General features: G+C 35.9%; 12 protein-coding genes, 2 long non-coding RNA genes and 1 pseudogene across 15 annotated transcripts; 11 read left to right on the top strand and 4 right to left on the bottom strand.

Annotated features, from left to right (window-relative positions):
• Positions 1 to 9034: 9034 nt before the first annotated feature.
• On the bottom strand, positions 9035 to 12399 carry LOC130711782 (flavonoid 3-O-glucosyltransferase-like). Its single transcript, XM_057561521.1, has 3 exons — positions 12240 to 12399; positions 10926 to 11435; positions 9035 to 10112 (listed from the first exon to the last, which is right to left on the bottom strand). Exons 2-3 carry the CDS (start codon positions 11410 to 11412, stop codon positions 9256 to 9258), a joined length of 1344 nt encoding a protein of 447 aa, XP_057417504.1. The 5' UTR covers positions 11413 to 11435; positions 12240 to 12399; the 3' UTR covers positions 9035 to 9255.
• Positions 12400 to 24376: 11977 nt separating this feature from the next.
• Positions 24377 to 25151, top strand: LOC130715471 (pathogenesis-related protein PR-1-like). Its single transcript, XM_057565575.1, has one exon. It carries the CDS (start codon positions 24395 to 24397, stop codon positions 24935 to 24937), a length of 543 nt encoding a protein of 180 aa, XP_057421558.1. The 5' UTR covers positions 24377 to 24394; the 3' UTR covers positions 24938 to 25151.
• Positions 25152 to 34601: 9450 nt separating this feature from the next.
• LOC130710907 (uncharacterized) lies at positions 34602 to 36733 on the top strand. Its single transcript, XR_009010500.1, has 6 exons — positions 34602 to 34762; positions 34866 to 35016; positions 35190 to 35253; positions 35722 to 35802; positions 35963 to 36038; positions 36458 to 36733. It is a non-coding gene; the product is annotated as an uncharacterized LOC130710907 (long non-coding RNA).
• Positions 36734 to 40720: 3987 nt separating this feature from the next.
• Positions 40721 to 41639, bottom strand: LOC130710906 (pathogenesis-related protein PR-1-like). Its single transcript, XM_057560293.1, has one exon. The coding sequence runs from the start codon at positions 41436 to 41438 to the stop codon at positions 40854 to 40856; it is 585 nt and encodes a 194-aa protein (XP_057416276.1). The 5' UTR covers positions 41439 to 41639; the 3' UTR covers positions 40721 to 40853.
• Positions 41640 to 42975: 1336 nt separating this feature from the next.
• Positions 42976 to 44902, bottom strand: LOC130716201 (uncharacterized). Its single transcript, XR_009011893.1, has 2 exons — positions 44767 to 44902; positions 42976 to 43520 (listed from the first exon to the last, which is right to left on the bottom strand). It is a non-coding gene; the product is annotated as an uncharacterized LOC130716201 (long non-coding RNA).
• On the top strand, positions 43287 to 47471 carry LOC130716200 (lipid droplet phospholipase 1-like). The gene is made up of 10 exons (XM_057566400.1): positions 43287 to 43450; positions 43519 to 43586; positions 43665 to 43735; positions 43876 to 44133; positions 44803 to 44966; positions 45050 to 45105; positions 45674 to 45726; positions 45809 to 45938; positions 46701 to 46798; positions 47076 to 47471. Exons 1-10 carry the CDS (start codon positions 43287 to 43289, stop codon positions 47145 to 47147), a joined length of 1134 nt encoding a protein of 377 aa, XP_057422383.1. The 3' UTR covers positions 47148 to 47471.
• A 905-nt stretch (positions 47472 to 48376) lies between these two features.
• LOC130716199 (CBL-interacting serine/threonine-protein kinase 21) lies at positions 48377 to 57115 on the bottom strand. 2 transcript variants are annotated; one of them, XM_057566398.1, is made up of 15 exons: positions 56795 to 57114; positions 56645 to 56707; positions 56475 to 56546; positions 56290 to 56397; positions 56009 to 56080; positions 55876 to 55929; positions 55394 to 55519; positions 55214 to 55303; positions 49664 to 49789; positions 49465 to 49572; positions 49245 to 49364; positions 49079 to 49144; positions 48904 to 48978; positions 48717 to 48826; positions 48377 to 48627 (listed from the first exon to the last, which is right to left on the bottom strand). In XM_057566398.1, the coding sequence occupies exons 1-15, from the start codon at positions 56954 to 56956 to the stop codon at positions 48579 to 48581; spliced, it is 1401 nt and encodes a 466-aa protein (XP_057422381.1). In that variant the 5' UTR covers positions 56957 to 57114; the 3' UTR covers positions 48377 to 48578. The 2 variants fall into 2 exon arrangements, with proteins under 2 accessions (XP_057422381.1, XP_057422382.1); XM_057566399.1 differs by lacking the exons at positions 55214 to 55303; positions 55394 to 55519 and having other exon boundaries at positions 56795 to 57115.
• Positions 57116 to 65293: 8178 nt separating this feature from the next.
• On the top strand, positions 65294 to 68088 carry LOC130714725 (uncharacterized). Its single transcript, XM_057564661.1, has 2 exons — positions 65294 to 65477; positions 66557 to 68088. The coding sequence occupies exon 2, from the start codon at positions 66576 to 66578 to the stop codon at positions 67752 to 67754; it is 1179 nt and encodes a 392-aa protein (XP_057420644.1). The 5' UTR covers positions 65294 to 65477; positions 66557 to 66575; the 3' UTR covers positions 67755 to 68088.
• Positions 68089 to 73060: 4972 nt separating this feature from the next.
• LOC130711918 (xylose isomerase) lies at positions 73061 to 79366 on the top strand. Its single transcript, XM_057561699.1, has 21 exons — positions 73061 to 73270; positions 73401 to 73483; positions 73594 to 73698; positions 74248 to 74322; positions 74410 to 74539; positions 74627 to 74718; positions 74924 to 74980; positions 75610 to 75683; positions 75771 to 75825; positions 75923 to 76024; positions 76436 to 76487; positions 76722 to 76767; positions 76841 to 76896; positions 77492 to 77543; positions 77680 to 77759; positions 77875 to 77945; positions 78062 to 78102; positions 78187 to 78286; positions 78401 to 78472; positions 78552 to 78629; positions 79046 to 79366. The coding sequence occupies exons 2-21, from the start codon at positions 73418 to 73420 to the stop codon at positions 79079 to 79081; spliced, it is 1440 nt and encodes a 479-aa protein (XP_057417682.1). The 5' UTR covers positions 73061 to 73270; positions 73401 to 73417; the 3' UTR covers positions 79082 to 79366.
• Positions 79367 to 81038: 1672 nt separating this feature from the next.
• Positions 81039 to 81701, top strand: LOC130713203 (zinc finger protein 3-like). Its single transcript, XM_057562991.1, has one exon. It carries the CDS (start codon positions 81039 to 81041, stop codon positions 81699 to 81701), a length of 663 nt encoding a protein of 220 aa, XP_057418974.1.
• A 676-nt stretch (positions 81702 to 82377) lies between these two features.
• Positions 82378 to 86944, top strand: LOC130711737 (ADP-ribosylation factor 1). The gene is made up of 8 exons (XM_057561458.1): positions 82378 to 82776; positions 82857 to 82895; positions 83000 to 83062; positions 83959 to 83977; positions 84739 to 84850; positions 85754 to 85801; positions 86084 to 86214; positions 86665 to 86944. The coding sequence occupies exons 1-8, from the start codon at positions 82674 to 82676 to the stop codon at positions 86696 to 86698; spliced, it is 549 nt and encodes a 182-aa protein (XP_057417441.1). The 5' UTR covers positions 82378 to 82673; the 3' UTR covers positions 86699 to 86944.
• A 1395-nt stretch (positions 86945 to 88339) lies between these two features.
• On the top strand, positions 88340 to 89638 carry LOC130714798 (serpin-ZX-like). The gene has a single exon (XM_057564746.1). The coding sequence runs from the start codon at positions 88383 to 88385 to the stop codon at positions 89559 to 89561; it is 1179 nt and encodes a 392-aa protein (XP_057420729.1). The 5' UTR covers positions 88340 to 88382; the 3' UTR covers positions 89562 to 89638.
• Positions 89639 to 94772: 5134 nt separating this feature from the next.
• Positions 94773 to 95432, top strand: LOC130713202 (uncharacterized protein At4g04775-like). Its single transcript, XM_057562990.1, has 2 exons — positions 94773 to 95018; positions 95106 to 95432. Exons 1-2 carry the CDS (start codon positions 94773 to 94775, stop codon positions 95430 to 95432), a joined length of 573 nt encoding a protein of 190 aa, XP_057418973.1.
• Positions 95433 to 104397: 8965 nt separating this feature from the next.
• On the top strand, positions 104398 to 105468 carry LOC130713200 (uncharacterized). Its single transcript, XM_057562989.1, has one exon. It carries the CDS (start codon positions 104398 to 104400, stop codon positions 105466 to 105468), a length of 1071 nt encoding a protein of 356 aa, XP_057418972.1.
• Positions 105469 to 133069: 27601 nt separating this feature from the next.
• LOC130716145 (probable 1-deoxy-D-xylulose-5-phosphate synthase 2, chloroplastic) overlaps positions 133070 to 140150 on the top strand; it is an 11720-nt pseudogene continuing 4639 nt past the window's right edge.

The following is a 140150-nucleotide window of genomic DNA, read 5'->3' as shown; positions in this document are numbered from 1 at the left end:
GATTTTCCAGTACGGTGGTGTGAAATTAACAAAGCGCGGAAACTCAAGAGGTATTGCAAAGACTTTCCGATGTGGCTTGCCAAAGAAAAAAAGTCAATATGAAAACATATAAAAAGAAATTCAAAGAAATTGAAGAACAATAAATTAAAAACATGACTAATGTTTACGTAAACAAAAATCCTAAAAAATTAAAAAATTACGAAATGAAAAACACTACTATGAAGTATGAGCTAAACATTTCAGTTGATTTTTGGAAAAAATAACTTGCTTTATAGTCTTTATGTTTTAGGTCTTCATATTTATATGCACTAGCAGCCACACTAGGATTTTCAGAGGCTGAAGCAAGTAGTCCAACAACAACACATCAAAACGCAATCTTCAGGATCTTGATTGCGTTACAAAATCAATCAACCATTAAAAGCAATAGAGAACAATCTTCAATCAGGAATTGCCTCAACAATTAAACCAGCCCACAATAAATGAACCACGATAAAGCTACTTAAACCGCAAGTAACCACAAATCAAATCTTCAACAGGTTTTAAGGGCACACATAAACACTCTAATTAATGGACTAATGTCATGTGCTACACAAAGGTAGATGGCAGAACATCTTCTTCGACATCAGGTTGTTTTTGCCAAATGCAAGACAACCACAAGAATAAACAACACGTTGTTATTGATATAGTGAGATTCATATTCGAACCAATATGTCTTTAACCTTTTGTATGACTTCCGAGATGATGACAATTTTTTTGTGAAAAAGTGGGTATTTATTCAAGTCTCACATCAAGTATTGTGAAAATGCTAGTAAGAAGTAGAAAAAGCGGATACTCGACTAAGTCCCACACCGAGTAGTTTGAAGAAAAAAGTAGTGAAGAGCTATTATAAATATGGAGCATTAGGTTGAATTGTTTTCACCACAACAATACTAGTCTTTTGTGTATATAGGACATCGATGGTTGTGTGTCTAGTGAAGGTTTGCAATTATGGTCTTAAATTGCATTGAAAGAATTTGCAATTTAGTCCTTAAATTACATTTTGAGGATTAAACTGAAAACTTTTTCAATGCAATTCATGACCATAAGGGCAAACTCTCATATAGACACATAACTTCTCTAATTCAAAGAACCCAAATGACTAGTGTTGTAGTGGTGAATTAATTAAATTCAACCTAAATCTTCAAAATTTTAATAGTTCTCCACTACTTTCTTCATGTGTTTATGTAAACAGAAATCGTAAAAGGTACGAAATAAAAAACAGAACTATGTACTAAATCTTCACTTGATTACCTAAGAAAGAATTATTATAGTACCATCTAGTGTATTCTTGTCTTTCGCAGACCTTTTATTCGCATGGAATAACATTTCTCCTATCTAAACGAGCGACCAACTCATAGTTATTGATATAGTGAGACTCATATTTGAAGAATTGGGCCTTTAACCTTTTGTATGACTTCCGAGATAATGCCTATGTTTTGTGAAAAAATGGGTATTTATTCAAGTCTCACATCAAGTATTTATTATAGTACCATCTAGTGAATTCTTGTCTTTCGTAGACCTTTTATTAACCTTTTGTATGACTTCCGAGATAATGCCTATGTTTTGTGAAAAAATGGGTATTTATTCAAGTCTCACATCAAGTATATATTATAGTACCATCTAGTGAATTCTTGTCTTTCGTAGACCTTTTATTAACCTTTTGTATGACTTCCGAGATAATGCCTATGTTTTCTGAAAAAATGGGTATTTATCCAAGTCTCACATAAAGTATTGTGAATATGCTAGTAAAAAGTAGAAAAGCGGACACTCGTCTAAGTCCCACAACGAGTAGTTTGAGAAAAAGTAGTGAAGATTTGTTATAAATATGGAGCGTTAGGTGGAGTAGTTTTCAACACAACAACACTAGTCTTTTGCACGTATTGGACTTCGTTGGTTGTGTGTCTTTTGAGGGTTCGCAATTATGGTCTTAAATTGCATTGAAATAGTTTGCAATTTAATTAGTCCTTAAATTACATTTTGAGGATGAATTGAAAACTTTTTCAATGCAATTCATGACCACAATGACAAACTCTCATATAGACAAATAAATTCACAAATGAAAAGAACTCAAATGACTAGTGTTGTAGTGGTGAATTAATACAATTCAACCTAAACATCCAAATTTTTAATAGCTCTCCACTACTTTCTTCTTTAAATGTTTACGTAAACATAAACCTTAAAATTTACGCAATGAAAAACAGGACAATGTATTAAAAAAATCACTTGATTTCCCCAAAATAAAACTTATTATAGTACCATCTACCATCTAGTGTATACTTGTCTAGCGCATACCTTTTACACGCATGGAATAACATTCCTCAATCTTACGAAAATAAGAGATCAACATGTTGTTATTGATATAGTGAGATTCATCTTCAAAGCAATATGCCTTTAACCTTTTGTGTGACTTCCGAGATGATGCCTGTTTTTTGTGAAAATTTGGATATTTATTCAAGTCCCAAATCAAGTATTGTGAACATGATAGTAAAAAGTAGAAAAAGCAGATAATGGTCTAAGTCCCACACCGAGTAGTTTGAAGAAAAAACTAGTGAAGAGCTATTATATATGGAGTGATAATTTGAATTGTTTCACGACAACAACACTAGGCTTTTGGTGTGTATTGGACTTCGATGGTTGTGTGCCTAGTGAGGGTTTGCAATTATGGTCTTAAATTGCATTGAAAGAGTTTGCAGTTTAGTCCTTAAATTACATTTTAAGGATTGAACTGAAAACTTTATGCAATTCATGACCACAAGGACAAACTCTCATATAGACACATAACTTCTCTAATTCAAAGAACCTAAATGAATAGTGTTGTAGTGGTGAATTAATACAATTCAATGTAAATCTTCAGTTTTTTAAAGTTCTCCACTACTTTCTTCTTCATGTGTCTATGTAAACAGAAACTGTAAAAGTTGTGCAATGAAAAACATGACTATGTATTAAAAATTTACTTGATTTCATAAGAAAAACTTATTATAGTACCATCTAGTGTATTCTTGTCTTTCGTATACCTTTTATTCGCATGGAATAACATTCCTCCTAGGTAAATGAGCGATCAACTCGTAGTTATTGATATAGTGAGATTCATATTCGAAGCCATGTGGCTTTTACCTTTTGTATGACTTCCGAGATAACATTATGTTTTCTGAAAAATGGGTATTAATTCAAGTCCCACATCAAGTAAGAAGTAGAAAAAGCGGACACTCGTCTAAGTCCCACAATGAGTAGTTTGAGAAAAAAGTAGTGAAGAGCTGTTATAAATATGGTGCGTTAGGTTGAAATGTTTTCAGCACAACAACACTAGTCTTTTGTGTGTATTGGACTTCGATGATTGTGTGTCTTGTGAGGGTTTGCAATTATGGTCTTAAATAGCATTGAAAGAGTTTGCAGTTTACTCCTTAAATACATTTTGAGGAAGAATTGAAAGTTTTTTCAATGCAATTCATAACCACAAGGGAAAACTCTCACATAGACACATAACTTTACAAATTCAAAGAACCCAAATGACTAGTGTTGTAGTGGTGAATTAATACAATTCAACCTAAATCTTCAATTATTAATAGCTCTCCACTACTTTCTTCTTCATGTGTCTTTGTAAACAGAAATCGTACAACTTACGCAATGAAAAATAGGACAATATATGAAAATCTTACTTAATTTCCCCAAAATAAAACTTATTATAGTACCATCTAGTGAATTCTTGTCTTTCGTAGACCTTTTATTAACTTTTTGCATGACTTCCGAGATAATGCCTATATTTTGTGAAAAATTGAGTATTTATTGAAGTCTCGCATCAAATATTGTGAATATGCTAGTAAGAAGTAGAAAAAGCGGACACTCGTCTAAGTCCCACAATGAGTAGTTTGAGAAAAAAGTAGCGGCGATCTGTTATAAATATGGAGCGTTAGGTGGAGTAGTTTTCACCACAACAACACTAGTCTTTTGCACGTATTGGACTTCGATGGTTGTGTGTCTTTTGAGGGTTCGCAATTATGGTCTTAAATTGCATTGAAATAGTTTACAGTTTAATTATTCCTTAAATAACATTTTGAGGATGAATTGAAAACTTTTTCAATGCAATTTGTGACCACAAGGGCAAACTCTCATATAGACACATAAATTCACAAATGAAAAGAACTCAAATGACTAGTGTTGTAGTGGTGAATTAATACAATTCAACTTAAACATCCAAATTTTTAATAGCTCTCCACTACTTTTTTCTTTAAATGTTTACGCAATGAAAAACAGGACTACGTATTAAAAGAATCACTTGATTTCCCCAAAATAAAACTTGTTATAGTACCCTCTAGTGTATACATGTCTGTCGCATACCTTTTACATGCATGGAATAACATTCATCTTACGAGAATAAGAGATCAACATGTTGTTATTGATATAGTGAGATTCATCTTCGAAGCAATATGCCTTTAACCTTTTGTGTGACTTCGCCTATTTTTTTGTGAAAAATTAGGTATTTATTCAAGTCCCACATCAAGTATTGTGAAGATGATAGTAAAAAGTAGAAAAGGCGGATACTCGTCTAAGTCCCATACCGAGTAGTTTGAAGAAAAAAACTAGTGAAGAGCTATTATAAATATGGAGCGTTAGGTTGAATTGTTTTCACCACAACAACACTAGTCTTTTGTGTGTATTGGACTTCGATGGTTGTGTGTCTAGTGAGGGTTTGCAATTATGGTCTTAAATTGCATTGAAAGAGTTTGTTGTTTAGTCCTTAAATTACATTTTAAGGATTGAACTGAAAACTTTTTCAATGCAATTCATGACCACAAGGGTAAACTCTCATATAGACACATAACTTCTCTAATTCAAAAACCCAAATGACTAGTGTTGTAGTGGTGAATTAATACAATTCAATCTAAATCTTCAATTTTTAATAGTTCTCCACTACTTTCTTCTTCATGTGTCTATGTAAACAGAAACCGTAAAAGTAATGCAATGAAAAACATGACTGTGGATTAAAAATTTACTTGATTTCATAAGAAAAACTTATTATAGTACCATCTAGTGTATTCTTGTCTTTCATAGACCTTTTATTCGCATGGAATAGCATTCCTCCTAGGTAAATGAGCGATCAACTCGTAGTTATTGATATAGTGAGTTTCATATTCGAAGTATTGGGCCTTTGACATTTTGTATGACTTCCGAGATAATGTCTATGTTTTCTGAAAAAATAGGTATTTATTCAAGTCTCAGATCAAGTATTCTGAAGATGCAAGTAAGAAGTAGAAAAAACGGACACTTGTTTAAGTCCCACAACGAGCAGTTTAAGAAAAAAAGTAGTGAGGAGCTGTTATAAATATGGAGTGTTAGGTTGAGTTGTTTTCACCACAACAACACTAGTCTTCTGTGTGCATTGAACGCTGATGGTTGTTTTTCTTGTGAAGGTTTGCAATTATGGTCTTAAATTGCATTGAAAGAGTTTGCAATTTAGTCCTTAAATTATGTTTTAAGGATGAATAGAAAAATCTTTCAATGCAATTCATAACCACAACGGTAAACTCTTATATAGACACATAACTTCACAAACTCATAGAACCCAAATGACTAGTGTTGTAGTGGGGAATTAATACAATTCAACATTAATCTTCAATTTTTAATAGTTCTCAACTACTTTCTTCTTCATGTGTTTATTTAAACAGAAACCGTAAAAGTCACGCAATCAAAAACATGACTATGTATTAAAAAATCACTTGATTTCCAAAAATAAAACTTATTATAGTACCATTTAGTGTATTCTTTCCTATCGCAGACCTTTTACACGCATGGAATAAAATTCCTCTTACGAAAATGAGACATCAACTTGTAGTTATTGATATAGTAAGATTCATATTCGAAGCATTAGGCCTTTAACCTTTTGTATGACTTCCGAGATGATGCCTATTTGTTGTGCTAATGTGAGTATTTTTCCAAGTACCACATCAAGCATGGTCAAGAAGCTAGTTAGAAGTAGAAAAAGCGGACACTCGTCTAAGTCCTATAGAGAGCAGTTTGAAGAAAAAAGTAGTGAAAGACTACTAATAGGAAGCGTTAGGTTGAGTTCCATTCACCACAACAACACTAGTCTTTTTGTGTGTATTGGAATTCGATGGTTATGTGTCTTGTGAGGGTTTTCATTGGTGGTCTTAAATTTCATTGAAAGAGTTTGTGGCTAAGTCCTTAAATTACATTTTGAGGATTGAATAAAAACCTTTTTCAATGCAATTCATGACCACAAGGGCAAACTCCCAAATAGACACATAAACTCACAAATAAAAAGAACTCAAATGACTAGTGTTGTATTGGTGAATTAATACAATTCAACCCAAACATTCAAATTTTTAATAGCTCTCCAGTACTTTCTTCTTTAAATGTTTACGTAAACATAAACCTTAAAATTTACGCAATGAAAAACAGGACTATGAATTAAAAAATCACTTTATTTCCCCAAATAAAACTTATTATAGTACCATCTAGTGTATACTTGTCTATCGCATACCTTTTACACGCATGGAATAACATTCCTCTTACGAAAATAAGAGATCAACATGTTGCTATTGATATAGTGAGATTCATCTTCGAAGCAATATGCCTTTAACCTTTTGTGTGACTTCCGAGCTGATGCCTATTTTTTTGTGAAAAATTGGGTGTTTATTCAAGTCCCACATCAAGTATTGTGAAGATGATAGTAAGAAGTAGAAAAAGTGGATACTCGTCTAAGTCCCACACCGAGTAGTTTGAAGAAAAAACTAGTGAAGAGCTATTATAAATATGGAGCGTTATGTTGAATTGTTTTCACCACAACAACACTAGTCTTTTGTGTGTATTGGACTTCGATGGTTGTGTGTCTAGTGAGGGTTTGCAATTATGGTCTTAAATTGCATTGAAAGAGTTTGATGTTTAGTTCTTAAAGTACTTTTTAAGGATTGAACTGAACACTTTTTCAATGCAATTCATGACCACAAGGGCAAACTCTCATATAGACACATAACTTCTCAAATTCAAAGAACCCAAATGACTAGTGTTGTAGTGGTGAATTAATTAAATTCAACCTAAATCTTCAAATTTTTAATAATTCTCCACTACTTTCTTCTTTAAATGTTTACGTAAACATAAACCTTTAAAGTTACGAATTGAAAAACAATACTATGTATTAAAAAAATCACTTGATTTCCCAAAAATAAAACTTATTATAGTACCATCTAGTGTATTCTTGTCTTTCACATACCTTTTATTCGCATGGAATAACATTCCTCCTATGTAAATGAGTGATCAACTCATACTTATAGGTATAGTGAGTTCATATTCGAAGCATGGAGCCTCTAACCTTTTGTATGACTCCGAGATTATGCCTATTTTTTGTGAAAAAGTGGGTATGTATTCAAGTTCCACATCAAGTATTTTGAAGATGCTATTAAGAAGTAGAAAAAGCGGACACTCGTCTTAGTCCCACAACGAGTAGTTTGAAGAAAAAGCTTGTGAAAAGTTATTATAAATATGGAGAGGTAGGTTGAGTTGTATTCACCACAACAACACTAGTCTTTTGTTTGTATTGGACTTCGATGGTTGTGTGTCGTGTGAGGGTTTGCAATTATGGTTTTAAATTGCATTGAAAGAGTTTGTAGTTTAGTCCTTAAATTACACGTTGAGGATTGAATTGAAAACTTTTTCGATGCAATTTATGACCACAAGGGAAAACTCTCGTACAGACACATGACTTCTCAAATTCAAAGAACCCAAGTGACTAGTGTTGTAGTGGTGAATTAATAAAATTCACCCTAAATCTTCACATTTTTAATAGTTCTCCACTACTTTCTTCTTCACACTACTCGATGTGGGACTTCTATTAGTATCCATTTTCTATACTTCTTTCTAACTTCTTCACAATACTTGATGTGAGACTTGGATGAGTACTCATTTTATCACAACATATCCTCCTTTTAGCTCAAATCGCACATTGATTCACTTTGTTATCAAATTCATCCTTCACAAAGTGAAAAATCTTTCCTATGAATGGTCATGTTTGCAGAATCAACACTCTTAAATTTTTATGTCTCCTCTAAGTTTGCAAATCCTTCGTGAGTTTTGACCTCTTCCCAAATAATAGGTGTGAGGTTGACGCACTACATTGTTTATCTTCCTCCCTTACATTGTTTATCTTCCTCTCTTAATCAGAACCCTAACTTTGTTACCACTAGTTATAGATTTAATGGAGCGTAAAGTAGGAGAATATTTATCAATGAGTCATCACTAAAGACTACCAATAAATTTGGACACACATTTATTCAAAACATCATGACATTGAGTTTATGCGTCACATTTGTTGACGTTGATTTTAATTGTAGAGCAAATCGCACATCGTCATTATGTTAAATACAAAAGGAGGTTAAAAAAAGGCTATGAGAGAAGTACAACATTGTCTAGGATGATGGAGCGAGAGGGAGGCTAAGATATATATTGGACCTAAGTTCTTTGTGTGTGTAGATGCACAAATTAGTAGCTCTTTGAGCTTATATATGACTTAATGTAAATATTTTCTTTGTGAGAGTGTTGGTGTACTCGAATATTAGGGTGAGATTGAGAGAAGTTAAATATTTTCTTTATTGAGAGTGTTGGTGTACTCGTGTAAACTCACTTCTCTATAGTCTTAACATTGTGCATCAACGGAGAATCAATGAGTTTTTTTTCTTTTTTGGTAATGGGCAAAGAAAAGCAAGACAAAAGAGAAGAAAACATTACTAAGCCTAGAGCTCCATGTGAAGGTTGTTCGAGATTCCAAGTAACCATAAAATCCTTAAGGTCCAGGTGAGATACATCATGTTGGCAATTAGTACCTGTTTGTCTGATTAATAGGTGCTCAATACAAGCTGTGTTTCTAGCTCTCCACACTACCCACTAACATGGGTACTCATAAAGGATCTAATAAAGTTATTCATGAATGTTCTCTTAATAGGTTAAGTACATTTTTAGTTTTTACTAGGGATTCTCTTAAGAATCATCAAAGCTGTATTGTCACAGTTGCTATAAAATTAAAACAGAAAAACCAAAGTTCATGATTTTGTTGGTATAAAACTTCACTAATACAATTCAGGGCCCTCTCAAACTCTGCCTCGGACCAAATACTGGAAATTCTCTTACGAAATTGAAATCCCAATCATACAAAAACAAACAAATAATTGATACCTATCCAAACTTCTGATCCAGTGTTCTCAAATTTCAACCTAGGATAATCTGCATCAAAGTACACAAATTCTTTGTAGAGCTACCATCAGGTTCAACTGCTTTCCATGCCATCTCCTTGAGTTCTGCCATCTTCTGCCTCATTACTTTCCCCTCTTCACCTGTCATTGTTGATTTCAAAGTTTTCAGAATTGTTTCTTTAGCCAAAACCCCATTCTGAAGTCCCACACCAACCCCCAACAGCTTTGCCAGCATCCATATGTTTATCCTCTGATCTCCAAAAAATGGTCTTCCAATCATTGGCACACCACCAACTATGCACTCCAAAACTGAGTTCCAACCACCATGTGTCAGAAACACGCCAACTGAAGCATGTTTAAGGATTTCCATTTGGGGAGCCCATGAAACAACCTTCCCTTGTGACTTTGTCCTTTCCAAGAATCCATTTGGCAACTGTTTCTCAGGATTGCCCCTGAATGCCCAAATAAATGGAAATTTACAGTCCTCTAAGGCCTCTGCTAGTGCAGTTAACTCATGGGGTGGGGGCATTATCACACTTCCAAAGCTAATGTACACCACTGAGCCTTTCTCATGCTTGTTCAACCATTCTATGCAGCCTTGCTCGTCTGAATTAACAGCTTGCGGCGTTGTCAGAGTGAATGGACCAATGTTTAGTAGCAATTGGAACTTGGATTCGAGCTCTTTCTCGATAAGAGGGTTCAATCCAGCGAAGGAGTTTATGGCAAGCGCACTAGCCCGTGGCAACTCTATTCCCATTTTTTGTAGCATTGTTGAGAAGGGTTGTTCTATATCATCAACTACCCCTTCAGGCAAGTGAGAAGCCTTTAGCTCAGGAAAACCAGTAAGGAAACTCAGACTTTGGTCACCAGGGACTGCAAACAAAGAAAGATCAAATTTTTGTTAACAAATTAATTACCCAAATTAAAGAAAATTAGTTAGCTATATACACTACAATGAAGAAAGTTTGTGTGTTTATGTAAAGCAAAATTTAACATTTGTCATTGTTCATCAGGATTGAGAACCTATAACTATAAGCAATGTCCAAAACGCATATAACTAGTCAAGCTTAGAAAACTACTACAACAACAACAAAAGTCTGATACTAATAAGTCAGGTCGTCTATACGAACCACTGACAATAGGGATCACTGTTGACGCCATTGCGCTCGATTACAAACCAAATTTTGTCTAATATTATTGACTATGAGGTCGCTTTGACAAGCTTAGAAAACTAAACGAAAGATATTAATCAATCCAAGCTTTCTGTGATAAGTAATTCATGAAAAAGTCAGAAATATAGGAGCAGAGAAAGAAGATAAAGTTAGACTAAAAAGAGTAAATGGTGAACTTGGTCCTTAAAGAGTTTGCCGGGGGCAAATTAGCCACACATTCGAAAGTCCTTGAATGTGTAAAACGTCAGTCAAGAAAATACAAGGACTTGCTTGATCAACGTTTAAGTTGAAGAAATCTAATCGTATGGACTAACTTGAATGACATTTTACACAGTCAGGAACTTCCGAACGTATTTCCTTCATCCATAGACTAACTTGTCATTGGCAAAATCTTTCAGGGACCAAGTTGACGATTCATTCAACTAAAAAACAGCACCATTAATCAGTAAAAGAAGATCTTAGATCAATAAAATATTTCTCAATAAGATATAAAATACACAGAAGATTTTCTTACCATCCTTGGTGCCTATCTTTTCCCTTATATGATCTGTGAGAATATGGATGAGGACAGAGTGAGGCCCTGCAGTCCACAGAGGAATCCACTTGACTTGCATTTCCTCAGCGAAGCCGGCGCCAAACCAGTACATCGCATCAGTAACCAAGCAAGTAATCTTCTTCCCTGTATTTGCCACCGCGTCGTCCATGGTGAGCCTATAGTTCTGCTGCATTGCCTTGATGAACAGAAAAATGGGCTCAAGTGGGTGCCCTGAAGGCACATAACCTTCTGGCAAACCATCAGGCACGTTGTAAGCTTTTATATTGTGAAGTTCCTCCTCCTTCAGCGAAGAGAACACCGAGGCATTGGATCTGCTTGTGCTGAAGAATGAGAATGTGGCTTCTGGAGCCTCCGCGGCGATCTTCCGCACGAGGCTGAGGAGCGGCGGCGCGTGTGTGCCAAACGGGAAAGCCAGGACTGCCACATGTTTGTCAGCACCAGCCATAGTAGATTTTCCTCCTCGGTTTCCTATGTTTACACCGTTTGAGTATTTATATGTAACCAGCAACAGAGAAACACAATGAGAAATTTGGTTGGAAAATGTTGATTAAAAAACTAGGCTGTTATGTACTTGGTGGTGCATGAAGCATGGTTTGATCAATTTTAGTGTTCAGACAAGGTTCTAAGTTCTAATTACTCAGAGCTGTGTGAAAAAAACCAAACCATTAACTAACCAAAGAAATTTTATTTGTTTTTGTGACTAGTGGTTTGGGATGATGCAGATCTTAAGATGTTGAACGAGCACTTCTGTTTCTCCGCACATAGTTGTGCATTTAACAAAAACAGGCTAAGTATAGCCACATTTGCATCACAATTATAGCAAATGGGACCTAAAAGTGTTCTCATTCTCTAATTTGTTTTAATTTTATTTTTTCATTACGTTAAAAACTTACCCAAAAAATAATCAAGTATTTTAATTTAAGTTATAATGTTTAAATTTAAAATCATGCTCAAAAGAAAAAAAAGAGTAAAGTTAATGTTTGTGTCCACTCACGCGTCCCACCCCACTACTCTTTCTTTCCAATTCTATCTTCGGACCGCGTTCGCTACCACGCACGGTACCTACCTCCAACATCAAAGAGTCCTAAAATGCATCCACCCCCAAAATCCCAACACAGATAAACCTTCTAAATTTCATGAATTTTCGAACGATATATAAATTCATCAATTTACTAACATTTTATATAATATTCAGATTTACTCCTAAACAACAAACCTCAAACAATTTCTTTTATAAAAAGAAAATATATAAAATGGAAATAAAAATCATACCTAATTTCGGACTGAACCAGGTTGAAGAATCCTAAAAGCTAGATGGCTCCCTCCATAACCATCATCTATGCAAGGAGAGAAATGCAGAAACGCTAGCTTTAATCAAACTGATAAGAATATCAGAAGGTTGTACAATATATACCTGAAAGCAGGGCCCAAACTCCGAAAACTTGAAAGTAGGGGTGGGAATAGGCTGGGCCTAGGTAGGCTTTGCTTAAATAGGCCTAGCATGTTTAAAATTCTTAAGGCTTGAGCTTGGTCTATGACCTATCAAAGGCTTTTTTTCAAGCCTGGTTTGAGCCTTTTGAAAGCCTGGCTTGGTCTGGTAGCCTGTTTAAATGCCCGTTTCACAACAAGAGTTTTACGTTTGTTAACAAATTTATCCGTAAAGAAGCTATCAAACTTATAAGCTAACAGGTTAAATTATACTAAAATAATATTTTCAACAATCAGACTTATAATATTATTAGCTAATAGGTAGTGATGAAATTAAACGAGATTATGTTGGTTTCTTAGAGTTTGAGAGCTAATTTAAAATCACACGTCATGTTAAGATATTTAAATATGTCATATATTTATTTTTAAAAAGACTTATAACTTTGAATCGTTATATAAGTCAATTTGCTTAAATATATAAAAATCTCAATCAGTATATAATATCAAGATATTATTATAAATTTCTAATATATAAACATTATCAAGGGTAAAATATATTTATACTTATCATATTTACAATTTACCAAAAAAATACTAATCATATTTACTTAAATAGGTTAGCCTGTAAGGCTTACAAGGCTTGTTGAATGGCCTGAGCCTGACCTTTTTAACTAAATAAGTTTTTTAAAAAGCCTAAGCCTTGCCTATTTACCAATTTGACCTGGTCTGGCCTGGGCCTGTGATAGGTTAGGCCATAGGCCCCTACGAACGGCCTGGCCTATTCTCACCCCTACTTGAAAGGGACCGATTGCACTTTCTGTGAGATATGATGCAATTTCAAAACAAACATAGTATACACTAAATATTCGGTTAATAAATACTGTTGTAGCAGCACCACCATCCATCCGATAAATAATTAATGATTCATCCACACTTCATTATATCTTCAATTTCATTTACGCGTATTTTTTTTAATCTATATTTTATGTCACATCACATTATATCACTCATTTCTTTCATTTTTCTTCATATTTCGTTAGGGTGGAGGTGGAAATGTGTTGAGAATTCAAGTGAGAAGTTGAAGTCTCACATTGGTTAAATTTGGGTAAGGAGAAGACTTTATAAGAGATTTGACTTATAAACTTAATGTCTTAAGATTTTGGGTTAAGATGTGGCGTCAATATCTCATGATGTCTTACTCTTTAATCCATAGACTCTCCTGTCTCACTGTCTCACCCAACAAAATGGACCATAAACTAAACATATCCTCCGATAAGTGGAGAAAAACACAAAGAGAATGGTGGGTTATTGTAAGCACGAGACTTGCCACATATCCAACTACACACCTCAACAACCTTTGCGTGAGAACTTCCTTAATATCTAAATATCTATTACTATTGACCAAAAAAAAATATCTATCACTATATTGATATATTTTCTTATTTATTTATCATTGTATAATTTAAAAAATATATATATAAATGATGTTTTACCGATTGAAATTTTAATTTATGGGATTGTCTAACGCTGTGTTTGTTAAAGGAGACTTTGTGGAGAGAGAGATACATGAGAAAGAGATAGGGAAGAAATAAACTCCCTCTCTCGTTTGGTTCTACTGACACAAGGAGGAGAGAGTTTTATGGTGTGTCCACCCACCTTTTTTGGGTCTTCGACTTTTGAAGAGAAATGGGAGAAGAGTGATGTTTTAATTCACTTTCCAGATATAACCCTACCACATTTTATTATATTATATAAATATTTATATATTTGTGGGTAAAGATGTCATTCATTATAAAAAGTAACTTTCTCTCTTTTCTATCTCTGTTCTCTTTTTATCATACCAAACAACCTCTAACTCTACTCTATTTCTCACATCTTTCTCTCTACTCAACTTCTCTCTTCTCTATCTCTCTCTTCTCTACCAAACAAAACATTGACTTATGAAAAACTTTGGATTAACTAACTCATCATTCATTCACAATTGAAAATAAATAGGTTCAAATTTCTATATTTTATTTATTAATTTATTTATAAAAAATTATTTTTGTCCATTGAGTTGTGGGTTAGTAACCTACATGAGTCATTTAGACAACCCCTTAATTTATTAGTTATAAAAAATTGAAGAGTCAAAATTAATAAAAGAGATAAATGATATATTAAAATGTTAGGTGATCCATGATCCAGGGTGTGTTTGGATTGAGGATGTTTCGAGTTCTCCTATTGAAATGTGATCAAGTTTTAACGTAAAAAAGTAAAAAAATATGTTATGTGATAATTTTAATAAAAACAAGAACAAGAATATTATTCCTTAATACATGTGTGACAAATATTAAGGAACATATGGAAATGGAGTAATCGTAAAAGAGATTAATTTCTATGCACTGATAGTGTAAAAAGTTTTGCACAGTCTTTCAATCACAACCTTCCATTTCCAATTTTAAATATTATTAAATTCAAAACTAATTATAAGCTAACAAAATGGAGAGGTGTGATTGAATGATCGTGTAAAACTTATTAACACCGTCAGTACATAAAAATTAATCTCATTGTAAAATTTCATATCATATCTTCTTTCTTTATTGCGAAGATATCAATTTGCTTCAAATAAATGAAACTTAGCTCACACTTCCTCTTTTAAAAAAAATTAAATGGTTAGAAATCAAGGGAAATTCATTATGGACGAATTAAAATAGTGGTCCATGGATGCACCCCAATCTTGAAAAAGTTATGTTACAAAATTACCCTCAATTATTAAATTACACCCAATTTAATTCATCAATGGCTCTCACCTTGGTTCTGGGCTCTTCTCCACACCCACTCAAATCTTTCTTCTTCTTCGTCCAGATCGAAGACGAATCAACCTCCATCACAGCAAGCAAAGAGGAAGCAACATATCTGATGACTAAGAAGATCAATTTTCCCCTCTCATGCTTCGAAGAGCACAAAACTGAAGAGGAAGGCGGATAGGTGGCTTGTAGAACTAGGAGTCAGGAACCACCACCTCTGCTGCGAACTACCATCTATGTCATCAATATCAATATATATTAGAAAAGAAGAACTTCCATTAGGCCAATTTGATGAGGTGTCACTCCCAGATTAGTTCTCAGACCAATTTGATGAGGTGTCACTCCCCGATTAATTCTTATTTGAGCTTATCTTCTGTTGACACGTGTCAGACCTTAATTACTAAATAAAATCTTGACCTATTTTATTTCAAAATCAAATCAATCTTGACCCATTTTAATTTAAAACCAAATATCATCACACTTTCATTGATTTTTTTGTAGCAACATCTACCTTTCACGACTCTTATACGAAACATTAGTTTGGGGTTTCGTTAGACTTTTTTAAAACCATCCTCTGTTTCAAACTATGTACATAAAGAGAGCCTGATAGCTCTCAATAATTGTCCTCTTATCTTTGTAATCTTCTATATCATTGAATAATTTTAATAAAGGTGCTACAATATGTTTTTCTATCTTCTTATGTAATCTCCTATATCATTGTCTGAAGGTTCTTTTGCATTTTCTGTGATCTTTTTCATGTTTCTCTTTAAAATGCAGAGGTTCAATAGATAGGCAATAGATATTATGTTTAATGATTAATCTGTTTCAACTTTCCAAAGATGTGAGATGTGCTTTGATTTTAGCATCATGTGGACTGATGCTTGCAATTTCGTTGTATAAGTATGCATTGTTGCAGGTATGGAGTTATGTTAAAGAAGAAAGATAATGGAGAATTTCGGATCCCCCTAATATGCACAAGTTTTTTTGTTGTGTAACTTTACACAACCATAAAATTGTCTCTTTTGCCCCTGCTTAAAAAAGTAATCCCATCTTCATCCTTCCCATCATCTTCATCATCTTTAACCCAAAACAACCCAGATTCATCCCACCCAAATTCATATTAAAAAAAAAAACATAATTTCATCTTCATCATCACCATTCATCATCTTCTTCTCCTTCATAATCATCACCATTCATCATCAACCCACATCCACAAACCCCACCCAAACCCAGATTCCGAAACATCCAATCATCTTTTCCAAATTCATACATGTTTATCTCCCTCACCACTCACATCTTTCTCTCTTGATTTTTTTTTCTCCTGCAGCAACATCACCATTTTCTTCTTTCTTCTTAAGTTGAGAACCACCCCTACCACCATGACTTCACCTTCATTCTTGAAACTGAACACCACCACCAACAGCCACGGCTACACCATCTCCTCCTCTCACCGAAACGGAGCCAGCACCACGAGCTCCCACAGTCACGACCACAACACCACCGTGAGACCATCACGACAGATCCAACACCTTCACCACCGAGTCCCGCATCAGAGCATCATTGTTCTGCTCTCCACCATCATCCTCTCTTACATCGAGCATTGTTGAGCTCTGGGCATCCCCTTCCACCACCCACCCTCCCCTCAACAAAGAAAGCAATCCCCAACATCTTCTTCAGCAAAAGGCACCAGATCTGACTAGATCCCCTTCATCTACCTGAACCCAAACATCACCTTGCTTGATGGAAAAAGCTTTCCAAAAAATCAGGGAGTGGAAAGGGGAAAAGGGAGAGGGGAGGAAGAAAGGGAGAACCAGGGAAGAGGTGGAAGATAGGGGAAGAACAATGTAGTGGGGGAAGATGAATGGAGGTTTCGGTGGTGGGGATGGAGGTTAGGGTGGGTTTCGGGTGGTTGAGGTTACTGCTGGGGTGGGTTTCGTTGGGTGAGATTGTTGTTCTGGGTTTCTGGGTTAAGTGGGTGCCATGGAATTTTCTCTGATGGTTGTGGCGGTGGAGGAGGGGGGAGGTGGAGGAAGATGGTGGTGGCTGTGAATTTTTTCTGGAATTGTAGATTAGGGGTGGGAAGGATGGAGATGGGATTAATTTTTGTTGTAAGGGTAGAAGGGACAATTTATCTAGTTGTGTAAGGTTACACAATTAAAAACTTGTGTATAATAGGTGGATCCGAGAATTTCAATAGATGTTTTAGTAAGACCTCATAGATTAGCTTTATTGATAAACTTTTTTTATGGTTTGAGATTCTGATTAGCTCATGATATGTGATTTTGATTCAAATGACAACTTATTAACTGATTGTGCAATTTAGATGTGTGAGACTTTTTTTTTTCCATATGACACTCTCATCAATCCCAACCTGAAAATATTTGAGGATGAATTATCATGGTTAGTAATGATGCAATATCAGTTTTAGATTATGCACTACATGCCCCAGTTCCCTACAAATGTTACTTGGTGGATCTGTCACAGCTTGACTTTCTTCACATTTCTGATTGAATGGTGATTTGTCTCTCTCCTGATTGCAGAGCATTGATTTCTACAGGAAAAAAATATGGACATTCGTTGTGACATTGTGTGACAAGTTCGTTATGAAGGTGTTACATTTGGTCACCCAATTTTTTTGAATATGCTAATGAACTTTGCTCATGATGGTGATAGCCACACACTTGAGCCTTGAAGTATCGATTTCTTAGCTAAATGAAGATTTTCATGTGGCTGATGCATCTCCCAACGAAGTAAGTCCCCCTATGCTCTAACTGCTGCTAAGAGAATATTTGAATCTGTCCCAGGAAGCACAGTTGGAAGTTGCAGTCCAAAAGTTTTGAAGTTTGTGAAAAATTTCATTTGTATTGTTAGCAATCTATCAAAGATTTTCAACTTCAACTATCATTGATAGTAATCTACCACATTAACTTGGTTGACATAGCTTTAATCGATCTAAAAACCAACTAACCACAAGTAGGATCTCATTATGATAGGTACCTATAAATTTTCATGGCAATTATGAAAGTTTTTCCTTAGGCAGAACTAGCTGTCCTCGAAAACATACCAACTCAACTGGAAATAATCAAAACAGTGCATCGTTTCAAAACACTTTTTAACTTATTTCTATTTCAGCATGTTAGAATCTTCCATGCTTACCATTATTGGTTCTGTTGTATATAGGTTGTTGTGAATGAGATACATGACTGGAAATGTTATGAGGTTTCCTTCACACAGGATGCTCTCAAAGATTTTTAAAATTGTAGGAACAATACTAGCAATGTATACATGCTTCCATTAGATTCCTCTGTACCAATAATCCAATAGTCGGTGCTTCCATTTTGGATTTTGTTTGAGAATGAATTTAGTTAATTTTAAATATATGCTTAAATTTGATGTTTACTAGACATAGATTGCCAATATAAGATGAAGCATAAATGTAGAAGGTTATAAGAACCAACAGATTTTCTAGAAGATAAATATTTCTTAATAATTTTTTAAATGAAATTTAAATTCATAAATCAATATAAACACTATAGTCTACATTCATTTTTGTTCAAATTACTCGGTAAAAAAAATACCCATGGGGAGTTATAGTTTTATCCAATTGTATGAATCATTCATCGTAGTTAATTGTTGTGGAAATAAATTTATTGGATGTATTCGGTCTGAGTGTGAATATTTGATTCAAGCTTTGATTGAGATTTAAGGCGTTGTTTTATAACAGCTTTTGAGAAATGATTTATTTGAGGTCATGCCCTCTGAAATGTGATATTTCAGTTTTTTCAAATATCAAACTCTAGGTTTGCTTTTGGGTGATATTTAAGCTTAACTAACCACCTTATTTCAAACTCTAGGAGGTATGGCTCAATCTTTGTAGCATTGGGGAAAATTGGTCCGGCCAATAAGAATTTGGAGGATTCTTCACCAATGAGGAAACTTTGCCATTTTTCAACATTGACCATTGGAGCTGCTTTTAAAGGGTCTTGAGGTCCCCTCCTTGAGCCACCAAGAAAGACTCTTGACAATTCAAACAAGAACTTGAAGATCAAATACATATGTACTATAAATTTATTAGCGCTAACATATTAGAGTTACGAGATGTCACGGGGAGAAACATTTTACATGAAAAATGAAAATTTGTACGAGTTAAAAAAAATAATATTTCATTTTCCTATAACTTTAGTGTATTGTTACATATCTAAACCACAAAAATAATACCCTATATGCCAGGTATACATCTTCGCAAACAAAATTCAGTTATACTTCACATATGCAAAACTTAAAGATTTTGGCCTATTAACTCCTGTGTTTTTCAAAAATTTTAAATTAGTTAATTCAGTGTGTGCTTACAAAACACTATAATTGAATGTCTGAATTTATACTCTTTAAATATTTGCATCTTTATTATAATTGTTCTTACATTCTTAGTATCTTAAATTTTTTATAGTTTAAAATATTGATCGATGTATCAAATACAATAGACAAATTCCCCGTGCAACGCGCGGGTAAAAAACACTAGTTCATTATCATAATAATTGTTGCTACACCCAAACTTATATCATTGTTTAGCTTTTACAAAGACAACAACGTCCAAGCTCGCTCACACCTATCACCACCAAGGTCCAACCTTCTCTGCACTACTCAGCCCTCCAATTTTCTCTCTGTGTGAACAAAAAAATTCTGCATTTTCCATCTTGTTATTGTAATGGTTTGTACGCAAAGTCACAACAAATGCTATTACTCATCTTAATCAATCAAGCTCCAACCTTAAACTCTTCACCTTCCCTTCAATGACCATGGAAAACCCAGCTCCTTTTAGGAAAAGGAGCTGTGATTCTCTCTATAGCACTCTCTGCAACTCAATCCAAGCTCTAGGTCGTGCCTTTAGTGTCACCTCAGATAATGGGCTTCTCTATTGCAAGGGTACTCTTAGGTCAAGGCTTGTTCGCCTTGATGAGGAACGTACCACCTGTCTTCCTCTTCAGTTTACCAGTTTTTCAGATCTTCGCCTTCTACTCCAGTAGATGAAGAAGAAAGTTGATATAGGGTTGTGTGCTTCTACTCTCATCCACCTTCTATGTCTTTCTTTTGTTTTCGGGTCTTGGCAAAAAAACATATATGGTGTTAGTTATTTTTGCTGCATTTGGGGGAGGGGGGGGGGTATTGGTGATGGTATGGCAATCATGGAGTTTTCTAGTGGCGATCATGAAATTTTCTAGCAGCGACATCAGCTTCGAAGGTGACGAGGGTGTGGAAGAGCAAAGGGTTATTTTTATATATACGTTTGCTTTTTAATTATGTATTATTATTACTATTATTGTTTAATCTTTTTTATATGTTATGTCATTTGAACCGTTAAAATTATTTATTAATAAATCTAGGCTAAAAAATACTCTTAACAATGCATGTTATTTCAGGACCATGATAACACTATGGTGAGGGGGGGGGTATTGGTGATGGTATGGCAATCATGGAATTTTCTAGCGGCGATCATGAAATCTTCTAGCAGCGACATCAGCTTCGAAGGTGACGAGGGTGTGGAAGAGCAAAGGGTTATTTTTATATATACGTTTGCTTTTTAATTATGTATTATTATTACTATTATTGTTTAATCTTTTTTATATGTTATGTCATTTGAACCGTTAAAATTATTTATTAATAAATCTAAAGGCTAAAAAATACTCTTAACAATGCATGTTATTTCAGGACCATGATAACACTATGGTAAGATATAAGTGGTCCATGATGAACCACTTCCATACTAGCCGTATGTGTCGCCAGAAATCAATACACTGAGAAAGTAAAGAGGCATGTTGGTAGGACTAATTAATTTAAAGCGCGACCCTACGTACTCTTAAACTTTTTTTGCTAGCTCGTGTCTATTCTCGCCCATCGATCATCTTGTCGTTAGCCAACAGCCTTAATAGCCTAATCCTTGGGTAATAGAAACAGAACCATAATAGAGGAGCTTCTTTACACTGCTAGTGTAATCTAGTGTAATTAATAATTAGTTGACCTATGCTAATATTAATCAAATAAAAAAATGAAAAGAGAGTGTTAATTTAGTAGTACTTCTCTTTTGAGATTATGGAGAACTTTTTGGAATAAAAAAATTAAATAAACTAAGTTGATGCAAAAGATTTTCTGGTACCAAACCTGATTTTTCTAAATCTTATATGGACTAAAGATATATCGACCTCAACTTAATAAAAATCAATGAAAATCCATTACAATGATTTGTTTTTGGTAGTCAATTAAGATGACTTTTTATGGCCAAAGCAAGCATTTGATTAATACGTCGGCCCAAACATTGGGTTCAGTTCATATTGAGTGATCAAGAAAGGTTAGATAAATTGGAGGCCCAGTTGGGTCAAGATGCAAAGGACATTCAAAAACAAAAAAGACTCAGAGGGAAAGTACTAGAGTAAATATAAAAAACTGTAAAATCAAAAACATAGTATTTAATTGAAATTGATTAAATTGATTTGGGGTTAGTGAATTTAAAGAGTTTTTTATTGGGATATTTAAAAATAGGGTCTTTTTATTTAGATTAATTGAATTGATTTGAGGTGAGTGAATTAAAGAGTTTTTTTATTGAGATATTTAAAAATTGATGTCGCAGCTCATTGTGAGAATGTGTGTTGAAGTAGAGGGACTCAATGATCAGAATGATGACTCTACTTTATTAGAGTACAAGGTTGATATGTATTCTTAAAAAAAAGACATTACTACTTTACATGAATTTTTTTCAAAAAAAAAAATTAATTAACACAAATTTAAAATCATTTTTTAATCTAAATCATAATAAACTCGAGCGTTGATATCTAACGGTTGTTGGTTACATTGGTAAAAAGTGGTTATTTGAATCTTTACATTGAGAGTTTGATTTCTAGGAAACACACTCTTAGTAAGACATTTGACATTCACCACACGTTCACACCTGACTCAAAATTAAGAGCAATAAAACACAAAAATAAATAAGAAAAAGAAAAAACTCTAGCGTTGAGTATTTGAGATTTCACCTTCATTTTTCTCTTGAGCAATATTTTGAATTCTGATGCTGAAAAAGTATTCGAAGTAATTTAATTTTTTGGGTTACATAGGAAGTACTTTATTTAATTCTCAGGTTAAGGCAAGTCTTTCAGCTTTTAGTTTTTTTACGTATTTAATAACTGATAATGAGCATGAGTAACGTAAAACGGGAATTTGTGTTCTAAGTTAACGTAAATCAAGGCCTTAATCCTCGGTGTCTCAATTCCCGCCTCAGTTCTCGGACAAGGAAGACCCCGTGCCTCATTAATCATTGTAATGTAAACAGTAATTTCGAGTAGTTAGCATACACATTAATTAATTAAAGCAAGATGAATAAAAATATTAATTTCTTGTTAAATTATACTTCATCCATTCCTGTCCCTGATGGTTAGCTTAAGTGGTAAGAGCTAGAGGACATAAGGGTGGAGAGGGGAAGGTTCAGGGTTTGAATCCTGAAAGGGAACTTTGAAGGGATTTTCTAACTTACTAACAACTAACCACTAACATTTGCCTATAAAAAAAAAACTTCATCCATTCCTATTAATTACAACATCATCTTAAGACAATTACACCAAATCAATTTAATCTACAATGAAAAGTTATCTTTTATGGGAGACTAATTTTGTCCCTTTCCTCATTTTTTATGAATGGGAAAAATTTGTTGGCTAGTGTACTGCTGCTTATTGTATTGTCACTGAGATGATAAATTAGTCTCACAGCTACTACCTGTAAAGATACTCAGACGAATCCGGTCAAGTCACAGCAATAGTGTTGATTGAAAATGAACGGTGAAACTCTGATTAAATATTAAATGGAATCTGGAAAGAGCTTGGAGGAAGGAAAAAGGAAGAGTTTGAAGGTCGTCCACTCTAAAGCCTAAGTTAGAGGTTGGGGATTTTGGAATTTCGCTAAGTGTTGGAATGAAATGTGTATATATACTTATTCGATCTATGGGCTTGACGTTAATTTTATACTTGTGAATGTGCTAGATAAGGAAGTCTCGAGAATTACGATGAGTGCCTACTATTGATGTGAATCGCAACCATTCAGTCTCTTGTCTTCAGGGAGCTGATGGTTGGGGTGGCCTCATGAGCAAGACCTCGAGTCTTGAGCTCCACACCTGCATTTGTATAGCTAAATGGAAAAGCTCGTGATGAGATGATATATATAAACGCCTTAGATACTTAGGCCCTAATGCGGGTAGTAGTCACAAGGGGGTGATCGTTTGGATTCCTTTAATGATGGGTGCGATTAGAGAAGGAGCTCGATCGGATGTGGATCCTGTTGATCGAGTCAACCACCACAGAAGATACCCTAATTATACAAATTAAAAAGGCTTAAATACTCTAGGGGTCCCTGAAATTGTACCCCGTATCAAAATAAGTCCCTGAAAATTTTTTTTCCGATTCCGGATCCCTGGAATTGTTTTTTTAATCAGAATAAGTCCCTACGCCGGAGAAGACGGTGGTTGACGACGGCGGTCATGGCGGCGCTACGACCAGGGTGTTGGGCCGGCTTCGTCTCGTCCTAAGGAACTCAGTGGTGGTGGTCTCGTGGGCTGGGTCGTCACAGTTGAAGAGAAAAGGCCAGTCGCAAGTTGATTTTTTATCGCCGGAATTTATGGAGCTTCTCGGTTTCTTTGTTTTAGCTTTGTTTCTTGTGATTTCTTCGCCCAAATCAGATATATGAAGGTCTAGGAGTGTTTTAAACATGTTATTTCATGGTTTGTGGAAACAATGAGGAGGCAACCACTGTCTTCTTCGGCGTAGGGACTTATTTTGATCAAATAAATTTTTCTAGGGACCCGGAATCGGAAAAAAAAAATTCAGGGACTTATTTTGATACGGGGTACAATTTCAGGGACCTACAGAGTATTTAAGCCAATTAAAAAATAATAATCTCATGACTCATGAGCTTCATTGGCCTAGAAAGGTGGAGATATAGTTAGCCAATGGAAATTTAGAGAGAAAAAAACTGACAAATTAAACGTTTCAATCAAATGCATAAATTCTCTTCTTTAATTTTAAAATAGCAAAATTAAAGTAAAAAAAAATGGCAATCATTAGAGAACATGGATGCCACCAATGCCAAGAGTTGACAATGCAGGCCTCACTCTCAGTCTCATTACCATTTACATGTATATAAATACACATATCCCCTGCTTAGAAATCTCAGGCAAAAATGAGCCATTACAGTTCCAATCATTCTCTGAGCCTGAAATGTTTCATCACTCTTTTTCTGTTGGTGGTGTTCACATTAGCCACTCATGCCAATGCCTACCTCGTCCCAATCCAAAAGCCACAAAGAAGCTTTGCTAACCAATTTTTGATCCCTCAGAACAGAGCTCGTTCCCTGCTGAGGTTGAAGCCATTGGTGTGGGACTCCAAACTGGAGCACTACGCGCAATGGTACGCGAACCAGAGGCGCAATGACTGCGCCCTGGAGCACTCAAACGGGCCATATGGTGAGAACATTTTCTGGGGCAGTGGCACCGGGTGGAAGCCCTCACAAGCGGTCGATGCTTGGGTGGAGGAGCGCCAGTGGTACAATTACTGGCATAACTCTTGTGCAAATGGAGAGATGTGTGGACATTATACGCAGATCGTGTGGGGTGACACTAGGAAAGTTGGGTGTGCTAGTGTTACATGTTCTGGTGGTCAGGGAACTTTCATGACCTGCAACTATGATCCTCCTGGTAACTACTATGGAGAGAGACCTTACTGATCAATGTTGAAATTCTCAGAAAGAGGAGAGTGTTGTGAGTTGTGACAACTCACTCAATAATGTCATGGGAGGGTAGCTATGTCCTCTGCTGTCACATTGATTTGTTTGCCATGTGGCTTTAATTATAGGCTACCTCCCTCTTGCATTTATCTCCTCTGTATCTTTGTCTTAATGTGCTTGCTTAATATAATATCAATGTAAATTAAAATTATTACATGCTTCTTACATTTTTTTTTGGATTTTCAATTGTTATGGCTTGGTAAGATTCAGGAATATGAGAGTTGTTAATTAGGAATCAGCCAAGATCTCACTAGGCAATTGAGGGCAGCAATATATATCAGGAATTGGAGAATGTCAAACTCTGGAACAGAGGTACTACGATACTTTAACAACTAAATACTATATATGTAGAATACAACATGCTCAAATTAAAAAAATTAACTTAAAAGTCAGCAAATTAAACAAGCAAACTCCAATTATTCTCCATTGAGATCAGCTTTGTTGCTAAGAAGAATTTGTTAACTACTAAACAAATGTTTTTGTTTGCTTCTTCTTTTTTGGGGACTAATCTGATTTGCCAATGCTGCAAACATTGTTTTAACAATGATGAATCAGACATCAAATGGGATGGTCAAACATGCCATAACATAGAGAGATAAGAGACAACAAAGCTAAATGAGATTATAGAGGGTGGATGAAAGAAATGAAGAGAGTAGAAGGAGGAGAAGGATTGTGGCCAGGAAAGAAAGAGAAGTAGGTGACTGCAGTTAGTTAACTAATGCCCTGCTCCAATTTCAAATAGTTCCTAATCAGATATTCAGATCAACTAAAGTGGGACCGACTCATTGGCCACTCACCATGTGCTAATGCATTTTGAGCAGCGCACTGATCGGTATGTTCTTGGAGAAAGGAAAAGAAAACGGTTTTTTTCTACCCTAATTATTAGGAGTCATGGTATGTGCTGGTGTGCAATTTTATTTTGGTATTTATTATAGTACTTTAAGTCAGATTAATGTGTGGTACTTAAAAGGTTAAAAAGCACTTTTGGCCCCTGATGTTTCAAGTTTGTGCAAATTCTGCCCCTACTCTATTTTTGTCGATGTTTCTACCCCTCATGTTTTCAAACAGTGCATCGTCTACCTCTCATGTTTTCAAACAGTGCACCATCTACCCCTCCAATTTGCACAAACTTAAAACATCAGGGGCCAAAAATGCTTTTTAGCCTACTTAAAATGATGTGTTACAATAAACATATATTTTGATTGAATCATATTCATACATGTTCTAAATGATGATGTTTTTCTTTTCAAAAAAAAATATGATGATGTTTACAAAAACATGTAAGTAATTAGATTGTTATCTTTTTATGGTAAGGGGATGCTTTTGTTTGTGCCCTTGAACTGAGCCGCTAAAGCCGGAGTTTAATTTGTAAACTATTTTGACAGTTTCTTTTGCAATTAGCAGGTCATGTCAGTGTGTTCCTTCGGTAACAAGTAAGGACATTTGACCGCTTTCTGCACGCAAAAGTAAACTTGACTTTTTTGAGTTTTTGAATAATGTGTTGTTCGCATTTCATATTTTCACTATAAAAAAAAATAAGTGGAAAGAAGAAAGATAAAATGTGTGATTGATAATTTGATTTTTTTTTTGAAATAGATTAAAATTATAATGAAAATTGAGTTGATGTGTGAATGAATTATAACTATTTTCGTTTACAAACATAACACTATAAAGAAAGATGTAGATTAAACTATTGCATCCCAATACAAAGACGCAAATAAATTAGAGGGTGTGAACTTTCCAATGTGGTGTTGAGACTCTTCCCTAGAGACCCGACATGCTAACATACCTGATGCATTATTTTACTTAAATAGCCCGTAGTTATAAAAATGACCGCCCTAAATGCATTTTACCTCGAGAGACTAAAATCAAATTCTCTTACAAAATCATAACTAATTTAGCCATTAACCTAAATATTTATATACATCTTTTTTTCTCTCTATCTTTTTATTCCTACCCCATGTCCCCATCGTTAATTTTTCAATTAATAATATGTTTTAATGATTTTATCCTTTATGTAATTATCCTTTTTAGATAAGTACGTGTATGTTTGATTTTCAGTTTAAAAGTAGTTTCACCAAATGGAGGTCCATAACCTCTTGGGAATTGTTATTTAGACCCCCCTCGACAGTTATTTAAACCCCTCAAAAAATGCAAAAATAGTAAACTACCCTTAATGAAAAAAAATAAAAAAATCCTCCCCTTAAAAGTGTGTTTGTCATGCACTTCTAAAGTGCGTGAGTCAGACACTTCTAGAGTGCGTTTAATTGCAGAAAAAATTTAAAATGACAGAATCAACTCCCTAAAGTTTGAAATTTTAAAAAATGACATAAGATGGAGGTTGTGGTGGTGGTGGTGGTGGTGGCGACGGCCGCGGTGGTGGCGGTGGCGGTGGTGGTGGCGGAGATGGTGGGTGGTGGTGGTGGTGGAGGTGGGTGGTGGTGGTGGAGGTGGGTGGTGGTGGTGGTGGTAGGTGGAAGAAATAGGAAAGAGGTAAGGAGAGAGGAGAGAGGAGAGAGAGTGTAAGGAGTGGGGTGAGGATTTTTTTATTTTTTTTCATTAAAGGTAATTTAGTATTTTTTCACTTTTTAAGGGGTCTAAATAGTTGTCGGGGGGTCTGAATAACAATTCCCTAACCTCTTTCATGTTTGAGACATGAGAATGTGTGATCTCAAATTTTAATGTCCCAAACGGACCGCCAAACTGAAAATCAAACACAGTCTAAGTCCTTGAGAAAAGATAAGAAAATAAGATATATAAGTAAGACATGTGATGATTTTTTTGAAAGATGACTAAAATCATATTGAAGGAAAGACATAGAAGCCAATAAGGTTGTCCAGCGGTCGGATTCGAGCGGGTTCGGGCCCAAAACACGGTTTTGATCGGGTGAAAATGGCCAAAACTACAAATCCGCCACCGTCCGACACAAGCTTTCAGATTCGTCGGGTCGGTTCTGGCGGTTTGCACGTTGCAGACCCATAAGAAAATTTTGAGAAAAAAGTTGAGAGGAAGAGGAAGGAGTCCAAATTTATACCAAAAGAAATCAAATTCATACAAAATCAAGATCAAATCCAGGCCAACAGAGACCAAATCATTACAAAACATAGGGGAAATAAAACCCTGGAACCTTCGATCCTTCCATCTTCGATCTTCGATCTTCCAACATTTATCTTCGATCTCCCTCAACGACGACAACGACGAAGATCTCAGCGGTAGCATGATCGAGATCGCCGTGTTTCTTGGTTGCGCGGTGATACAAACGACCTTAGTAGGAAAATGAGGAGCGACTGTGAGAGAAGGAGATGGAGCGGTGGTGGGCTGGCCACTGTGAGAGAGGAAGATGAAGTGGTGGCGGGCTGGTGGCTGTGAGAGAGCTAGGAAGATGGAGAGTGGTGGCGACTGTGAGTGTAACACCCCAATTTCTCAACTGAGGAGTCACATTAGTAACCTAACAAAGTCTAAGGACCAATCTGCAATCCCTAAAAACCAAGGGAATTTTTTTTCTGTAAAACAACTAAACACTTCGGCTAAAAGGTTGGAAACATACCATAACTTTATTTAGATAACTTGTTTCCCGATATACAGTAATAATAGTTTACAATACCATAAGTAAGGTTCAGAATAAACATGCGCACTTTAACAGTGGCGGAAGCAAGACTTTAATAACAGAGTTCTCATAAAGTAAAAGAGACTCCAACATAATCCACAAGAAGAGAAGCAAAGCTGCTTCTCATACCTCTACTCCACCGCTTACAACTCGATCTCCAACTCGAGTAGCTATGCCTCGGCGGAAGGATCTCCATCGCCTAATAGCGTTAAGCGCCCAAACAACAAGTAGCAAATAGAAAGGGTTAACTCCATGCAATTACCATGTATAAAAGAGAAAAATCATGCTGTTCGAATTTAATTACCTGGCATGGTAAATAACTAGCAACATAACTCAACTCATATATCAACAACTTAAACATAAATCGGACTCAGATAATAATAACCTCAACAATGTAACATCAAATCAGATATCAATAAACCAATACGAAAATCCAACAACATAGGGTCAGGTGTTAGTTCCCTATAATGCAACTATATGCTGCTAACAAAATGGATCGATCAATATCGTCTCTCAAGACGGGACAATGATAGGACACACCTCCTCATCGCCACTTATAACGTCATACATGACGGGACAATCATAGGACACACCTCCTAATCGCCACTTAACGTCACACAAGACGGGACAATCATAGGACACACCTCCTGATCGCCACTTAGCACCTCGCAAGATGGGACAATGATAGGACACACCTCCTCATCGCCACTTGACTCAAGCCCTATATGCCAAGTCAGACAATAACAGAGCCCACCCAAGGACCAATCCAAAGTAACCACATGTTCCATCCACTAGGAAGCAGTAACGACAGAAACCAGTAAACGACCGAAGCCTCTCAGAAAACATTTTCCAAATTCAGCATAATAATCATAATCATCTGCCAATCAATATAAACATCTTCATCTCAAACACAGGCAGTGCGATAAAAGCATGCAAGACTCAAAGACGCTCTAAAACCGAGTTACCTTTACCTTCGTGAGTAGAAGTTGGGCATGGAAATTGCGAACCTAGAACAAAGAAAACACAATCATCAACACAAGCTTCACTAGGAGCAACACGATCTACTAATACTAATCGAAATCGTAAAGAAAGCCTCTAAAGCTTCAGAGTTCCTATTTAGGCACAAATTGACAACGGAGACTTCGTTCGCTAAAACGAGCATAACTCGAGCTACAGAACTCAGAATGACACGAAACCGGCGCCAAAATTTCGACAATTGAAAGAGCTACGCAATGGCTCAGGTCATAGAGACCCAAAAATTATTTTTGGACACGGTACCCAAGCAATTAGGTTTCGGCCACTATGGAAAATAGGGTTTTCGAACTTTTTCTTCGATCTAAATCAATTCACAAGGTAGTTTTAGGGTAAAACTAAGGCAAAGAAATTGTCGGAACAATTTTCGGACAATCGGGTCGAAATACGACTATCCAGGGGCATTTTGGTCCAAAATAAAGGCTCAAAACTTCAAAGTTATCAGTTCGGGAAACAAATTTGACAGCATTGGTCCTCATGACATCCGTGACAACAAATCCTAAAGGCACGAAGTCAGATTACAGCTTTTCGACAATAAAGTTTCGAAATGTGCGACTAATGGGGTTTTGAATCAATTTTTCAAATCTTGGACAACTGAATCGCAATCGGCGATTACTGACAGAGGTTTTAGACTCATGGGAACATAAGGAGCATAACCCAACCAAGAAATCAAGGAAATCGGACAATTTTAGAAAAAGCTCAAAACTGTGAGCACAGAAACGACTTCAGAAACGCAACAGAAACAGTAAACAGAGGTAGGATTCATGCTAGTTACCTCAATACCTAGAAGTAGGGACGAACTGCACGAAGATTGGTCAAGTTTTCGCGAAAATTTCTCCTCTCCTCCTCTCTCCTTGCTCGCGGCCTTGAATGGGTGAGAATGAAGAGATTTTGCTTTTTCGAGCTATTTATAGGCAGGTGAAATCGCGGGAAAATGAAAATTTCGCGATTCCGATTTTTGCAGCACGTCCACCGAGGAATTCTAAGAGAGATTCTGGCGTCAGAATTCCAGAACTCAAAACAATTATCTATGATTTGGGAAAAACGATATCTAAAATCCCAAAGGCGGTGTAAGTTAATCTGTCCCGTAAAACTACTTTTTGCTGTGATGCTCAGACAACAAAACTTCCTTCTGAAGAAAGATTGGAAATGTCGAAACAAATCTGGCAACGCGGACGGAAACTTCGTTAGAAGTCCCGAATAGAAAAAGTCTTCATCCATCGCTCGAATCTAGGGTTTCGAAGCAAGGAAATTAGTGTCGTCGGACTTCCGAAAAGTGAATACTATCGTTCGTACAGTCTAGAGTTCCGAAATGAAACGCTGGTCGAAGGAAAAATAAAGAAAATCTTTAAATTTTCCAAGGATTCGAAATCTCACTTAAAACGTTGCTCTAAAGCGAAATTAGCCTATTCTGGACACGCTTGCCATAAGGCGGGTGTGCAGACGACTCGCTCTAATTCCTAAAATGACTACGCAACATTTCTCAAGCAATTCCTGAACTTTCTTCTTCATTAATCTTTCTCAAATATCAAACTCCTGTCACGCTTACACTGATTCTACGCGTGAGTCGGAAATTAACTTGTTCTGAAAATCCAGGTCTTACAGTGAGAGAATGAAGAAGATGATAGAGAGATTTAGGGTTTTTTAGTTGAGGGAGGTTGAGTGTATTTGGGGCTTAGTTTTCTTTTTTACAAGAATAATTTTAGTTGGGTTGGAATGGGCTAGGGCATTTTTTATTTATTTGTTTAGACCTGGTTCGGTTGGCGGCCCAAATCGAAACCGACTGAAATAAACCACCAGAACCGAAAAACCTCACCCGTTCAACCCGTCAACGACCCGAACCAACCCGATGGAGCAAAAAAGGCCTTCGAGCCGGTTGGTTTGGGCCGATTCTGTTTTGTTTGGTCTGCCCTAGATGCCAATATAAAAAAGGAGTTTCGGCAAAACTTCCTCCACCTTAATAAATCCAGATAAATGGCGACGTTTATTGCCAAAAAATCAACAACACAGTTGTCACTCCTACAAATAAAAAGCAGAAACATTAATCAAAAGCTAAACACAAACAACAACATTTTTTTTTTATCAAAGAATCAAAGTTCCTGAAAAAGAATGTAGAGATAAATAAAGAAAGTGAGTAAAAATCTAAAATGAACATAAAAAGTATCTAATGTTTGATAAATTGATCAGTTGTAAACAAACTAAACTAAGCTTATAATTAAAAACAAGCCTCGGGATAAGATAAGGTATTTAAAAAATGGGGCGATTTGAGTAAAGTCCATAACTGCTTGCATACACATACAACTCGAGCTGGCACATTTGAGATTTGACAATCAGATACTTTTTCACATGGGAGGATAAATTTCTTTTTCAATCACATGACTCAAGCCCAATTAATTTCATGCAACAGATCCCCCCACCTAATGATTCCCTTGTAACTTTTTGTTACTTTGAATTATTGTCCCAAATTATTAAAATTTGATCGAGAGGCCTTATATATTGACATTTGAAGACTGTGGAATGTGTATGAACTAATATCAGTTAGTGATTCCATTAAATAGATTCATGGTATGCATGTTACTGAAACCATAGTAGAATTTAAGAGACTTAACTTAATCCACAGGGCCGTGGAGCCCTTTGTGACAAAAAGGCGGCCGCCTAAGGCCCAAAAAAAAATTCTAGTCTCAATTTTTTTTTTAAACATGAGTACATGACCCAACGGCTGAATAGTGAGGGTGAGGCAAGTATAACCGCAAAAAAGTAAAAGAATAGAAACGTTGGAATTACAAACAGATTCATGATTTTTTTTTTTTGGTACATCGGAATGTTAAACGACAAAAGAAAGACTACAAAGCTAACAGATCCCGAGCTAAGATGGGATCAAGCTAAGGAGGGGGGTCCTCTAATCGAAGAAAGTCACACTGCTGAGACAGACCTAAACCGGCTAAGCAATCCGCCACTTCATTGGCACTGCGGGAAGCATGCTGGAGCTGAACACTCCACGGACGCTGAAGGAGCTGCTTAATCTCCAGAAAGTCTGATGCTAAGGCATGGAAGTGAAACACATCATCCCGAATCACCTCAACAATCTCCAGGCAATCAACTTCACACACAACACTACGAATTCCAGTGTCCCATAAGAGAGAGAGACCCATCCTCAAAGCCGTCACTTCTGCCACAAGCGAGTCACCACCATTACACCCTGCCATGAAGCCCACAATCCACCTGCCTTCCGGATTACGAACAGATTCATGATTGATTATATATAAGATTTTTTGGAAATATCTACCAGAAATAAATACTCATAGTGGATCAAAACAAAATGAATAAGAATCATTCATCTTCCCTAAAAGTTAGCCAATCAGATGAGCAGTATTTTTTTTTGAAAATAAGTTACATCAATATCATCTCTTTTAAAACTATTCAATATAATTAATATAATTTAAAATATTTATTTATCCCAAAAAATAAATTTCTTTTATCCCTAATTTATTTCAATCTTTCAATCTCTCCCGGGTTTAGACAACAAGACGTTCTGCTACTCCTCTTGGTTGACAAAAAAAAATTCTCCTCATCTCCTTTCCTTCCTCTCTATTCTCTTGAAGGTTTTGGCTTGGAACCAATTGATCTTCTAAATTCTAAAAGCTTACAAACTGCATGTGGTGATTGGTGGAACGATTTATTTCACTGTCTGCACGTTTTCAGGTTCTATTGTTCTACTTCTTCTCATCAATAATTCTTTTCTGAAATATATTTTAGGCTTTAGTGTTTAGTTTATTTATATTTCTTTAGTATTTTATTTGAATTTTATATATTTTGAGTCTTTACCTGAAAGATTGAATGGTTTAGCTCTTTTATCTATGGAAAGCGAAATGTTAGAATTACTTGATTATAAAACTCTGATAAATGATTTTGCAACTCAAAAAGCTAGAAGATTAATATAAAAAATTATATTTTATATAATATACTAAGTTTTTTTTTAAAAAAATATTATATAAAAAAGACCCCTTTAACATTTTCGCCTTAGGCCCCAAAATGTCTATACACGGCCCTGTTAATCTAACAACTATTTGAATAGGGTTTTTTTTTTAACTAACTAGTTTAATAGGTGAAGATTATCTTCTCTCATATAAGGGTTATTTCAGGTATATCTCTAGTTAATGTGATACTTAACCCAAAAGAAACCTTTCATTATTTGTTTTCGAGAAAAAGTTTGATGCACCGACGGTGTAAAGTTTTTTTACACCATCAACCAATCGGATTTCAAGGATGTGAGAAAATCTCTCTTTTCATTTAATTTATTTAATTGACATGTCACATCCTTGAAATCTTATTGGTTGACGGTGTAAAAAAACTTTACACCGTGGGTGCATCAAAATTAAACTCTTTGTTTTCACTCATATATCCTCTTAATTACCCTTTTTCATTCTCTTCCATTTTGGTTTCAATTATATGACTGAAGTTTCCTACGGCTGAGCCGCTTGTGCTTTCTATGATCTCCCTCACAGAAGATCTAGCAGAGCCAGTTGAGCCATAAAAAGAAACTGAGTAATGAATTATGAAAAATAGCCAGAGGTGTAGTCTTGACTCTTGACATCAAATCTGATGGAGAAGACTTTTTTGTGTTTGTATATACGTATTTCTTTCTGTTATATTATTTTGTTGGTGAGTTGGATTTTGTAGGCAAACATGCTTTGTTTTGCAATATTTTAGTATTGTGCTAATTATAGTGTGTTGGAATGTGAAAAATATATTTCATAATATTTTTAATTATCATATTTTAGAGTAATCTTTATCCTATCTTAGAGTATCTAATCTACTAACTTAAATTTCAAAATCCCGTTGCACGGTTCATGGCCATCTTTTTTTTTTGTTATCAAGTGAAGGTTTGTTGGGCCTATTGAGTTGTCTGGGCTTAACCTTTTTGTCACTTTTCCACGTTTCTTATATGCTAGCTGAAACCTACTTCATCATTCTTCTGAGTTGTTATATCAATAACCAGATCATTCTCTGCCTTTTTCTTCCTATCCTCTGAAGCTATGTATGTTTTACTGGTCGTTGTTCATGGAGCATCCAAACCCTTCATCTCCCTTTTTCTTCCTATCCTCTACCTATGCTACACTCTTGAGGTACTTCCAACCTACAATTTCCAGAGTTGTACGACGCCTCTTACAGGTTCCTAAACTATACCCTATACTCTGTAATCTATTAATCCCTCTTTTGATTTTACAGTCCCGTGAGCATCCCTGCACAATTCAATCCCCCATCGTTCGTCTATCTCTATGACCTACGCCCTATTTCAAAATCCAGTTGTGGATTCTGCTTTCCAGGATATGTGCCTAAACTCTAGATCAGAAAGCCAGCTCTCCATACTTCTTTACTGGTTGGTTGATTTGATACACTCCCAATACTATTGAATTTCCTATTCTCTATTCTATGTTCTATATATTACCTATATACATAGCCTTTTAGTGCTTTTAAATTGAACCCATTGTTGCTTGGTTCTTCATCCATTGTCTGTTCATCCAGATTCGATGACTCTGTCACTCTTTGCAGGTAGGATTGTTCTGGCTTTGGGGGTTTTGATTTTTTTCCAGCACTGTCACTTTCGCTTATTCTGGTCAGGAACCTTTTGATTTCACCTTCTTTGTTATGAATTCTGTCTTCACCGCTATTTATACATATTTTCCCAATTAATATGCTTTCAATCAATATTTTTTTCTTGCTAATTTGCCAAACGAGGGAGATAGTGACTTGAATCTGAGGGGTGTAGTCAATGGTTTCAGCTGTTATGTTATGCTCCATGCTGTTTGTGGGAGCTGACCAAATTGTTTTGACCCTGAATCCCTGATGAAAATGTACACAAATGTGTTGGCCAAGTGCTAGGGAAAATTTAATTTTTTCAGAAATAGCAGAGATCGTTGAAGGGATTTAACCTTTAATTCAGTAGATGCTAAAGAAGTTAATTAATTTTCTGTTCTGGTTCTCATTATATAATATATACTTCATAAAATGTTAAATTTGTATGCTTTATGTACATATGAATAAGGAGCATAGTCATTAAATCAAACTTTGTGACCAAATGTAGATGATGGAATGTTGGTACCAGTCTGTTGAGAAGAGAAAATCAGCTTCAACAGTATGTCCTCCCTCTCCTCCTCCGCCAAAGGTAACGAGAGATTTTCTTAGAACTAAAGTTGGTCAAGTAAATTATGATTTCAATTTTGATTGCAAAAGCTCACTTTTCACTATGGAGTATAGATATTACCTAAAACTATGATTGGTGCATTGCCTAAGGGATCTGTGATTCTAATATGTATTATGAACAGGTAGTAAAAGTTGAATCACTCACTACCGCTGAAGGTGGCGCTGCTTCATCAGGGTTGCATTGAGAGGATTCAGAAGGTGTTTCCTACTATCTGTTTCTATTTATGGTATAGCTATTTTCTTTGGTGGTCTTCCTTGATCATATGAGCAGATGATAGTTTTTTATAGTCACTTTCAAAGCTTTTGTCCGCACATTAATTCATCTGCCATTTTATTTAACAGTGTTTTGAATAAATTGGCATCATTTGCATCATTGGCATGTTGAATATTGCTTTGATGAAATTTTAAGAGAGGGCCAGGGATATAGTTCTATGGAGGTCAAGAGTGTGGAAATAAGGTCTAATTAGCTGTAGTATTTTGCGTCCTAATAATATCATCAACATCACAAAAAATTGGTTCTGCATCTGCTAGGCAACCTCTCAATGCTGCCAATTTTTTTGGTGAACTATAGTGTTTGAATCATAGAAAATATAACTAAATAAAGCATTGTCTGGCAGTATTCTGGTACATCCTCTTTCAACCAGCAATGTTTTCTGCTCTGAATGGACAACAATTTGGATCAAAAGCTTATGGGAGAAACTTGCCTCCAAACAGGCTGCAATTTCATTTTATTTCTGTTTGATTAAATTGATTTGCATAAAACTGGAGTGGAATTTATAAGTGTTATGAATTTGCACTTATTTTGTGGTTTAGGGAGAAAAATTGTTGAAGTTGTAATAAATGTGATGACTTTTCAGTATGCCTAGGCTAACATAACTAACTATAATTCTTTGGCTATTTAGTTTTGATAACTTTTCTGCATTGCAAATGGAGGGGAGGTTGGCTGATGAACTTTATGCTGAAAGTTTACAACTATCAAAATTAGAGCTAACATCAACAAGTGCTCATGAACAACAACATAAGTTTAATGGTAAGATTTGTTATGGGTGAATTGATATGGAACACCATTACAACTTTTGCTGAATTATACATGTTGGGCGAGATAGATAATGTTATGGTTTTGTTCTTATATCAAAATTAAATATGACTCACTTGCTCTTTTAACCTGCTTTTTTTTCCATATAGGGTTCTTATTTTTTATTATTGTAACGGTGTATATCGTGCTATTATGTCTCCTTTTCTTGGCAGGGGAAATAACTTGAAGCAGTAGGTTGGAGGACAAATTTGAATCATTTCTTTTCATCAGGTCATTGCTATTATTGCAAGGTAATATTCGATCTCTACTTCTATATGGGGCTGGCCAAAATTATGCTTATAGTTTTAATTTTTCGATTTGATTTGTTTCAGATTGAGAATGAGTATGGGAAACAGAGTAAGCTACTTGGATCTGCTGGCCAAAGTTATGTGAGTTGTGCTGCAAAATTGGTTGTTAACATAGGGACTGTGGTTCCATGGATAATGTGCAAGGAAAGTGATGCACCAGATCCAGTGGTGAGCATTCTCCCTCTTCCTATTGAAAGACATCTAACATCACATGATATTCTCTTCCTATATTGTTTGATGTCTCCGCCCCATTCGCTTAATCCTGAATCTGCCTATTGGATGTATGTTTTGAGTGGTTAGATTGGGCCTGAAATATAAGAGACTCTATGACAGTTACAATGTGTAAGAAATTAGGATAGTGAAAATAGACGCTAAGTATTTCTAAGTATAAAATGTATACATGTATACAATTAAATGCCAATAAAATACAAGGACCTAATTATAAATGTATGGTAGATAATTTTGATCAAGTTAAGATAGTCTCTTTGTGGGCTGCCTTTAATTTAACAAATCAAATAAATGCTAAAAATATCCATATAATGGTCCCTTTATCTATTCTGTAATCACAAGGTTGAAGTTATGGAGTTTTTAATTATATAAAATAAAAAGAAGCTTGATATGTTTGATGAGGAGATGTTCTTTCTGAGTATCATGTACTCCCCTATTATATCAGCTACTATATCCTACCTTGTGCATTTAATGAGTTGTACTATCAATCTTTCTTATTTGCATGTACATGTACACTTGAAATATTGTAATATTTGTCAGCTAAGTACTACTACTGTACCGTTCTGATTGCCAGCTAGGGAAATATACAACTAAATTAGTGTTTTTTTGTGTTTCTTCACCCATAAAATACAATAAAATTCTTCATCAGAAGTTTATTCATCACCTCTGGTGGTTAGTTACACAATTCCATGACAATGTCATTGTAGGCATCATCCAACTTTACAACCAGCAGGTCCCAACTCTATCCAATCTGCTGTGGAAACTAGCAAAAGTATGGATTCAACATTAAGTGGTATGTTTCTGTTTTCTCACTCCATTGTTACATATCTGAAGCAATCTCTCTTTGTATCTGTTGAAGACTTTCGAAGACATGGCAAAGATGCTGATGAATCTCATAAAATGTCTCATTTTTGGTTGTTTACAGATGTGACTAACCAATTGGACTGCTCATATGGCAAGCTATCTAACAGAAACTCAGGTTAGTGTCAAAGAGTTTGTAATCAATTAGCACTCTATTCAATTATGAGATACACATGACCTCCTTATTCAGCAGGTAAAACAGCAAAGAGAGCTATGTCCATTTCCTTTTCTTATTCACATGACATTGTTGTCTATTTTTCAGGACTATATGGTTGTTCCAAGGCGGTTTATAAGGAACCACCCACATGTTCTAGATGCTGCCGAGGTTGTACTTTCGGACCCTAATGGAAATACTTACCATGTTGAAGTGAGGGTTGAGCCAAATGAAGTGCGTTTTGAAGGAGGATTTGAAACTATACATGAAACACATAGTTGTTTGGCACTTCCTTCATACTGTTCAGTTTTGTTCAAGGAACCAACTTCGATGTCCGCATATTTCATCATGATGTTGTGGAAGTTGATTATCTAGAATTTAATCAAGCACCTCCTCAGAATGAAGTATTTTTGTGGACTGCATACCTCTCCTCACCATTATGTCGGGGTAATCAACCACTGGTAATCTATATCTATCTCTTTTCAAAATTTTAATCTTGCTTAAAATTAAAAACAGATCTTTCCAACACTGTTCTCTTTGATTTGTAGCTGATACCTGCATCAGTTGTGTTTGATTACCTTGACCACCGCCCCCAACGATAAACATGAGATTACCTAATATAACTAATCAGGAATGACAACTCATTTGGGATCGGAAGATGGTTCGAAAGTGTATGATGGGTGTTGGGTGGTACCAATTATGCAGGGCTTCAACTTAAATTATCAACTGCATTTCTAGAAACTCCCACAGAATGACACATTCAAAGTGGTTGTTATTCGCCACTGATTAGCGTCGCTTAGGCCATGCCTATGTGGGAAAGCTCTAGCTACCAAGTGTCTTTCTTAAGCATAGTTGTGTATCTCTTTATTATATCACTACTTGCCTGGTTCCTATGTTTGCTGTTGTATTTCCATTGTCGAAGCTTTGATAATGTCAAATATATGATGTCCATGAACTTGTGTTATTATGTTGTTAAGTCTTTCTGCATTTTAATGTTATCTATGTACAAGTAGGTGTTTGCTGTTCAACTGTGGATAAAAGCACCCACAGAAGTTTGTTCAGATTTTTCTCTTAGATGAGCAGATCCAATAAGCCATGGAAGTATTGTTTTCAAAATTTGTTACTACATTTCATTAACTCGTAATTGAGTTACTTATCAATTTTTTATAAGGTTGTTCATTTTTTTTCTCAAGATACTATCTCCCACCAAAGAACAAATCAGAAAAAAAAAAGTGTAATATTAGTAGCGTCCGATTATTTGCACTGGGTGGAATTGAAAAGAGTATATCCCTATAACACTTATACTAATTTTTATTTAGTCTACATCTAAACAGTTTCTGGAATGAGGACATGAAAACAGAGCATGATCCCATGTCTTGTGTATTTCACTATTTCATTTCACATCTCAGCATGTGTAGAAAAAACTGTTTTATATATGTATATTTTTTTTTTTGACAGGGTTTCATTTTATATATGCAGTAAAAACAATTGATGGTGGATCAGAAGGGGCAATTCATCTTTGGATTTTAACATTTAAATGCGCCTTAAAGAGTGCATTTTATCAACCCTTTTTGTCAACACATTAATTGGGCATGAACCTCTCAAATAGGTAAGCCGAAACAGGAGGGTTGTGTGTACTAATTTTTTCTTGCTTTTTCGTATAAACATGCACTTGTATAGTAGTAAATACAACATAAAAAACGAGTACAACTATGTAAAATGTTTAAGTTATTATAAACAGATGTTAAAATAAACCCTCCGTGCATCGCACAGGAATAATCCTAGTAATATTTGAGTTATCTTAGAGTATTTAAAGTAATTTGGTTGTTTAAATTAATGACAATGAGAAAGTTTGGGTTAAATAACTCATCATGCAATCACATTGGAGATAAGTGATTTGAAAATAAATTAATAAATAAAATATAGAAATTTCAACTCACTTATCTTCAATATAATTGGATGATGAGTTATTTAACCAAAACTTTCTCATGTGTCATTTAGACAACCCTTTTACCTTTTAACTAAATCATTCGTTCACAATATAAACTCTAGTACTTCCCATTTCCTCTTCTCTTTTATCTTCTTTCTTTTTTCTTGACATTGCTTCTTTGTGTGATAGAAGCCAATTCTGCCAATAATTGTCTCAGTTCCCACAGACAAATTAAATCCACGGTATGCATCCCACTATAGATATGCTATTTAACACTAATTTCTATCTAGCTTAGCTACTTATACATATGAATGTACACATATGTTGTAATAATTTAATGAGCTTATATATAGACATGCATAATTTCTGGCGACACATTTGAGACATACACATTCATGTATGTGTATGTTAAAAGTGTCACAAGGAATCACATCTACATTCATTTAATTTCAGCAATTCAATATGGGCGTTCTCCAACATAATTGCCCACAGGGTCATAATTACAAGTCATGAACACATCTCCATCATCACACACAACTCTTGCACACCCAACTCTCTTGGTGTTCTTCCACACAATCTGAGTGTAATGCCCACACATTTGACCCTCTTCACATGTGTTAGTGGCATAGGTATAATATTTCTCTTCATCAGCCCAAGCTTTCACCGCATCCGTCGGCGTCCACGCGGAGCCGCTGCCCCAGAATATGTTCTCTCCTAGCTTAAAATCATTCTCCGGGAAAGAGTGCTCCACCTTGCAATCTGGTTTTCTCTGACCGGCCCACCACCGCGCGTAGCTCTGGAGCTGGAAGTCCCACATCAGTGGAGATTCCCATTTGGCTGCTCTCACCATGTTGTGCCTGAATAAAAACTCTAGTGATTCACCAATGCAGCCCCAACATAGCTGTTTTGAGACCTTGTATATGGTTTCATTGTCAGGTATTTTCTTTGGGGTCAGTTGGTTATGTGTTTGAGGAACTGAAGAAGCGGATTGTGGATTGGCTAAGACAAGAAGGAACAAGAAGAGGATCAAATGGGCTCTCATTTTGTGGCACTGAAATTTGATGTGCTCTGTTCTGTGCCTTAATTTATAGGTGTAGTTAGTTTAGCAACATGTGGTTGGTGAGTGATTGATATTTTAATACTAATACCTCCAAAAACAAAATGTAACAGATTGTGGGTTGGAATTAACAGAGCTTATGCTCTGTGATCGATGATTGAATTTGAAGGTTTTCCCGTGAGTTAGGCCTCTGTTGTGCCCGTGAGTTCTCTCTTGTCCATATTATTGTTGGATTGATGTTGGTGCCCACCATTATTTGTATGTTCTAGAGACAATGACCACCTGTCACGAGACTAAAGTCTGAAATTAGATAGTAACCAATTAACAATATGAAAATGATGAGGGTTCATGCACTATTGGATCCGGTACATACGGTTTTTAACTATTAAAAAGTAGTTTTGTGGAGATTACTTTAGAGTCCTTATGTGCAACTGCCCCAACAATTAAAGTTTTTAATGTTGTCTCAATGTTTTTATATGTATTTTATGTATTATTTTCCATAAGAAACATTTATATGTTAATACTACCAGTTTATATGTATATGTTTGTTTATCGTCTCCACAACTTAAATATTCTAAATCCGTCACAACTTGAATGCGTGTCAAACCACAAGTGTATCGGTGTATGTCTTTGTATAAGAGCTCTTGACAATAACAAACAAAGTTGAAGCAATAAATGGAAGAAAACAATATTTGTGTGGATAAATAAGAGGTCTAACTCTACTCTTGATTATTTCTCTATATTTAAGATTTATCTTAATTATATCTTTAATTAATATGAGACTTTACTCAACAATAGATTTATCACAAAATGAGTGACTAAATTGATTATAACGCGTACGACGTATCTCTTCTCTTTTTCTTTGTTCTCACTAATATTTTGAACCACGTACAATGTCTTGAATATCCGAGTAGTTTTTTCCTACCCTATATTTTCATCCATTTGGAATGAGTGAAAAAAAAAAGAAACGGAAAATATGGTAAATAATGTAATAAAAAAAAGGAAAGACATATGAATAAAAATTGGTGAAACTAAAATGAAAAAGATTCATGTACACTGAAAAATTTGTGGCACTAGCATCATTTGAGGATCGTTGCAATTTTTTACCAATACAAACCGCAAACCTAAAAAATCACTACAAACTATAAATGTTGCCCATGTTCTAAAATTTTTGATATACACGAATCTGCGCTTAAATTAAATTGAAATATGTGACCAAAAAAATTAAAATGAAATAGTAAGAATCAAGGTTTGTACCCTGGAATGATTAATTTACTAACATTACTAATACTAATAACTAACATTTGTCTATAAATAAATGTTTAGAAACAAATAAATCGTAGTAAATGATGTATCTTCATTTTTTTTTATCTAAATTCCATTGTAGATTAGCACGGCCCATATAAATTGTAATACCTAAGTGGAGTATGTCAGATAGACATAAACCCATTGGGCTTTTGTTCACTAGGTTGATCTATTCATCTCCACTAGGCTGGGAAGAAGGAGAAGAAGAAGAAGAATCTTTCTATTGGTCAAAAGTCAAAACAAACCTTCATGTGCAAATAGCCAACCAAATATGTCTCAGAACTTGTACAGATATAAATAAATACGAGCATTCGAATATTTCAGCAGACAGAATGTGATAAAAAAGCGCTTGTCTTGTACTGTAAGCAACCAAAAAGTATCCACTACATACAAAAGCGTGAGCATTTTTTTAATGGTGGACAGAAGAAGAAGAAGATGAAATTGTCTGTGTCAGCTTTGGCCTTCACGATCCTCATCGTTCATTCCAATCGCTTCAACTTCCATTCTCTGCACAAATCTGATTGAAAAATGAAACTACTTCACCGTATCGGAGTAAACTGCTTCATGAATCCCAACGCAAATTCCAAACCAGAGGCAGAGGCGGAGATTGAGACTCGCCACCATCACTTGGTTCATGATGGCAAACCTCTTCCTCAACACCTTGTGATCATGGTTAATGGCATCATTGGCAGGTAACTCTTCAACTATGCTTGGATTTTCAATTTGAGATATAATACTCATGAACTGCGTGCAATTTCAGTCCTGCAGATTGGAAATTTGCTGCGGATCAGTTTCTTGAGAAGCTTCCAGATCAAGTTATCGTTCACCGTAAATTTACTTGACTTTGTCTTCTTGAGTGTATGATTTGTTAAACGACGTCGTTGATTGTGATATTATTATGGACAGGCAGTGAATGCAATTCTTCAAAGTTGACTTTTGATGGTGTTGATACAATGGGTGAGAGGCTAGCTCAAGAGGTATTTTGCTACTACTAGTCAGAATGTGATGTGATGTGATAAATTTTAACTTACAGTGGGGAAAAAGGGTTTTTTTGTTGTTGAAGTTGTAATGGTTTTATCTGGATTTCTAGTTTTAAATTTAGTTCTTGTTTATGTAGGTGATGTCTGTTGTTAGGCGCTACCCGGGGTTGCGGAAGATCTCCTTTGTGGCACATTCTTTGGGAGGCTTGGTGGCAAGATATGCTATTGGGAGACTACTTGAAGAGCAGAAAGAAGTTCCCACAGTGAATGAGAAGGCAGAATGTGTGAAGAATTGCCTTGAAAAACAGAGTTGTGAAGCTAAAATAGCTGGTTTAGAGCCAATGAACTTTATAACAGTTGCAACACCACATCTTGGTTCAAGAGGACATAAACAGGTAGCTTTGAGTTTTGTTTTAACAGTCTTGTATTAAGCTTCAGCATTGTGGATATGCCTTCTTTTCTTTTTCCCTTTATTACTCATCAGTGCTTTGTGGCTGGCTCACTTAATTACTTGATCAGTCCTCTAAATTTTCTTAGTTTCTCTTTCAATCTCACTAGATCAGTTAAAATCCTTTAGCATTTCAATGTTGTTAGCTGAAAAGTAAATGCATATAGGAGGGATGTGAGTGAAAAAACAGTGCAATCCATGGAATGTTTAGTTCGTGTCCTTTTTGTGTTCCTGAAACCATTTCAGTGAAAGTGATTTTATCCTTATAATTCCAGAACCATCAACAGAAGATTAATTATTTACTTCAGAAATTTGCTTTTCCTTCAAAGGCTTTTGGTTCTTCTTGTTTGCCACTTTTTCCCATATTGTAGTGAATTAACTTTCTGAACCATTTGAACATATCCGAAAACAAGGAATTATATTCTATCTGCGGTATGAGAGAAAAATGGTAGCATCCTTTTCATTTTCTGTTAATGCAGTTTGTAGCTGCCACAGAGATAGGTTTCATCAGTATATTTTAATAGATTCATGTATTGGATCTATGACTAGAAGTGTATATACTGGAAGTCTGGAACCTTACATATTTTTCTTGCCTTTTCTTTTCTGGTTCTTGTAGCTTCCATTTCTTTGTGGTCTTCTTTTCCTTGAAAGAAGAGCCTCTCAAACTGCACATTTAATAGCAGGGAGAACTGGGAAGCATCTCTTCCTTACAGACAATGATGGTGGAAAGCCTCCACTACTCCTGCGAATGGTTTATGATTCTGATGATTTAAAATTTATGTTCGTATACTATGTCAGTTAACTTCATTAGATATTAATATTTCCTGCATCTACTGTCAATTTAGTTGTTAATGATGGTGCAGGTCAGCCTTATGTGCGTTTAAGCGTCGTGTAGCATATGCAAATGCAAACTCTGATTGTATCCTCTCTAAACTAGATTTTGACTTTTGAATTTCCTTTTTTGTTTATCAAATTTACTGAAGCTTGAGCAGATGCATCTTTCATGTGTATTTTTTGTTTTTGATAAGCAAAATGACTTAAACCAAGCACAAGGGGTGCTTGAACCCATATACAAGCAACACATACATAATGGAAATAAGAAGAAGAGCTAAAATACTGAAAATACTTCAAACAAGGAACAGACATTCTTAGACCCCCCCTCCCCTCCAATACATGAAATTCTACTTATGACATTTCTACTAGCAAGCAACCTGTGCTTCATAGGGCACAACCTCAGGATCAGTTCCTCTCCAAGGAAATTTATCCAACCTCAGTATCATTTCTACATTCCATGGATTGCACGGAATGAAGGCATGATATTGAAATCATTCACCCAGTTTTTATTATTATATAATTCATAGTTTATGGTCAGCCATGCAGGCCCATGCCTTAACATAGCAGAAACCATAAATTGTCACAACAATGCATATAAAACTTATAGAGCGATAACTATTCCGTTTTTGTATATTTCTTGACTTACCTTGAAGATATGGTTGGATGGCGTACCTCATCAATTCGGCGTCAACGTGAACTTCCAAAGGTATAAACTTTCTGATGATACACAATCTTAATGCTTTACATGATTTCCGGAGAGTAAGTTCACTTTCCTTCTTTTATGCTAGTCCAATCTTCTAATAATTGATGAGAAATACCCGCACATTGTACATGCCAAAGGTGGGAGTGGGACTGCAGATGACATTGTTACCAATAAAGAATCTTCTAATGTTGGAGGCCAAACAATTGACTTTGAAGGTTCTTTCTTATTTTCCTGAAAAAATGCTTTATCTGTTTTGTTATGTAAAGCTCTTGTTTTCCTGTCTTTTGATACTTGTGGAACGAGTGGACATAGTATTATATATATGTTATTATACTTGTGGAAAGATAGTACCCTATACATTAAGCAAGGAAACTACAGATAAACCTCTTAACTTTCAAGCATATGTGAAAAATTAACAATACAAGCCACATCCAATAACCCCAATCTTCTGAAATGGAAGCTAGGAGAGTGATTTATCCCTCACAAAGAATACCAAATTGATGCAATTTGGTATTCTTTGTGAGGAAATGATTCAAGCCATTTATTGGCATGTATATTGACAGGGTCTAAATATGACTGCCCTCACCATAACTTATTTGGGGCTTGCTAACCTAGATAAAGCCACTTGGTAGTTTGTGAGTAAAATTCTGTATAATTATCATTGCTCTATCTGGTAACATTTTTATGAGGAACTTCTTTGTGTCTGAACTCCTTAACAGGCCATGATCAATGTATTCATTGCATACATTCTACAATTATTTAATTGAGCTATATTCTAATTCTATAATCAACTAAGTTAGACCCCAGAATATAATAGTGATACATCATACACTACACCACATAGTACATGCAAACACGATTAGCTGCTTACTGTAGGTTGTGTAGCTCTTTCATGTCCTCCCTTGGATTTCAGTGACTGATTCAGTTGAACTTTGTCGAATTCCATATATTCTGAGTGTTTGCTTTTTCTCATGTAGAGGAGATGGTAAGAGGTCTCACCATTGTTCCTTGGGAGCGCGTAGATGTTAGCTTTCAAAAGAGTAAACAGCGATATGTTGCTCACAGTACAATCCAGGTTAAGTTTATAAGTTGTAGCTTTCCTGCAAAATTTGCATGATGCTATTCCTTTTGATGACTAAAATATCAGCTGCTTTCTTCATTCTGCTTATTATTTAAAACTCCATCTTTAGATCAAACAGGCATTCATTATACAAAAGAAAATGCACAGTACAAGATATTATCTGATGATTATTTACTTATTTTGAGCTAAACTTATATTAGGTAATGACCGCAGCTTCAGCATGATCTTCCTTGTTTTTCTTATTTTTTTATTTGTTTGTTTTTGCTTTCAGGTGAAAACCTACTGGTTGAATTCAGATGGTTGTGATGTGATCTTCCATATGATGGATAACTTTCTTCTATAATCTCTAGCACTTTTTTCAAGTTCAGTGTCAACAGATCATTGTTGGGAGCAAGGGTAGTTTTCTTTTAATCTAACTCACCCTTAATGTCTTGTATTATAATAGATTGTGTTTTGTTGTGCATTGGCCTGGAAAGTTGATTACTTCATCGGAGTTGAGTACTCCTTCATGTACATTAGAATTCATTCCCTAAAAACTTGTTCATATATTGATGTATTGAGAACCTTAATTGAAAAGGTGTAAAATTTCTGTATGTCTTCATGTAATAAACCCGAGTGAAGATGCAGCCTGTTTGAAATTCTATGAACAAAGTTTTACTTTTTGGCAGCCGATATGTTTGTTTAATTGCTTCTTGCATTTGACACCACTACTTGCTTGATTATTTATGTTCCTTCAGAGATTCTCTTAATTGCTAAGAAACTAAATTAACTTGTTGGAAAATAAACACATCATGCAAAGTGTATTCAGAAGGGTGAGTGTGAAAGAGAATTTGTTGTTGACACTTGACAACAGCCCTCCAGAAGATAAAGGTAGTAGACAGGAAGCTAGTACAAAACTGTTTGGTTTAATGTTTGTAAATAAGTTTCCAGCAAATTGACAGAGGAAGACAGGATGTTCTCTTCCAATCACCCACATGATGATGGACTATGAGAGAAGTTATATGTCTTGTCATTAGCTGAATTTTATTTTACTAGTATCGTTGTTTTTCCCTTTGAAATTTATCAAAATGTGTAAACTGAAATTTTATGGAACTAAGTACAAACTAAGGAGATGATGTGATTGTTAGACAACAATGATTCAGTTGAAAATATTTGGTAGATAATTCTCTGTAGAAGCGAAACATAATTGGAACAGATTTGATTCATGTATTTCATATCACACTGGAAAGTGAAAACTATTTCATTTCATTCCCGTGATTGATACATACTTTCTCATAGAAAAACTCAAGTATTTCTCGTGAAAGTGCAATACATGCATGTTTCTTCCTTCAATGTTCCGTGGGGATGAGTGATGACAACTCATACTTAGATGTTTTGAAATGACATTAGTTAGGTCATAGGTGACACAGCTTGGCGAAATTATTATTTGTAATAAAAACAAGATCAAAGAAATATTTGTCTACAACCTTTCTGTTTGAGAAACTTTAATGAGCTTGTATATTTCTCACAACGTTTTTACCTATTGAATTAATACAAGTTTCTGTTATCACATATATTAGTTCCTTCAAGATGTACTGTGCAAGTGGCAGTTCATATTACTCATTACTTTACCATGAAGAGAGTATAGTCAATACCAAATTAGTAAGAACAACAGCATAGAAGATTGGAAAAAAAGAAGAAAATTGTTTCTGTCAAGAAGACATATATGAAAAGGAGAAAAAGAATTACTTAAAGCAAGAAACTATGGCTTTGTACAAAGCATGTTTGTTGTACTTTAAGCAGATTTACAGCCAGGAAGACCTTCACTATTTGGTTCTTCATAGCTGAAATAGATGAATGAAAATTATTAATAAGAAAACGGTGGCAATCAACAATATCATCACCGTTTAGTAATGTAACACAGGCTTATTACTATTCAGCATCTTGCTTTTTTATGCTAGCGTCGCATTGATCGACATAATCTTGGCTTTCTGATGGCACACCAGACTTTGGTTTCAGCAGATTTGATAGACTTTCACAAAACTGATAATCAAAATTAAAATCAGTTACTAATTTGATGAGCTTGCATATTTTGATATTTCTACAGGATGTTTTCTTACTTCATTGTACATTCTTAGATCTCCTGCAGATTTTGCTATTTCTACAACACAATGAGTGGGAGCAACTTCTATCACCTGACAGTTTCCACATATATGAGTGAATATTGAACTTCCTTCAGCAACAAAGCAGAGAAAAAGCAAAAGAGGGAGAGTATGTGGCAAAATGATAATTTACCTGGGCTGATAGGTCAAAGTATGATCTAGAATTCCTAGTCATCAGGTGTTTCGGGTGCATTTTAATCTGATATTGAGAGTAAAAATTCATTTGTTTCAAGACTATAGAATAAGGTACATATTTCTATGCATGCATTTAAGAATCATAGTAAGCACAGTATATATACCTTAAAGTTGTTCATTTTCTCTACTGACAGTCTCACATCGGTTGCAGCAGCTTCTATTTTTTCTATTGTTTCAATGATTGTGTGTTTGGAACCAATCCTTGTTGTCTGCTTTTTGTGATCCTAAATACAAGAAACTCACAAACAAAAATTAGCATTTGTAATGGAATGACTCCTGTTGATAAGTTAGAAGTTAGAACCTCTTTCAGATTTATACACTTGCCTGTTCTTCGAAAAAGCCAGATAGATCAAGGTCCTGAGACATGGCTATCAGTTGAAACGCATTAATGAAACTTGAGGACTTGGGTATCGTTGACTTGTCGGTTTTCTCCTATAGCAAAGATTGTTAGACAATCTGGTCCATGACTCTAAATAAGTGTTTCTATAACTGCTTTCTAACTTGCTATTTGCGAACAAATTACCTCAGTTGAATCAGATGCAGCACTATCATCATCCGAGTCAATGATCTGATCAAATTCAGTTGCACAAGCAGGTGAATAATCGGTTTTAAACCACTCATCTTCAATAATATCTGGTATAGTTATCCTCTGCACGAGAAATGGAGAGGAAGAAATTGTTACCTATCTTTCTGATAGGCCCAAAAGAATTACCAGCCAGCCCGTGAAGTTGAAGGACTACGTCCTTTAGGCCCAAGTTCATTGTTGAAGCATCTTTAGCATTTTATGTATTTTCTTGTTTAAGTTTTTTATCATTATCTCCAAAGAACCTAGAAGGTTCTACCACCGTTGTGAACAGCTGTAGTGCACAGTGCCTATTTAAGCTTTATTCCTATTGAATGAAATCATCAGAATATTCTCAAGAAAAGTTTGTTTTTAATCTTTTGTCCTTTCTTTCTGTGCCCTCCTCGATTGGATCAAGGATCCATCATTGGTGCTTTCATTCTTCATCATGCAACCTGCAGCTGATGATGAACTCGCACCTGCCCTCATGGCCGCCATCGATGCTCGTTTTGCCACCATGGCTCAACAGCTCTCGTCGTCCATGGAGTCCACCGTCTCCACCTTATTGGACCAAATGGCCCACCTCTCCACTCAGGCACCACCGCGAGTCCCACCGCAACCACCGCCCGGCTTCGAGGAACTTCAGCCTGGTTACATGAACCCTCCCCTAAACACACCCTCCGCCCCTCCTCACCCACACTCCACTCCCATTCAAAGCGCCATGAAACTCCAGCTAAATCCTTTCGATGGTTCCGAGCCTAACGACTGGTTGTTCCACGCGGAACAGTTCTTCCGCTTCCACAAAACACCCCCTGACCAACGTCTGAGTATCATATCCTTCTATATGCGTGGAGAGGCGTTGAGCTGGTTTAAATGGCTCTACAACAACAAACAGTTGAGCACCTGGGAAGAGTTCAACAGAGCCTTAGTACAACGTTTTGGCCCTTCTTGCTACGAAAATCCTCAGCAAGAGCTTTTCAAGCTCCAACAAACATCCACTGTGCAAGAATACCAAACCAAATTTGAGAAGCTGTGCAACCAAGTGGTTGGGCTACCACCAGACATTATACTGGATTGTTTTCTCTCTGGCCTTAACCCAGAAATCCTCCAGGAACTTAAAGTCTTCAGACCTTACTCGGTCCACCATGCTATTGGGCTTGCCAAGCTTATCGAATCCAAACACAAACCACCCACCTTCAAACCCTTCAAATACACCCCCCCTAACCACAGCCCCTCACAAGCCACGGTCATTCACAACCTCCCGCGCACTACACCAGCGGCCGCTCCGAGCAAACCCACATCCAGCACCCCACCTCTGGCCACTTCCTCCATCACGCCACAGCCCACCCATCAGAGGACCTCAAATCTGCCCGTGAAACGCCTCACTTCTGCACAGATGAATGAACGACGCGCACTTGGCCTTTGCTTCAACTGTGACGAAAAGTACACTCAAGGCCACCGCTGCCAACCAAGGCGATTCTTCCTCCTCCTCGCTGATGAACCGGAAGACACAACGGATACTTACATTCCCGTGGAGGATCTCGAATGCACTGAGGTCCTACATTTTCACCTATCCCCGCAAGCCCTACACGGCAACCCGTCACCCAAGTCCATCAGATTTAACGGAACAATCTCTGGCAAACCAGTACGCGTTTTGGTCGATACTGGAAGCACTCATAACGTTATGCCTCCCCGTATGGCGCGTTACCTGCATCTACCCACCGTACCCATCAACCAATTTCCCGTCATGGTGGGCAATGGTGCCTTCATCCAGTGCTCAGACTTTTGCCCCAGCACCCTGGTCTTCGTGGAAGGAATCCCTTTCACCGTTCCATTCCACTTACTGGACGTCCACGGGGCCGACGTGGTTCTGGGAATGGAGTGGTTGGGAACACTTGGTTCCACCATCACCGATTACTCGGTACCTTCCATCACCTTCGATAGACACGGTGTCACCCACACTCTCACAGGCCTTCCACCTCAAGCCCCTGCTCCCGCAACCTTGCACCATCTTTCCCGGTTCATCGACTTAGATGCCATCTCCGAATGCCACACTGTCACCCTTGTACCACCCGTATCTTCTTTACCAGAAACATCCACTTTCCTCACCCTTGACAACCTGTCCCAACCCCCACCAGAATTCAACTCCCAACTATGGGACCTCTTACAAACATATGCCCCAGTTTTCTCCTTGCCTCAGGGGTTGCCACCATCCCGACCCCATGATCACCACATCACCCTCATCCCTAACTCCAATCCAGTGAATGTTAAGCCTTACCGGTACCCCCACACACAAAAGGAAGCCATGGCCACCATTCTAGCGGATATGTTGCATGACGGCATCGTGGTGCCAAGTACAAGTCCCTTCTCTTCACCAGTCTTACTCATCAAAAAGAAGGACGGGACGTGGCGATTTTGTGTCGACTATCGCAGCCTCAACGCCATCACAATACGAGACCGTTTCCCTATTCCAACAATCGATGAGCTGTTAGACGAACTCGGCGGAGCTTCCATGTTTACCAAGATCGATTTACGCTCCGGTTTCCACCAGATTCGGGTAGCTGCGGAAGACACACACAAAACCGCTTTCAGAACGGTGGATGGCCATTATGAATTTTTGGTGATGCCCTTCGGACTCACCAACGCACCTTCCACGTTCCAATCTGCGATGAACGATTTGCTCCGGCCATATTTGCGGAGGTTTGTTCTTGTCTTCTTTGATGATATACTAGTTTATAGTGCTTCTTTCGAGCTACACTTGCAGCACCTGAAAATTATCCTTGAGACTCTACTTTCCAATTCCTTCTTTGCTAAACTGTCCAAATGTGAGTTCGGTGTCTCCAAGGTCAATTATCTTGGCCATGTCATATCACCAACAGGGGTAGAGCCGGATCAGACCAAGGTCCAAGCAATTCAAGATTGGCCAACCCCTCACAACCTCACGGCACTCCGCGGTTTCCTGGGCTTGACGGGGTTTTACCGCCGATTCATGCGGCACTACGCGACTATAGCTGCACCGCTCACTGACCTCCTCAAACAAGGACCAAAGACAGCGTTTGCCTGGACCCAGGATGCACAGGAGGCTTTTATCCAACTTAAGGGCCTAATCACCAATGTCCCTGTTCTGATTTTGCCAAACTTCCAGCACCCCTTCGACGTTGAAACCGACGCGTCGGGAGTTGCTATAGGAGCCGTGCTATCACAAAGAGGGCATCCTGTGGCATTCTTCAGCAAGAAGATGAGCCTACGCATGCAATCTGAGTCTACTTACATCAGGGAGATGTATGCTATCGCTGAAGCAGTAAAGAAGTGGCGGCAATACTTGCTGGGTAACAAATTCAAAATTTATACGGACCAGCAGAGTCTTCGCCATCTCCTCACTCAGTCCATCCAAACGCCAGCTCAGCAAAAATGGCTCACTAAATTAATTGGCTTTGATTTTGAAATTTTCTACCGGCCTGGTCCTTCTAACAAGGTAGCAGACGCTCTCTCACGGTGCCATTCCCAGGAGACAGCAATCTACAATTCCTTGACCACCCCTGTACCAGCCATCATACAAACCCTGAAGGAATTTTACGCAGCAAATGAGGGACAAGAACTGAGTCAAGAAAAGCTCAAGGAACCATGGTTTGCACAAAAAAACGGGTTGCTACTATACAAAGGGGTGTTATTTTTACCTGAGTCCTTGGGGTTGCGTCACGACATAATCAAGGAATTCCACGCGACACCCACCGCAGGGCATTCTGGGTTCAGACCTACGCTGGCTCGAGTCCAAGCATCATTCAACTGGCCCGGGATACACACGGAAGTCAAGGACTACGTCCGTACTTGTATTATTTGCCAGAAGAACAAGTATATTCCAGCCAAGCAAGCAGGCCTGCTCCAGCCAATCCCTCATCCAGCACAGGTTTGGGAGGACTTATCCATGGATTTCATCACCTCCCTTCCTCCTTCACACAGCCACACAGTCATATGGGTGATCATTGACCGTCTTACTAAATATGGCCACTTCATTGCACTACCCACTCATTTCACAGCGTCTGCCTTGGCCTCAAGATTCTCCTCAGAAATCTGCCGCTTACATGGATTGCCCCGTTCTATCATCTCTGACCGAGATAAATTGTTCCTGAGCCATTTCTGGCGTGACCTCTTCCGAGTGTTAGGCACCAAGCTTCGCTTCAGCACCGCTTACCATCCGCAAACCGACGGCCAAACTGAAGTGGTGAATAGAAGTTTGGAGACCTATCTTCGTTGCTTTTGCAGCGAGCAACCTTGCTCCTGGTTTAAGTATCTACATTTGGCTGAACTTTGGTACAACACTAGCTTCCACTCCGCCACAGGAATGACTCCCTTCCAAGCCTTGTATGGCCGCAAACCTCCTTCCTTGCTAGATTATGTCCCTGGAAGCTCAGCAGTTCCCACAGTTGACCGCTCCCTGCAACATCGCAACACCATTGTCCAGACCCTGAAGGCAAACTTAGCTCGCGCACAGCAGCGTATGAAGGAGCAAGGGGATAAGCACCGCCGTGAGGTGAATTATGTTGCAGGGGATTGGGTATGGCTCCGCCTGCAACCATATCGCCAGCAATCTCTTTCCCGGCGAGCATTCCATAAACTTTCCAATCGGTATTTCGGCCCCTTTCAAATCAACCGTCGAATTGGTACCGTAGCTTACGAGTTGAGCCTTCCAGTCACGGCCAAGCTCCACCCGGTGTTCCACGTCTCGCTGCTCAAGCCTTTCAAAGGAGACCCTGAAACCTCTTTCGTGCCCTTGCCACCTCTGGACACAGATTTGCTGGGAACCACACCGGCGGCCTCCTTCAAACCCCCAGAGGTTGCTCACAACCTCCATGAGGATCTGCTTGCTGCACCAGACCCAGAAGTCTCACCACTCTCTGAAGAAGTAATGGAGATAGAAGAAGAGGACTTCAACAAGGAACCAACCTTGAATGACGTTGACGAAGGTATTGAAGCAGAACAAAGGGGCAACACGTCACCCAATGAGCGGGCCCCTCTTGCTGATCCATCGTCCACTCAAGCTTTCCCAAATTCGGAGCCGTTGAACATGGAAACCGAGGAGGACCTTTCTGCCTCAGTCAAGGATCCACTGTTAAGCAACAACACTAGACTTGAGGACAAGTCTAAAGTCCAAGGGGAGAGTAATGATAGGCCCAAAAGAATTACCAGCCAGCCCGTGAAGTTGAAGGACTACGTCCTTTAGGCCCAAGTTCATTGTTGAAGCATCTTTAGCATTTTATGTATTTTCTTGTTTAAGTTTTTTATCATTATCTCCAAAGAACCTAGAAGGTTCTACCACCGTTGTGAACAGCTGTAGTGCACAGTGCCTATTTAAGCTTTATTCCTATTGAATGAAATCATCAGAATATTCTCAAGAAAAGTTTGTTTTTAATCTTTTGTCCTTTCTTTCTGTGCCCTCCTCGATTGGATCAAGGATCCATCACTTTCATACTTTAAATTTTAAGCACAGTGTAGGAGTTCTTGAGTTTCTACCTTTGCAGGACTTGGTTCAAGTATCTTGGCAATTAGTTCCTTTTGACTTCGAGTGAACCATTGTGGACATAGGTATTTTGCTCTGCATATCTTTATCAGAAAATGTGAGTTATGTCAACCAGGTACTAGTTGTGTCTTTTTTTATTATCATGATTATATCATATAGTATATTGTTTATACCTTATGATATAAGTTCATCAAGTTCTGGTCATCAAATGGTAGAAAACCAGCAAGTAATTCAAAAAGAACCACTCCACATGACCAAACATCAGCAGCTGCTCCATCGTAACCCTTGCTCAAGAGCAGCTTCACATGAGGAATTATAGGGGTCATAGAATCAGTAATACAGATAAGCCAAAATTTCAGTCATTGTCTCTCTTTTCCCCCACGCTATTTTTTATGATCTTGGAAATTGACCTGATAATCCAGATACATTAGATGCTATGTTAAAGAAACTTTTTGTTGCATATTTTGTGTGTATTTCAAAAGTTTTTGATAAACCAGAGTCCAGATCCATTAGATGCTATGTTCAAGTTTTGATACCCTGTTAATTTCTGGAAGAGCCTATTAAATCCTTAAAGGCAGTGTGATTTCACAAGTCTTAGGCTATAATTGAATTTACTTTCTACTTTCTCCCTATTTTTACAACAGCCTTTACTTACCTCAGGTGCCACATAGCATGGGGATCCGCACCGTGTGTTTAAGACATTGCTAGGCTGCCAAATGTATCAAAATTTGACAATCAATCAAATAGACCTATATGATAACATTTAAAGAGCCATGTTAGTAAGTTACCTTTTTCAGTGCACTTAGTCCAAAATCAGACACTTTGAGATTTCCCTTGCTGTCAAGGAGCAAGTTTTCTGGCTGTTATGCCATGCCAAGATTCAAGTCAGGTTTCAGAACTCCATTTCAAACACGACTGGACACCCGTTGGTATCAGTGTGAATGCCGTTAGCATTCACTTCGAAACAAAAGGTGAACGGGACTCTTTCTATGGTTTCAGATGAAAGCCCGTTCACAGTGTGTACTCAACCAGTATCTAGACACACACTGAACATGTTGGTTTAACTTACCTTGAGATCTCGGTGATAAACTCCTTTGTTATGGCAGTAGTCAACAGCATCAATAAGTTGCTGGAATAGTTTTCTAGCCTCACATTCATCCAATTTCTTGGCATAGGACTGCACAAAAATACCAGAGCGATTATAATTATAAGTTCAGCATACTTCAATGTGGAGAGATTGTTAATGATTCTCACCATCTTGTCCAATAGCCTTCCTCCTGTTACATATTCCATCACAATGTATATCTTTGTCTTTGTGCCAATAACCTGTTTCAAGAAGTTCATTGGAAATACAGGTATGGCCGTATGGACTATGGAGAAGGGAATTATGAATCTTCAAGCTACACACTAGAAAGTAAGTCTACCTCATGAATTCTGACAATATTGGGATGATGCAGAAGTTTCATTGTTCTAATCTCTCTTTTGACCTGAAATATGTCAAGTTCTTTTCATTGTTCAACATAAGTGAATAATAATTTGCTGAAGAGAAAAAGGAGGGTAGTGATGAGGTTTGCCTGGTTCTTAAGATTGCTTTCCATGACCATGTGCTTATCAATGACCTTGATGGCAACCTTCTCCCCATTTTTGCCACTGACTCCAAGCTTGACCTTAGAGAATGTGCCTTCTCCTATTGTCTTGCCAAGACTATACTTCCCAATTCTTTTTTCAGAACCCATTACTCTCCACTGTCAAGTTTTTAGCACTTCTTCTTGACTTCTTCACAAAAAGTTGTTACTCCCTTTGATCTCTGGCCTTGGAGCTGTATGCTATGTCAACCTTGCTTTAACTCTGAATCCACTTTATTCAAGAGGAATGCTTTTTTCCTTTTTTTCCCTCAAATATGTCTTGAGACATGTGAACATTATTACATAAGGTGTGTGCACCTCAAATAAAAAGAGAGGGGAAGGAAGTAAAGACAGAAAAATAATTGATGTGATTATGATATAATATGATAAGTAGATAAATACAGATAGATAGAGAAGAAAATAATCTATGGAGAAACCACATGTACGAGGCAATTATGTTCGAGTATGGTAGAACTATTATGAGCGATAAAACTCTCTCACCTAAGTATTTAATAGAGCTATTTAGACTCAAATCTAAGACTCAAGCTTAAACTATAATAATTTCATGTCAGTTGATCTACGGTTTTAGTGGTTCATAAAGAGTTTAAGATATGGTGTACATGTGTTTAAAAGTCGAATTTTATAATATTTTGTTCAAAGTAGTAAATTTGTATTTCTTGCATCTAAGTTTTTCAACATGTGACAAATTTAAAAAAAAGGAGGCAGGTTGAACTAGAAAACAAATCTTATAAAAGACCATAATACAATGTAAATTAAATAATAAAGGACCAGAATAAAAAAAATACTATATTTATTTACTGAAAATAAAACGTTTGTAAACCAATTTAGGTCTCTAAACTTTTTATTTTTTAATACCTTTCTGAACTTTTGTTTTTTAAGGTTACCTCAAATTAGAAAATCGGATAAGAAATAAATGGTTGGTCCCTAAATATTGGAGCATAGATGCTGTTTTCACTTCTCGTAGCTCTAGAAGGACCAGAACCAACAAATTGAAAGTTTGCCCAACTTTGTTTTTAGTTCTTAGTCTTCTATACTCTTCGTCAACCATACAAAAAATGTTAAGTTTAAGTACCAAATAAAAAATATATATTAGTATAGATTATGAGAGGTCATGGAAAATCAAATTTTGTGAGGGTGTGTGCTCATCTTCACTTCATAGAAGAGGAGGCAGCTAGCATATACTTGACAGGTTGGCAGTTGACTAGTAGTTGTTTAGGATAAAAAAAACGTGTTTTGAATGAGTGGAAGTGCGGTTGAAAAATTACAATGGACGGTCCTGTAAATTTCAAATTGCAAAGTGTAAGTAGAAGTGTAGAACCATGGTAAAGAGAAGACCCTAAAATATTAGCCAAGTTTTCAGCCAGTTTATTGCCCCAATTTATTAGCTAATTTTATGAGAAACTTCTATTAAGTTGTTTAGAAGTTTTCACCTAAAAGTTAACTTCTCCATTTCAACTGATTTATGAATCTAATACATAGCTTATAAGATTGTTAGATTAAAATAATATTATGGTTAATAAATGACTTTAATTCAGTAACTTATATAGTTTATTTTCATATACAAGCTAAGTGAGCCTTTCCAATATCCTAGTATCAGTATCACAGTATGTTTGGTTTAGATTTTAAAAATCAATTTTTGTCCCAAAATTAATTCTAACAAGAAGCTACAGTACAAAATTTAACACTTAAGTTCAAGTCAATTGACTTTTTGTGTCCACTACTCGATCAAACAGACGCTATATCTGTGTGTAAAGTAATGACAAATTAAATATCATGTTTGGTATAAATGAAACCACATGTTACATGTAGCATTACAAAAGTGAAAGTAAATTAAAAGAAGCTCTAATATTCAAAACAACAATAACTTTTGTGCATACATATAGTACCCACTACCATCCGACGTATATAGATTTTTGCGGTTTTGCAAAGTATATAAAAAAGTTAAAAGTAATTTTTTTTGGCGGTTTTAAACGGTTGTTTGGCTACCACAAAGTTACACATTTACACCATCCAGTCACTATTATAAGCAAAAGTTAGCTTTGTAGGTTCATTCAATAAATGATGTATGTGACCATTTTAATGATCACATACATCATTTATTGAATGAATCTAAAATACTAACTTTTGCTTATAATATTGATCGGAGGGTGTATTTTGCAACAGTCTTAAAACATCCGCTAAACATATTTTCAATTTTTTTTTGGCTTAATTGCACTTTTGATCCCCCAACTATTGCCTTCCTATGAAAATCGTCCCCAAACTTCAAAATTAGCAAAAAAAAACGTCCTCCAAGTATACATGTTGCACTTTTGGTTTGCCGTTTGCCTTCCGTGAGAAAACTAATGTGAGAAGCTAATGTAGCTCCCTCACGCGAGAGCTTGATGACTAGACAAGTAACATGCTTCTCACGTGACTCTAAAAACCCCTCTTTTAAGGGTTCCATGGTGAAGAACACGATGGAGGAGAGAGATGATTGTTGGAGGCTTTTAGAGTCACGTGAGAAGCAGGTGACTTGTCAGTCATCAAGCTCTCTAAAGAAAGTCACGTGACACACTCATGAGGGAGTCGCATCAGCTTCTCACGTTAGTTTTCTCACGGAAGGCAAACGACAGACCAAAAGTGCAACGACATGTATACTTGGAGGACATTTTTTACTAATTTTGAAGTTTGGGAACAATTTTCGCAGGAAGACAATACTTGGGGGACCAAAAGTGCAATTAAGCCATTTTTTTTACTCGCATATGTCAATTGTGTGTATGGTCCGAGAGTTTGTGTATTGGTATTGTATTCCAAATGTGAACTCTGAAATAATATGCAAATACATGTACCAATCAGAAAAGAAACATAAGAGTAAATGAGAATAAAAAACCTCTAATATTGTTTAAAGCTACACATAGTAAGAGCATCTCCAATGCTAGTTCTTATTTATTAGTTCTTAGCACTATTTATGTGGGTCCGTATTGCCACATGTGTTTAAGCAACTCTCGAACAATTTTGTTCCAACCACGAGTTCTTAGTTCTTAGTTCTTACCACTATTCATTTAGTCTCACCAACCACATTATTTATATTTTTTATTTTCATAAAGTAATAAAACAAAACTCATAAAGTAATAAAGTAATTTGGATGAGAGAGAAATAATTAATATTTTAAGCTAAAAACTCAAAAAATAAAACTCCTTATATAAGAACTGAGTTCTTATTTTTAAGAACTAAGGAGTCCATGTCAGCACCTTCAATGGTAAAGTTCTTAGTTATTAGTTTTTAACTCCAAAATAAGAACTAAAAATCTTGCATTGGAGATGCTCTAATAGAGTTGCAGACATATTAGCCAAAGCAGCTTCCATAGAGCTTGGCTTTCGTGTGATTGATTCCCCGGATTATGGATTAGAGGTGCTTTTGCTAAGAGATTCTTTTGAAGTGTCTTAATTTTCCTTTTGTTTAGTTTTTCGATGTATCGAAAAAAGTGTGCAATAACTGAGGTGGGGTGATAAATGAGAGTGTAATATTTTGATGATCTCCAACAAGGCAATTAGTTTTTTTTATTCACACTTGTTTTACTTGTTTTGATATCCAGCAATATTCCTCTAAAGTGTGAGTTCATCTTAAGCGGCATCACACACCTTTTTAAAATTAAATTATCAAGAAGACTTTTGATACAAGGAGTTGACTCCATTTTGAAAAAGATTGTAAATTTCGTAATAAATCCTTAGTGACGACAGTTTTTATGATGTCTTTTGTCTTCGTCATTAATTATTTTGTGACGGATTTTTCGACATTTGTGATAGAAATTATCCGTCACTAATTTACTTTTTCTAGCACTGAAGGACTTTGTTTTGGAACTATGATTTTTTTTTTTTAATTCTTCCATGAAAATAAAAAGATTTGGTGATTACACTTAATAAGTAGTAAATAATATATATTTTTTTCAAAGCATATTATTCGTGGTAATTATAATACACATATACATTAGAGAGTGATTCAGATGTTACTGTAAATTAAACAAAGACTGCCAACCAACACATCCGTGTAGCTCATTGGTGAATGAAATTGTAAAACTATAGTTGGCCGAAATCATAATGTATATTGGAGGCATGTGTTTAGAGAGTCCAATTCGGTAGCAAACGCATGAATTGTCTCTCTATGGTAGATATGTATAGTATAGGTTTTTTGAAAATCCTTCCTCCTTTTTTTATTGTGTTTTTCATGTTTGATTTATGTAACACTCTGTATCTAAAGTCTTAATTCCTCTATTTGGGCTCTAAGCCCCATTTACTCACCAATTATATATATATATATATATATATATATATATATATATTGCGTAATATTTTTAATTAAATTCGATAAAATTTTAAAGATAATTATCAAAAGAGTATTTAGAGTTAGAAAAAGTATGCATAATATATTATTATTAAAATAAAATATTAATATAATAATAGTTAATGTTCTTTTTAAACTGTCAAAAAATTGTAAATATTTATAGACAGTGGCAGATCCACTTCACAATGAGGGGATCAGATCAATTCCTTGGAAGAAAAATTGCACTTACCCCCTGTATAATTTTTTTTGAACCCCTTAAAAATTTTAAATTATACTAGTGGACCAAGTTTTTCACCTATTTGCACTAAAAACCCACACTATGAAATTACGTACAGGACAAATATGACTTGTATAATTTCTTATGTATATACATATTAAGGTTGTTTTTAATTATATTTTTACCGATATGTTTTTTGAAAAATTTGAACCCCTTATCCTAGGTCCTGATCCGCCACAGTTTATAGATGTAATAATTTTTCAATTAATGATATATTCAAGTTCAACGTGGTGCTTTTTTTTCTAAAAATGTTGTGCTTTTTGATAAAAAAAATTATACTTGTTATCTGCTTAGTGTTCTGATTATTAGACTCTGGATAAATATATGCTTCGTTAAGAAAATGAATTTAACTTTTTTATTAAACATATACAAATAAATTCATGTTCCTTTATTTTTCCCATTAAAAAAAAGTTAATGTTCGTTTGTTTGAAAATTAGGTGTCACCAATTGGCTGGTGACACAATCCATGGATGTAGAAGTTGTAGCTACTAGGTATAGATAAGCGGCATCAATCACATGCAAAATGTGACAAATCATTTGAAAAGCATTACGTAATATGTGGTGTCCTTGTAAGAAATGTTATTCGTAAGGATGTTGTCGATCTCCGTTGGTACGATGAAATTATATAGACATGCTAGAGGAAGGTATTTGCAAAGTCATTCCAACGCTTAAGTCGGTTTGAGAGGAAGGAAAGATAAATTTAAAGTCTGAGATAAACAATGACTTAGCAAATTAGTAATTAATGTTGGGAAATAATCTGTGTTGGGGAAGATACTGCAACTCTTGGATTGATGAAGATGTTGATGATGGAAGTACGAAGATTCAAAGCGTGCATACGCACTAACCTTTAGGTTCAATTCGCCCCCACCAATTACTGTGTATTGGATGCAAGTGAAATAACCGGCGAATTCTCTTCAGGATACTTTGAATTCTTGATGTGGTTTGCACTAACACTCCAAGCGTATATTTGATAATAGTTTACAGAAGTATGATTCTCACACTTCACTCATGCATTAGTGAAGTTAAGGATGATTTAACATATAGTAAATGGAGGAGAAATTGGCAAAAAAGAAGTCCAATTTCGTGCATCAGAATTGTCTGGTTTTTCTACCCAAATATCTCTTTATATGGAGATACTAACATCTCTTGTTGAAGAGATATATCTCTTTGAGAAACAACTTCCAGAAAGCCGTTATATATTATTAATGTTCAGAATAATTCCCAACTATCACGTTGGTTCAACTGGCAAACACGTTCCCTCACATGGGACGCACCTCGCGGATTCAAATCCACCAGGATTTGAACCATGGACATGCAAGAATGTAGCCAATTACACATCCACTAGACCACTTTCAACATAGTGATATAAAAATGAACATTAACTATTATAATCATTAAGATAATGCATATTTCCAAGTTCATATATTTTGGAAATATTCTCACAATTAATAGTGTTGGAATCAAGTGTTGGAGTCAAGTTTCACATCGAAGAAGTCAAGGTGAGAGGGAGAGTTTATAAGAGATGTGACCCATAAACCTAATGCCTTAAGGTTTTGGGTTAAGATGTGGCGTCGATATCTCTTGGTGTCTTACTCCTCGGCCCATGGGTTCCCCTGTCTCCCCCAACAAGTGGTATCAGAGCCGATGGTTCGTGGGGCCATGATAACGGCTGGGCAACTTCCGCAAAGGGGTCGATGGTTAGTAATCATGGTAACGGCCGGGTAACTTCTGCGGAAGGGTCGATGGTTAGTAACCATAGTGACAGCTGATATCTTCCGCTGCGAAGGGAGGTCAACAAGGATTGCAGAAGTCGTTGTGAGAGGAGAAACCGACGGATCTAAAAGACACGAAACAAGGTGGAGATCTGTCTACTTTCAAGAGGCGATGGCCACGCCAGGGAAGGAGAAGTGGATGGATGCCAAGGTGGAGGAGTGAAGCAACAGGGTGTTGAGCAAGGTGGAGTTCAGTTGCAAGGTAGTGCGACTATTGACCATACCAGTCACTAGTGACAGGTTCGAGCCGGGCTTGGACTTGTTACAAAGTTCTCGGTGTTAAGCATGAGGAGGAGTACAATGACGGCCCCATGGGTCCTCGTCGTGACTCTCCCCAACAAGTGGTATCAGAGTCGATACTTTGTGGGACCATGACGACCCCTTGTGTCGAAAGTCTTCCTAGCAGTGTGGCTAGTCGGCGGGTTCCATTGGCAGCGAACGACGGTGCAAGGAGGATAGCTTCCGCAAACGGGAGGATCATGGGTGATGTGGTTGAGGGACTCACACTTGAGGAGGAGATTGTCGGAATCAAGTGTTGGAGTCAAGTCCCACATCGAAGAAGTCAGGGTGAGAGGGAGAGTTTATAAGAGATGTGACCCATTAACCTAATGCCTTAAGGTTTTGGGTTAAGATTTGGTGTCCAAGATCTCCTTGGTGTCTCCTCTCGGACTTGCCCCATGGGTCCTCGTCGTGACTCTCCCCAACAAATAGTAACCAAACTTATATTTATAAGTTTTGTGAGAATTGTAATCAAGACTTTGACTCTTAATGAAACTTATGTGAACGATTCTGAGATGATATGAATCAGTGACGGATCCAAAAATTTAATGTTGTGAGGACAATATATACATATAAATTTGTAACAAAAAAATTAGCATATACTATTATATGTTATGGAATTTTTTACCAAAGCGGATATAAATGAAAGCAATTTTTACCAAATGGTCATAAAAAACAATACTTTTACTATTCAAGTGAGGGCATTTAACAATGTGAGATACAAGTAAGAGTATTTTTTATAAAAAAAAACCATAAAAACCACATATTTTTACTACTCAATTTTTTTTCTAATGATATTTTCTGAATTCAAGTGAGGGCACTTGCCCTCATATACTTGAACCCATGTATCCTTCCCTGATATGGATAACTATGTTAACTTCTTAAAAAACTATATTAATTCATAGTTATGCATATCTCAACCCAAAAAGATCAATGTAGCAAAGCATCAAAGAGCAAACAAAAGCCACCAAATCTAATACACAAACACCCTAACCAGTGAGAAAAAAAAAGCCCTCATGACCCCCAAAACTCTACCTCTGCTACCTTAAAAAGACATGTGTGCATTGATCTGGATTGCTACTTGGTAGAGGGAAACATCATATGTGCAACATACTCCATGCCTAAGCGTTTTCCCATCAAAATAACATTGTGTCAACGTAGTTAAAACGCTATAAGACTTCGACAACTCCAACGACGAAACCATCAACTTCCTCCCTATCGATTCTGCATCAACATCAACGTCTTTCGTTAGCGCAACCCCATTAAAGCTCACAACAAAATTCTTCTTCTTTCTTCCTCCTTTCACAACTTTCCTAGGTCTTTCCCTAACCCTAAAGGTTTTCACTTTATCTCGAGACAAGGAATCCCTATGATCATAAGAAACTCCCATCAACTCCCTCCTTACGGTCCCAACGCTTACATCTTTGTCCATCTCTAGAGCAGCCCCACCTGAAACCACAAGACTCTTCTTATTCTCTCTTCTCTTCTCAACTTTCCTGGCCTACCTCTAGATGCCCGAATGTAAAAAAAAAAAAATTGATGACAAATATTGACAGTGATGTATCACAAGGGGGGACATATATATCAAGTCCTTCCATCGTCACTAAGACCCACCCACCATCTCGTAACAAAGGAACATCTGAATGTGGGGCAACAGGAACCTCTTTGAATTGTTGAGTTCAATTTTTCTTTTATAAACGTATAGTATAAAATATAATGCAGGGTTATATATGTAATTAAATCAATCACAAGGGTTGAAAAGTGTGTGTTGCAGATTTTTTTTAGTTTTTTCCGTTTGTACTAGTAAACCCTACCCGGTTCACTCAAATTTGAGAAACAAAGACAAAACCCTACTACTCTCCATTTGTCATTCACCCTACTCGCTGTCCGCCGTCTGCCGTCGTTCTCCCTTCGCGCCGCCACACATCCCCACATCAGCCGCCGTCGTTCGCCCTTCGCGCCGGTGAGTATCTTTGATTCTGAGCTAACCCACGGATAAGCCTCACACACCATGGTTACTGCTTTTCATTCCCCTTTTTTTGCTTCTTATTGCTATTAGCCATATCCCATTAGTGTTCACTGTTCAATCATTCTAGTTCTTGTTTCCCTACCTGTGTGTAGTAGTATTATCAACACTGACAGTGAGATTAAGAAAATCAAAACCATGTATTTTGCTTCTATTCAGATTTTTTTTATGAAAAGTGTTGCTGGTTTATCATACTGGTTTATGCAGTAAAAGTTCACATGTTTGACTTTTATAAGTTTTAGTTATGAAATTTGTATGATACATGTGATGTGATGAAACTATAGCTGCTATGATGAATTTTGGTTGGACTTTGATCCATGTTCATATTTAGTTCTTGGGTGATTCTCTACCCTCTTTGTTCTATTTTGGCTGAATTCCTATACCATATAAAGACAGAAGACAACAGTTTTGCAACAATAATGTTGAAATCATCTGATAGGATATCAAGTGCCATACCATTCTAGTTACTCATTGTTTGCTATATTGAGTGTTTCCTGAATCTTTCTGCTGCATTTGAAGTAATTGGCTGCATTGAGACTGTCTTCCCCCTTAGGTCCCATTTAATTGCCCATTCTTAGCTATGTCTAATCAGAAAATGTTTTCATTTAATTGTTACTCTAAAAATTAATATTTTAAAAAATGTTATATTCACCATGCAACAAAAAACTATTTTTTATAAAAAGGGTTCAAATGGAGTTGCTTTTCTATGTAAGCTAACCTGCTCTTGAAGCGAGTTCATCCAACCTATTTAATGGTAATTTAGCTTTCTCTAGTGCCCTTGGGCTGGCCCTAACCTACATGGCTTTGTGAACATGGCTTTGTGAGCTTTTCTGCCCTGTTTGTAGTTTTTGCCCTGATCTGCGGGCGCTAGTACCGGATGGGGTGAGCCGGCCCATATTGACAGCTCTAGTTTATTATAAACTCAAGTTCTTTATATGAATAAAATGAATTATTTGGTAATATATTCTCTGTCACCTGAGTGTCTTATTAATTTGAGGTTTATTTTTCTTGTGCAGATATCCTGCAACTTCAATCATGACGCTACTGGATGTCATTAAGGATGCTTCAGTCAATTCAAAATCTCTTGATTTACCTTCAGACTACCCAATTGTTCTGAACCCAGATAGTATTATACCTAATTTGAAGTCTGAACTTAAAGACAAATCTTCCTCATCCCTCATAAAACCCCTTACTGGATGGCAAGTTTCACAAACTGATGCTGAAATCATTGAGATTAGCAAAAAGTTCTTTACACAGCTCAAGAACCCTAAAGATTTGAAAAAGGGTGAGTTTACTGGTAGTTTGAATTCCTATCTAGAAAACATCAGGGACAAAGTAGGGGTTTCGGTTGAGAATGATTCATCTAGTAGTGGTTATATAAGGATTTTGATTGACAAACTTGGATCTTTTATTGGTAAAGATGTAGCTGGCCTGGTTTTGGATGGGTGTGTTTCTTTGGAGATTTGGGAAGTAGTTGAGGCTTTGATTGTGAATGGTCTTATTGAGCATTCTTGTTATTCAAAACTGGTTGCCTCTTTAGTAGAATTAAAGAGGTCTGACTTGCTCTGTTTATGTATTAAGCATGCTTTTGATCTGGGTTCATCAGAGATACTCAACATTTTAAGGTATTTTCTTTCTCCTTCCAAAGATGCCTATAACACTATGGTAACTGTGAAGAAGGACTGGGAGAACCAAGCGCTGTTAGCCATTGAGAAAGCAGGTGATAGCAACCTCAAGCGGAAGAATCTGCTTCTGGCAAAGGAAGCTTCCATTTTGCTTATGATATCATATGATGGATTCTCTGCAGCTGAGCTTTGTTTGCATTATCTGATTTCATCATCCAATGTCAAGGACGTGATATACCTTTTATTCAGCAAGTTGAATGGAAAAGAGTTGATAAATTTGATTCGCTACTTAGGAAAGTGGTTGAAGAAATATGAGAGGTTTCCTCAAGCTGTTCCATGTCCCAAAGCCTCATCAGTTTTGGGTTTGAAGGCTTGCGAATGGGTTCCCAAACTTGAAGATGTCATAAAATGTCTCGGTCTGGTGCTAGATGAGAATTTTTCTGCATTGGTGTTACATCCACAGTTTCACGAGGAGCTGAGACATATTGCAGGAATGGTTAGCTGTTTAACTGCTGAAGCCAAATTTTGTTATTTGATGGCTGATGTAGTGGACAAACTAAAGATCGAGGTAAAAGGAGGAAATAATTGAGTTCTTTTCAAAAATTCATTATTGCTTTTGATATGTTTAGCTTTTCTGGTAATGATGGGTTTCTGTATGAACTTATGATCAATACCAAACCCATCTCAATGATTGTATCCTCTTCGCTCACGCCTTCAAGGACAGAGACCAGACTTCCCGTCCTAATTGTCCAAGGTTTATGTATTATGTGGAAAAGGATCGTGACTGCAATTCATTTAGAGTTTCATATTTTCTCACAATCTAATTTTGATATCTAGGACAAAACTTTTTATTTATTTTTGGATTATATGTCTAAATTGATATAGAATTGAAAACTATGGTCGATTAGTTTTATATTTCTCAACTGACCTTTGACGATAATTCCTTAAATATTATCATCAGAGTTTTCTTTGGGTCACAAATCAGTTTCTTGTATGCTTTGCTTTATTTTATGATGCAATTTACAATAATTGTGTTCCATAACATTATTATAGCCAACTCTATCCGCTTCATCTGATTTATTATATAAAAGACTTTAGTCATTGGCTTATTGCTTGTCACAATTGTTTACAACACATATTGAGTAAACACTATTGGTTAGGTGTGTTATAGAGTACTGCTCGTGTGATATTCTGCACTGCAGTGTTATCACATCACAGGGAATTGGATCCCTCATTTGTTAGCCTTTAATTCTATTTTATGTGAGAATTAACATCCATATTGTATTCACTGATTTTTGTGTCATTAAAATTAATGGAAGCATTTGTTTGTACCTATTTCTCACCAAGTGGATTATTCCCCATCATTCCAAGTCAATAATGTATGAAAAGGCAAGCTAAGGCTAATAAACCATGGCCAACACACCTAGCTTGTTTGGATGCCTGTTAAAATGTATTTTTGGCTGCATTTGTTGAGATTAAGTTTGCACTCCCTTCCAATGCATTTCACACTTGAAAATAGTTGAGGGGAATTGTTCAGGTGTTTGGCTCACCAACGATAGTTTTATCTTTTATGTCATTTAAAATTTAACTTAACTTTTAATATTGTATGCTAATCAATTATGTAATACATTACATAATATATATATATATATATATGTGTGTGTATATATATATATAATTATCACCATTCAATCGTTAAACCGAACCATGACCCAATTTTGATATTGTGGGAACTGGGAAGTAACTCATGGCAGAGGGAAAAATAACATGTTTGCATAAATACCTCAAATAAAAAAACAAAAATAAATAATGATTGATTTTTTTAATAAAAAAAAACATTTCTTCTATAAAAAAACATTTTAACTAGATATAATAAAAAAATGAAATTTCTCCTCATATGGGCTCCAACTTGCTTGGGCAGGGTTCAGTTTAAATTACTCTTTAGTACTTGAAGACGAAGAGATGTGCAATTACCGTGGTGTGGTTGCAGTCCTTTTGGGTATCAAGGGGATGCTTGAACATTGGACCGGAAAAAATTGATCAGATTATACCCTGGTCCCTCGAGTCCAATGGGTGCACTGTCCCTAGTTCAGTGTTGGAACATAAGTCACCAACATTCTAACGACCTCCTAACCTAGGTTAGAGCTATGAAGTATACCTTACTTATTAGAAATGATATTTTCATTTCAGCTTGCTGACGGCTTTTTTTTCTGAATGGCGTAAAAAATAATATTAATTGGAAAAGGGGGGTGAAAAAAAATTAATTTAGCTGTCTGGGGTAGTTTCTGACTTGACTTTTAGGCCTTCGGAAGATTCCTTGCGAATGCTAGTAAGACAAACTACTTTTTCAGTTGCTTTTTCAGTGAGCTGATAGGAATAGGAAGCATTCGTAAGATTCCTTGTGAATGCTAATAAGACAAAGCCGAATCTGTACCTTTCTGACGTGCATGTGGGAATCTGCATGGAGACAAAGGATTCGAGTGCTTTATTGCGAATGGCTGACATGGAATGGCGTGTTGTCAGCTGATGGGTGACAAGTAGACAGGAGACAAGCCATTCGCAAGCAGGTATGTGAATGCTGTGTTGACAGGCATTCTAATGCTTTATTGCGAATGCATTAAAAATATAATTTACGAACCCCAGTTATAAAACCAAGCTCTCCGAACCAGATTTCTTCTCAACCTCATTTGCGAATTTTCTCCAAAACTTCATACGTTCTAATAGCTCAAAAATCATCAAAGATGGATAAGGTCATTGCTTTTGTGTATTCTGGAGGTAGAGTTTTCAATGGCAACCAAGGTGTCATTTTTGAAGGTCAAGCTAGGCCCATGCATCTCAAATGCAACATCACATTCGACCGCTTGAAGAGGAAAATCCATGAGAAGTTGAAGCTCCAAAGAAACCAAATAATTTCTAGAGTCATTTGCAGATTTATGACTAACTCAAATCCCATCTTTTTTTCACCTCTTGAGCTAGTTGATACACAAGACGTGAATGTCATGATGGATGGATTTCGTCAGCAGTCTTCCATGACAACGCTCGAGTTATACGTTGATATTGCTGAAGCTGGAAGTTCATCAATACCGGCCTCAACCAATCCGGTAAGTGCGCAGCAGGCATTCGCTCATGAAGCCGGTGGTAGCTGTGGCGTTGAGGAGGTTGTTCATTTGGGTGATGACACAGTGAATTTGGATGACGATTATGACTACCATAACACTGAAAATGTGGATGGTGAGGAGATTTTATCTTCAGATGATCATGATGAAGATGAAAGATTGGGTGACAGAGGTGACTCGTCCGACTCGGACGAGGGTGGCTCAAACGGCAATCCCGGACCTCTTATTAGATTACCGACGCTGGTGAATGTTTCTCCTGAAACGCATGGTATGTATAGTCACTTTAACTCTTCAGGTATTGTATTCATCCATATATCGTGTCTTGTATAAATCTTCTTTGTTACAGGCGTCCCAACCCCATTTTGGAATGAGTCTCCACACTATTCATATATTAACTGGGAACATCCCGATGAAGAGACAGATTTCTATACTGGCGGGGATGATCATACATCGTGGCAGCTAGGTGATAAATTATATTTAAATCAGTGTTTTGAGACCAAGAAAGATGTCCAGATGGCCCTCAAGCATTATTGTTTTAAGCTAAATATAACTTATATTGTGGCTGAATCCAAACCCACATACTTTGTGGCAAAATGTCCGAATGGATGCTCTTGGAAGTTGAGGGCCATGTGTTCTAAAAAAATTGGAATGTGGACGGTAGCTAGGTGGGGCGGTCTGCATACGTGCATAAATACGATAGCGTCGCAGGACCATAAGAAGATGACATCCGACTTTATCTGTTCATTCATTCTTGGTACAATGTTTTCTCATGATTATTATTTTGATACCCTTAAAAATACCTAGTAACTTATGATTTTGTTCTAATGTCACAGAGATGGTACGTACCCATCCTATTGTACCTGTTTCTCTTATCCAAGAGAGGATCACTGGTGTGCTAAGGTATAAAGTATCGTACTTAAAAGCCTGGAAAGCGAAGCAGAGAGCGGTTGCACAGATCTTTGGTGATTGGGAAGAGTCATATGACTTGCTCCCTAGATGGCTGAATTATATGCTTCGGTTTTACCCTGGGTCCTATTACGCCGTATCCACGAGTGACATTATCGACTGTAATGGTAATGTAGTTGTTGGGTCGAAGACATTTAAACGTGTGTTTTGGACCTTCAAACAATGTTGTGATGCTTTCGAGTACTGCAAGCCTGTGATACAGATTGATGGGACATGGCTTTACGGCAAGTATAGTGGAACTTTACTCATCGCAACAACACAGGACGGGAACAACAATGTTTTGCCAATTGCATTTGCAATTTCCGAGGGGGAAAATCTGAGCTCCTGGTCATGGTTTCTACGTTTGATACGTATGAAGGTCACCCAAAAACAGGGTATATGTTTGATATCTGACAGACACGCTGGCATCAAGGCGGCAGTACGCAACCCCGCTAACGGGTGGCAACCACCAAACGCTTATCATGTTTACTGCATCCGTCACCATTGCTGATATCAACACTTTGTCTTGTTTGATAGAACCAGCTAGAGCGACCTCGTAAAATCCAACCAGTCGAACATATGGTTCGATTTGTGGAGGGACACCATTCAAAGGAATGTGGAGTAATCTCAGCTTCAAGAATTTTTTATTTGTTTCGTTCCAAACATATCCCGACACACGTTTGTTTTGCTTCACCAATAACGTCGGAATTTTTGGGCCGAGAGTTAGCACTGCTTCATCCGCCATTTACAAATCTTCCTGAAGTTATTACATGCAACCGAAAATTAGGCATCAAAGAAAGTTTGAGACTCAAATACAAATGATAAACTAAAATATTTGAAAGGTAAGATTGAGAGAAGGAGTTAGAAATAATTACCAACAATAGAGAGACTTTGAGACTTGAGAGAGGTTGAGGGTAGTTAGAGCTTGAGAGGGAAGTATTCTATTACTTGAGTGAGTGAATTAGTGGGGAGGGCTACATATCTCTCCAAGAGCCATCAATCTGTTATGCCACACTTGTGATACAAATAAGAAGGTTGAAATGGTGGAAATGGTTGAAATGGAGGGGTGAGGACGAGAGTTGAAATGAGGAGCCGAAGGGAGATGGCGGAGGGAATGTCCCCCTGTTCTCTGGTTTGCAAATTAAGGGCACCACTGCGAAACAACTATAGCTCCTGTATGCTCTATTGGGAAGATCATTGAGGAGAAGTCGGGACTTAACAAAAGAAGTACGCCTGAATTGTTGCGAAAGAGTGGGATGGGAAACAAAACGGAATGCACCGGATTTTTAGCACGTGCGTGAATGTGAAGCTAATTCATGGTGATTGCGGCTGATTGACTTGCTAAAAGGGGTGTGCGCTCCCCTCTATCAGGGATTATATTCCTTAAGATGTCTGATCCTGAGTTTGAGATCTTCATGTTGAAAGACGGTTGTTCCTTAATTTACGTGGATTTTTTTTTGGTTGTTTGTAAACTTAAGGAGTAAAAAAAGAAACTCCCCTCCTTTCGTATTCTTCACCCTCATTTTCCATGCTTTGAACCAAATATTCTTCACACTAACATATGTTCTTTCCTTCTCTTCAACAATAAAAATAGGCCTTTTTCTGATTAATTTCTTTCTATTTGTTCCAAATATGTTAATCTACAAAATATGTTAATACATTTAATATCAAATAACATTTTAGAAAATAAATAATCAATTTTTAATTTTTTATCTTGAATAATTATTTTCGTGAGTGTTGTTATGATAAATTAAAACACACTTTCTCAGGATGAGCCAAGTTCATAGACAACCTTACTGGAATTCCAACAGCATGACACGTCAAGTGATATACTCACTTGATATCATTCTTATCCAATATTTATTATTTGAGCTATATAACATATCAAGAATTCAAATTCATAATGCATAATTCTTAATTTTCGAGATTTCAGGATCTCATTTTCACCAAATAATCAATTTCCACTCTATATAACAAAATCAAGCTTCTCTTTCAGTTCTCGCTATCTTCTTTGTTCCTGTTGAACAAGCCTCAATTTGTTAAGGTCACACTCTTCCCCGTGCGAATTTGTTACTCTCATCTCTATTTGTTGGGTTTCCTGAAAACGATGATGTTTCTTTTGTGTTATGTTTTGTATTACGCTGTTAATTGATGATCGGTTTTCTCACTCGCAGGGAATTTGCGTGAATCCATGAAAATGAAACCTGGGGAAATATTGCTGCTTCTTCTTTGTTTGAAAGTGTTCATCTATGCAGTGGTACGAGTACAGTTTCCCTGTATATTAATATACGGATTTTTACTTTTGGGGTTACGGATTATCATATGCAAATGCTATTTATTTATTTGTTTTTTTTTCGTGGCATGCAGATTGCTGCTCCTGAGACTTGTCCTGCTAATGATCTTGGTAAATGCGGTGATTCTGATGAATGGAAAGGGGAATTTTTTCCTGGCATTTCCAAAATCAAATATGAGGTAGACTTGATCATGGAAATTTATTTCTAACTCATTGTATCCATCATATGAGGGTTATATTGATATATATATATATATATATATATATATTCTGTGCTAAATAAAATTCAATGATATGTACTTTTTCCCCTTTTCATTGTCAATGAGTTTTGTTTTTGGGTTTGTGGAGAAGAGAAGGGAAAAGAATATATGAAGGAGAAGGGAAGGGAGGGGAATGAAGGTTTATTTCATTATTTGGGAGTTTAAAATCCTTAGAACTCCTTCAAATATTGGGAACTTGTAAATGGTGAATGAAAATTAATAGGGGGAGGTTTGGGGTTTACCTGACAATTCCTCATTTTCATCTACTCAAAACTGATATTAGTGGGGTTGATCTTCTTCAACAGAACTTGTTTTCATGTTTTTGTTCTGGAGCAAGATTTTGGCAATTGGCATAAAAATATTATTTGAGAAATCTTAATAAGCATAGTTCCTCTGTGTCACTTGTATTCAGTAGTTATGTTTCGTGTCACTGGGCGTATATTTATTAGTGCATTATTTGAATTTCAGGGCCCTTCTAGTAAGAATCCACTTTCATTTAAATGGTATAATGCAGAGGAAGAGATCCTTGGGAAGAAAATGAAGGTTCTCATCTATATTCTAAAAAGCTGTCAATTTCATTTCAGCGTTACCTATTGGCTTTTGACTTAACTTTCTTGTATGTCATTGCAGGATTGGTTCAGATTTAGTGTTGCATTTTGGCATACATTCCGCGGAACAGGTGGTGACCCATTTGGTGCACCTACCAAACATTGGCCGTGGGAAGATGGTAGCAATTCAGTAAGCATGGCTAAAAGAAGAAGTAAGCTAATATTTGTCTCTCCAACTTGATGTACTTCATATTCAGAGATTTGTATTTGATACAGGGTTACATTTTCTTGATTAACAGTGAGAGCAAATTTTGAGTTCATAAACAAACTTGGGGTCGACTTTTGGTGCTTCCACGACAGGGATATAGCTCCTGATGGGAAAACTCTTGAGGTGAGTCAATCTTTGAAGTTTCTCAACTTTACATAATTGAAGTATGAGAGGCAGTTGCATGTGCTTACTCATTTTTTATATCTGGAATATTCAACTATGGTCAGGGTGGAATGTGCTCTCGTGATTAATGCTTTGCTGCTACCTTTATTAAAGTTTAAATCTTCTTTTTGAGCTTTTGGATTGATCCTGTCGCCTTTTTTCTTAGGAATCAAATTCTAACTTGGACGAAGTGGTGGCCCTTGCTAAAGAACTTCAGACTAAGGTAATTTGACATGAATGAACCATTTAATGTATATTATTTTCCAGATACATCAGTTTTAAGTTGGAAAAGAAGTACTCTTTTCTTGCAACGTATGCTAAAGCTCAGATCATCAAAGAATTCCTGTTATGGTTTTCCATTTCATATTAAAAAAATGTTCTGAAATGTTATTGAACTTGGGGAATTCAGGCATTTAAGCTTTTTTAGTCTATGGTGGTTTCTATATGCTGATTGCATGATGGTTTTCTTTTTCCTATCCAGTGTGTTATAGTGTAATGGAATTAAAAAATTAAGGGTTAGAAATTATAATTATATCATATGCCATTGTGTTAACTGTTATGTTATAAAGTTGGTAAAGAAGGAAAATATGATATGACTTCGTATATTCAAATGTAAACTCTTTTTGTTTTCCCTTTGTGCATATGGTGGATGAAGTGCCTGTTTGGTTTACCGTTAGAAATACAGGAAAATAACACATCCCAATGCTACTTCAATAAAAAGTTCATCGGGATGTGTTATTTTCTTGTTTTCATACTTTCTAGCAGTAACCCTAACAGACTCTTTAGCATACATTTTTTGCCCAAAGAATATATCAAACAGCCCATAATGTGTTTTGTTATTTTACCATATAGAGTAAAAAGAGCGTTTTATGGGGAACAGCTCAGTTGTTCATGCATCCTCGTTATATGCACGGTGCTGCTACTAGGTAACGTATAAACAATTATCGCATGGCCTGTCTCTTGGGTCCTTATGTCAATTGGGTTCATGACTTACAAAATGAACTGCTTTACAGCTCTGAATTAGGTGTGTATGCATATGCTGCTGCTCAAGTGAAGAAAGCCATTGAGGTATGTTCGTGTGCATGTGAACTATGCTTGTAGTAGCATGAAGTTCGATTATATTTTTAGTACTATTGTTCATTTCTCTGTTTAAAATATATTGCAGGTGACACACTATTTGGGGGGAGAAAATTATGTTTTCTGGGGCGGTCGTGAGGGTTATCAATCTCTTTTGAACACAGATATGGAACGCGAGCTTAATCATTTGGTACGTGAGTCATTCTATGCTCGGTGTAGTTCTTTGATTGTGGTCCCCTCTTCAGCTCTTGTATAAGTAAACAACTCATACAAAATATCCTTGAATTGAATAAATAATAATCTTATGTCCATTCTACAAGAACAGTAAGAACCTGGCCTTATCCCAAAAACAACCAAGTCTCAATGAAAATGCTAAAAGTATATGTAAGCAAGAACACAGAATGAAGCCTAAAAAATGAACTGATTTTATTGGATGGCTAATATCTTGAATAGAATTTTATCCCTTCATAGTGGTTTATATATAAAAAGAACCTCGGCAATCCATTATTTACACAAAAAATTTGAATAGTTTCGTCCTCTGATTTGAAGTGTTTGTATTGTATCTTTTCTTAATCAATGCTGTTTATTTATTTTGTTGCAGGCTAGTTTTTTTGAAGCTGCTGTTGCATACAAAAAGAAGATTGGATTCAATGGTAACATTCTCTGGAACGCCAACTAGCTTATGGCACTAAATTATGAAACATAGAAAGAGTAGATAGAGCTGAACCAATCATCTTAATAGCTAAATGATTTGAAGTTAAATTACTATTTTTTTGTCAATATATGGGCTGCACCAAAATTTGAGTGAAAAATGATTTTTTTTTTCTATTCTTTTTCTTAATAAATAATTTTTTCTTATGCAATTTCTCTTTCCTAATTGATTTCAGGGACATTTTTAATTGAACCAAAACCACAAGAACCAACAAAACACCAGTAAGCTTCTTACCTTTATAGTCAATAATTTTACAACACCTGTTCCCTACCTAACAAACTTATATTCATCCAGGTATGATTGGGATGCCGCAACAACAGCTAATTTCTTGAGAAAATATGGACTTACAGGTAACATTTACTTGTGTTCATCAGCGATCTCCCCAAGAACTAAAATATGGTGTGATGTCTTTCCACATGAAAGTTTAATGTTGTCAGACATGCAAACTAAAGTTTTGAACAGTATATAACTTCAACTTTTTTTAATGTGCTTAAATAAAGAGCTATGGCATTATTTTCCTTTTTTTTCTGCATTTGATAAATTTGCTCTAAATGCTGATGTGCAAGTCCTGTGTTGTTTTTTCCTCAATATGGGGTTTAGCTCCTCTAAAGTCAGGAGTGCATTTTATAATAATTGTTCAAAAGGTATCATTGTTGAGATTTCATGAACTTGATAATTTGTCATAGGCATGTATTTTATCACAAAATCAACCATTGATTTTCCAATCGATTACCCTTGAATTTTATCCTTTAAATTGATGGGCCAAATCCCACAATATGATGCTGCATTTTCATCTCGAGTCAGAAAATTTTCTTCCTACTTAAATTTAACCAAATTGCCCCTTAATGGAACAATTTTAGCTGAAAGCAGGATGAGTCCTTGCACTATTTTATATACTTAAAATATTTCTCTAATTTCCTTTCTGCCTCATTTTTTCTCTTATAGGGGAATTCAAACTTAACATCGAGTGCAACCATGCCACCCTATCTGGTCACAGGTAAATCTATCATTGTACATTGCATTTACATGTGGTGTTTGTGATCATACTTCCCTTTAAAATTTGATATTCATTACTGAAGACTGAAAGTCTGAAACTGGGTTTGTTCTTTGTACACTTTTTAATGCCTTTGTAGTTGTCATCATGAGCTTGAAACTGCAAGGATAAATGGGTTGCTGGGTAATATTGATGCAAACACCGGCGACCCTCAAGTTGGTATGTGTGAATCCTCTATAACTTAATAAACAATGTAACTTTTGACATGGAAGGCTTTGTCTTTGCATGGCACAAGATTGGAAGTTGTAATATGATGCTGTTATCTTTACTGCAGGTTGGGACACAGATCAGTTTCTTGTAGATATTCAAGAGGCGACAATGATTATGCTCAGTGTTATCAGAAATGTATGAAATTGCTTGTCTCTGCTTGCATCATGAAGTGAAACACTCTTCACCTTAGAATGCAATCTCATCTGATTGGTTTCTGGGCCATCACTTTGTCTTGTTTTTGCCTTTTCCAGGGAGGAATTGCACCAGGTGGATTCAACTTTGATGCGAAATTGTGAGTCCTTCACTATCTTTCTGTACTTTTTCATGTTTGTTTTTTTAATCACAATTTCATTACTGAGAATTGAGAATATTTTAGGCGGAGAGAAAGCACAGATGTTGAAGACTTGTTCATAGCCCACATTGTTGGAATGGATACAATGGCCCGTGGCCTCAGGAATGCTGCAAAGCTGATTGAGGTGATACCCTGCATCCTCTCTTGCATCAATTTATATTTACATAATTCAAATCAGCTATTTTTTAACCTTTCTTGATAATCAAACTAACAATTTATCATTATATTTGGATTGAAGGATGGTTCTCTGGCTGAGCTTGTCCGCAAGCGATATTCGAGTTTTGACACAGAAATTGGGGCTCAAATAGAGGTAACGTTCTTCCAATTCTTTTTCTCCTCTATATTTAATGTTTTTGAGATTAACTTTCTTGGAATGGATGCTGGCATAGGCTGGGAAAGCTGACTTTGAACTGCTTGAGAAGAAGGTCAAGGAATGGGGAGAACCAAAGGTTGCTTCTGCGAAACAGGTAACTCAAAAATATAAATAATTTTTCTGCAACATTAAGGGCCAGCATGTTAAAGGGTACATTTACATCCTGTGGAGAACTTTAAGCATTGACTGTTCTCTTCTTATAACACGACATCTAATGTTTTTATAACATCTCATTTCTCACTTATTAAGGAAATATAGGAAAATCATGCTCTTCCGAAGTAATTGTAAGACACGTTTTTCCATTAGGCTAACCGCACTGCTAACTTGAGAATGCATTTTACCTTCTACAAACTTAATGCAAGATTGAAACCCCTTTTTGTAATTAAGCATTGAAGCTCTATATTTGAATACCTGTTAACATTTTAGTCCTCTGGCTGTATTTTCTTACCATTAACTTGCTATGAAATATTTCACATAGTTTCTAATTAAATTTTCCATGGTGTGTTGCAGGAGCTAGCTGAGATGATATTCCAGTCTGCCATGTAGAAAGCAGCTACTAGCCGTGTGTGGCTCTGCCACTTTTCTATTTCCTTTTTAGTTAGGTACTTTTCAGCATAGTAGGTTTATTAATAAATGGAAAATGAGATTAACTTATAGCAGCTTCATTTTCCTTGGAGATGAAACATGTTTGGTGCTGGGTTCCCCAGTTCATGCGAAGCCTGGAGAAGTGCATGTTAGCTTTTGTAAAAAAACGTGACGCATACCTTCCCTGGTCATAAGAAAGAGCACTGAGCAAGCCAGAATGAACATTTACTTCTACTTTCGCATCTACTCTACTTCCACCTTTGTTCATTATTATTTTCAAGTCTCAACACCTGCAGATAGTACATAGTGAAATTACTGATAGTGCAATCGTGTACGCCATAAGTACATGTTTAGATACCTGTTGAAAAATTGCAGCGAGTCAAAATCATTAGGACAGAAACAACTTTTAGCTCTTCCGGTTGTCTTTTGTGATTTTGGCTAATCATGGTTTTTTACGGTGTGTCCAAAAGATAAGCACTAAAAGGGATTTGATTTCGCATTCCATCATTGAGATACTTGTAATAAAAAATTTAAGCCTTTTGAGATGGTATCATGCTTAATCAATTTAAATGAAATATAAAGCAAATGAATACAACTGTTTTTATGCAAGTTTTATGGATCACGGATAGCAATTAATCCAAAATTTGTTGTGCTATGCCATGCAGATTGGAGTCATCATTGGTCGTTGTACTTGTTTTTATTCAAAAGCAAGTAACATAATTTGTTCACTAACAAAAAGCAATTAATAACAAAACAAACGTCAAAAAAAGGGGTAGCATTTTCTTTCTTAAGATTTTTGTATGTGAGCATCAAAAGACATGCACCTGGTTTCTCCACATTGAAAAGAAAACGACGTCCATTTTGGTCCTTCGTTTTTAGCACATCACTGGATTTTTTTTTCTTGCGAGTTAAATCCAACTTATAGCTTATTATTTTTTTTAAAAAAATTCAAATAAAATGTCAATTTTTTGATATATTTTTATTCAATCGTATATCTCAAAAATTGAAATACTCATCGGGATTGCAAAGATACTCACTAGTTATAGTATAATTTTTTGAAAGGTATAATATAATTTTGTTTACAATAATAGAAACAAATCAATATTTTTAATTAATTTAATTAGTATACCGGAAAGAATAAATATTTTGCATATATAGATGTCAAATAAATCTTATCCCTTTATTTTTTGGTGCGTTAATTAATCTTTATCTGTTTATCTACCTTTTTACCCTATTTTAATCTTAATTATTGTCATTCAATCCAATTAGGATGTTGAAAGATTTTTAAAATATTTGTGATATATTTTAGTCTATGCCATTAAATTTAATAGGTTGGAATTTTTTTTACAATCATATATACAAAAATATTGTAAATGAGTTTAATTAGTATACCGTAAAGAATAAATACTTTACATATATATTGATGTCAAATCTTTACTCTTTTTACATTGATTCCTCTTTATCTGTTTATCTTACCTTTTTATTCTTTTTATATCTTAATTATTCTCATTCAATTATGATGTATGATGTTGAAATATTTTTAGATCTTAATTATTTTAGTTAAGTTTACTAACATACGTAATCAAATCATATCATTGTAAAAAAAATCAAATCGACAAAAAAGGAAAATAAATATATGCTAAAGATTTTATATCGGACTTTTTTAGCTTGCTCTTTATTGTTGTGCCAAATTAATTTAAGGTACCACCAAATAAAGATGTTGACTCTTATATCTTTGGATTTTATGTGTCCTGATCATTTCAGAGCACAATCTTGAGAGCAGAAAGTTCGGTTAATCAAATCTCATATTTAAGGTAACTATTTTGCTATAAAATAACGAGAACTATTGTGTCACTTTAACCTAAAGTTTTATAAGACTTTTTGCCTGTCTAACTTGTTAGGAACTTTGATTCTTAAGATGGCACGTCAATTAGGAGCTTCATCCTTTGGTGCTAACAGTAATGGTCTCGACGGAGAAATACCCACAACAAATGAAAAGAGCTTCCCATGTAAATTTTGCAAGCAAAAGTTCTCTACCTCACAAGCTTTGGGAGGACACCAAAACGCACATAAAAAAGAGCGTTCTCTAGAAAAATTTCGTCAACAACTTGATGCTAGTTGTTTTGGGCTTTCACACTTTCCTTCTTATTCTTCTTATCCAACTCTCCATGAAGGTTTATACAGGTCATTTAGGGATGACTCCTTAAATCTCAGACCTTCTAATCCTTTGATGACCTCAACTGGATTTCGGTACGATCAACGCTCACCATATTTTAATGCGATCAGAAATATAAGAAGTCATCATGCAATTCCAAGTACTGCAAGGTCAGAGAATTATCGTAATGAAACACTTGCACTTTTCCCAAATGTCACCACCAATGTAGCAAGCCAAGTTGTGAACACGGAAAGCACTCCAAGGTCAAGGAATGGTGTTGAAACTCTTGCACTTTTCTCAAATGTTCCCACCAATGTAGCAAGTCAAGCTCCAATACCAATGAGAAGGAATCCTTCAGTGCCGGAAGAAAATTTTGAAGTGCCAGCTGATATTGATTTGTCACTTAGGCTTGGTTTTAGATCATGAGTTTTTCTTTTTTTTCTTTTACAAAGAAAAACTATGAGGCTTTATTATGTTGTCAAACTATTATTGTTTTACTTCCATTATATGTTATACATTTAGTTAGTTAGGTTTTGTTAAATTTTGTTACTAGGACACATCTAGGATTTTTATTTAGACTTAAAATATAAGTTCTATTAATTTGAGAATGAGTATTGATGAGATTTTTGTTATTGTTTGATTGAATATTGAGTGAATGATACAACATCCTTGACAATAATATTAATATCTTTTTTTTCTTTGATTAAATAATCGAAACTAAATAAAAAGAACCAACCGATGCTGACAATTACGCGCAGAGCAAACAACCTTACAATCAGGAACGGCACTCGAATCAAAATTTTCAAGCAAAACTCAAGAATTTGGAGGCTCAATTTTACAAGCAAAAAGTCAAGAACTGTACCAATAAGATCAATTCTACTCAGCTAACTAGCAAAGCATCCCCATTGCACAATAATTTTATAAATATAAAAAAAAATTACTCAAAACAATTTTCAATGATATTTTTTGGTCAATTTTTTTCAATGATAATGATAGTAAAAATAAAATAGAAAAAATATAGAGTGAAGGCATCAAAGTCCAAACGAAACGAAATGGCCCAGCCCAAATTTCACTCTATCTGGCTTAATGCGCGAAATGACAATACAGCAAGCGTGTGAGGATCCCATAACCGAAAGGTGGGGGAGAGCGAGGGAATCGAAATCATCACACTTCATTTCTCAATTCTCATCCCTCTCTTTCCGTTTTCGATTCCATCATCCTCCTCCTCCGATTTCAATTCGCCATCGTCGTCGATTCACAATTTCAGATCAGATTCACACGCACATGCACTCATCAGATTCACAGTTTCTGCTTTAAGATCTGATCCGAATTTGCAACTGATTCATGCTCTAATCGTACTTGTGGCACTGTGTCCGTATCCCTCTGCCGAATCGGAAGATGGGATTAGTGTTTACCAGATTGTTTTCCTCCGTTTTCGGTAACAAGGAAGCTCGAATCCTCGTTCTCGGCCTCGACAATGCCGGCAAAACCACCATTCTCTGTATGCTTCTTACCTCTCTCACCTTCTTCCTCATCCAATTTTTGCAACTTTTCGTATTAATTTTTTGGATTTCTCTTCAGATCGGCTCCAGATGGGTGAAGTTGTCTCCACCATTCCAAGTTAGTACTCGATCTCGTTTTGCGTTTTCCTTAATTTTCAGTTCGTTTGGCTTTGCATGTTGCCTGATGATTTGTCTTTGGATTTATTTGATTGTTTGATGCAGCAATTGGGTTTAATGTTGAAACAGTGCAATATAACAACATTAAATTTCAAGTCTGGGATTTAGGTAATGGCTTCACTCACCTTGATTCATGCAAATCCTGTATATTATAATGTGTGTGATTGATTGTTAAGACATTTGTTTTTCGCCGTTCTTGTTATGCTAGACAAATTCGAAACCAACAATAGGGTCATAGAGATGAACATGTGATCAAAATTTAGTAAATGAGGACTTACACATCATTTTAATGACTTGTGAGCGAAAAACAGTCTAATGCAATTTTAATTTTGATGGGAGTCTCACTGTCACTAGGGATGAAAGTCGGCCAGCCTAGCTCATGGTCGGCTTGTTAAGAAAGTCTCCCTGTTTTCCTGGCTCAAGCATGTATCACTCTTAGCTCACGAGTTTCTTGGGCTCAAGGAGCCAGGTTCAAATCCTATACAACAACAGACATTGCTTTTTCCCACCAAAATCCTATACTTTATTATTTTGACTTCAAAAGAGTGGTTAACTATGTAAAAAGGTAAAATCAAATAAGTGTGTGAGTGTCTCACAAGCTATGAAGCTAATACATGGGCCCATGATTTTTACGAGTTATTATTCGATACTATAAGTGCACCACATCACAATATGAGTTGGTATAACTTTGTCCTTCTTGGCCATAAGTAGTTTTATCTATTGGTATTTATCCATTTGATGGAGTGCAAGTGAAGATAAAAATATGTTGAAAACCTAGACGACATTATAATTTTTTTTTCTGTTTCAAGCTATTTTCTTTGATACACACATAGGTCATATGTTTTGAAAAAAAATAAACACCTTTAATTTAGACTTTCAAACCATAAATATAGTTTATTGTTTACAATCATGTGAGCTTATGGTTGCTTGAGACTTAAATATTATATGAAATAGGAAGGCTTATTACAATTTGCAATTCTGATATCAAACTTTTGTTTGTACAGGTGGGCAAACAAGTATCAGGTAAGACTTTTGGTTTCATTCATGACTTTTTTTATCCTCCTATTTGACATGAGGATGCACTAAATGGTCTTATGCTAGCATATGAAGGAATTTCGTCTTAAAATTGTGCCTTCTAGATCTGTTTTTGTTGTTGTAGTCCTTTAACTCTCCCAAATTTCTGTGCACAAGTTATTGTGAAAACCCTGATATGTGTTATTCTAGTAAAAAGATAACCATCTGTTAGGCCCGTTTTTTAATTTAGAAAGAAACAATACGAGACTGAGATGATAGATAATGGGACAGAAGAGGAGTTAGTTAGGGTCCACAGAGACAAGGATGAGCTAAATGACTAGTATGCTTAGTTAGTATGATTAGTTTGTCCGCAAAGACAGATTTCTCTTTTTTTATTATTGTGTTAAATTCAGTTTCATTCTTGTTGTTTAGCTCAAGAACAATGTACTTCCCCAATATTTGAACTTTTTAACTTCTCCTTTAGGGATGCTTTGCTATGACTTAACCATCCTATACTTATTTTCTCCATTAGAACAAAAAATGTATGCAATACGTATGTGCAGCTTAAAAATACACCATTTCAAGGAGTTTCCTTTGTGCATAAATTACATCTCTCACATAATTTTCCTTAAAAAAAACAGAGCAAGCCACGGTGGCAAATGAAACCATCTTGGCTAAACCACAAGATGGGAAAATAAATTTAATCCTTACTAATATGTAGTCTCCATCAACTTCTCCAATTTTTTTTGGTTTGGTCTTTTTTCCCCTAGGCCATACTGGAGGTGTTACTTTCCAAATACTCAAGCAATAATCTATGTTGTCGATTCAAGTGACACTGATAGGCTTGTGATAGCTAAGGAGGAGTTCCATGCAATTCTGGAGGTATATGTTGTTCCTGATTTGTTTTTCATACACATATGTAAGTATGTATTTATAGTAGTTTTATTACATTTATGGTATGGGATATTGGCTTTTGTCATCTTATGAATAATTAGATTGAGAAAAACATGAATGTGAATCTGTCACTGGCAAAAACTTGCACAAAAATATCTAGGTTTGTAAGGAGTGTAAGAATTGCTTACAAGTCATAACATTTATTAATGTACTCAGTTTGGTTACTTCAAATTTTATTGCAGCTGCTATCATTGGGGATTTGTAGCTCTTGTATCTCTAAAGTATTTGAGTTACATTAAGCTTTAGCAAACACTAATTGGATTAAATAGAGGAATGCTTCTGGTGTTATTTGTGATAAAAAGGTGTCTCTTAAGCTTGGAGGAAAGTTTACATGGTCATAAGACCAACAATTATTTTTAGTTTTGAATACTGGGCAATAAAGTGCCAAACAAGAGCATATAAGTGTTGCAGGGATGAGAATGCTGCAATTGATCATGGATTAATAGTCATAAAAGAAAAGACAAGGTCATGAATGAATGTATTGGAGAGAATGTAGGACTAGCGGCTATTTTGAAAAGATGCCAGAGTTGTGTTTAAGATGGTGTGGATATGTAAGAAGACCAATCGAAGCCTATTTAGAAGGACTATTAGACGGAAGACAACTCCATAATTAGAGGAAAACCAAGAAAAGTTATTAGTGAAATCATTAAAAATTATTTAGATCTAGCCTCTTTCAAAAATTAGCTTTTGAAATTCGATTGTGTATTTTGATTCATGTAGTCAATTATACTTAGTTAGACTCGGCTTTGATTGTGGTCATTGAAGGTTGAAGGTTTTGGGCCTACTTTGTTTGAGAAAATACTAATTATTTTCTCTGAATCTTTTTGTCAGGAGGAAGAACTAAAAGGTGCAGTTGTTCTCATTTTTGCAAACAAACAGGTCAGAATTTGATCTATATTTGTTGGATTCTTATATTGTCACATAAGATGGAGTCAGTTAATATTCACCCAAAGAAAAGGAAACAATGAGTATATAAACAAGTTAGGAAGCTAATATCATTGACAGAAGTCTTTGCTAGAGGACATGGTGCAAAAGGATATACTCAGATTATACTTAATTATTGATTAATCATATGCATAATGATATGGCAAGATGCCAGCTGGATAAGACTGGATTTTTGAAAACTTTATTTATTTTAAATGTTCTCTTTCCACTGTACAGGACCTTCCTGGTGCCCTTGATGATGCTGCAGTGACGGAGGCTCTCGAGTTACACAAGATTAAGAATCGCCAATGGTCAATTTTTAAAACTTCTGCAATAAAAGGCGAAGGGCTTTTTGAGGGCCTGGACTGGTAAGTCAGATAAAACTGAACTCTTTCAGAAGAGTTAAGATTTCAAATATCAATTAATATTAGTTTTGCTACGTTATTATTCTTTTCCTATTTTTTCATTTCTTTGCTGTATTTTTTAGGGTGTTTTTTTATACTAGTTTCTGTGAAATAGAGAGGTTGTAGGTTTGTTAGTGAACCCTTTCCAACAAGATGTGACTAACTTGGCATGTGCTCGTTTGGAAACCTGAAATGAAATAATATGGCTTGGAACCTTTGCTTTATTACATTTATCTTTAGAGTTACTGAGTTACATGTTTCATAATTAAGAATGTTGGTACTTCTTGTTCTAGAGATGTTTAGAGTCTCACTGCTTCCAGCTGTAATTCTAGCTGATGATATTTAGCTATGGCTTTTTGTTGCTCACCATGGCTACTATCTTGTGCAATGTTAATATGTGAGCTTGTCGTGTAGGTTGAGCAATACACTCAAATCCGGAGGCGGCTAATGGTGTCAGCTTTAACGAATTAGATGCTTAGATTGATTGGTGAATTCAGAAGGAAGGTTGACATGTGTATTTTGGTATCACTTTCACTATGAATGGTGTTATAATATGATATTATTTTTCATACTCAGGCATTTATTCCGGTTTTTGTGTTTAAAGATTAATGATTTGAATGCTGTTCAATGGTTTTTGTTGTCTTACTCAGAACAATTCAGATCAAATTACGTCCAATCTTATTTCTGCTTATAAGGTGTTTATATAGTAGTAGACCAACTTTCAGATTCAGTTTAAAAATTAAGATTGTGCCACTTTGGATGAATCAAAACTTGATTGAACAAACTAGTTTAATTTAAAATAAACCCTTTATTAGTCTTTGAAAGATATATTACAAGATCATTGTCACCGAAGAAGTCATTAAAAGATCACCTTCTTCAGTAGCCCATTGTTGGAGTCTGCAAAACCTTGCTAATGGAGGCTGACATGATTTGGACTTAAACGCAGACCAGATGGTGATGTGGCTATCTTGCTGCCTCCTACATGGCAAAAACAGTAAATCCAAGTCAAGTAGAAAATCTACAAATGTTCGTCTTCCACGATTCCAAACTCCAAATTGCAACATGATGACCATAAGTGTTGCTTAAAAATGCATTAGAAATTAGTTTGTGGTTATTGTCATAAAGCTTACTAGGAGCATGTTTCTTTTACAACACTAAGAAAATGTTTCATATTTAATAATAGAGAACAATTATCATGTTATAATTGTTGTCTTTTCCACATAATGTTACATTTTGTTACAATGCTATCATAAAGTACAAGAAATCGTTACCAATGAAAATAAGTAACGCCAAAATATGAAATCATAAAAAACTGTTGCGAAAAGTGTATGAAACATTTTGTGTCTATGGCTATACTTTTAACTGTTGCGGGGAAAAAAAATGTTGTAGTTGTAATTTGATCTTTGAGGAATAGTATTGTGGATATTGATATTTTTTTTAAACACAAGAAGTTATTAGACTTATAATTTGTTAAGATCTGATTTTATTTCTATGTTGTTACTATTATTTGTGCTAACTTATTAGATTTCCATATTTTCTTCTTTATTATATATATATAGATTTGATTTTTTTTTTTACAGATTTGAAATTATTTTAGTTTTACATTGACACTTATTTCTTTTTTTTTTAAGTATATTGACACTTATTTCTAACATAATTAAAATTGCAAATGATTAGATTAGAATATGACACAATAAATAATACAATTATAAAAATAACCATGAATTTTTTTTAACGGTGTTTAATAATTAATTAAATTACAATTAACTTCCTGTTGCCAACATTTATTTTTTATTATATATATATATATAGAAGATATAGATAGATATATTCCATATGTAACAAAAAAAAAGATAAGGTAAATAAATTAGATTAAAATTTAAGTAAATATGACCCATATCAAGAGTTCAGATTTATTCCAATTTTATGATATCACAAAGACTATTTTCAATCAAACAAATTTTTTAGGAACTCATATGACATTTTTATATGGAGAATTTTAGATTATGTTTTATAAGTTAAGATACAAAACATATTTAAATAATATTTAATCTATTTCTAAAGTTAATTTATGAGGTGGCCTATAAGTACTAAATGCAGGTACTTTGTTCCTCGGAAAATCAGAACGAACAATGGAACTCCAAAAATCAAAATCGAAGAAATCAAACGATGTTGCTCTGAGCTTCACAAAACATCTATTCTCAAAGAACCATTATGAGAAGAAGAATCTCGTCTTTTCGCCCTTCATTCTCAACGCTGCTCTTAGCGTCATGGCTGCTGGTTCCGAAGGCCGCCCACTCCACGAGCTTCTCTCCTTCCTCCGATTTGACTCCGTCGACGACCTCACCACTTTCTTCTCTCATCTCCTCTCCGCTGCTGCTGCTCCTTATAATCTCTCTTTTTCCAATGGATTGTGGGCTGATAAATCGCTTCAACTTTCTCATTCATTCAAACAACTTGTGGCCACTCATTACAAGGCCACTCTCAATTCAGTTGACTTTAAGACCCAGGGTGATCAAGTGCACCATGAAGTGAATTCATGGATTGAAAAAGAGACTAATGGCCTTATTACACAGGTTCTTCCTCCCGGAACAGTAACCAAATTAACCAAACTTATCTTTGCAAATGCAATATACTTCAAGGGTGCCTGGAAACATGACTTTGACCGTAGACCATACCATCATAAATTTGATCTCCTTAATGGCACTAGAGTCCGGGTTCCTTTCATGACAAGTGAGAAGGATCAGTTCATTAGGGCTTTTGATGGTTTTAAAGTCCTCCGTCTTTCTTATAAGCAAGGTGGAGATAAAAAACGCCGCTTCTCCATGTACATTTTTCTTCCTGATGCAATACATGGACTTTCAACTTTAATTGAAAAGTTGTCTTCAGAATCTGATTTCTTGAAAGACAAGCTTCCTCGGCGAAAAGTGCAAGTAAATTCCTTCATGATTCCAAAATTCAATATTTCTTTTTCATTTGAAGCTTCTAAGGTGCTGAAGGAGCTTGGAGTGGTTTCACCTTTCTCTCAATGGGATAATGCTTTGGATAAATTATACGTGGAAAGCATATCTCACAAAGCTCTCATTAAAGTAAATGAAAATGGCACTGAAGCAACAGCAGCCACTATTGTGGAGAAGATATTTCTAGGTTGCTCTCCACCACGTCCGGTTGGAATAGATTTTGTAGCTGACCACCCTTTCCTCTTCTTAATCAGAGAAGATTTTACCGGAACAATCCTCTTCGTTGGGCAGGTGGTCAATCCTCTTGATGGAGCAGCCACGCCGGTGAAGGTTAGCAACCTCTATAGCTGATTACATTTCATGATTAGGACTTATTCCTTCCTATTGTGATGGGGCTTGGCCTCTAATCTGTGGCATGTTTTATTTACAGCTGTACTTAGAAGATGATAAGAGGAAGAGGAAGAGGTCAAGTAAAGATTTCAGATGGAGGAGATGATTTTATTTATTTTTTAGGCCTGGAGGTCAAAGTCAATATTAGTGGGTTGAATGACACTTGTGATAAAATTTTATATTTGAAGTAGTTTGTAGGTCGGTATTATATCTTATGTATTATTACTATTTCTGATGCCCTTAAATTTAATTGTTGATAAATTTCTTTCTATTTTACTGCAGTTACTAGTGCTTCACCAATATTTATTTTTGGTCTCTGCATGAGTGCTCTCTCCACCTTTCGTTTGGCATATCTTCTCTGCTCTTGGTCCCCCTTTTTTTTCTTCTACTTTCTTGTAGCATTTACTGGAGTTTTATTAGCTAGATGCCATACATGTATGGATGTATGTTCATCCTTATAGCAGCTAATTAAGGAGGGTGTTTGGTGCCAACTTAAACAAATGCCCAAGGATCGATCTTAGTTTCCTAGCTAGTTGGTTACTAGCTGTGAATACAAGATTTTTAGGCATATGGGATTCACATGTTTGGCATAGCGTTATGATCTAACTAACTTATATTTTTTTTCTGTGTTAATTTTTTTGAAATAAAAAGTAATAAAACTCTCAAATTGATACTTTCTTCGGTATGTACACGAAGTCACACAACTCATAATCACCCTTATTATAGGATCCGGGAAATTAAAATCCCTAAGAGTATCCGCCAAGAACCCTTCTTAGCGGTGGAGAGGTTTAGGTGATGAACAACCTCATGAGCAAGGATCACATAATCAGTAGTACCTCATCCTGGGAACAAACTAGATTGGAGTGGTCCAATAAACTGATCCAAATAGGGGTGAATGCGAGCAACTATAACTTTTGTGACAATCTTGTAAACCACATTACACAAATTGTTCGGTCTGAATTCCTTCATATGAGTAGGCACATCGACTTTTGGGATCAAAACAATCAAGATCTCTGCAAGGGAGGGATCAATGGTACCCGTGGGAAAAGCATTGCTGACCACCTTCCAAATATCATCTCCAAAAATGTCCCAATAGCGCTTGTAAAACACCAGTTGAAACTCATTCGGCTCCGGAGCCTTGTATGATTTCATAGAGAACAAAGCCCGTCTAACCTCCTCCTTAGATACTGGATCCAAGAGGGCTCTAGTACACTCTCTAGGGATGTGGGGCATGTCATTCACCATATAATCACGCTAAAGAACCGCGCCTCTAGCTTCAAAGATCTCCTTAAAATAATCATGGGCATCAGTTTTAAGAACGGTCTCATCTGAATTCCATGAGTTGTCACAAGCTGTATTTCTATCACCATAACAGATCCACTGTTCACGAGATTTTTGATACCAAGTGAGCACATGTAAGTAAAAATATTAATTATTGAAAATAATTGAGTAAATAAAATTCTTCAAAAAACATATGAATTAAATGTGTATGCATTCTCAGTGTAAACTTCATTTACACACTCACGCAATTTAATTCCACCACATCAAATATATATTGGTTTTAATTAAAATTTAAGGTGAAAGTTATTATTTCACCTAAGTGACATGTTGTGATTAGTTATCAGTGTACAACTTTTTTTACAGTGACAGTACATATTCATTAAACTCAAAACATATTAGCTTCATAAAAAACTAGTGTTTTTTTTTCCCGTGAGTTTGCACGGGAAATATGTCTATTGTATTTGATATATCAATTAATCATGAACATAATTATGCGAGTTGTTTAAATCTTAGATAATTATGGCAAATCTTTTAAAATTCGGTTTTAAGATTTGTTTTGTAATCAGGGAACACGTGTCAACAGAAGGAAGCTATCTAATTCTTTTCTAATATATATATATTGATGTTGATATATAGGGGAGGAGATGACTGATGTAGTGTCTTAGATAATTATAGAAAACCTTTTAAAATTTTAATGGATTATAATCTCAGCACTACATATTTTATTTTTATATTGTAGATCATGAGAAAGAATAAAAGAAGAAATCAAGGATTCCTGTAAATATGCAGTAGATTAGGCTTGAGACTTTTCCTAATTTAAAGAAATAATGAAAACGGTTTCAAGATTTGTTTTGAAAATAAATTTAGTAAGGAGTAATCTAGGTAAATCTTAGATAATTGGGGGAAATATTTTAAAATTCATTTTCAAGATAAAATAACACAAGAGAAGAGAAGTTATCTAATGGAATGACACGTGAATTTTTTTTTTATGAGAATGACACATGAATTTTTTTTATGAGAATTAACTTGAGAATGACATATCACTAAACCAGCCTGATAGAATTAAAGTTATCCTAAGTTTCATGAATTTCTACACATTATACCAAAATCTGGTTTAGAATGACTTCACACGCATGAATTTCTACAAACTATACCAAAATCTGGTTTAAAAAAAATACGAAAGCGGAAGGAGAACAATAGAAAGAACATTACATCAGAATAAAAACATTACGTCTTCAATAATAATTCGTTAAAGGGTCCCTTGCATATGCAAAAATTTGTAAACTTTTGGATAGAAACACACAAAATATGTGAAATTTAAGAATCCAGGATTAAATTACGAACAAAGGATAAACTGAAATGACAGAAACCATCATTCACAACATGATAAACTCTACTTCACGTAACATCATCTTATGACATACCTCTGTCCTGATCGTGACATGTGGCAGATGTAGAAATAGCAATTATCAAATCTCTACGTGTCCATGGTAGCTATGTGGACCCGCAACACCAAATCAGCTTCATTTTCTTAGAATTAGCATTAAACAAATAATAAGATAAATTAAAATAAAATCAAGAAATAAACAACCTAAATCCTAATCAAATCTAAAATTAAAAAAGATACTAAATAAAAACTCATACAATCCTGAAGTAAATAAAAATATGAAAATTCAATAAAAATACCATAAAAATTAATTTATACTCTAACAATAACTCAAAAATAAAATAAAATATTTCATGGAATTAAAATTAAATAAATAATAAGATAAAATTAGGAAATAAACAACCTAAATCCTAACTAAATCTAAAATATAAAAACGTATTAAATAAAGATAGATAAAAACTACCAAAATCTAGAAAATCACATTAAAAACTCATAAAATCATGAATTAATTAAAAATCTGAAAATTCAATAAAAATTAATTATTATACTCTAAAAATAAAATAAAAGATTTCCTGGAATTAAAATTAAATAAATAATAAGATAAATTAAGATAAAATTAAGAAATAACAATCTAAATCCTAATTAAATCTAAAATTTAAAAAGGTAATAAATTAAGATAGATAAAAACTACAAAAATCTAGCAAATCACAATAAAAACTTATAAAATCCCGAATTAATTAAAAATCCGAAAATTCAATAAAAATTAATTAATATACTCTGAAAATAAATCTAAAGTAAATAAAAGACCAAATCTTTTAAAATAATATCAATCAATTAGTTTAGAATATAAAATTAAAACATATCAATTAAGATAAAATTAAGAAATAAACAACATAAATCCTAATCAAATCTAAAATTAAAAAAGATACTAAGTAAAGATAGATAAAAACTACGAAAATCTAGCAATCTCAATAAAAACTCTTATAATCCTGAATTAAATTAAAATCCGAAAATTCAATAAAAATATCATATATAATTTTTTTGCTGTAAAAAAAAGTTAACTAATACTCTAAAAATAAATCAAATGTGAGAAGCTATCTAACGGAATGACACGTGGAAAAGGAGCTGTGAGAATTAACCTTGGCTCAACACGTGGAACAGAATGCACCAAGAGTTAACACGTTACCAATTTGATCTTGTAACCCTTGTTTTTTTCTAAGATATTGATATTGATATTATATTGTAAAAAATACTTTTTTAAATAATAATATAAATTAAGATAAAATCAAGAATTAAACAACCTAAATCCTAATCAAATCTGAAATTTAAAAAAGTACTAAATAAAGATAGATAAAAACTACCAAAATCTAGCAAATCACAATAAAAAACTCATAAAATCCTGAATTAAATAAAAATCCAAAAATTCAATAAAAATATCATACAAATTAATTAATACTCTTAAAATAAATCAAAAATAAATTAAGATTAAATCAAGAAATAAACAACCTAAATCCTGAAGTAAAAAAAAAAACCGAAAATTCAATAAAAATACCATAAAAATTAATTAATACTCTAAAATACCTGAGAATGACACGTGGATTTTTTTTATGAGAATGACACGTCACTAAGAATTAACGTGAGAATGACACGTCACTAAATCAACATGATGAAAGTTCTTCTTTTCTAATATACTAGTGTTATTTTACCCGTGCGTTGCACGGTGAATATGTCTATTGTATTTGATACGTCTATTAATACCTTAATTATTAAAAATTAAACAAAGGATGAAATAGAAGAGTCATAAATGCTAAGCAAAGTGGACATAAAGACTTATCTTCTAAGCCTGATTGAGATCAACAGGAACACGTTTCACATTCTTCGTGAATATGAAGACAATTGCACAAATCACAAATATAAGGAATTATCAACATATTAATCTTAAAAAAATGAATGTGATAGTAGCACAAATCAGGATTGTGAAAGATAAATCATAAAGTATGACATTATTGTGTTTATTCCAAGTCATCCAAGTTTGAGTGAATATTGACGCTGAAAGCAATTTTCTGTCTGCATATTAGATATAGTCAGTAGCTCATTTTATTCAAGCTTGATATCATCTTCTAAAATAAGCTTGATATTATCTTGACATATATATATATATTTTTTTGAACTGGACATATTATTGATTCTATTTATCCTTAATTGGCTAGACAGATAATTAATGTTTTTTCCTTAAAAAAAATAATTGGGTAAATGGTCACAATGGTCCCTGGAAGTTCCCACCGACTTCAGAATCGTCCCTGGATGAATTTAATTAGGCTCGCGGTCCCCAGAAGTTACAAAAAATAGTCATAGTAGTCCCTGACGTTAAAATCATATAACGTCCGTTAACCTTTTACTGACATGGAATTTTTTTTTTCCCACAATCAATGCCTACGTGGAAATAGCCGTTGGGGGTTTATGTTAAACACTTCAAATTAGTCCCTGAAATCATCTATATGAAGATGAACCCTAACATTTGGGGGAAAATCCCAAATTCATCAACCTTCAATCTGAAAGGGAGAAGGGAGATGAGTGGTAGTTCTAGGTCGCGACTTCCACAGAGGCCATCGAAAAAACCCATGGGAAGTTCTAGCTCAGGGATGAACGATGGAGTGCCCCATTGCAAGTGTGGTGAAGAAGCAGTGGTTAGGGTTTCCAAAACTGATGCCAACCCAGGAAAACCCTTCTATAGTTGCTATCTACCAAAGGCAAGTAAATGATTTTCTGGGTTCTTCATTTTTGCATATGTTGGCATGAATTCATAATTTCTGGGTTGTATGGGTTTTGTTGTACAGGGTCATTTATCTAATTGCAACTTCTTTCGATGGGTTGAAGATGGAAATGAAGTTGAATCGAATGCCCCAAACTGTATGCAGAATGAAGAAGTTGTGAGGGTGTTGAATGAGATTTCTCTGAAGAATGCAGTGTTGATGCAGGAGGTGGTGCTTATGAAGGAAGCTATTTTGAAGAAAAATGAGATGGTGATTGAACAAATTAGGTACATGAATGCAGCCATGTGCAAGAACAATGACCTTGCAGCTCAACAAGTTCAATTGATGAGAATTTGTGTCATATTGATGACTTTGTTTGTGTTTGTAATGATGATTGGGAAGTTCATGTAATGTGGGGATCATGTAACAATGTAGTCTTTTGAGTGATGAATGTAATGATATTGTCAAATTATCAATGAAATGCATTATTGATGCTTTTGGTATGCATTTTGTCATGCTTGCTTTTGGTCATTTCCACCAAATCTTCTACTCCATTCATAATATAAGATCATTACAAAGTCTGAACAAACACATATTCCATAACAACAACCAGAACTTAAATAGACAACCATAATGTGAAATAGATAACCATTCATAATAAAAGATCAACCATTACAAAGTCTGAACAAACACATAACACAATACTGTCAACCATTACAAAGTTCAATGCTAAATAGCATAACAACAACCAGAACTTAAATAGACAACCATAATGTCAATGCCAAGTTACTAAGGCTACTAAATATAATGTCATCAGTCAGTACATAACACAACCAGTTTTAAAACAAAAAAGAGACATAGGCTAGCTGCTGCATCACAAAAAGACTCTTCTGGAACTTCATTGTCATCAATTGTCCTCTGAGGTGTTTTGGAACATAGAAGGTGTTGGCATGAAACACATATTTCCTCCAGGATAAGCATATGTCACTTGCCCTGGTGGTGGTGAGCTTCTTGCTGTTTCTGCCCTTGGTGGTACTGAAGTTGAAGCTTGGAATTGTGGACGAGTTGAGGAAGATGCTTCCACTGATTGCCTAGGTGGCCTAATTGAAGGGGGCCTATAGGCAGCAGGAGCAGGAGTGGGCCTATAAACAATTCCAGCAGGCCTACTTGCAATTCCAGTTGGTCTATTGGGCCAAATCACAAACCCAATAGGTGCAGCAGCAGGCATAGTGTTTGAAAGAGGGGCATTTCCACTACTTGTAGGCACAAGAGCTGTATTAGCAGGAGTAGCATTTCTTCTAGGTCTGTTGGCATTCCTTCTAGGTCTTGTAGCAGCAGGCCTACTTGTAATTCCAGCAGGCATAGTGTTTGAAAGAGGGGCAGTTCCACTACTTGTAGGCACAGGAGCTGTATCAGCAGGAGTAGCATTTCTTCTAGGTCTGTTGGCATTCCTTCTAGGTCTTGTAGCAGCAGGAGTTTCCTATCACAGTTCAAAAAATTAACATTAATTAATATAATGAATTAAGTCATATTAAAGAGAACATAATGCTACCATTTTACCTGGGGTTGCTGAGGAGTCCCATTGGGGGCATTCTGGGATACATCAACCTCATCCTCAATTACTTCAGGTGGGGGTGGAACCCAATTTGTTGGCCTTATTGGTGCACCAATGTTATGGCAGCTTCTGGTGTTGTGACCAGTTAGGCCACACCTAGTACAAGTAATTGGAGGATATGACCTCCTGATTCTTGTGGCAGGAACAGGTGGCTCACTTCCAGCCCTACTCCTGTTTCTTGATCCAGCAACTGGTTCCTCATTTCCATCCCTCCTCCTATTCTTCTTAGGTCTACCGGGTTTCCTCTTGTTCACCCTTGGTGGGATAGGCCTCACATAATCTGTTTGCTCCCAGTATTGTTGGCTTGCAGTGGGGCGAACACAATGCTCATATGTACTCCTATAAGCTCCCATAGTAAGCCAAGCATGGCAATAGTCCTCAGCATGATCATGCTTCCAGGCAATTGCAGCACATGCATGCTTACAAGGCATGCCAGTCAACTGCCAGAACCTACAAGTGCAGGTATGTCTTGTCAAACTCACATCCACCTTTCCTTCCCAACCCTGGACCTCATACCTCTCATCTACAACATCCCCTGTGAATACAGGTGTCCACCCTTTACTACCATCTTTTTTCTCAGTTTCCAATCTACTTCTTTGCATTGGTGGAAGTAAGCCTTGCTGTCCTTTGAACTTGATCTTGTTAGTAGCAACTGTCCTCATGATATAACACCTAACCTCCTCAAGCAATGTCAGTATAGGTTTTCCTCTATACTTCAGAATCTTTGCATTGAAGGATTCACAGGCATTATTGCATATGTTGTCTGATTTAACTCCTTCTTTGAAGTAGGCCTTAGTCCATGATTCTTTGGGCCACTTGTTGAGATAAGCCCATGCCTGTGCATTCTTTGCCCTAAACCTATTCATCTTTGCATTAAATTGTTCAACTGTCCTTGCCCTAGCACAATCCCACACAACATTCTTCATCTCCTTGTCTTTCCATTGTTTTGTGAAATTCCTCCACAAATGCATTGCACAGAATCTGTGACTCACCCCAAGCATAACCTCCTGCATTGCAGGGATGAGACCCTAGCAAAACAGCAAAAAACAAAGACAATTAATCATTACATGTTGCAACTTACTACAAATTAGTCCCTGAATGTTACAACTTACTGTCACATTAGTCCCTGAATGTTACACAATACTGTCATATTAGTCCTAATCATGTGCAAATTAAATGCAGTGCACGTAGTCCTAACATAATGCTATAATAAAACAGCCAACATGAGAAAGAGGAAGTGTATTACCTTCTGCATGTCTGATATAAAAGTCCACCCATGTTGTTTATAATCACCCAAATCTCCATGGAGCAGCTCCAAAAACCATTTCCAGTTGTCTTTATTTTCCACATTTACAATGGCATAAGCTATCACATACAGTTGGTTGTTGGCATCCTGACCTACTGCTGAAAGCAGCTGCCCCCCATAATATCCTTTCAGAAAACAGCCATCAAGACCTATCAATGGTCTACAGCCACCCTTGAAGCCTCTCTTACATGCATCAAGGCATATGTAAATTCTCTGAAACTGTCTTTCCTCCTCACTCACAGCCACAGTGTCCATCTTCACAGTAGATCCAGGATTGCTCTTCATAAGTTCATGTGCATAATCCCAGAGCTTTGCATACTGCTCTGCCTCATTTCCTTCAACCAGCTTCCTTGCCTTTTTCAGTGACCTGAAAATTTTGGTCTCATTCAAAAGAACCCCATATTTTCTCTTCATGTAGTCATATGCCTCAGTGTGTGTCAAATTTGGCTGAACTCTGAGTTTTTTCTCAAGCTTTTTGGTGCACCAACTTGTGCTTGCTGCCCTGTTCCTAAAGGTCCTGCTGCAGGTATGTTCCTCATTAAAGCTCTTTATCTGAAAACTCAATCTTGCCTTGGACCATGCACAATAAATTCTCCAGGGACAGTTTTCCACTCTACATTCAGCTGTTGCCCTTATGCTATCATTCTTAATCCATCTCATCTCTCTTCCAACATCAATTGTATAATCCTTCACAGCCTCCTTGAAGGATTCCAAATCACCAAACTCCATGCCAAGTTCTAATCTCACCTTGCCAAATCCAGCAACCTCATCAAACTGTGGAAATTGTGTTTTGTTGTAATTGTTGGCCTCATCATCTGAACTGACAGGACTATGAAGGTCCTCACTTTTGTAGCTGCCTAGGTCCTCATCCAGAGACCACTCACTTTGTTCAATTGTTTCTCCTTGATAAGTTGGATCTGAATCTCCTCCTGAACTTGTGCTACCATCAGATTCAGATCCACTTGTGTCAGGCACACATCCCTGCTTCCTCTTCCTCTTGCTACCATCAGATTCAGTAGCTTTTGCCTTCCCTTTCTCTTTCAGATTCACTTGTGTCTCATTCTGATCTTCTGCCTCATTATGTACTCCATCCTCATTCATTGGATTGCTTGCATCATTAAGTTCCTATCACATGTAAAAAAAAATTAACATTAATTATTATAATGAAATAAGTCATATTAAAGAGAAGAGAATGCTACCATTTTACCTGGGGTGCTTGTGTCTGAGGAGTTCCGTTGGGGGCATTCTGGGTTACTTCAACCTCCTCCATCACAGGGGGTGTAATAACTTCCTCCTCATCCACCACATGGACCACAGGGGGTGTAATCACAATCACAACATTCTCATCCTCATTAAAATTAGGGGGTGGAATAACCTCAAAAGGGACTGGTTCCAAATGCTCATAGTAAATCTCGATCTCTTGGTTGTTGGACTTAGATGCTAAGCATGCATCCATTAGGTCAGAATCAGTGCAAAGTTCATTTAACTTAAGCACATCTGGAACTTGAGGATTACGCCACCACATCTTCATAGTCATAACATATCCATGTTCCCTTGCCATAGCTTCCAGATCAAATAGGTTCAGCCTGTCAGAATCAAGATCCTCCCACACACACATAGTTCCCCCAAAGTATGAGGCAGTGCCATCCACATGCAAACTTATCTCACCACCATGCATCAATATCACAGTGATCCTTGAATCCATCTACACCACAATAGCAAAATAAAATCTCAGAATTTCACAATCTTAAGGGTTTCAAAATTTCACAATCTTACACCCACAATCAATCTCATTCCTTATAAAACCCCAAACCCAACTCTAATATACCAACATACCAACTTCAGAGAACCACATAAACCATAAAAATCATATCTTTTCCACAAAAATTCATGTCTTTTCCATAAAAATCATAACTTGAACTTCAAAATCGCAGACAAGGTACAGATGTGTCAAAATTTAGGGTTAACATGCATAAAGGTAAGAACTTTCAACTGCAGATTGCAAGGACTTGGGGTTTGGGAGACATACCTTGACGCTGCAAACGAAGGGTTCGCCCTCCTTCGTTCTTCTTCCTCAGCGAGCGACAGAGCGATTTTTCACAACACCAGCGAGCAAGAGAGCTTCCAAGCTTCCAACTAGTGTCGTTCTTCTTCCTCTTCTCTCTCTCTCAACCTTCACCAACGTTCTGCTTTCATGGAGAATAGTAGGAGTTTCTAAAATGGAGGGAGATTGTAACAAGGACCAATGTGACCTCCTTCTAACCCAATCAGAATCCAACACATACCTAGGGACCAATTTGACTTCTTTTGGATCTTTCATTTTAGGGGGGGAACATTTTCTATTTCCACGTAGGCATTGATTGTGGGAAAAAAAAAATTCCATGTCAGTAAAAGGTTAACGGACGTTATATGATTTTAACGTAAGGGACTACTATGACTATTTTTTGTAACTTCTGGGGACCGCGAGCCTAATTAAATTCATCCAGGGACGATTCTGAAGTCGGTGGGAACTTCCAGGGACCATTGTGACCATTTACCCAAAAATAATTATTGTGTTTTAATTTCCTATTTCATTTTTTTTGTATATATTTCAAAATTTATATAATTTTGTGCTTTTTATATTGTTATAAAAATTATATAGAATATTAATTTTAAAATTTTAATTGTTTTCGAATTAAAATGTGAATTACTTCAAATATATAAAAATAATTTTTTTCGGGAAAATCAAAATAAAAAAAATATTGATGCTGTAAATTTTAAAAAAACTCAATATCAATTTGATTTATAAAATAAAATAAAAAAAATTAATAATGTTGTTGTTAACTAAAAAAAAAATCAATATTTATTTGCTCATCATACACCTTTTAAAACCAATCAAATATTAAATAGATTGTAAAAAAATTATATAGCTATGTAACAAATTGACACGTGGGATTCAGGTTCCTAATTTTATGGCTGGTCTGTGTTCCGCATTTGTCAACAGAGGGTCCTTTATGAAGCTAGTTTGATGCTTCTTGCGCCGTGTTTTTGTTCAGATTGATGCTTCAGAGTGCTAAATGTTGTTTTTCCCCTCCGCCTTTTTGCAACTTTGGTGTTAACGACATATCTGATGATTCTTCCAGCTCTGTTGGTGAGGTGTTGCAAGGTGGAGTTATGGCCCAAGGCACGGCGCAACCGGTGCGGAGATGTTATTTGTCATAGATTGTTTTGGGGCGTTATCGTTCTTGTTTTGGGCGCTATGGTTCGGAGCTGCCGGAGTGCTGCTCAAGGTCAACAGTGAAGGTGGTGAAATTTCGGGCCGGCGTGTGCTGTTTAGGGTCGTTGTTGGGTGTTGTTCCCTTTAGGTTTTTTTGCCTTTGTTTTCCGGTTGATGTCGTGTGTTGTTTCACGTCCCCTCCAATAGCGAGCTCTGTTTTTGTTAGGTTATGTGGTTTTTGTTTACCACATCTAGGTCCCCGACATTTGCTCTTTCTCATTGGTCGATTAGTACTTGATCCGGGTTTGGACCAGTTTAATGTGATTTTTAGGTGTTCTTGGGGGAACATTAGAGGGGTTTATGCTCACTTTGTTGAGTTATGTTTGTCAATCAACCATTCTATTTAATAAAACTTATGCTTTAAAAAAATTTGACACGTGTAATTTTTCTCCTTTGCTCATGGATCTTCTCTGTTGGGTGGAAAGAATCCCACCATACATATTCGCCACTATTGTCACATAAATCATACTCTTTAACTTTCTTGGTGCCCCCACAAGTAAAAATGCCCTCATATGGGCCAATCCCACAACAAGCATTAATTTCTTCCTTAAAACCTTCAACGAAAATCAAAATTGAATTGGGATGTTTCATTTTTTATTGACTGAATTACCTGATTCCATTACGATCGGGTTTAATATCTCTTTACCATATGAGTATGCTTGAACGGTGATGAACGCTGGGTGGGAGCGACGGTGGCATCAGCCACGGTGGCGGCAGGCGACGGTGAGACACGATCAGAATTTCTATCACCGATCTGGGTATGGGGCTTCTCAATGGAACCTAGGGCAGCATCATCGCCAGTGGTCGGGGAAACACAATTTGCAAGCGGCGCGGACTGGGAATGTCAGATTTAGCCATCGCCAGCAGCAGGAGCGGCCAGGAAATGGAAGATTCCGCCATCGCCAGCAGCAGGAGAGTTTTCCTCCTCAGTCTTTCTTGCGGGAAGGGTCTGGGAGATCTCAGCAATTTCCACAGCAGAAGCCAGTGAGCTCTCGGATTCAGGGCCGCATCCAACAGAACCATCAGTCATCGGCACGAGATCGCAAAGGAGTTAAGAAACAGGGGGAATTGCACTCAGTTTATGTAGATGGATTGAGTGACCGAATCACCTTAATGAAATTGAGGAATTTTTTTGGGAAGGCTGGAAGGGTGAGAGATGTTTTCATCCAGTTTCGGAAAAAATTTCAGCGGCGATTTCGGTATGGTTTCGTTCGATATCAACATGAGGAAGAGGCAAGGGCTGCGATTCGATTGTTCAGCGGTTCAAGTTTGGAGGGTAATTATCTTGTTGTGAAAACAGCAACAATAAAGCAATCTTCATCCAAGGAGAACAGAACAACTCAGGGACGCCAACAATCACAGGAGCAAGGCAAAGTGTGGCGGCCTAAAGTACAGCAAAGCAATCAGATCAAATTAGATGTTCCGGTTGAGACAATTGCTTTATCTCAGACACAGGATAATGCACGTAGTACAGGGGCTTGTCAGCTTCGTTTATCAACCTCTGATTTGGATAGTTTATGGTACCAACGGTGTGCTCGGGCACGCATGCTCGAATCGAAGCCAGTACATGTGATTCAAGATGAATTAGCCCATATTGGTATGTACAACTTTCGTTTCATTCCGCTTGGTGCAACTGAGGTCTTGTTAGGGTTTGTGGATAAGGAAGAGATGGAGTCAACTCTAGAGGAATGTAGGTTTTTTCTGGAACAAAAATTAACGGAACTGAGACCATGTACTCTGCTTACCTATGGGTTAGCACACTTGGTTTGGATCCGTCTGTGGCAAGTACCGATGGGGCTATGGACAGAGAGCTTCTTTACTGCGGTCGGGAATAGATTGGAGAGTTTTGTTAACATGGATACATCAACTAAATTGCGACACCGGGCTGATTTTGCTCGAATCTTGGTAAAGATGCATCATCCCCTGCTTCGCTGCTTCACAATGGCAGTTGATGTGGAAGGTACCTCCTGCATAATTCTCGTGGAGAAAGATGACTCTGTTTATGATCATGGTAAGGTTGAACGTATACCGTCTACGCCGGTGAAGATATATAATTCAGAGGAAGATGATCAATCTTTTGGTGACTCGGTAAATAATGATGATGGAATTGTTGATGAAACACATGCCCTGTTTCATTATTTTGAGAAGGATCAGGAATCTGCTAGTGCCGTCGAATCTGATGAAGAAGATGAAGTTTACAGGGATGATAAATTGGAGGGGCTGAACGTCATGGCAGAGGAGGTTGCACAAAGGTCTGCTGATGATGCTGCCTTGGCTGTACGGGGAGGTGTCCTGGAGGCAGATTCCGGCATGGAGGGGCTGCCGGAGATGCCGGAGATGGCCGTTACAGCAGCAGGGACCATGAATTCAAATTCTGATAGAATTATGACAGCCAATAAATCCAAGGAGGAGATGAAGGAACAGTTACAGGTTTTGCTTAATTCTGGTTACACGTTACAGGAGCTTCAGGGCTGGTGGAATAAATCATATTCAGAAGGAATCATGATAAATGCAAAAGAAATCTGTTATAATAATTTTCAAAATCTGAATATTGATGATAATAACAAATTTGCTGTTTCAGGTTTTCATTTAAATCCCAAAGATTTGAATCAGAGATATGTTTGGCCTTTATTCTCCATTTATTGGGACCCACACAATATTCTCCAGCAACAATTGCATGGGACGTGTTTGGCAACTTGGCCTCTCAGAAATAACAGCTTATTGAGTTTCCTGACACCTATTCCGAGTTCAAGAATTTCTGGCTCGCGGGAACAACATAACGTAAAACGTGAACACCATAATGATCAACGTGAATTTTTTTTGCACACCTCTCCCCATCAAATTGTGAGAATTTCGACTCCAAGCCCCATCATCCCCCCAGAACGTGAATCTGCAGAGTTTGAGACACCACAATTTCCTCTGCCTCTTGTGCAATCAGAACCGGTTACGCCGACGCCCTTCAATTCTCCAAATTCAAACTCCTCCAAAAAGGGACGTCCGAAAGGGAGTAAGAATAAACCCTTACCTATACCAGAAGGTTTCTTCCAGCCATTGACAGGAGAAGATGGTGTGACAACACGCAGCCAGAGAGCTTGGTTGCTTGGACAACAGTTAGGCCTAAAACCACGGGGTTCAGAAGCCTTGATGCTACGGGGTTTGGAAGCTCAACTCCGTGAAAATCATCCACACCTTAATTGACATGTCGGGGCCTTGGCTCACTTGGAATGTTCGTGGGCTAGGTGGAACTACGAAGAGGGAGGTGGTTAAAAAGGCAATTCAGCATCTGAAACCGGAACTTCTATTACTACAGGAAACCAAACTAAATCAGCATCGACAACATACAGTTGAACAATGGGCGAGTGGATTGCAGATGCGTCATGCGGAGGTCCAGTTAGTTGGGTCGGCGGGTGGTCTTATGTGCTTATGGAGGGAAAATAGCATTCAGGTTCTGTCAGTGGTAACAGATTCTAACTTTATTTTTTTGACTGTTAAGCTACCAAACGTGGAACAAACAGTGCTGGTAGGGAATGCTTATGGTCCTCATACTCTGTTGGAGCGTAGGAATTTTTTTGGGGCTTTAAATTCTCATGTTGTCAATCATACTGGTTTGGTGTTTTTAGCTGGTGATTTCAATGCCGTGTTAATGGGTTCAGAACGGTCCTCAGGGGGTGTGTTGAACGCTGGTGATGAGGTATTTCAACGTTTTGTGCAGGATACCAACTTAATAGACTTACCTCTTCAAAATGGAGAATTTACTTGGTTCTCGGGACGGAATGATGGCTTATGGAGTCGATTGGATAGATGGCTGGTGTCCGATGAGGTGCTTCTATTTTTTACTAATATTTCTCAAATTGTTTTTTCATGGAATATTTCAGATCACAGGGCGGTTGGCTTGCTGTTTGGCGTGCCTGATGCTGGACCAAAACCTTTCCATTACTTCAACCACTGGGCAGATGAGGAGGGCTTCAATGAGGTGGTGGAAAATTGGTGGAGGTCTTCTGTTTATCAGGGATGGTCGGGATATGTTTTACAACAAAAATTAAAGGGGTTGAGGGGGAAAATAAAAGAGTGGAGGAAAGGGAGAGGGGTGTGGGGTGCTGAAAAAATAGTGTTACTGGAGAAAAAATTACAGGAGGTGATGGAGGCCATGGTTGATCAGGGGGGGCGCAGAGTTTGGCCCAGGAGAGGAGAGACACTTTGGAAGCTCTATGGAAGGCTTATCGCGATGAGGAAAGAACCTGGAGACAGAAATCAAGAGTGCGCTGGTTAAAGGAAGGGGATAGGAATACAAAGTACTTTCACCGAGTTTGCAAGATGCGCACTGTGAAGAAAAACATTACCCAAATCAGATATCAGGGCAGAGAACTAACAGATCCTGTGGAGATTAAAGATGCATTGCGGGAACATTTCCAGAATTTCTTCCGAGTGACAGATGTGACACGGCCTTATTTCCATAATGCGTATTTAAAGAAGCTGACAGAAGCTCAGAATCACTTATTAGAAGCTGATTTTTCACTCGACAAAATATGGGAAGTAGTGAAGAATTTTGATGGAAACAGAGCTCCTGGACCTGATGGATTTAGCATGGATTTTTTCAAAAAATTCTGGAATTTAGTGAAGGACGATGTGCTCATTTTTTTTTCAGGATTTTCATAGGTCGGGACATCTGGTGAAAGGCTTGAACTCTACTTTTATTGCTCTCATTCCCAAAGGTGGGCAGCAGGAAGAGATCTCTGATTACAGACCCATCAGCTTGATTGGCAGTGTGTACAAATTACTATCAAAAGTCCTATCAGTTCGATTCAGCTTAATCCTCCCGGGGCTATTAAGTCAGAATCAGTTTGCTTTTACATCAGGTCGTCAGATCGCGGATTGTTCTTTGATTGCAAATGAGATTGTGCATTCCATGAGCATGAGGCCACAAGGAGGCTTGCTATTTAAAATTGATTTTGCAAAAGCCTATGATAGTGTTGAGTGGGGTTTTTTATTGGAGCTTCTGCAAGAGATGGAGTTTGGAGAAAGATGGATCAGGTGGATGAAGTGCTGTATTTCTTCAGCTTCTCTGGCAGTTTTGGTTAATGGCTCACCTTCAGATTTCTTTACAATTGAGAAGGGCTTAAGACAGGGTGATCCACTATCCCCCCTTCTTTTCAACATTGTTGCAAATGGAATGTCTTGCATGCTGAATCAGTTGTTAATTAGGGATGAACCATGTGGGGTGGAAGTAGCTCCAGGGCTTAGACTTAATCATTTACAGTTTGCGGATGATTCTTTGCTTTTTTCAGATTGTGACCCTATCCAGTTTCAAGACTTGGCTTTGGCGGTAGAACTTTTTCTGTTCGTTTCAGGATTAAAAATTAACTTCAATAAATCTGAAGTTTATGGGGTGAATACGTCATCTTATATGGTACAAGAAGCAGCCGCGTGGTGGAATTTCAAGGTTGGGTCTCTTCCTTTTATGTATCTTGGTTCGCCTCTAGGAGGTAATCCTAGGAGGTTATCTTTCTGGAATCCTGTGTTGGACAGAATGGTGGCTAAATTGGGAGTGTGGAATTCAAGATTTTTGTCTTTGAGTGGTAGGCTAGTCCTTGTCAAATATGTTTTAAATGCTATCCCTCTGTATTATATGGCCCTATATCGAGCTCCTAAGGGGATAATCTTGAGAATGGAGAAGATCATGCGTCGCTTCATGTGGGGGGGATCGTTGGGGGAGAAAAAAATTATGTGGGTGGCGTGGGAGGACTTATGTAAGGGGTCTCGGTATGGCGGCTTAGGGGTGGGTTTCCTTGAGTGGAAAAATAAAGCAATGTTGTTGAAATGGGTATGGCGTTATGGGAGGGAAAAAAATGCCTTGTGGAGGGAGGTGCTTTGTGGAAAATATGGGTTGTCAAGGGACCTAATATCTTTTAACTTGGACATCTTGTCTCCAAAAAATATGTCTAGACCACTGGCTGATGTGTGCGCAGTATGGCGTGAGAGTGAGCTGGTTGGGAGTGTGTTTAGGGATGGGTTAGCTTGCCAAGTTGGGAGGGGGGCTGGGGTGTTATTTTGGATAGATCATTGGGCAGGATCAGGTCCTTTTAGGCTCATCTTCCCTCGTCTGTTTGCACTAGCTACACACAAGAAGGCTACGATCATGGAATGTGGTGTGGTGGATGGGATTCGGTGGGTCTGGAATCTAGCTTTTGTGAGGGATTTGTTGGGTTGGGAACGACATCAGTATGATGACTTAATGCTTATTCTACAGCAGTTGGTGCCAAAACAGGGGATCAGAGCAGATGTAGACTGCATGGTCTGGAAGCATGATAATATGGGGATGTTTTCTGTTAAGTCCCTTTGTTCAGTTGTGGAGGCACGGTGGTTTACGGAGGAGGGATGGTCAGTACCAAATTTTTTAAGACCTATTTTACCTTCCAAAATTGCTTTGTTTTTATGGCAGGTTCAGAAGAACAGAATTGCTACAAAGGAGAACTTGCATCGACGTGGTGTGGCTTTGGAAGGTGGGGTGGCATGTGTTCTCTGTTGTTCCGCACCAGAGACAGTGGCACATCTTTTTCTCCATTGTCCTAAGGTTTGGCATTTATGGGTAGCAGTGCTATTCAGGGAAGGTGTTATGTGGGTGGTGCCAGAATCTATGCCGGGGTGCTTGGCTGAATGGGGGTCATTGCGCCGGTCCACTTCAAGTATTTTGTGGGAATTGATTCCGTATGCGTTGTGTTGGGTGGTATGGTTGGCTCGTAATAATGTGATTTTTAATAATCAATCTTTTGTGCCAGAAGAAGTTTGGGAATCCCATGTATTTATGCTATATACATGGGTGAAGGCTTGGTGGAAGGAATGCCCTTATGGAGTAGAACAATTTGCTACTGGCTTTACCAAAATTGGGATTCAGGGGAAGCGGGATACACGGCCTGTTGTGCCTTGGAGGCCTCCTCATGGTTTGCAATTAAAATTTAATGTTGATGGATCCTTTACAATCCGGCTATGGAGGTATTGGTGGTGTCTTGAGGAATAGCGTGGGGTATGTGTTGGGGAAATTCTCAAGAAAAGTGGAGGTTCAGAGAGCGGATGAAGCAGAGGTCTTGGCTAACTTATATGCTCTTTTATTTTGCCAGCAATTTTTGGTATCTAATATTCAGATTGAGAGTGATTCGACTCTAGCAGTTGGTTGGATAATTGGAGAAAATAGGAGGCCGTGGAAGTTAACCAATGAGTTTAATATGATTGACTACTTGATGCCGCTTGTGGATTGTAAGGGGGTGAATCATATTATGAGGGAGGGGAATGCGGAGGCGGATGCGTTGGCAAAACAAGGTTGTTTCTGTGTGGAACCGGTTTGGTGGTTCTCAGGCCATTAGACTTGTCTGTCGGATGCTTTGTACTGGATTTGTCTTTTTCTTTGCAGGGACCATATTTGAACATTGCTGTTTGTAACATGTGGGTGCTGGTGGTTGTTTTGTTGCTGTTTTGCTGCTGCTGGTTTGCTGATGCAGTTGTGCTCTTGACGTTCTTGGCTTTGCGGTTGCTGTCTTTACTGTTTGTTGTTGTTGTTGCTCTTTTGTTGATGCTGGTTGCTGTTTGCTGTTGCTGTTCTGCTGGTGCTGGTTTGCTGTTGCTGTTTTGCTGATGCTGATTTGTTGTTGCTGTTTGCTGTTGCTGTTTGCTGGTGCTGATTTGCTGCTGATGCTGTTTTGCTGCTGCTGTATTGTTGTTGCTGTTCCTGTTTTGCTGTTATTGGCTCTGTTTTACATGAATCTAGAAGGCTTTGAGGCAGTTTTGGTCCTGTCATTCTTTAGAGCATAGTTTGTGGTTTTTCTTGTAGCAGGGTGGCCTTCCCAAGCTTGTGGTACTCTTTTTCCTTACTGGGGTTTTTCCCACTGGGTTTACCCAGTAAGGTTTTAATGAGGCTCTTGTTTGGGATAACGTTGATGCCACTTTGCGGGTTGGTGGTGGGTTTTGTTGGTTCAAACTATTGGCTTATGTACTTTGCCGGCTGTTGTGTTTTGACATCGGGTTTGATCTTTCTTAGTAATAATATTTCTTTCATTTTCAAAAAAAAAATTGAATTGGTCACATACATTGTGATTGAAATACAGTGGCAGTAGAGAAATTAAGTGTAATGATTCATGGACATCCGCACACTGAAGACACCTAGCAGACACCCCGAGTGAAAAATGAGATGTCAGTTGAGTGTCTAAACTATTTGGTTGTCTAGATATGGTTGGGAAATGAGTGGTCAGCAAATTGCAATACATACCATAATTTGCAGGGTTGTTTATTCTATCTTGAAGCCAATCATAGAAATTAGAATGACAGTACTTAAACCATTTGAGTATGTGGTCAAGACTTGTGAGAATACTGCTCAAAGCATTATTGAGTGCTAGAGCAAGTCCAGAAGCTGCTTCAAAACAACCACCATTGCCAGCTTCCTGGTTCAGTGCTCTAAGAGCTGGCAAGCATCCCAAAGGAGACAAACTTAGAAAACCTAAATTTCTAGCCCCTTTCTTATATAGAATATGCACAAATAAAATTAACAACTTGTTACATTCTTGTATTACTAAAAAAGCTAACTTGAAATTTATTTAGTAAGTTTAATTTTGCAGGTGGTTAGGCTTACTTGGATTGCTTGTGTCAAGTGTCCATGTGACAGAACTTAATGACACAACGACAGCTTGAAAATACCCTGTTTATCATTAGGCAGTGCAGATAAAGACTTTTCCTATTAAATCATCAAGTTATCATCACAACCATTCCTCAAATATTTAACAATTAATCTCTAACAATCCTCTTCCTTCTCTTTTCCAAGTAAAAAACCACTTGCGTGCATCATGTAACAAAACAAAGATACATCCCAATCAAAAGAGAAATTTAAACTGAAAAGCAAATTCAAGGCAAGTTGCTCCAATCTATTAATAAAGTTTGTTACGATGTAGTTGCAACCAATTATCAATTTTAATTGAGCATAACCACCATATTGAAAAGATAAGAAACAAAAGAAACATAATAACAAAATTATTAAGCCATAGATAAATAGGCAACATGCTCCATCTATTCTTAAATAGCCAAGCCAAATTCTATCCCATCGCTCCACCACGCACCGGCGATAAGCACGCCAATGGGTTCATCCAACCACCTCTCTTCGCTTTAAGCCATGGCCAAGAGCGATATAAAAAATATTTTTTCGGGAAAATAAAAATAAAAATTATTGATGCTGTAAATTTTTTAAAAAATTAATATCTATTTGATTTAGAAAATAAAAAAATTTTAAATTTTAAATAAAAATAATAATGATTTTGTTAACTAAAAAAAAAATATTTATTTGCTCATCATACACCTTTTAAAACCAATCAAATATTAAATAGACTGTAAAAAATTTATAGAAATTGGTTACCTTTTAGATAAATCTTCTAAAATTTTAAAATTTTATGAAAAAGTTTCTCAATTTACCTTTAAAAAATCGGTTTCAAGATTTGTTATGGAAATAAATTTTAGGTAAAGAAAAAGTTTATTTTTAGAGTATTAATTAAATTTTATGTTATTTTTATTGAATTTTTAGATTTTTATTTAATTCAGAATTTTATGAGTTTTATTAATTAATTTTTATGGTATTTTTATTGAATTTTTAGTTTTTTTATTTAATCTAGGTAAATCTTAGATAATTTGGTAAAATATTTTAAAATTTTATTTAAAAGTTTCTCTGATTTAAAATTACCTTTAAAAAATCGGTTTCAAGATTTGTTATGGAAATAAATTTTAAGTGAAGAAAAAGTTTATTTTTAGAGTATTAATTAAATTTTATGGTATTTTTATTGAATTTTCGGATTTTTATTTAATTCAGAATTTTATGAGTTTTTATTGTGATTTGGTATATTTTGATAGTTTTTATTAATTAATTTTTATGGTATTCTTATTGAATTTTTCTGGTTTTTTATTGAATCTAGGTAAATCTTAGATAATTTGGGTAAATCTTTTAAATTTTTTATATTTTATGAAAAAGTTTCTTTGATTTAAACATAAAAAACTATCTAACAAATTGACACGTGGAATTTGCTATCTAACAAATTTACACGTGGATTTTATCTAGTGTTTTTTTCCCGTGCGTTGCACGAGGAATATGTCTATTGTATTTGATATATCAATTAATCATGAATGTGATTATGCGTGTTTGTTTAAATCTTAGATAATTATGACAAATCTTTTAAAATTCGGTTTCAAGATCTGTTTTGGAATTAGGAAACACGTGTCAACAAAAGGCAAGTTATCTAATTCTTTTCTAATATATATTAATATATAGAGGAGGATATGACTGATGCAGTGTCTTAGATAATTAGGAAAAATCTTTTAAATTTTAATGGATTATAATCTCAGCATCACATATTTTTTTTAATATTGTGGATAATGAGAAAGAATAAAAGGAGAAATCACGGGATTCCTGTAAATATGTAGTAAATTAAGGCTTGAGACTTTTCCTAATTTAAAGAGATAATAAAACCGGTTTCAATATTTGTTTTGGAAATAAATTTAGTAAGAAGTAATGATGACCTGGGATTTAAGGCTATTTTTCTAGTTTATTTGCATGCATTTTAATATATTATTTAAGATATTTTAGTCATTTTAAGACACTTTAGGCATATTTCATGCATTCTAATGTTTTTATTTGATTTTAGTATTTTTCTACCTTTTATATTATTTTCTAGATATTATTAGGATTTATTTACTTTATTTTTAGGATAAGAGTAATTTATTTTAAAGTATTATCTTATTTTTATTTGCTTTATTTTAGGAGAAGATTTGGAGAAAAGATGAAGAATCCATGAAAAAAACAGAATTATGGACGCTGAGATCCGGTGTGACGCAGGTGCACAAGATTACCGTGCACCCACGGTGGAATCGCGCCACGTGTTAAGACAGGCAAGTAACGTACCAGATCCATGGGGTACCGTTACGGTGCGTCGCGGTACACCGTAAATCATGAACCAGACACGCCAGATTTGCTTATTTCCATCCAACGTGCCAGATTCACGCGGGTGCACCGTGTTATGGTGCACCTGACCACACAGGATCATTTTCTGCATCAGATAGGACAGAAACGCACAGAACCCGAGAAAGCACTATAAAATCAATTTTTAACCTATTTTTTGGGATCTCTTTTCATCTTTCTTTTCTCCTAAACCTAATAAACACCTTTGGGAGACTTGGAGGCAATTTCTTGGTGGAGAGGAAGGCTAGGCCCTTGAGGGCCGGTGTCAGGGCCATGGAGGAGGTGACAGCTTCTTCGGACGTCCATGGCTCCGTTCTATTTTGGGTTTTGTTTTTCTCTTTACCTATTTTTGTGTTGACTCTCTTTTAGTATTTGAGATGACTTAATTTGATTTTCTCTCTTATTCAATATACTTTTATGCAATTATAAGTATGGATTTTCATTATTTGGTGTTTCTCTCTATGATTAATGCTTCAATTGGTTAATTGGTGTTCTAAAGAGTTTATATTAATTCATAAATAGATTGGGAAATTGATATGGGTTAATGTAGGCTTAGTTCATAAAAGGGGAAAAATTCCTATGTCTTAGGTTATTAATTCTCTTTGCGCGTTCATGTATCTTTTGCCAATATAATGATTTTTAGGATTTGCATGACAATTGAAAAGTTGGTGTGAGTTTAGTTAATGAAAGAAATCACTCTTGCATCAGTCATCTTAAGAAAGACATGTCTTAGGTAGGGTTGAGGTTTTCTAGGTGACAATAGGAGACATTAACTCTTAGGTATGAATATCATGAGTTGGAAAAGAGGTCTAAACCGAGTGACTAGTCGGGATACTCACCTCTCTAGGATATGATTATCTAGTAGGAACTATTGGAATTTCTTGAGTGACAGTCAGAGATTCTATCCGCTAGGACATGAACTTCTTAGGTTAGGAACAGAGCTTGGGAATGTCTTATCGAGTAGGTATGTGCTATAATGCTCCTTTTATGATCACTAGGATAAGGGAATTAAGGCTAGGTTCTTAATTGATAGATTCACTTAGCTAAGAAATTAGTGGGTGAATAGCTCTTATCGGCATCTTAAATGTTAATTTCATCTTATAAAAGTATATTGGTTGATAATAAGTAGTAAATCAAGTGAACTCATTTTCCAAATACGCGTTCTTCTTTGTTTACCTCCGTGAACTTCTTTTATCGCTTTAATTATAGTTTTTTTTTCCCTTTATTTGAATAAACCCACATTTTACTTTTTAAACCATTCATCCATCATCTAGCTAGTGAGATTAATACGTAGCAACACAATCCCTGTGGAGACGACAAAACCCGATACTATACTACAATTGAGTCTTGAAAGGGATTTGATAGTAGTTAGTGGAGGAAAACCTCTTCATTAAATATCCTTTCATCAAGTAATCTAGGTAAAACTTAGATAATTAGGGCAAATCTTTTAAAATTCGGTTTTAAGATAAAATAACACAACATAAGAGAATCTATCAAATGGAATGACACGTGAATTGTTTTTTATGAGAATTAACCAGAAAATGATACGTGGAATTTTTTTTAGAGTATTAATTAATTTAAGATAAAAATAATTAACCTAAATCCTAATTAATTTATACTCTAAAAATAACTCTAAAATAAAATAAAATATTTTCTGAAATTAACATAAAATAAATAATAAGATAAGTAAAGATAAAATCAAGAAATAAACAACCTAAATCCTAATCAAATCTAAAATTTAAAAAGGTAATAAATAAAGATAGATAAAAACTACAAAAATCTAGCAAATCACAATAAAAACTAATAAAATCCTGAATTAATTAAAAATATGAAAATTCAATAAAAATACCATAAAAATTAATTAATAATCTAAAAATAAATAATAAGATAAATTCATGAAATAAACAACCTAAATCCTAATCAAATCTAAAATTTGAAAAGGTACTAAATAAATATAGATAAAAACTATCAAAATCTAGCAAATCACAATAAAAACTCATAAAATCATGAATTAATTAAAAATTCGAAAATTCAATAAAAATTAATTAATACTCTAAAAATAAATCAAAATAAATTAAGATAAAATCAAGAAATAAACAACCTAAATCCTAATCAAATCTAAAATTAAAAAATGTATTTTTTTATGAGAATTAACCTGAGAATGACACGCGATTTTTTTTTTTATGAGAATTAACGTGAGAATGACACGTCACTAAGAATTAACGTGAGAATGACACATCACTAAATCAGCCTGATATAAGTTCTTCTTTTATTGATTGATTGATATTGATATTGATGTCTAAAAGTGGATGATTTGCTGCTCTATTGGTGAATTTTGTAACAATTTTGTGCAGAATAACCCTTGTTGGCACTGATTGAGGGCGTCTTACTAAGTAGTTGATCACGTTAAATAAATATCTCAAAGTCCAAGAGTTTGACAAATCTATCTATCTATCTATAATCTATCTATCTATCTATAATCTATCTATATCTATAATCTATCTATAATCTATCTATCTATAATCTATAATCTATCTATAATCTATAATCTATAATCTATCTATAATATATATAAAAGTAAAGTTTTTGCAACCTTGGGGGTAAAACTGTAATTTAATACTTTAATACACATGGGTTGAAATTTTTCCATGGTCATATACGTAAATTTATGAGTAATTCAATATAAAATCAATCCTGGCCATTCATTGCTTCTAATCCTAACCGTTGATCATTTTCTTATGAAACTCTTTGTACAATCTTTTCATATTCTTGGTCGTTTTATTTGTTGCTTTTGTAACTCCTGATTATGGATTATGGTTACAAAATCACCAAGAGTTTCTTCCTTCACCGCCCATATATAAAACATTTTTCCATTCCCCTTTCAACTTATTTTCATCTCTCTCATTTTAACCTTCAGCATCTCCATTCATGTGCAGGTCATATCTCTTCGATTTGGATTCTGCAACAGCATCATTCCAGCACAAGAAGATCTTCCATCAGGTTAGAAAATTTTCTTTTGCGTCTTTTCTTCTCCATCAGTCACTTCTTCTTCATCAATTTTCATTCTCAGGCATTGAAGTTTTTCTCCATCATCATCTTCCATCCGGTAAGAGCTCTTCTTTTCTCGCCTTATTTATCCTTTTTGATTTATCTGTTATGATTTTGCCATTTCTTTTTCTTCAGATTTTCTTCTCATGTTACGTTCTTTCCAAACAGTCTTATTTTTTCTCATTCGTTCTTCTCATTCTTCATCTTCCGCTCCTGTAAGATTCAGTCTTTATTCGCAATATGCACGTTATTATCGCTTATTAAATAGATGAAAGTTACAAATTTTATTTTACTTTTGTAATTTATGCATGTTTTGTTCTTTGTTGTTGATTATCAATATTATTATGATCTATTTGTAACTTCTATTTCATTTCACAAATATTTTATCTTCATAAACTATGAAAGTCATCTCCTTGATTATTTCTCTAATTGTGTTTAATTATTTTTCTTGCACAGTTTTATGATGTTTACTTCCATTTCTTTGTTAGTTTAATCTTCAACCAATGTAAGTTTTTTGCTTTCTTTTAATTTTGATTAATTTATTATCAACTTAGTTGACCAAATGATAATAATTTCTTCTAATCTGGTACAATGGAGCCTCTTACATTTCATTGATTTAGTTTCAATTCGTTTCTTTTTTCAGATTTTCTCATTGTTGTCTTCCATTCTTCCAATGTTACATCTTAAAAACATGTAAGTTTCTTGCATTTTCCGTAATTTTTATTGTTTCATTATGAACTTAGTCGACTAAATGAGAGTCACCTTTATTTTATTTCATAACTTGGTGTTGTCATCTTCATCGTCTACCTTAAGCTTTATTCAATTTATGTCATTTTTAGGTGATATTTACACTATGAATGTGGTGACTAATTTTACATTATTTTTTCAGTTTTCGATCTTGTTTTTCCTTCTTATTTATTTTTTCTATCAACTCTATTTGGTGAGTTTTGTTTCATTTTTGTATATTTTTCTATTGAAAGTAAATCCTTGATTTAAAAAAAGGTTTCATATATTTGTTTTTACCTATGAGATTTTAAGTAATTAATCATACATATTATTTTATATGTGATTTTTCAGAACCCGTTCGATATTCAGCAGACTTTAAATTTCAGTCGTTTGATATTCCCCTTGAACTTCCTCCATCAATGTTAGTATATAACTTTCAACTATTAAGGTCAAAATTATTTTAAATGAAATTATTATTATTTAATTTATATGAGTGAGGTAAAAGCCATACGTAAGGCGCTCTTATTCTGTAAACAGTTTCACTACCGAAACGTACTTTTTGAATCTGATTCGACCTTAGCGGTAGGTTGGGTGGCCTCAGTCCATAACAGGCCATGGAAGTTGTGCCAAGATTTAATACAGATTGATCTGCTTATGTCGGAAGTGGAGTGTTTAGGAGTGTCCCATATCTATCGGGAAGCTAATACTATGGCAGATCACTTGGCTAAATCTGGATGTCGTAGACTTTTTCCTATCTGGGGGAAATACTGATGTGGTCTCTTGGTCTAAAAATCTAAATTCTGCATCGTTTTTTGTTTCCCCTGCAGCTGATGTACTATTGATGTTATCTGATATGTGCTCTTGAGAGGCGCGGCTATCTGATTTGTGCTATTTTGTATTGCTATGTTTTTCTGCACTATTGATGGAGATGATGTTGTCGCCATGGGGTTCGTTTCTCTGGTTATTTTTGCAGCGGCTTTGTAGACCTTGGACTGTCCCTTGCTTGCTGCGTGGGTTAGTATTTTTCCTGGGGTAAAAGTTTTGTTTATAGTCGCTGTCTCCAGGTTGTTCTTGGCCCCTCTTTCTCCTACGTTTTTGGTCCTTGGGGTGCTGTCCAAGTCCTCCCCTCACGTGTGCTGTAGCTGTTTTGGTTTTTGCCTCATCCTTGTTCTTCTTTTATTTTGTTTTCTTATCTTTTGCTCTATTGCTAGTTAGTCTTTAGTCTCTTGTCTTTTTCTTTTGGTTATCTTTTTTTCTTTTTTCCTGTTGAAGACTCTACCTTTCTTTTTCCCTACCTTGAGAGGGTTGTTCTCTTGGATGTTTCTTTATTTAATAATATATTTTCTTTTCTAAAAAAAACATTAATATTAAATATGATATTAGTTATGAATTTCATAAGACGCATATCATTAGTTTAGGTTTGTTGAAGTATTAATCAATTAATATTTAATATTAATGATAAATCTTAAAAGTTAAAGGTCACTAAATAAAAAAAAACCCCTACCTCTTCCTCTTGAACTTCCTTCATCAATGTCATTCTATAGACTTCTACTATTAATTGAAATAAATAAATTTATTATTATTTATTTCATATGATTTATGAAATTTAAAAACAAATTTATATTTATTTATATATTGAGAAGTTTAGTAACCTCGAGGGTAAAATAGTTTATCAATAAACAATGTTTCATATATTTATTTTTATCTATGAGCTTTTAAGTAATTATACGTATTATTTCATATGTATATTGCATATATACAAAACTTCTTAGGATATAACTTTCAAATGTCCATGTTCACAAATAAGTATTCGTTGCTTACTACTTCTCTTATTTTTTCTTGAAAAAAATGAGAAGGTCCAAATTTACTTAGATTGTGGAAATTTTATCTAGACGGATTTAACTTGATTTCATCCTACTTTATATTTGGTTTAATATGAACAAACTATGAATTATTTGTAACCAGATAAAAGACAATGAATTATTTATTTTTTACATATTTATTACTTTCAAGTTTATATATCAACGTTAATATAATTATAATTTTTACCAATACTTAATTTTAAAATCACGAATAGCAAAACCTAATATTAACAAATTACAATTTTTTATTTAAGCACATATATTGTTGAATTCGTATGAGTTATGAAATTTCATAGGAAAAAATTTACATTAAAACTTAGGGAATTTCATAAGACACACATTAATAGTTTAAATTTGTTGAGTCATTAATCAAGTAATAATTAATATTAACAATAAACTTTAAAAGTTAAAGATCATTCAATAAAAATACCATATTCATTTCATTTTGGACTTCATTCATTAATGTTAATTAGTCTATAGTTTTCTACTATTAATCTCAAAATTATTTTAAATTAATTTACTGTTATTTAATTCATATGAGTTATGGAATGTCATAGAGGTGAACTTAATATTAAATATGATATCACTAAAAAAATATACATAATAAATAACAAAAAAAATAACAAACATGTGATGCCAAAAAAATCCTCCCCTTGAACTTCCTCCATTAATGTTATCCTATACCAGCTTTCTACTACTAACCTCAAAATTATTTTAAATGAATTTATTATTATTTATTTTGTATGATATATGGAATGTCATAGAGTACACTTAATATTAAATATGATATAACCCAAAAATATTATACATAAATACCAAAATAATATCACAATATCACAAACATGTGATGCAAAATAAAAAATCGACTAATGTCAATAAAAACCTCATTTCTATCTCTTTCCCCTTGAATGTCCTCCCTCAATGTTAGTTTTTAACTTTCAACTAATTTATTATTATTTAGTGTATATGATTTATGGAATACCATAGCGTAAACTTAATATTAAATATGATATCACTAAACAAATATACAGAACTACCAAAATAAATATCACAAACATGTGATGCAAAAAGAAAAGGAAAACCATCTCTATCTCTTTACTTCCTTCATCGATGTTAGTCTTATAACTTTCTACTATTAACCTCAAAATTGTTTTAAATGGTTTTATTATTATTTAATTCATTTGAGTTATGGAAGGTCATAGGAAAAAATTAATATTAAATATGATATCACTAAAAATATATATATAGGGAATTTCATAAGACAAGTTTAGATTTGTTGATATATTAATCAACTAATAATTAATATAAATAAAAAATCTTAAAAGTTAAGGTCATTCAATAAAAAACTCCCCTAACCCTTCCTCTTGATCTTCCTTTATCAATGTCATTCTATGAACTTATACTATTAACTTCAAATTGCTCACAAAAAAAACTATTAACTTCAAATTATTATAAATAAATTTATTATTATTTATTTCAAGGGTTATAAACCTCGAAAAGATAAACTTAATATTAAATAAGATCTTAAAAAAAATACTACTTCTATCTGTAAAGTACAATAAAATTGTTATATCAAAAGAATAAATCCAAAGCATCAATTAGATAAACAAGGACAAACAACAAAAATGAAAAAGACAAGTACACTCATAAAAAAACCGACGACAAAAAAACACAATTTTAAAAATATATGTTAACACTTCGAAAAAAAACCTAACTATCACAAAAAATATTGTTTTTCTCTTTTTCATATGAATAAATAATTTTAAAAAAACATAAAAAACACAATACAAAATAAAAAAAAAAATGTCCCCGTGCAACGCACGGGTAAAAAGAACTAGTAGTTCATCAAAGAGAAGAGGAGTATCCCATATTCACATGGCAGTAGTGAATTTCCTGAATGAGGAATGAAGACCATTTATTGCATGAATGACAAGATCACTATCTTCAACAGGGTGACAAATTAGAGAGTTCCTGATTAGTGGAGCAAATTGATCACCCTTTGGTGATTTGGTTAAGTCTCTCTTTAAAAGAGAAAAAACATGACCACAAGAACGAGTGTCATTAAATTGAAGGAAAAATGCTAGCAACAGTTTCTTTTCAACACTCTCTCATTAATTGTTTGAAATTGAAGAGGAGTCGACTAAAAAATGGAAGTAACATGAATTTCAACCAATTAATAAGAGACTGTTGAAAGAGATTGTTTAAAAGAGAGTATTACTAGCTTTTATCATTAATTAAAGAGACCACGATGTTGGTCTTCAATTTCAACTGCTATAGACTTTGTAATTGACCATTCTTTCCTCTTCTTGATCAAAGAAAATTTCGCCCGAAAAGTCCTCTTCGTTAGGCAGGTGCTCAAGAGAATCTACGCATGTGTAGGTTAGCAATCTCAATATATGATTACATTTTGTAATTAGGATTGTTTATGATTTTCTTTTTTGTGTTGTAATGGAATAGTTTAAAACGGTGGAATGATTAATTATAGTAGTGTTGTTGAATTTTTGTTGTTGTGCGGTGTTTCAGTTTGTTCGTTTCTCAATTGTCATTAAATTGAAAGAAAAAAAAACCTACTTGGAGTAAACATGTTCAATTTTGTATATCTTGTATTACTTTTAGTTACATAAGGTTAAGTATGATAGTATCCAGAGACAAATTAAAATCGGTATGGAACCAATGTTGCTTCCTTGAAAATCCAAGAAAGCAATCCTAATATGAATCAATGGTTACATCAAAAGCGCTTTCAAATGAAAACTTCTGCTCGCAATAGACAATTTGTCTATTGAACTCTTTGGAGTACCATCCATACCCTAGATATTGCAAGAGACTGAGAGACAATGCACAAATGCAAGCATGAATAGTAAATTCATGTTAGAAACTTAATCATTTTAGCAAACATTTTGATGCGAAAATTTTGAGGGACTCAATTTAATTCCTTTTACAATTTTAAGGATCAAAAAGTTATTTAAGCCATAAAAGTATCGAAAATACATGTTAGTAATTAAAATGTGTAAATTAAAAAGTAACTGAGTAAATAATTAATTAAGCTGTAGTCTTTTTTTTGAAAGGTAAGCTGTAGTTAAAAAATCACTAGTTTATAATATATATTTTTCATGAATGAGAATTGAGTTTTTCAATTTAAACAGATTTCATGAGATTTTACGAGAAATGGGTAATATTGGAAGTTGGGGTAATATTGTCTAAGGGGTTGTCTAGATGACCCTAGGTAAAAAATGAGTTAAATAAACCAAAGCTTAGGTGTACAAATAGTACTATTACATGTGTTTTTAAAATATTCTATCTCATGTCACATGTGTCATCTTAAAATTCAACTCATTTCATTATTCATTTTTATATAGTCTTGTTAATTTATTTTATTATATAACTTATTTATACTTTGAACCCATTACTTAGGATAAATTACACAACGAACCCCTTTTCCCAAAACAAATATAACCAAGAACCCTAATCCCAAAATTTTAAATGTTTCGTTTCAATTTAGGACCAGAAGTCCCACCATTGATAATCACTATATTAGATTATCTTTCTAAGATATGTAAAAATGGAATTTATACATTTAGTGAATTTGCTCAAGCATATATTTTTTTGGGATAAAACAGTGAGCAGGTTACGACATTCACAATGGAATACAATCTAACAGCCACATTAGAATCTAACATATCACAAAGACATGATATGGTCATCCTCTTGAAACAGCAAAACATGGAGCATATTCAATGAATAATCGGATTTGGCCCAACGAAACATGCTTGATACTATACAGTTGTTTAACCAAAAAAAAAAAAATACTACTCCCAAACTTGTAACAAAACATGCTTGATACTATACAGTTGTTTAACCAAAAAGAATGCTACTCCCAAACTTGTAACCAAAATCCTTTCACCCCACCTGATCAATGACCTCTTGATTTTGATACTTCTATTCTCAATTTATACCCGCCAAGTTCCGACCCATGAAGTTTTAGGGCCCTCGACATGCTCCTCTTGCTCCCGAATTCCACAAAGGCATAGCTGTATTTTAAAAACTCAGACTTGATATTTTATTATAGATGGAAAATGGTACAAACATTATTGAATTATAACTCACCCCTTGTTTTTCACAACTGTAGTTCTTGTGATATCAGAACGATAGAAGTGTTTATCCAGACTTTCTTCAACCTGATGGATTGAACAAAGTTTTTTATAATGCAATCCAAAGGAATTTGAACTTCATCAAACATCTACTGCTGAAGCAATGAAAATTACCTGTTCCTCACTGAGTGATCTGTCAAAACCTATAACAAACGCAGTTGTATTCCTACCATAACAAAATAGAACAGAATGAGTGTATGAGATATGTAATTAAAAAATTGAAATATTTAATTTATAGAGAACTAAAAACCTGCTGTTGGACAAACGGTAGTCTCTATGCTTCGAGTACTCAATCCTTATGGGTCGTTGAAGAAGTGTTGAGTTATTATATAAGACAGCCTATATGTGTTTAATATATATATGTAAGAGAGAGCAGAAATAGAAGAACTGAAATAGAATGGAATCGAATATAAGAACATATCTTACTTTTGCAGCTTCATCCGCCGTGGAGAGCCTAATGTAACCATACCCTAAACAGTTCTGTTCTCTATCTCTAACCAAGTAGACATAATCAATCCTTCCACATTTGTGGAAGAATTTTTTCACATGTGATTCTTGTACTTCAAACGATAGGTTTGCAAGTATAAGTGTTCTGATTTGTGAGGATGAACGCTGCAAGGAAAGTTAATGATTAAACATCTTTAAACGGAAAGAAATAACATTCAAATATATGATTTTTTTCACACCTTCATTACCGTTTTATTGGCAGCAACCTCTATCACACGCTTGTTCACACTCAATTGATCTTCATCAAAGAATTTTGAAGAACGAGCTCGCTTGAATTTCTTATGGCGCTTAGCAGAAGCCTTGGGTGCAGATTTTACAAGGAGTTAAAAAAATTTAACTAACTTATACCATATAGAAATTATAAATAGTCAAATAATATACCTCATCTTCAGAGGACTGAGGAGAACTTGATCTGCGAGCTCGCTTGGCTACAAGTTCACTACAAAAGCAATTCAACAAATTTATCACAACTAAGATGGGTAAACAATAAACCTTAAGAGATAATATGATACCATCCAATTTGAGATTTTGTAATGAATTTCGCAACAAGATAACAGAAAACATTCTTCACAGTATGAAGGAAGTAATTCTAATGTGTTGTCTTTTGTAAAATCATACACATACATATATATTACACAAGCAAGGAGGAACAGCAGAAGGGCATAATTTGTGCCTAGCTTTTAGGGCGAAACAATTACATTCAATGCTCAAATAATGCCTTTTTAGTACAGATATTATGGCATGTTAATCTATTCAATCTGTCATTAATACTAGTTGACCAAATGAATGTTGATTGGTTCCTGCTGCTCCATTACACAGGAGTACAGGACGATATCGCTCAAATAGGTCCCTGAAAGAATCAATATAAAATGAAAAATGCATAGCAGGCAGAGAAGGTTTACCTAGCATCAGGAACATTATAAGCAACCTGTATTGAAGGGCACAAAAATTTTGTTCTTGCCCCATTCATGCAAGAGTATAATTGAGGTTGAGGAGGAAAACAGACGTCGTTATATGGTCTGACAGTTTTCTTCATCACTTCTTTAATTCTTTGATAAAGTACTTGCACCTCCATATTGGTGCCATACTGCCATTCTTTATTCTGTAGTTAAGATATTTTTAAGAAAATATCCGTCATAGATTATCGTGTCCTCCCCCGTGAGTGTCAAGACTATAATCTCCCCCTTGTGTCTCCTCTCTTTCGCTTTCTTCATCATTGCCCCAGCATTGCAGCAGTTCATTAGCACGAAGAGCGTTACACCGTATGGTACCAGATCCATCATATGGTCCCAAAACAGGTCTACAGAAAAGACACATTACATGGTTAGCTATGACATATCCTATGAAATCAATATTAACCATAAAGACAAGGTAGATACTAGATACCTGTTATACGGAAACCGTCCGTCGTGATAATGTGAGGGCTGAGCCCCAACCTTTTCCCATTACTTCCATGACACGAAAAATGCAGATACAACACATCTCCGGCCGAAGAGCCATTGATCATCTTCTTAATTTCAAACTCAATTTTTTCTTTCTTGGGCAATGGGTACGGACCTCTATCACATAGTACAACAATATCCCTATCCAAAAATGCGTAGTAACTAGTTAGAAGTTGTTGCACTGCTTCTATTTCTCGCTGGCTATGGAATAGGTGTTTATTCCTTTTGGGATATACCATCCCTATAACCACGGCCTTTTTCCTTGGTTTTCTGTTTGTCATGAGAATTCTTGGAGAAATAAACACTCCTTTCTTGCCCTGATTGGTAGGTATGAAATTCACATCAGAATCATCGAATTATGAATTACTTCTACAATTAAAAAGACTACTCATTAAAATGAAGTCGAATTACATTCAAATATAATTTAATTTTGAAATGTAATAATTCAAGATGTAAACAGGGAAATAGTAACAGATAGGCCATTTGAAAGAAAGCCAATTGTGTCGCAACTCGCAAGACCTGTAAGAGTTTTCTATATGCCCTTAAAACGAGATATCCAGCTATAGGAAAAAGACTGGAAATCAGATACCACGGGCATATAAACATGATATTTCCAAATGCAGAACCAGCATAAAAGTAACACACTAGTCGAAAACAAATGGGGATTTATCTTGACCAAAAATATTTAGCCCCATTTTTGGTTTAGCCCCAAATATATTTAGCCCCATTTATCTTGAAGAATGGGGATTTATCTCTGGTTTAGCCCCATTCTTCAACACTTGTGACTTCATAAAAAACATATGTTTGGTCTAACTTCTAAGTTACTGTTTTATGATATTCTGAAACATCGTTACACTATTAAGTGCTACAAAGTTAGAGAAGATGACAAGAAAAAAGCAGTCACAAGTGGAAAAAACAACTCTGTTCATTGCAGCTACAAGGTAATGACATAGACAAGCAAGATTTTACTTCTTTTGAAAGAAAAAAATAGTAATTAGCAACAGGCAGGTCAAATTACGATGAAAGCATAAAAAAATGTAAGCAGCATAGACATAGTCGTGTGAGTTATTACCACGGGGGAGGTGCGTGGGCGTTTGCTGCGTTTAGAACCAGAAGCACCCAGGGTGCAATAAGCTTTGTTTGACTCAACAGAGAAGCTCTTCGGCAACGAGTACCTCTCCACTTCAACATTACTGTTTCTATTCTCTTTACCATCCCCGATTTGGAACCCGCGGAACGCATGCAAAGGATGATCGAACGCAGCCATCGCCTCCGCCGAATCGATTCTTCAGCGAAGCCTCACCCTGAACGATGATCTTGTTCATGGCAGCAAAGAAATCGGTGCTTGAAATCATTTGAATTCCAGTCCTGCTCGAATTCACAGAAACAGGAAAACGAAAAAAACAAGATTACTGAGATTCAAGAACCAAATGAAATTAAGGAATGCATGAACGTGAAAATGACGAGGATGAACGATACCTCAGAGTTGCTTCACCAAGAAGAGAGGGAAGAGTAACTTTCAGAAGAGAAAGCGAGTTGAAGAGTTGAATTGAGAGTGGTGTGTCTGGTGCCGGTGGAGGGAAAAACAGTTATGGAGCTCATTCTAACCGAATACACGGACCTCAATGCATGTTCCAGCTGTACAAAACATATTTACCAATTTGCCCTTGATTGTTAGAAAAAGTCGAGTAGTTTTAGGGTGTTTCTTGGGAACTCGTACACCAGAGCATTTGAATGTCAAATGCATTAATTAAATTAATTTTTGGTACAAATACATTAATTAAATTACTTGAATTTATGAATTATAAGTACTTCTTTTTTCCTAAATTCATTAAATATCCTAATTATGTAAAACATTTCGTTCATCTAGTAAATTTGTAAAAGAGGTTTGCATGTTTTGTTTATAAAAGGAAACATTTTTATTCCAAACCCATGAAGCGCGTTTGGTTTTGGGTTTTGGTGCATTTATAAAGTCATGGTGTGGGAAATAAATAACTTTGAGGATCGCATCGGGATTCCTCAAAATTCTCCAGTCTTGCTTTGTGATATGGGCAGAGTTCTAGTGGAGTAAGTCTCGAAAACCCGCGCCTCCCTCCATTTTCCCCATAGTCAAGAAACCCCAATTCTTCCAATGTATCTCGCGCCTGCTATGTTGTCCACTCCACCAAAAGTTAGCCACGACTGAGTTCAGAGTAGAGCAGAACCCCTTGGGGAATTTGACGATAGCCATGGCATAAGTTGGAATTGTCTGACCAATACAAAAACATTGTTGATGGACAAATTTGTTGCACGAGTTGAAATTTCCGTCCCTAAATAATTTCGGGACGGAATGTGCGACTGAAATATTTCGTCGCGATTTTTTGCGACGCAAAGCTTTTAGACATGATTTATTATTTCGTCTCACGTTTGGGACAGAAATAGGAATGAAATATATTAAATTATATTCATTTAATTAATAAATGCGCGATAGAATCCGTGACGGAAGAAATTAACTTTTTGGGACAGATTAATATCAAGTTTGAGACGGAATATAATTGCTTATATTTTTTAAAATCTTGATTTTGCGATGGAGTTGATTACGGAAATAAGTGATTTTTGTTATGACGGAATTAAAATTAACATGATTCATCCCGAATTTTAATTGATTTTTTATAAAAGGAAACATTTTTTGATTTTTTTTATAATAAACAAACATTTGAATTCACGACACACACAAGCGCATTCGAACAAAACATATCTTTGTCCCAAAAAAAAAATATAACCAAACATATCAGAAGCAACAAATAAAGTGGGATATGGAGAAAGGGGATGAAACCGAGAACCTGAGAGGGAGAGAGAGACCGACCTGGGAGAGTGATAAAGAGAGATCGAAGTGGATTGAGAGGGTAAAGGGAGAGCTACGGCGGCCTGGTGCTCTCGACACGGCTCGTGCGGTGGTTGTGACGGCGAGTCGCGGCGGTGCGTGGTTCTGAATGGTCGCGGCTGAGGTCCTGGTACATGGTGGTTCTGATGATGAACCTTGCCGGCAGCGGAGGAGGATGACGGTGGTGCGATGGGTTTTGGGAATTGCTGGCACAGCGGCTTGATAACTGAGGAGTGGTGACGATAGCTGGGTCGGATTCAACGGTGGCTGATTCGAAGGTAGAGGCATGCTGATGATTTGAGTTTGGGTTGCTCTTCTCATCTCCTCTTCTTTTGTTTGGGCTTCTAATGGGGATGATTCTGATGAGGGTTGTGTTGGATTTGGCTGCGGTGAGGCTATACGGTGGCTGAATTGGAGGTGGTGGAAGATGGTGAGGGTTCTCTTCTTCCTCTCCTATCTGTTTGATTCTGTGTAGTGGGTGACTGCTGGGTTGTGATTTGGTTATGGTGGTTCAGGTTCTGTTTAGGGATGAGGTTTTGTTTGTGGGGAACATGATAATGGAAGGCTTTTAAGGGTTGTTGCATTGGTTTGTTGGTGGTGGTTTTGGTGCTCTGTTCGTGGATGAGGAGTGTTCCCCCTAGCTGCCGCATGAGAGATTGAAGGAGGTGGCATCGACGGCGTCATCCTCTGCAGAAACATCAGTGACCCTCGATCGTTCTCATCTCCGACGAACCAACCACCGCGAAACCCAGTTTCCGGTGAGTTTTCCGGCGACCCAAATCAGCATTTTCCTTCCATTTTCTGCAATCTTACTACTTCCTTTAACCATTTCAACTTCTTAATCATACATGCAAGAAATGTCGAAGTTAAAGTTTTTATTTTTAACAAACAGAAAGGTGTTGAGGAGAACTTGCTGGGAGGGGTTTGGAGCAGAAGTTAAATGAGAATGAGAAGGTGAAGGGCGACGGAGACACTGAATAAGAGAGTGAATGTGGCACCGGAGCCGGTGAATTGGTGGAGTACCCTGCAGGATTCGCCTAACGAGAAGATCCAACACCTCTGCAGTTAAAAATTAGGTGACATATGAGCAGAAACCCAGATCAGGTTCAAGACTTTTGAAAGACAAGTAAAATATGGAATTATCAAATAGTCTTGGTTTTTCTTTTCTGAAAAGCATTGGCAACGTCTCATTCTTAATGGGATTTTTTAAGTAATAATACTCTGTATGGTATGCTGATAGAACGAAATGAGACTTGGGGGCTATATGGAGTTGTAATAGTAATATGGGCTCGGGGATAAAGGATCTTGAAATCAAAATGGGTTGGTTGTTGGTGTTATTTGGAGGTGTGGGCCGTGGGGTTTGAGTCAAAGGGAACAGAATATGGTAGCCGGTGGTTTTCTGGTGAAGAGGTCTGAGAAGGTTGAGGGAGAACGGCATTGAAGGGGCTTTATTGTAAAAGATAAATTATAATTAAGGGTTAATCATCAATTTAATTCTTGTCTTTTTAAGTTTTTTCGCATTTAGTTCCTCCCGGTAAAATATATTGATCTTTGTCCTCACAATTGAACCTAGGGCCTTTAATCCTCGCCTAAGGGCGAACCTCTGGTAAAGTAGTAGGTCAAAGCTGACGTGGCGTTATCCACGTCATTTTTATTTAACTTTTCTATAATAACAAGGGAGATGGCGAACCTCTGGTAAAGTAGTAGGTCAAAGCTGACGTGGCGTTATCCACGTCATTTTTATTTAACTTTTCTATAATAACAAGGGAGATGATCCAATATCATAGCAACCTTGAGAATTTCTTTTTGGAGTTGTCTAAATAATATTTGGGTTAAATCACATAGTCGCATCAATATTATTTAACATAAATGAAATTGAAATTTCATATTTTATCACTTATCATAAATATCATTGGTTCACTTAAAACTAAAACTTAAATTTTATGTGGGTCAGAAAGAAACTTTTTAAGAAACTTACAGTATAACCAAAATTCAATGTGTGTTAGTTTATAAATCCCCAATGAGGCAGTCGATCTATTCCTAGCTCCCTAGATTCTAATTAATCTATTATAATTAAGTTTTTTTGATTGAAGTTTAGAAAATGGGGTTTCTTTTTGGTCGAAAGGAAAATGGGCTAAACTGGGCCGTTTTGAGCCATAGCCCATCCATTAAATGGTTGGACTGCATTGACCCATGATATAATTGTACTATAATTTTGGTTGGTTTGCCATCCCCGCTTCAGCTGCTGGCCCTATAATATAAAACAAAGAAAGAAAACCAAAAGAAACTATAATAAATTATAATAAAAATTAAAATGCCCTAAAATTCTAAATGATATAATATTTTTATTTAACTCTTTCACTACAAAAAAAAAACTCATTGTTATTGACGGTCAAAGTCCAAGAGTTCTCTGTCAATATACATTCTTGTCGTAACAACTATCAACAAATTTTAACAAATTCGTCGATGATAAACCAACACTGATCTGACTTCCAAATATCTATGTGTGTTCTTAAACCACCACAAAACAAAGTTATATTTTCACTAATAAGATATTTATAAAATGACAAAAATTCTTAATAGCTTTCTTCTAAAGATACTTGATGACAATTGTGACTACTTCGATGGTTCTCATTTTTCACCATTTCCTCAAGAGCGAATAAAATTGGAGTAGAGAATGTCCTCTCTCAAACAAGAATCGGATATATAAGAGATAACTTTCCATGTTATTTAACATCCATTTATGACATAATTTTCCATCACTTAAATATTCATTATTAATTTTCTCATTAATATTTTAGCTACTCATTTAGTTATAAATTTTGGAATAATGTTTCATTCACACCTCTCTTTGAGATGGAGAGAGGTGGAATGAAAAGAGAGATAGAAAGAAAAGAAAAAGTAAGAGAGATAAAGTATAACATGTGATAGATGATAAGAGGAGAGATATAGAAATAAAAAGATGTGGAAATGAAGTGTTTAAAAAATGAGGTTGTATATATATCATTAGTGATAAATTTTGTGAAAGAATTTCCTATCATTAAATATTTCCAGCATTGAACCCGTTGACGATTTCGTGAGAATTTGAAATAACAGTGAGAGAATCTATTAGTATAAACCATTTTTTTCAATCCCAATATTAGCAAATCAGCCTAGTAAGACTATGCAACTTTGTACTGCAGGTTGCTCTAAGCACTAAAATGAAATTAGTAGAGACAATTATGCTAGCCGAGAGCCCGAGAGAAAGAAAATATTGTATTAGAGGTAAGAATAGAAAATAAAAATAATTAAATTAAAATTAGACGAGAAGAAATGAAGAATGGATACATTATGGGTATTTTAATTTTTTATAATATATTTTATATTTAAAAATTTCAAAAAAATCGATACAGTTTTTCATCAAATTTAAATTATTTACATTTTATGAAAAGTGTAAAAAACAATTTGGTAGAAAATCCGTAGGAAATGTCATTTTTTAGTAGTATTCGAAATAAATAATGTAAATCAAAAGCATATTAGTGACAGGTACCGGTGCTTCACAAATTTAATAATGAAAAAAATCATGGGTCAACAATAGTAATGTAAAAAAACCGTCACTGGTAATGTTTAGAAAATTTATTATTTATGTTTTGTTGACAGGTTCAATATGTGCATATTTAGTGAGTGAAAAATCTACCACAAAATTCATAATTAAATGAGTAGCTAGAATAATAGTGAGGAAATTAATGATGGATAGTTGGATATTCTAGTGACTGAAAATTATATGTTGCCAAATATGATATTGAGACAAGGTGAACAAATGTATTATAGAATGAAGTATTAATGTATGTGTTTTAAGTATTTCAGCTTAAGAGAATGTCGGGTCGCCCCAGTGCGTGGCAAGCCCGTTTGTATTGTAGACTCTGGTTATGTCCATGAGCCCTGAAGATTATGACTTCGTAAAAATACAATTAGATTGACAAAAAAAAATACAATTAGTTTTGACCAAAAAAAAAATACAATTAGTGCACATGTCAGGGGGACTCATGTTTACGCTCAAACAATAGACTACAAATTGGGATCCCCTAATATGCACAAGTTTTTTCCTTGTGTAACCTTACACAAGCCGGTTTGACCGGACCGGTTGTATTTATTTATTAATTTAATTGAAAATATGTTTTAGACCCAAATTATTAAGCCCCAATTATCAGCTTCATCTTCCTCATTTATCCTCATCATCATCTTCATCGCCATCTTCATCTTCATCTTCATCATCATCATCATCATCATCATCATCACCATCTTCATCTTCATCATCATCATCATCATCATCATCATCATCTCCCTCATCAATCTTCATCCTCGGTCCCTTCCCAATCTTCATAAAAAAACCCAGAACTTAAACTAAACTCACAACCACGGCTCATAAATCACATCCCTCAATCCAGAATCTCGACCTCCAAGTTTCATGAACTAGATCTGAGCTTCATCTTCCAAAAAATCCAGCTTCATTAACCAGATTTGAGAAAAAAGGATTTTTTATGAAGATGCATCTATAGAAAAAAAGAGTTTCGAACCATCAACAGAAAGCGAAGTTAAATTATAAACACTACAAAATAAATCTTGAATATTAATTGGAAGTTCCAATAATTCCTTGAAACTCTGGTAATTGGAAGTTCTTGACAAAGGCTTGATTTTTCTGCTTCTTTGCCTCAACATGAGGTTGATATAATATGACATTATTGAACCATAGTTCATGAGCTTCGTTAATCAACTACTGGGCATAAAGAATTGAAGAAATTTGACATATGTAAGAATGATATATCTACTTCAATCCATTTTGTGTTCAATTCCTGGAAAAGATAAAGGGGAAAACACATCAGAAACTAAAGGACAAAAGAAACCAGATCTGAAAAAGAAACCAGAACAAGAAACAAAGAAAAAGAGAAACAAAAGAGACCAGATCTGAAAGAATCGGTCCAGGTCGAGAAAATCAAAGAGACGAAAACCCACATGCAAACCACATCCAACATCCACAGAAGCTTCACGTAGTGGCTGCAGCGGTATGTCGGATGGAGCGCCACCGCCTCTAAAGATGTTACGGCGGCGAGAAGTAGAGGTCGATGTTGGCTGCAACGGCGACGAGAACCGTGCTCGCCGTTTTGTGCCTTGCAGCGGCTGGGAGCTTTGTCTTCACCAAACCAGCAATGTTACGCCGCCACCGTCGCTGTTTGACCGTCCTGATCTCGACCCCAACTTCTAGATCGAAGAAGCTTGTTGTAATCCTGCAAGAGTGAAGAGTTGGAGAAAAAAGGACCAAGACGAGGGAGCAGGCATTGTTGGTGAAGGCAATGGCAGTTTGCAGAGGAAGACAAAGAGATCAAAACCACAAATCATGTTCATCCTTCTTCTTCTTCAATTTGGGGTTAGGTTATCTAATTTCTAACCTAAATTAAATAATTTGGGACTAATTTAATAAATCACAATTATAATGATATTAAAATAAAATAAAAACCGGTTCGTCCGGGTCAAACCTGCTTGTATAAGGTTACACAAGGAAAAAACTTGTGTATATTAGGTGGATCCTAGAAATTGGGATAAGAATTTCTCTCGGCAGTTTTTAACTCAGTAACTGATCTACTCGGTACAATACAATTTATGAACATAATTAATTAAATTTGTAATATTAGTTACAAATATATATCTGCCACAAAATTTCATTTCTTAATAATGTTACTGCTACTTGATATAAATGAAATGAAATATAATATTTAAGTCTTGTGAAAAAACAGTTTGTGTTTTATTTTTCTCCTCAATCTCTCATTGTTCTTCTTTCCTTGATTTTCATTCATGGGTCCTTTTCTGTTCCTATCAAACACAGTAACACACGGTAATGCGTCCCACGTGTTAAATGTTCAACTTCGTCTCTGTTCAACACGTAGAATAATCAAGTTAATAAAAACGTGGTGATAAATAAGTGTAAATTAATCAAGTTAGTTCAATTTTTTTTAAAAAAATTTATAGACAAATTTTAGTTGTTAGTAAATTAGCACGAATTATTTATTCTCACATTTTAAACCTTGATCTTTCACCTACAATTACGCTAAGTTCAATCACGTAAGCTACACATCCCCTAAGTTAGTTCAATAATAGTAATACTTAGACATCCCAAAAATAAACATTTCATTTTTTTCTCAATTTTTCTTTTCTTATCAAGTTAGTCATATATCACATTTCATTTCTCTTCATTATTTTTCAATTCTCACAAAAAAGGTGAGACTCATGATCACATAGTCACATGGTGTGTGTTGGACGTTTGCTGAATGGGGATATACATAGCTAGGAATAATTTCTATTGGTTCAATTGAGTTATAATTTATTTCCACTTTCATTTTTTTTTTTTATCTTTTATCTTTTTTTTTTTCATTTAGATTATTTATCACATATATACTTTCTTTGTCTGTTTTTCATATTTCTCTCTTCTCTCAACTTCATTATTTATGTGAGGTGTGAATGATGATTGAAGTTGAACATGCTCTCTAGTCTCTATATATATGAACTGGGCAACAGCGAAATTATACAACACAACACGTCCACACAATCACACCACCATAGACGACAAGTCAAACTCAAAAGAGCGAGTGTCTATTGTGTTGAGCCTCCTCGCTTTCTTTTTCCCCCAACAACAAAAGATTTCTTCACAAATTTTACCAAACCAGCTTGTCATTTTATACATGGCTTCCTTTCTTCTTGGAACTAGTTTCCTTCCTTTGTTTCATTCTCAGGATCATATGTACTACTGCTCCACCAAACTCCCAGCTGCTACCAATCCACAAAGAGTATGATTCTAGCATCAGCACAAATTTTAACAAAATAAAAACTTAACTACAGGAGTCTAGGATATATATGGTTGCATTTATTGTTATATATAATTATATAATTTTGATTCTCAAATTTTCAGATAAATCAAGTGATTGCTGCTCGAGGAGACAATGCCATTGAGGATGAGAACAGAATGGTGAAGGAACGCTACCAAACAAACCAACAGTTGCCGCGGAAACCGCTGAGTTTCTCAGGAGAGAAGCCATCCACTCCAATATTGGACACCATAAATTACCCAATCCACATGAAGAATCTATCCATTCAGGTAGCTACACAAGTAAATTTTGTTTAATTATTAAATATTGATAGTAACTTTGGATCAATCAATTTCCTTTTTGTTTGGGATGTTGGTCATCAGGTAATTAATTAATTAATCTGCCATTCTTGCTTAGAATAATATCAGTAAATCATTGTGCGAGGAATAACACTAAAAATCTAAAATATGATCTCGTGGTTTTGAGCGAAATATTCATCGGTTGATTATGACTTATTTAGATCTTATGTTACACTATGAACCCAAAAGAATAATACTAAGAACCTGATTAATTTAATTCATTCATTAGTATTTACCATAAGTTTTAAATTTTAACGGCTGGTGAATTTGGTGATTGCAGACCTATGGTCATAAGATTTTGACTGGAAGAAGATCGAAAATGCACAGTATACGACAAACAGATGGACTTGCTGGATTTCCCAAGAGGGACGAGAGTGTTCATGATGCTTTTGGGGTTGGTCATAGTTCTACTAGCATTTCAGCTGCCTTAGGTAAATTACAAACACAAATTAAATAACTATAACAACCATTTCAATTTTTATGCAAGCATTTGTAATTATAAATATGTTGGTATTAACTGTTAGATGTATTGAGTTTGGGCCTTGTAAGTTTGGTAGTATGGGCTGCTCAAAGGCCCATTTAGTTGTTGGGTATGGTTTTGTTAGTATTGTGTATGTACTGTATAAATACTTGTATTGTTAGTTGAATGATATGAAATTCAGTTTACAGAGAAATCACTTTTCATTGAGTTTGCTTTGTGAGTCTTTCTACAATTGGTATCGGAGCTCCGTAAGGGGCCTGAACCAGAAAACCGCAGTTTTCGTCTGAGTGTAGTGAAGTCCAGAAGGAAGGTGATAACGTGAGGGAAGAAGAATTTCATCATCAGAAGGAAGAGAAGGAGGGTGCGCAAGGAAGAAGAACGTTCATGGTAGAATCGAAGGAATCGAACTTTCTTCAACCTTCGGTACCGAAATTCGATGGCTTCTATGATCATTGGGCCATGCTTATGGAGAATTTGCTGAGATCAAAGGAGTATTGGGGGCTGATTGAAGGAGGAGTTCCGGCTCTGCAACCAAATCCAACCCCTGAACAAACCAAGACTCATGAGGATCTGAAGCTGAAGGATCTCAAGGCCAAGAATTACTTGTTTCAGGCCATTGAGAGAAGCATTATGGAGACAATCTTGTGCAAAGAGACAGCAAAAGACATCTGGGATTCGATGAGGATGAAGTATCATGGTTCTAGCAAGGTGAAGAGGGCTCAACTGCAAGCTCTCAGGCGTGAATTTGAGGTTCTTGGCATGAAAGAAGGTGAGTCTGTCAATGATTACTTTGCAAGAACCTTAGTAATTGTGAATAAGATGAAGATTCAAGGTGAATCTGTGACAGAGACCATGATTGTAGAGAAAATCTTGAGGTCAATGACCGAAAGATTTAACTATGTTGTGTGCTCTATTGAGGAATCCAACAATGTGGATACCGTCACTGTTGATCAGTTGCAAAGTAGTCTCTTGGTTCATGAGCAGAGGATGAAAGGCTATAAAGAAGAGGAACAAGCCTTGAAGGTGACTAATTCTGGTGGTAGAACAGGAGGAAGGGGCAGAGGAAGATTTGGCAGAACTGGTAGAGGGAGAGGAAGAAACTCCTTCAATAAAGAGAATATGGAATGCTACAGATGTCACAAACTGGGTCATCTTCAGTATGAATGTCCAAGCTGGGAAGAAAGTGTCAACTATGCAGAAATGAACGATGATGAAGAAGAGCTATTGCTAATGGCACATACAGATGCAGAAGAAGAATCCACTAAAGGCAAAGTATGGTTCTTGGATTCTGGATGTAACAATCATATGTGTGGAACTAAGGAATGGTTTCATGATCTTGATGAAGATTTTACCACAACTGTCAAACTGGGAGATGATTCCAGAATGCTTGTGAAAGGGAAAGGAAGTGTTAAACTGCAAGTGGGAGGATTAAACCAAGTCATAACTGAGGTTTACTTTATCCCTGATCTGAAGAATAATTTGCTAAGTGTAGGACAATTGCAACAAAGAGGTCTCAACATTAGCTTTCAAGGAGGATGGTGCAGGGTTTATCATCCTGCAAAGGGTCTCATTATGCAGTCAAAAATGTCCTAAAATAGGATGTTTGCTATCTTAGCAAGTGTACTCACTCCCAGTTGCTACAAGGTGACTCAAGATGATGTTACTAATCTCTGGCACAGGAGATATGGACACTTGGGGTTTAGTGGACTCAAGATCTTATCTCAGAAAACTATGGTCAAAGGATTACCCAAACTAGAAGCATCAAGCAAAGTGTGTGATAGTTGCTGCAAAGGAAAACAACATAGAGACCCTTTTCCACAACAGAGTACCTGGAGGGCACATAAGAAGTTGCAACTGGTTCACTCAGATATATGTGGACCTATTCAGCCTGAATCAAACAGCAACAAGAGGTATTTTATCACCTTTATTGATGATTTCAGTAGGAAAGCATGGGTATATTTTCTGTCAGAAAAATCAGCTGCTCTAGATACCTTTAAGAAATTTAAGGCTGTTGTTGAGAATGAATGTAATGAAGCCATAGGGTGTTTAAGAACTGATAGAGGTGGGGAGTTCACCTCTACAGAATTTACTGAGTTCTGCAATCAAAGTGGCATCAAAAGGCAGCTGACAGCAGCATATACCCCACAGCAGAATGGGGTAGCTGAAAGGAAGAATCGTACTATAATGAACATGGTAAGGAGCATGTTAGTTGAGAAGAATGTTCCAAAAATGTTCTGGCCAGAAGCTGTGAATTGGGCTGTATACATACAGAATAGGAGTCCAACAGTGGCAGTGAAAAACATGACACCAGAGGAGAGTTGGAGTGGGGTGAAACCCTCTGTGCATTTCTTCAGAATTTTTGGTTGCACTGCTCATGTGCATGCCCCTGGAGTCCACAAGAAAAAACTTGACAGTAGAAGCATCAAATGTGTCCTACTTGGAGTGAGTGAAGAGTCCAAGGCATATAGGTTGTTTGATCCTCTACAGCAAAGGATCATCACAAGTAGAGATGTGGTGTTTGATGAGGAGAATAAATGGGATTGGAGTGGTGAAAAAGAGAGTAGCAGTGACTTAGTGGACCTTGGAGAGGAGGAAAAAAGAAATGATCAGGTTGCTCAGGTTGCTCCAATTGCAAACCAATCTGATCAAACTATGGAAGTATCTTCAATACAAGTAGCAGCAGCTACCTCAAATTCAACACAAGCAGAACAAGCAGCAGCAACTACCTCAACTCCCTGTAGAGCTATTGATAGTACAGTTTCTTCTGAAATGCAAGGCACTGGGGAAGGAAAAAGTGCAAGGGGAAAGAGAAATGTAACTCAACCAAATTGGATGAGGGAATTTGTGAGTGGTGAAGAACTTGATAGTGAGGAGGAAGGATTCAGTTTTTCTGTTCTTTGTTCCTCAACTGATCCTGTCTCATTTCAAGAGGCAGTGAGAGATGAGAAGTGGAGGACTGCTATGGATAATGAAATTGAGGCTATTGAGAGGAACAAAACTTGGGATTTAGTTCCTTTACCAGCTGGTTCCAAGAGCATTGGTGTTAAGTGGATCTACAAGACTAAGTACAATGAGAAAGGAGAGATTGAGAAGCATAAAGCAAGACTAGTTGCTAAAGGGTATGCACAACAACATGGAATTGATTTTACTGAAGTGTTTGCCCCTGTAGCAAGATGGGACACAATTAGAACAATTCTAGCTCTTGCTGCCATAAGAGGGTGGAGTGTTTTTCAGCTGGATGTGAAGAGTGCCTTTCTACATGGGGAGATTGGTGAAACTGTATATGTGGACCAGCCTTTAGGATATCAGAAAAAGGGTGAGGAGGACAAAGTGTACAAGCTCAAGAAAGCGTTGTATGGTTTGAAGCAAGCTCCAAGAGCTTGGTATAGTAAGATTGAGTCTTACTTTCTCAAGGAAGAATTCACTAAATGTCCCTCTGAACACACTGTTTGTTAAGAATGGCAATGATGGTAAGTTGTTAATTGTGAGTGTGTATGTAGATGATCTGATTTTTACTGGTAATAGTGTCTACATGTTTGAAGAATTTAAGAAGTCTATGGAAAGGGAGTTTGCCATGAGTGATCTGGGGAAGATGAGTTACTTTCTAGGGGTAGAAGTTGTGCAGAATTCCAGAGGTATATTCATAAGCCAAGGAAAGTATGCCAAAGAAGTACTTGAGAGGTTTGGCATGAGTAACAGCACACCTGTTCATAACCCTGTGGTGCCTGGGAGCAAATTGTCAAAGCAAGGATGTGGAATAGAGGTTGATTCTACTGAGTACAAGCAGATGGTGGGAAGCCTAATGTACCTTACTGCCACTAGACCAGATCTTATGTTTGCAGTGAGTTTGGTGAGCAGGTATATGGAGAAGCCTACAATGCAACATCTTCAAGCTGTGAAGAGAATAATGAGATACTTGAAGGGAACTAGTGAACTGGGAATTTTTTATGACAGAAGAGGTGAAGGGAATCTCATAGCATTCACTGATTCTGATTATGCAGGGGATCTTGATGACAGAAGGAGCACTTCAGGATATGTCTTCCTTCTCGGAACTGGTCCTGTTGCTTGGTCCTCCAAGAAACAGGCAGTGGTAAGTCTCTCTACCACTGAAGCAGAATTTATTGCTGCTGCCTCATGTGCCTGTCAGTGCATATGGTTGAGAAGGATCTTAGACAAACTTGGCTTTACTCAAAGCAAGTGTTCTAGGATTTTCTGTGATAATAGCTCAGCCATTAAGTTGTCCAAGAATCCTGTGTTACATGGTCGAAGCAAACACATAGATGTGAGATATCACTTCCTCAGAGATCTTGTCAAGGAAGGAAAAATAGAGTTGGTTCATTGCAGCAGTGAAGAGCAAGTCTCAGACATTATGACCAAGGCCCTGAAAGTTGCTACATTTGTGAAGCTAAGGAATGAACTAGGAGTGTGTAGTCTTGCTAAGTAAACTGAAACTACTTGTAGTATTTTCAGTTTAAGGGAGAGTGTTAGATGTATTGAGTTTGGGCCTTGTAAGTTTGGTAGTATGGGCTGCTCAAAGGCCCATTTAGTTGTTGGATATAGTTTTGTTAGTATTGTGTATGTACTGTATAAATACTTGTATTGTTAGTTGAATGATATGAAATTCAGTTTACAGAGAAATCACTTTTCATTGAGTTTGCTTTGTGAGTCTTTCTACATTAACAATCAAATATATTATTATTGATTGGTTATAAAAAATTCATTTAAAAGAAATTAAGAGTAAAGTACTTATTGATGTAGAATATCATGCAACTTGACAAAGAAAAAAATTCAGGAAGAATGAAAGGTTCAAACTTCAAAAGGCTCACGTGCACACCACAACTGTAGCAGTTGTTACAAATGTACGGCCCATTCGTACATAAATAATGTAACTGTAATGACTAATGAGACAAATATATACAGAAGAAAAAAAGTGAAAAAAATTGGAGTATATGTAAGAGAAATAAACGTGGAGTTTAAAGAGTAATGATATATACACACCTCACTTTCTCTTCCATCTCATTTCCACACATTTTTCTTCTTTTTTCTCTCTGCATTTCCTGTCACATCACAAATCATATCACTCATTTCTATCTTTTTTTCTTCTTCTTTAGGTAAGGTGGAGGTGGAAATTGTTTGTAAACATAACATTATTCATAATTAATATTAGCATGATTGTCTAATAATAATGTGTTGGAGTAATGATAACATAAATGGCTGTAAACAATGTTTTGCGAACGAGACATTAGGCAAGCAAGCATTATCATGGTGCACATGGGTTGAGTTTGATGGATTATGGTCAAAATAAAATTCGAATCGATCAAAATTGTCTGGGTTGGGTTGGGTTGGATTTCACAAATTTCTTCCTCGGACCCGATCCGAACCAACCCGACGAAGTTCGGATTGGGTTGGATGGATTGATTGGGTCGCTATATTAAAATAATAATATATCTGAAATATTATAAAATCTTGCAAAAATTATTATAAATTCAGAAAAAGTTATAAAAAATACTAAATATGTTATAATACTAAATAGCATGAAAAAGACACAAAAAGTCATATCAAATAGCATGGAATAATACCACATAAATGACATATAGCCAAATATCATGAAAACATAAAACTTCATTACCAAATGACATGAAACAATCTAACATAAATAGTATCTATAAAGTGAAAAACAACACTAAATGTCATGACAT

The sequence above is a fragment of the Lotus japonicus genome, chromosome 4 (assembly GCF_012489685.1).
Source record: "Lotus japonicus ecotype B-129 chromosome 4, LjGifu_v1.2".
In the NCBI taxonomy this organism is placed as follows: Eukaryota; Viridiplantae; Streptophyta; class Magnoliopsida; order Fabales; family Fabaceae; genus Lotus; species Lotus japonicus.
This window is presented reverse-complemented; position numbering and strand designations above follow the sequence as displayed.

Excerpts from the sequence above, each read along its gene's own strand:
- LOC130714798 (XM_057564746.1), top strand. The coding sequence starts at position 88,383 with ATGGAACTCCAAAAATCAAAATCGAAGAAATCAAACGATGTTGCTCTG.
- LOC130710906 (XM_057560293.1), bottom strand. The coding sequence starts at position 41,438 with ATGAGAGCCCATTTGATCCTCTTCTTGTTCCTTCTTGTCTTAGCCAAT.
- LOC130711782 (XM_057561521.1), bottom strand. The coding sequence starts at position 11,412 with ATGGCTGGTGCTGACAAACATGTGGCAGTCCTGGCTTTCCCGTTTGGC. Across the intron at positions 10,113-10,925 it reads AAAGATAGGCACCAAGGATG|TCCCTGGTGACCAAAGTCTG; the intron begins GTAAGAAAATCT and ends CTTTGTTTGCAG.
- LOC130714725 (XM_057564661.1), top strand. The coding sequence starts at position 66,576 with ATGACGCTACTGGATGTCATTAAGGATGCTTCAGTCAATTCAAAATCT.
- LOC130715471 (XM_057565575.1), top strand. The coding sequence starts at position 24,395 with ATGAGCCATTACAGTTCCAATCATTCTCTGAGCCTGAAATGTTTCATC.
- LOC130716199 (XM_057566398.1), bottom strand. The coding sequence starts at position 56,956 with ATGGGTTCTGAAAAAAGAATTGGGAAGTATAGTCTTGGCAAGACAATA. Across the intron at positions 56,081-56,289 it reads TTTATCACCGAGATCTCAAG|CCAGAAAACTTGCTCCTTGA; the intron begins GTAAGTTAAACC and ends ATGGCATAACAG. Across the intron at positions 49,365-49,464 it reads CTGGCTTTTTCGAAGAACAG|GATCACAAAAAGCAGACAAC; the intron begins GCAAGTGTATAA and ends TCTTGTATTTAG.
- LOC130713200 (XM_057562989.1), top strand. The coding sequence starts at position 104,398 with ATGTCGGGGCCTTGGCTCACTTGGAATGTTCGTGGGCTAGGTGGAACT.
- LOC130716200 (XM_057566400.1), top strand. The coding sequence starts at position 43,287 with ATGAAACTACTTCACCGTATCGGAGTAAACTGCTTCATGAATCCCAAC. Across the intron at positions 43,736-43,875 it reads GTGAGAGGCTAGCTCAAGAG|GTGATGTCTGTTGTTAGGCG; the intron begins GTATTTTGCTAC and ends TTGTTTATGTAG. Across the intron at positions 44,967-45,049 it reads TCTGATGATTTAAAATTTAT|GTCAGCCTTATGTGCGTTTA; the intron begins GTTCGTATACTA and ends ATGATGGTGCAG.
- LOC130713202 (XM_057562990.1), top strand. The coding sequence starts at position 94,773 with ATGAACCCTAACATTTGGGGGAAAATCCCAAATTCATCAACCTTCAAT. Across the intron at positions 95,019-95,105 it reads ATAGTTGCTATCTACCAAAG|GGTCATTTATCTAATTGCAA; the intron begins GCAAGTAAATGA and ends TTTGTTGTACAG.
- LOC130711737 (XM_057561458.1), top strand. The coding sequence starts at position 82,674 with ATGGGATTAGTGTTTACCAGATTGTTTTCCTCCGTTTTCGGTAACAAG. Across the intron at positions 82,896-82,999 it reads AGTTGTCTCCACCATTCCAA|CAATTGGGTTTAATGTTGAA; the intron begins GTTAGTACTCGA and ends TGTTTGATGCAG. Across the intron at positions 84,851-85,753 it reads AGTTCCATGCAATTCTGGAG|GAGGAAGAACTAAAAGGTGC; the intron begins GTATATGTTGTT and ends TCTTTTTGTCAG.
- LOC130711918 (XM_057561699.1), top strand. The coding sequence starts at position 73,418 with ATGAAAATGAAACCTGGGGAAATATTGCTGCTTCTTCTTTGTTTGAAA. Across the intron at positions 76,768-76,840 it reads CAAGAACCAACAAAACACCA|GTATGATTGGGATGCCGCAA; the intron begins GTAAGCTTCTTA and ends ATATTCATCCAG. Across the intron at positions 77,946-78,061 it reads TGCTCAGTGTTATCAGAAAT|GGAGGAATTGCACCAGGTGG; the intron begins GTATGAAATTGC and ends TGCCTTTTCCAG.
- LOC130713203 (XM_057562991.1), top strand. The coding sequence starts at position 81,039 with ATGGCACGTCAATTAGGAGCTTCATCCTTTGGTGCTAACAGTAATGGT.